Here is a 122,531-nt window from a genome sequence, read left to right as displayed (position 1 = left end):
GTCAATTAGCGAATAAATCGCTATAATTCAGAGTAAATTGCATCCAGACATTGAATTATTAAACATCTTTTATTTACGTCTTTAGAAACATTAAAACAATAGTGTCAAAAATGTGTGGAATTTCGAAAAGTGCAAAGAAATAGCCTATGTGCAAAGAAAAATGGAATTTCAAATCGATTCGCAATTTCACAATATGTGAGTCCATAACAAAATGAATTAATTGATCCCATTGTTTCAAAATATTTAATTAATTTGAATTTGAATTTCAGCTATGCTTGGTATTCTATTTAATTATAATTACGGAAATATTCAAAGTATGCGTGGAATGTTGGCTATTGTTTTTATCGCATAAATGTGTAGATAAAACTCCCACTCAATATCAGGGGAAAATAAAAATTGAGTGTTGAATTGCTTGGCGCGGCAGAAAATATTGATTTGATATGTCATTTGCCCGGGTGTGGTATTATCATGTCTGTTGTTTTGTATCCACGTGTTATTACAATACAATTCGATACCGCCCTTTTGATCATTTCCTATTTGCTTCACGAGATCATCATGTGAGATCACTATTTAATTTTTAATGTGAATGCACGTTGCATACGTTTGTATAATAATTTCATGATATTGTTTGTATGAAACTGATATTTCTTTGCAATACTAATTTTATTCAATTTCCATATTCAGTATATAGGCCTATCACTTCGAAATCAAACCAAAAGCTTGATAACTTCCTACCTTCGTTTAGGAGCTTTTAGGGGACCTTAAAGCGGCCCTTAAAGGTCCGATTACGCTTTTCAAACGCTAGTTTAATAAAATATCTGTCAAAATTCACCTGTCAAAATTGATCTTTACAGGTTAGAATTTTCAATATTTCATACTAACGTTACAGGGGGAGGGAGTTAATTAGCCCCCCTCCCCACGAAACTTCGAAAGCAATAATATATAAATAAATAAATAATATATAAACAAATAAATATAGATAGATAGATAAACAATCAAATGAATAATAAATTAATGAATCGATAATCGAGTAATTAATTAATTAAGCTAACTAATTAAGGTGGATCAGGAAGCATTTTCGTTACCACGGTTACATATAAGTGCTCTGATCTGAGCATGTACCGGTATTAAACTATGCAAATAAGGACGGCTAGATTTCTTTTTAACATGTGGGGGGGGGTGGACTGAGGTTGGACAAAATTTCTTGAAGTTACGGCATGAATCCACCGTGAGCCCCTTTTGGCGACAAATAAGTTACAAATGGTACAAATGCATGAACATTTTTGCCATAATGAATCTAAACTGATGAAATATGGTGCAAAAGTTGCACCTCCCTTAAGGTGTAATTAGCGTGAACCTGGTTTGGATGCAGAGGGAGTGTGCCTGTAACAGACACAGCCACCAGAAAAGGACCAGCTCAGATCGCGCGCCAAATAAGTTTGCAGTCCAGAAATTTCATTTTTTCTCAGCCTTGCAAAAAATAGGCAGAGGTGGGAATCGAACCCGGGACCTCGGTGTTGTAAAACCTACTGCGTTACCACTGAGCCAACTGACAATCAGCTATGAGAAGTTTGGTAGTAATCCTTGATATTGCTGAATAAAATAAATCAATACTGATAGGTCTATTTATCTAATGTACGATGCTATTCAAATTGGCCTATAAACTAGGAATATAATGTGAAATGACTATCAATCGATCAATCAATCAAGTTGTCAAGTTATCAACAATCAATAATAAACCGACGTAGGCCTATCATGGAATATTACTAACTAGGCCTACTAACTAATATACCAAATAAATAAAATAAATAAATAAGTCAGTAAATAAATAAATAGGCATAGGCCTAAATAAATAAATAAATATATAATGCAGAATGCAGTTAGTATTTTAGTTGCAAAATTCCAAAACATTCTATTCACACATTCTATTATAATTTTCTGCTATACACGCAAAGGACCTGTGCCTTTATATGTCCGCGCCTAATCAATAATGAGTCTTTCACCATGCTCACACACCATGTTATAAACTATTGTATCCCTGCAAGTATTATCTACTGACACAGTCCTAACAATGAAATGGATGCTATAACGTACCCAATCAAGCGAACATATCAAGGTCATATCAGGGCGTTATACAAAGAATGGTCAAAGGTCAACGTTTCCAAAGAAGTATAGTAATAGATGTAGACACAAGCTTTCGTGCGGGAAACATAAACACATAGTCGTCAGTCGTGTGGTTTTATGAGATTTGATACGGCGCTGAAGTCTATTGGCTGTCCCAAAATCAGTACCAGACCCGGTTTCCAGACGGCAATGTGTGTGTTGTTACAAGGAATGCAAACTCATTTTATCAATGAGTGAACCACATAGAGGAATACGACGTCTATCGTGAGCCAGTCTGCATTCTGTTGCCTGCAAAAGCCGACGATCAGGTAAAAATTCTAAAAGCAGCGTGACTAGATATTTGCGTTAATTTCATGATACGTGTAAAACGCATTGAAAACGCCAAATTGCAGTCATAAAATATATAATATTAGTAAATCACCCAATCGAATGTTAACGTAGGTATGTGGAAAAGAACTGCAATAACAATAACAAACTATGTGCCCAAAGAGTTGTCTTTGGCATGTCGCTTTTTTGAAATATCACCAAAAATATCAAATTTTGGAAAAACGCCCCAAAATTTAAAACAAACACGAACCTTCCAAAATAAATATATATTAGCACTCGGCGGCCCAGTCACTACCTGCCGCTGTGATTTGGGGTAACTCATTGCTTCCCCTCTCCAGATACCGGTACTTCAAGGTCGCTCATACCCCAGCCCTTAAGGTAATAGCAAATTTTAAACTGTTGCGATTTGCAGTTAACACCATCTTGCGATGTGTGAGCTTTGGCAAAATTGCATTGATCATTATAGCGAGCGTGTAGAAGAATTCAAATATCACAGATATACTTTTGTAGGTCCTGTGGTTCTTGAGTTTGTAAAGAGGGCTGAAACAATAATACTTTTAAACCAAGCACGTTTTTAAAGTAGGCCTATATGATTTGTAGAATGAACTTTTGCAAAACATCAAAGTGTAATTTTTCAATAATAGTAGGCCTAATATATTGATTTAAATAATGAAAACAATACGTCGTGTAGGCCTAGAGTGTATATCTCGAGTAGGCCTAGGCGTACATTGCATGCAGGTTTTTAAAGACCCATTCAGTGATCCCAGCGCAAGAGTTAAAAAAAAATTAATTGTTTATAAATTGCTTAAAAGTGAAGGATAAGTCATTCAAATTGTCATTTGGTATTTTTGAAATGCCAAATTTGGCAAAAAAACGAAGAAAACTCCAAAGGCTGCTTTGTGTAAAATTAATTTGAAGATATTCTTACTCTCTAAATGTTAAAGAGTGAAAAACTCACTCCCCAAAAGAGTGATTCACTTATAAAACCGCTCAAAAAAGAGTGAAATGTGGTTTTTTAAACTTAAAAACCACCAAAAAAAGAGTGAAAACCACTCTAAAAGAGTGAATTTCAACTCGTTCAAGGAGTTAAATGAAGAACAACACATTTTAGAGTTAAAAGTGCAAATCAATAAAATAATTTGAAAAAAATGAAATAATTATTGTAAACTGAAACGAACCATCCGTGGCGGTCTGATGCAGATCGAATATTTGATGAGATTTCATTTTTGAAGTTACATTTAATAGAGGGCAGGCTTCAAACTGATGTTCTGGCCCAGCAGGGCCTGGGACCCAGCTTGGACTAGTCGCAGAACATGCGGCGACTCCTTTTGTCAATACTTATATGATTCGTCTCAGCTATAACGTAGTGTGCTATCAGCAGTAGATATAGCAGTGGCGTTGGTTTCTTTTTTTAAAAAGGGATGGGTGGGGGAAGTGACGGTGTACAAAAGCCATGAAGCAGAATGAATGGAGTGTGTGTCACTGCACCCAGTAAATTATTTTGCCCACAACAAATTGGGCACCATAATAATTATCATAAAACTAGTACCAACGTGCATATCTTGAAATCAACTTGAATTTTGAAAGTGATGTTGAAAAATGAAAGTGATATATCTTTTCTTAACATTTGGCAATTTATTCATTTACCATGTTTACAACTTCGGAGTAGGAATAATTATCACACAGTACAAAATGGTATATAAGAAGCCAAAAATTAATATAATTTTGAGCAATTTCCACACGAAACCTGAAAAGATTCTTATCATGCTTATGAGCCCATAAATTTGAATATTCTTGAATAAGGTGTGTTTTTAATAGACTTGGAACATTATAATTATTTGAAACTTAGATCCAGATATACCGTACATTGTTCATTTCAAGTCTTTGAGCATGAATAGGTAATAGCATTATGAAAATTTACTGAAATCAATCTAAATTTTAAATGTTGAAAGAATGCATGTTATTTTACATTATCATCTTTTTACACAAGAATTGTAAAAATTGAAGCCTGTCCATATATTGCCAAATTCCATGGTAGATTAATTTACCGCAGTGGGTGGAAAATACCGGGTAATACCAATATATCCGCAAATATGCAACTTTGAGCACTCAAAAAACCCTAGACTTTTTTTAATTTGGATAAAAAGTCACAAAAATAGGCTGAAGATAATTAAAAGTGTGGACATTTTGACTTAATAAAAGAAGAAATTCAGGCATTAGAAAGAAATGTGGCATCTCTGATACCAGAAATTACTGGGAAATACTTAAAACATTGAACATGTTGAAATTACTAGTAAATACCTCCCCATCTATTGGTTTGGTAATAACTTTTTTTTATACATTTTAGAAATATAGTTTTTTTATATAATTTCTTATCAATTAATTTCAATATATTTTAGAAAATGCCACTCGTCCAAACAGAAATTTACATTGCTTTAATCCATGAGTGACGTGTGTCTGTGACAAGAAGTTAAAGTCAAAAGAGTAAAAGTCAAAATATTATTTCACTGTAATACCAAATAAAAACATTACCCTTCCCATCTAACTTTACTGCTTTTTTCCTGCCTAGGTGTAATGGTGAATGAAAATTTAGTGTAAGATTTTTAAATGTCCAAAGTGATATATTATATGATATACAATTTTTCTTGAATGTTGCAACATTATGCTAATAAGATGCATTTAGGCCAAAAAAAGATGTTTGCTTGCCCTCAACCGACTGACCCTAATTTTGGAAATTCCTGAAAAAGTTTTTTTTTTTTCTTTTCAAATTTTTGCATTCTGAAGATGTAAAAAAATGTATTTTAGAGCTTGTGTTCAACATTTTAGTTGTTTTGTAATGTTAGCTGATTCATTTTGACACCGAAACTGTCTGATTTTTCATATTTTGAGCCTTGATTAATACAAACAGTAGAGTTTGCTAGTAATTAAAAAAAGAAGATATCCCGACCGACCGACCCAATTGTTAAAATTCATTTGAGGGCAAGGAAACAATTTTTTTCTTGGCCTTATGGGGAGGGTAAAGTCCACTTTTTACATCAAAGCCAACTTCCACGCAAAACCAGGTCTACATTTCCGAAAATCCAAGGCCTTTATGAAATTAATTATCGCTGCCCACCCAGTAAATTATTTTCCCTAATTTGAGGGCAAAAATAAATTAAATTGCCCACCCAGTAAAATATCCTTATTTACCTCCCTGCTAAATGGACCATCCGGGGATCATCCCCCGAAGAAGTGTGCTATCAGCATTGGATAGTGGATGAAGTATTGTGCTATCAGCAGTAGATAGTGGTTGAAGTTGTGGGCTAATCAGCAGTGGATAGTGGATGAATTAGTAGTGTGCTATCAGTAGTACATAGTGGATGAAGTAGTGTGCTATCAGCAGTAGATAGTGGATGAAGTAGTGTGCTATCAGCAGTAGATAGTGGATGAAGTAGTGTGCTATCAGCAGTAGATAGTGGATGAAGTAGTGTGCTATCAGCTGTAGATAGTGGATGAAGAAGTGTGCTATCAGCAGTATAGTGGTTGAGCATGTTGAGTATAGCGTGCTAATCAGCAGTGGATAATGGATGAAGTAGTGTGTTATTATAGCATTAAGCCCCTACAGATATAAATTCATGTGCTGTCAACGGTAGATAAAGGATGAAGTAGTGTGCTATCAGCAGTAGATATTGATGAAATAGTGTGCTATAAGCAGTAGATAGTGGATGAAGTAGTGTATCAGCAGAAGATAGTGGATGAAGTAGTATGCTATCAGCAGTAGATAGTGGATGAAGTAGTGTGCTATCAGCAGTAGATATTGATGAAGTAGTGTGCTATCAGCAGTAGATAGTAGATGAAGTAGTGTGCTATCAGCAGTAGATAGTGGATGAAGTAGTATGCTATCAGCAGTAGATATTGATGAAGTAGTGTGCTATCAGCAGTAGATAGTAGATGAAGTAGTGTGCTATCAGCAGAAGATAGTGGATGAAGTAGTATGCTATCAGCAGTAGATAGTGGATGAAGTAGTGTACTATCAGTATAGTGAGTAGATATCTGGTTGAAGTAGTATGCTATCAGCAGTAGATAGTGGATAAAGTATTGAGTAGTGTGCTATAAGCAGATAGTGGGTGAAGTAGTGTGCTATCAGCAGTAGATATAGTGGTTGAAATAGTGTGTTATCAGCAGTAGATGAAATAGTGTTCTATCAGCAGTAGATAGTGGTTGAAGTAGTATGTTATCAGCAGTAGATAGTGGATGAAGTAGTGTGCTATCAGCAGTAAATATCGTGGCTGAAGTTGTGTGCTATCAGCAGTGGATGGTGGATGAAGTATTATAGTGTGCTATCAGAAGTAGATAGTGGATGAAATAGTATGCTATCAGTAGATAGTGAATGAAGTAGTATGTTATCAGCAGTAGATAGTGGATGAAGTAGTGTGCTGTCAGCAGTAGATAGTGGTTGAAGTAGTTTGCTATCAGCAGTAGATAGTAGTGTGCTGTCAGCAGTAGATAGTGGTTGAAGTAGTATGCTATCAGCAGTAGATAGTGGTTGAAGTAGTGTGCTATCAGCAGTAGATAGTGGGTGAAGTAGTGTGCTATCAGCAATAGATAGTGGATGAAGTAGTGTACTATCACTGTCAGTATAGTGGATGAAGAAGTGTGCTGTCAGCAGTAGATAGTGGATGAAATAGTGTACTATCAGCAGTAGATAGTGGATGAAGTAGTGTACTATCAGCAGTAGATAGTGGATGAAGTAGTGTACTATCAGCAGTAGATAGTGGATGAAGTAGTGTGCTATCAGCAGTAGATAGTGGATGAAGTAGTGTACTATCACTGTCAGTATAGTGGATGAAGTAGTGTACTATCAGCAGTAGATAGTGGATGAAGTAGTGTACTATCAGCAGTAGATAGTGGATGAAGTAGTGTGCTATCAGCAGTAGATAGTGGATGAAGTAGTGTGCTATCAGCTGTAGATAGTGGATGAAGAAGTGTGCTATCAGCAGTATAGTGGTTGAGCATGTTGAGTATAGCGTGCTAATCAGCAGTGGATAATGGATGAAGTAGTGTGTTATTATAGCATTAAGCCCCTACAGATATAAATTCATGTGCTGTCAACGGTAGATAAAGGATGAAGTAGTGTGCTATCAGCAGTAGATATTGATGAAATAGTGTGCTATAAGCAGTAGATAGTGGATGAAGTAGTGTATCAGCAGAAGATAGTGGATGAAGTAGTATGCTATCAGCAGTAGATAGTGGATGAAGTAGTGTGCTATCAGCAGTAGATATTGATGAAGTAGTGTGCTATCAGCAGTAGATAGTAGATGAAGTAGTGTGCTATCAGCAGTAGATAGTGGATGAAGTAGTATGCTATCAGCAGTAGATATTGATGAAGTAGTGTGCTATCAGCAGTAGATAGTAGATGAAGTAGTGTGCTATCAGCAGAAGATAGTGGATGAAGTAGTATGCTATCAGCAGTAGATAGTGGATGAAGTAGTGTACTATCAGTATAGTGAGTAGATATCTGGTTGAAGTAGTATGCTATCAGCAGTAGATAGTGGATAAAGTATTGAGTAGTGTGCTATAAGCAGATAGTGGGTGAAGTAGTGTGCTATCAGCAGTAGATATAGTGGTTGAAATAGTGTGTTATCAGCAGTAGATGAAATAGTGTTCTATCAGCAGTAGATAGTGGTTGAAGTAGTATGTTATCAGCAGTAGATAGTGGATGAAGTAGTGTGCTATCAGCAGTAAATATCGTGGCTGAAGTTGTGTGCTATCAGCAGTGGATGGTGGATGAAGTATTATAGTGTGCTATCAGAAGTAGATAGTGGATGAAATAGTATGCTATCAGTAGATAGTGAATGAAGTAGTATGTTATCAGCAGTAGATAGTGGATGAAGTAGTGTGCTGTCAGCAGTAGATAGTGGTTGAAGTAGTTTGCTATCAGCAGTAGATAGTAGTGTGCTGTCAGCAGTAGATAGTGGTTGAAGTAGTATGCTATCAGCAGTAGATAGTGGGTGAAGCAGTAGATAGTGGGTGAAGTAGTGTGCTATCAGCAATAGATAGTGGATGAAGTAGTGTACTATCACTGTCAGTATAGTGGATGAAGAAGTGTGCTGTCAGCAGTAGATAGTGGATGAAATAGTGTACTATCAGCAGTAGATAGTGGATGAAGTAGTGTACTATCAGCAGTAGATAGTGGATGAAGTAGTGTACTATCAGCAGTAGATAGTGGATGAAGTAGTGTGCTATCAGCAGTAGATAGTGGATGAAGTAGTGTACTATCACTGTCAGTATAGTGGATGAAATAGTGTACTATCAGCAGTAGATAGTGGATGAAATAGTGTACTATCAGCAGTAGATAGTGGATGAAATTGTGTACTATCAGCAGTAGATAGTGGATGAAGTAGTGTACTAAATAAATAAAAGAATGACAATGCTTTACTAAAACAATTTTAATTGTTTCAATAATTATAATGTCACGTCAGACATGTGATTTTAAAGAGCCACAAGTCTAACCTAATTGAACACATAGCTAAAGCCTGTAAACATGATAAAACGACTAGAAATTAAAATGTGTTTAATTAATATGCTATTATCGCACAGAGTTGGCAAGTCAATCATGACAGAAATCGATTTCAACCTTTAGCAAGAAAACTGTTGCTACGAGTACAATAGCTTGACTTTGAATACCAATATTGATCGAAGTCAAATCAAGACAGTTTGGATCAATATTTGCCGCCAACCTGTAGATTTTCTTTCTTTTAATTTCAAACGCTTATTATAAATTATAAATTCCTATTTTGGAAAAAAGTGTGACTTATTTTCAATTGAAGCAATAAAAACCTAGCATAATAACAACTGTTGAATGCATTGTTGACGGTTAGCAAATAATCATGACTAAAATTCAAATTGTTCAAAATTTCATTTTATTTAAAGTACAATCGCATTATCCAGGTTCAGTGTCTTGATAAAGGCTGTTATATTTGCAAATAATAAACAATACACTGATCTTAATTATAATAGTAGCTAATACATGTAACACGTGGAAGCTACCAGTTTGCTTTTGATCGTTTACACGTAAATTGGAATAGCAAATATTTAATCATTTAAAAGATCACTCAGAGCCCTTTATTACCTGTCGTCAACGCTCATTATCCCTGTACGTTATATCGCTATACGGACAAAAACCGAATATGTAATAGCTGCCTAAAGGTTAGCAATTATTTTAAACTGTTGCGATTTGGTAGTTCACAGCATCTTGAGAATGGTAGTGAGCTTTGACAAAAATTACATTGATCATTTCATAGCGAGTGTGTAGAAGAAGTCAAATATCACAGATATACCTTTGTAGGCCCCGTGGTTCTGGAGTTATGTTGTAAAGAGGGCTGAAACAACAACACTTTTGTAAAACGTACATAACCATGATAACCCATTAACAACAATAAATCAAGCAGGTTTTCAAGGTATATGATTAGTAGAATGAAATTTTACAAAACATCAAAGTGTTATTTTTCAATAATATATTGATATAGATAATGAAAACAGTTTTATTTTTTTGGCTGCTTCGACCAACAATTCATAGTCTACCCTTAATGCTATGTGTGATGGCTATAGGCTTCAACATAAAAAGTCCAAGTTTTGAGATATTTTCTCAAAATATCAACAGCTATCTTAAGAACCACTGAGCCAATACTAGACTTGTTTGTACTCATTTTAATGTATTTTTCATGCTGGTTCCAAATATGGTAATGAAAATGTAAAATTATGAAATTGTTAACTTTTTAAAGAAATTTTAAACTTATCGTCTGCAGTCGATACACAGGTGAAGAGAGATAAACAATGTGCGACACTTATGATCTCCAAGCTGTATACTTGGTATTTTTGTGACAAGCATTTTTTTTATCTAATCAGTCTTTAAATTTAAAACTCTTTCCACATTCAATTCTTCCTTCTCTCATCTTGTTGATTCAATTTGAGTTGGGTTATAATAGATCTTGAAATTGCATTGCAGAGGAATCAAAAGAAATTGATAAATGCTCAACTCATGAGGCGTTGTATTGGGATTTGTGATATACTGTTCATCCAGCTATAAAGTTGCTCCTAGAACCATCTCAAGTCAAACTATCTTCAGACTTGCCACATTAATTAAGGGTAGACTAGGAATTGTTGGTCGAAGCAGCAAAAAAAAATCGATTTTCTTTATTTGAATCAGTATATTATTCAAAAATAACACTTTGATGTTTTGCAAATGTTCATTCTACAAATCATATACTTTGAAAACTTGCTTAATTTATTGTTGTTAATGAGTTATGTACGTTTTACAAAAGTGTTGTTGTTTCAGCCCTCTTTACAACATAACTCAAGAACCAAAGGACCTACAAAAGTATATCTGTGATATTTGAATTCTTGTACACGCTCGCTATATGAAATGATCAATGCAATTTTTGCCAAAGCTCACTGCCATTCGCAAGCTGCTGTGAACTACCAAATCGCAACAGTTTAAAATACTAGTATCCCAACAAACACAAAAACGTTTTAAAAACGTTTTAAATAAGTTATATTTTGGCTTTTGGTTTAGGCAAGAACGTTTTAATAACATTAAAATGTCGGGTTATATAAAGGTCATGAAAACACACTACAACAATATTTTTTAATGTTTTCAAAAAATGTTATTGTGAACTATTTTTGCAAACATTTTTGCCAAATATTGTGTCAATATTTAAATAACATGTTAAAATATTTGAACCCAGCAAACACAGAAATGTTCTTAAAATGTTTTTTACGAAACATTTTAATAACATTTAAATGTCGGGTTATATAAAGGTCATGAAAACGTTTTTAAAACGTTATTGAAAATATTTTGGGCAAACATATTTCGCAAAATATTTTTTCAACTCAAAAATAACATTCTGTTTAGAATGTTTTGTATCAAGTTTTCAAGAATGTTTTTGGAATGTTATTAAAACGTTTTTATACCCTTCATATAACCCGACATTTAAACGTTTTCTGTAAAACGTTTTTGTTTGCTGAGCAGTAGATTATCAAAAACGTTTTTAAGGTTATGAAAACGTTTTATACTCTTAATATACCCTTTATATAACCCGACATTTAAACGTTTTCTGACAACCTTTTATAACCTTTTGCGAATGATGTCGAAAACGTTTTGTGTTTGCTGGGATAGTTGCTAACCTTAACACTGCTCTATAATGAAACTTAATGACAAGCGGCAGCTATTTGTAAATACGACTTTCTCGCACTCACATAACGCTGCATAGTTACGCTTGATAAAATGTCATTATATCTAGAACCAAATTGATAGATAGCGACATGGCGGCGTTGTCATGGTTATCGACTAACAAAAAAGCCTTGATAATGACCATTTCGATCAACGCATACTCAAAGTCATTGCTACTGTTGAGAACTATATCGCGGGGGATTATTTCGGTAAAGATGCATTAGGAATTATACTTCCATAAATCACCATCTAGACACATTTCTGGATAAAACAAAAAAGTACAATTTTCAAAGAGTGCTTTTCAATCATGCAGTCTTTCGATTATACCTTCTAATGGATTTTGTACGTGTTTTCGCCGCGTCTAATTTTCTAATCTTAAAATAAAGTGTAGATGGAATGGTATAGATTCAGGCGCTCAACAGGTATTTATACCAGGAGGAATGCTACAGCAGTGAGTGAAGAAGGAACATGGCAATATTATGCTTCAATATTTTGAAACATCGGAGTTGGAATCTGAATAGGAAATGACAGTACTGACAAGAAAAGACGTGGAGCAGTGGTTCTTCAGATTACACTATAGATTTTCGCGTTTTCTTTAAAACTGCAAATTTGAACAACGAAGTCAACAGGTGGAATTACAAATGTGATATTCAACATGGCAAGGCAATGACTATGATGCTGGATTCAATGACAGGTTATTAAAATATTATATTGCAATAATTTGGAGTGCTAGCAGCGAGTGAAGAAGGGTCAAGATACCAATATCAATATTTTGAAACATCGGATGTTAATGGTCACAACTTGGAATCCAGCTAGGAAATCAAGACAAGATCAGAGAAGTGTGTCAGCGATATGACTAGATTTTCTATTTTCTCCGCGTCTTTAAAACTGCACATTTTTGTGGCGAAGTCAACAAGAGGATGGTGTGTGATATTTAACAAGTTTTGACAACCCGAAGAATGACTATAATTATGATGCTGGTTTCGACAGCTTATATTAAAATATGTTGTAATAATTTGGAGTGATAGCAGCAAATGAAGGCGGAAGAAAGAAATACTTCAACAGATACATCATGCATGATAGGAAATTGCAGTGCTAATAAGACAACAGGTTCTTAAAATAAGACAAGAAGACAACGGGTTATTAAAATATTATATTGCAATAATTTGGTGTGATAACAGCGAATGAAAGAGGAATGTGGAAATGCTTCCAATAGGATGCTGCATCGATCATGAACATAACTTGAAAGCTAACCTGGAAATTTCAGTACTAACAAGACAAGACGCGGGCAGTGGTTCTTGATACGACACTCGAGTTTCTATATAGAAGACATGTGGCTTTTGTGATATTTGTATGGTGATCAATGACATCTTTAGGGATTGGCACTTGACATTTGGAGATAGCGTCGACAAACGTAGATGGATTATTGAGGACCCTTCAACATCATCTCTGAGGTAAGCGTGTTAATTGGAGTAGCAATTCTATTTTACTACACAGTGTCTTTGAATTTTAATTTTATTCCTGTATTCCCGTACAGTATTTTGTTTGGAATTCATCTTTGAAAAATGTGTATGTTGATCCGTTGAAGGCGTTCCCTGAAAAACACAAAATATTTGCGACATTTTTTGCAAAAGGTTAGATAAGGTTGCCAGAAAACGTTTAAATGTTGGGTTATATAAAGAGAATAAAACTTTTTTATAACACCTTTTTGAAAACTTACTGCTAAATATTCTAACATTGACAAAACATTTTGCAAAATATTTTTGCAAACATATTTTACAATAACATTTTGACAACATTTTAAATGCGTTGTTGTAGTGTGTTTTCACACAAAACGTTTTAAAACGTTTCATGACCTTTCATGACATTTAATGTTATTAAAACGTCTTTACCAAAACCAAAAATGGTAGATAGCAGTAAACAAAATGGTCTATTATGCTATCTATACGGTAGATAGTAAAAACTATCACACTGCTAAAGTCACTGTAATCATGATAGAATAAAAACTATCACACGGCTAAAGTCACTGTAATCATGATATAACAGTAAAACACAATGGTCTATTATGCTACGGTAAAACACAGTGGTCTATTATGCTATCTACGGTAGATAGCAGTAAAACACAATGATCTATTATGTTATCTACGGTAGATAGCAGTAAAACACCATGGTCTATTATGCTATCTACGGTAGATAGCAGTAAAACACAATGGTCTATTATGCTATCTACTGTAGATAGCAGTAAAATACAATGGTCTATTACGTTATCTACGGTATAGCAGTAAAACACCATGGTCTATTATGCTATCTACGGTGGATAGTACTAAAACACAATGGTCTATTATGTTATCTACGGTAGATAGCAGTAAAACACAATGGTCTATTATGTTATCTACGGTACCGTGGTATAGATAGCAGTAAAACACCATGGTCTATTATGCTATCTACGGTAGATAGCAGTAAAACACAATGGTCTATTATGTTATCTACGGTAGATAGCAGTAAAATACCATGGTCTATTATGCTATCTACAGTAGATAGCAGTAAAACACAATGGTCTATTATGTTATCTACGGTAGATAGCAGTAAAACACAGTGGTCTATTATGTTATCTACGGTAGATAGCAGTAAAACATAATGGTATATTATGTTATCTATACGGTAGATATCAGTAAAACACAATGGTCTATTACCGTAAACGTTGGCCTAATGGCTCTATGGGCTCCCTTGACATAACTGGAATTTTATACACAAACTTATAGTGCCCTCCCATAAAAATCCCACCACTTCTTTTTTTGATCAGAGCTGGTCTCCACTATACTGAGAGCAGGTCTCTTATTTTATCCCTTGAGAAAGAAAAGTTTTGTCTTTTCGAAACGTCGGGTTTTTAACTTTGTTTATATGTCTTATGTTACTCCCCCATTGGATGTTGTGTCATATTTTCCCTGTTTTTAATTATAACACTGTGGTCTACTATGCTGTCTACGGCAGATATCACGTAATGGTCGGTCGCTATATTTCAATGAAGAAGCAATACAAACTATTCCTTTGGGTGACTCCCACACCCCACCCCACACCCCACCCCACTCCCCACACCCACCCCTCATAATACATTTTCATGTATAGGCTTAAAATCAAACTTACTGCCCGTAATAACATTGCATGGATTGAGTGTAGTTTCCCCCTTCTTGGTTCACCTTTGATTGATATTCTTCATAAGCTTGCGTTATACGCAACTCTCTGCCGGTGTTAGGAAACACTTCCTGCCCGTGTCTGCCGGGCAACATCAACATTATCAGGCAACATGGATCATGGACCTACAAGGCTTTAATCCATGTTCAAGGGCCAAAAATATCGTGGTTTTTCCCGTCCAGTGACGATACGGATCAATAAGCTTGCAATTATTTTCATACGGTTAGGGGCCTATTAATTACATTAGGGATCAAATCAAAACTCGAGCGCCGGTTCTGGGCGGTTCCGTCCGGTTGTCAGAGGATGATGCTCTTTGAATATTCAAGAATGCATGAGAAACATGAGAAGAACTCCGGTGAAGGAAAATCAATTCTTCCCATAGACTTTTAGAACCGCAGGAAGCCGCCCGGAACCGGCGGTCAACGGCGGTCGAGTTTTTATTTGATCCCTTAAATTATGTCCGAAAGTTCGACCGTAATCGGATACATGCTGGCCATATAATGCAACATAAAAAGTCCCAAGTTTTGAGATATTTTCTCAAAAGCCGTCTCATGAACCACTGAACCAATACTTGGCTTGTTTGTACTCATTCATTGTAATGCATTTTTCATGGAAATGTACAATTCTGATATTTTTTAATTAAAGAAAATTGGAAACTTGTCGTCTGCAATATACCCTCGCATGAAGAGTGTTAATAATATAGTTCTCCATTAAATACTGCCCGTTAATATGTATGAAGAATCCTCTTTAGAATTGATCGTGATAAATAAAATGTAGCGATAAAACAATGCGTTAACAACGTTATGGCTTCACTAATACCGTAAACTATAATGACAAATAAATACTAAACGCATCGTTTTTATTTGGGTCATGGTGGTCGCCATTTTGATAGCACAGTTATACTTTTTTAGTATATGAATTGATGAGCCAAATTAGGTTCTTATACATGCTTTCTTGGTCAAATATTCCACAATTTTGGGAAAATGTCCACTTTTGGAGAAAAAAAAGGTACATTTTTTAAAATCCACCCTCCCTAAATAAATGCTGGCCATGGCGCTCCTGGTTTTGGGGTACCTTAACGATTTTGGTATATCGATGGGTGGGTTTCACTGCGGCCAATGGGCGCATATGGGCAAAAGTACCCTTAAACGCGCTCACAAGGGCAAATTATGGTGATGTTTGTGAAAACTTGGAATACTGATATGGGTTGCAAAAACATCAAAAAGTATAGAAAGTGAAAGTCAGAGTCAAAGTCTGCGTGGCACATCCCAATACAAATATTTTCCAAGAACCCCACCCCCATCCCCCATTCGGTGTTTTCTGGATCGGCGGGCTTAAAAGGGGCCGGGCAAAATAATGCTTTAATCATGTTAATATCGGGCTTTTTTTTCTTTGCCCTCTCCCCTCCGACCAAAATTCTAGGCACGCCAACACTGCCTGGACCACAAGTTGCGGACGAAATGAGACATATCAGCGATATTGTGCTCTCTGCAATCTGCAGCAAATAGACTCGATCTTATGTGCGTATGTTAGGAATTAAACATTATTGTACCGGGAATAAATTGGAAATTGAATTCGACTTGTTTTTATCTGAACTACCACAGTATCTGCACTCTTTTAGTGTAAGGCGTAGGCCTATATAGACTCAGATATTTTTCCACAAATTCCATTCATGAAATCCACATTAACTCTTTAATTGTCAATTGACAGATTCAAAGGTCTAATTCCATTAAATGCATCTATCAAACAATTAACATAAAAGGCGAATCAATTTCCTTAATGGTAGCAAGGCCATGATACACATAAAAAATTTTTGAGATATTTTCTCAAAATATCAAGAGCTAGGGCCTATCTCATGAACCAATAAACTAATACTAGGCTTGTTTGTACTCATTTCAATACATTTTTCATGCTGATTCCAAATATGATCATGAAAATACACAATTCTGACATTTTTAAATTTTTTACAGAAAATGTTGAACTAATTGTCGTCTGCAATCCACACCTGTGTGGAGAGGGTTAATGGTCGAATGCAGGCGCAAAAAATGAATGCTCTCGTTTCTAATGCCATAGTTCAGGTGACCTCCATTCAAAAATCATAGCATAAAAATTGACTTTAAGATTCTGGGTATGAGTTATAATACCCAGTATATTCAAAGGTCATTAGGTGAATATACAAGTAAACTGTGGTTAAAAACTGTGTCCTGCGAGATACGAATGTTTATATGCTCAGCATAGCATCATATACAGAATACTCATCTGTCAGGACGTCATCTTTCTTATTCTCTTGACCTTTGACTATATATATATATACACAAACTCATACTCTTCGACTTGAGGTCAAAGTTTGAGCCACCATTGTTGAATAGTGATAATCGAATTTAGCCACACGAAATGAGGTTATTAATTTTTAGGTCATACATCAGTGGTAGTCTCCTTCACAGCCGGTTTATGTCGTGTATGTTCGCGATTAGCATCATGCAGTCTGTGCCAAAGAATAATTGTGAGCAATCCTGGGAATTATAATTGTTATAATTTTTCATCCTTTTGAAAAGAGCGTATATTGAAGGTGAACATGTGAAGTCGATCTAGTTTCATTTCTGTAAAGAACAACAATAAAAAACACCTCATGATCAAGCGAGCCATAATGCAGTTTCCAATCATTGAAAAGACCCGGGGGAAAGTCATGCCATTTCAAATAGATTTTTATCTATTTTGTATTTACATACTAGTATACAACAATCGCGTATAAAAAGTAGAATTTCAAGAACCTATGAGGCCGTCGCTGTGAGCAAATCACCCATTATGGCTTTAATATAAGAAAAATCCCTTAATTTGAATTTCTGAAACAATAATTTAAAGTGCATATTAATTAATCAACCACAATTATTGTTAATCTGTTCGTAATGAACCTTCAGTAACATAAATTATATAAAAACCTTGTTGGTATTTTGTCATGTCACTATATACCATTCGTACTTTTAAACGAGTGGAATGTCAGAAGCGACATTTACCCCCATTTTAGCCATCCATTTAACAACACTATAGCGTATAATTACACTCTAACACTATTCATTTTTTAATCCCTAGGCCTACACATTTTATTTTTGATCCCGTAATCCCGTTGTGTGTCAACTTTATTTGTCTCAATATTTGCAAATAACACTAGGTCAAGCTCCCCTCCGACCCACCTTAAGATAATATCCTTCAATTAGATAATTGTTACAGACAGACAATCACATTGACAATGTTGCATCTGCTGATTTAAGCTGCTTCATGAAATACAATATACGTCCAAGGTTATAGCTTGTTCAAATCACAGATCCTAGAAATTTTCATTTTATTTCCAGGATCTGTGTTCAAATACGATACATAAGTCCAAGAAAAATAAAAGGTTATATGATTATATCTCAAACATTTGGCAAAAAAACTATTTGCTTTGCTTTTTTGTGTTTTTTAGGGAGGAGTATGCAAAACGCGGATTTCCTTTATATTAGGCCCCTATGTCTTTAAGCCCACTTGGTAAAATATAGGCCCTATCTTTTAATGGCCATAGGCGAAAATTCTTAATTTTTGTTAAAGGAAGTGTACGGCAATCACAACATCATGTCTTTTATGTTAGAAAAATAATTATCAAGCATTAATCACATGGTTTTATTTAAAACAAACTCATAACCATAAAAACGAAAAAAACTGCCATCTCTCAACACGTGATATTCAAAATTCCCGCGCCGAAATTTTCTAGAGCAATGACGTCATTATTATTTGTGCTCATTTGTCGTTATTGAATTTGCGTCATTGAATTATTGGGACGTCATTGCTCTAGACAATTTCGGCGCGGGAATTTTGAATATCGCGTGTTGAGAGATTGCTGTTTTTATTTGTTTTTATGATGGTTAATGTTATGTTATGTTATGTTATGTTATGTTATGTTATGTTATGTTATGTTATGTTATGTTATGTTATGTTACATTATGCTCTGCTCTGCTCTTAAAGGAAGGTCTTTCCAGGGAAAATCTTGGGGTGGGCAGATTGGGGGGCACCCAAGTGCATGACGGGTATGTACCTATACCAGCGTTCCGAAGTAGGGACGGTACAAAACGTTATTTTACCGGGGGGTCACTTGAGTACAAATAAAATATAGTGAAAAAGGGGTCATTGGGTACAAAATGTCAAAAAATGGATCATCGGGTAGAAAATTTTGCAAAAATGGAGCAAAATTCTATTTCTTGTCCCAAATTTACAATACAAATTTGCTGAAATAACAGAATTGGACAGTTTTTGCATTATTTTGTGGCATTTTGATACCATTTTAGAAAAAAGGGGGTCATTGGGTAGACTTTAAAAAAAAAGGGGGGGGTCATCGGAGGCCAGGGGGGCTATTGACAGACACATAGCCTACCGTCACTTCAAAAGTTGAGTGCCCCCGGCAGATTCTATAGGCTATACAATTTCGCCGCTTTTGGTAAAAGTAAGAATTTATCCACAAAAAGGTTTTGGGAGTAAACATTAGCCGGGGGGAATGTGAGATTTGGGTTGGCGAAGGGTTCGGACAAACAAGAAATCTTTGAGGAATATTCCCCCGGGAAAAACATGAAAAAATATTGGATCTTTTTGGGCTAACGGGCAAGGGAGTACACATAGGCCCTAATTGCATTTTTGGCAATGGGCAAGCAAGTTGAAAATACTGGATGGGCAATTGGGCATGATAATAACTGGGAGCATTGGAGTTTGCTTACCCAGTTTATGCAATACAGTATATTGTATTTTAATTTTTTTTTCAGTTTCACTGATCAAAAATTGTTTATAAATTGCTTAAAAGTGAAGGATAAGTCATTAAAATTGTCATTTAATTTCTAGAAATTACATATTCATGTAAAACGTCTTATTTACACGGTTCCCGGCTGAACCACTAGCATGTTAAGAGTAACACATACCGGTATAGGCCTAGGCCCATGACAATTTCAAAGGTACCAAAACCTGAATTTTGATGATTTTTACCCTGGATTTTTACGATCAACCGGATGAGCAAATCACTGAATGTGCCATTAAAGCTGATGGTGGTGACTATTATATAGGGCCCTAAATAGTTTTAGCTATAGACTAATTAGGCTAAAAGCTATTTTAATAAACGACGTCACTACTGTCTGTTCAATTAGCTTAGATTCTTGAATTTTTAAGATATTTGAAAAAATAAAAATTATGGTCAAAGTCATTAAAGAAAAGTGTTAGCACAGCCTTAGACCTAACGTGATTTATACTTTTCAAATTCTAAAGTTCAATTTAAAACCCCATTTCTTTTCAATTTTGGTCTTTTCCCGCGATATTTTTATAAAAAGCCGTAGAACGTCGGGTACCATAAACTTTTTGGAATCAATCCATTTAGAGCAATGGGGATGAATGTCACAATGCGCAGAGATGGTATTTATTCGACCATCCGCATCAGGAACTATTGTCCAGCAAAATATTTGCCAGTATGCCTAATTTGTGTTGAAACCCTACTGTCGAAACATTACGTTATTATTTATGAGCTAAGGTTTCTAAAATAGGCCAGCTTATTTAAAGGGGCATTTCGTGATCCACAGCCTCATTCCCCCACTTTTCTCAAAAAAGTTGAGATTTTTATATCACTGAAACCTCTGGCTACATAATGTTTATGTACAAAATATTTCTTGCAGATTAATTCGTTTAGCAAAGATATCGTGAAATTTGAATTTCGTTCTGGTGCACCAGAACGAAATTACAACGTATTGTCTATGGAGCAGTGTAATAGTACTAAATACACATAATCATGCATAACTCGCGAACGCAAAATCGGAATCAACTGAAATTTTGGGAATAGGTTTTTTTCGTGGATATCTAATGAAAAATGACATAAATAGAGGATGCTAGGATCACGAAATACTCCTTTAAATACATTCCTTGTGTATTTATTTATTTATTTATTTATTTATTTATTTATTTATTTATTTATTTATTTATTTATTTATTTATTTATTTATTTATTTATTTACTTACTTTGTGAATGGGTCTGATAATGGGTCTGAGAAGGTGTAGGCCTATAGGCCTATTATAAAACTACACATTTATTTTCAATTTGTTATTCGTTTTGTTTGTTGAATACAAACTGGAAAAACTGTGAAACAAAAGAACTTTTATACAAGAAAATATTATTTAAAACAATCAGGTTACAGAAAACATTTCTTGTAAAGTTCCTGTATCTGAAAATGTCAAGCGAATGCTGATATTCTTGGGAAGGAATGGTGGTATTAAACAAAACTCAATTTACATTGTAAACCAATTGAAATGAGAACGAAATCCATTAATGTCCTTGTTTAGGAAAAAAAATGCTCAGAATAATGTTATGCATAAAACGTACTCGCGCCATATAATTTCGTGTAACAAAAACCGGTGGACCATCATCACCTATAGAACCTATCCAATAACCGGAACGGTATAACAATTGAAATGGCAGGACAGATTGGTGGACAGATTGTTTTGCTAAATTGGATAGGGTCTATGCCCTAAGTTGAGAATGGACCGTCCCACTCGATTTGTAAAAGGTCGCGAACCCTTTCGGTGGACCCAACTGCCCAAAATGAGGCAAAATTGAAAAGAAATGGGGTTTTAAATTGAACTTGGGAATTTGAAAAGTATAAATCACGTTAGGTCTAAGGCTGTGCTAACACTTTTCTTTGATGACTTTGGCCACAAGTTTTTATTTTTTCAAATATCTTAAAAATTCAAGAATCTAAGCTAATTGACAGATCAAATTAGTAATTTTGCTTGTCAAAACCAGTAAGTTTTTACTTACTAATATTTCGTCCATCTCGTCGGAGGACTTCATCAGATGTGAGCATCTGATCCACTTTCCCGGGAAACTGGTTTTGAGTAGTCTTACTTCCAGTCTTCAAAAGTGGGTCAAATACGTGACTTAGGAAATAAGTGCCCTCCTCTCTGTTCATGGTCTTTGTCCCCCTCTTTCTGATCTCCATCGCTTCTCGTACTTCTCTAGACTTTCTGACATGTTCCTTGCCAAGTATCTTGGAATCCTCCCAATTGACGACATGATTTGCCCTTGCGACATGGTCGGATATGGCCGACTTTGTTTGCTCTTGCTCGGATGCCCTACGTTCTGACCGTGTGAACTTTTTATCGTTGGCTTTCTTGACTTCCGCTTGGTGTTCCGCGAGCCTAATCCCAAACAGACGAGACGTCTCGCCAACATAACTGAGATCGCAATTTTGGCAGCCGATCTCGTAAATGCAATTGCCTGTTTTTAGCTTGTCTCTTTTGTCTTTGGGGTGGACCAGGATTTTTTTGAGGGTTTGATGTGGTTTCATAGCGGTGTCGACTTTGTGCTTTTTGAAAATTCTTTGAACTCGTTCAGAAATTCCATTCACATAAGGGAGCACTACCATACCCTTGCTTTTGTCCTCATACTTTTGATCTTTCTTTGCGCTAGGTTTTGCAACTGTTTTTGTTTTTTGTTGCATTTTAGCTTTCACTTGGTCCACTGCCCATTTAGGATAGCCACAGTTTTTCAGGGCTCCACGCACATGTTTCTCTTCATTCGCTCTATCCGCTTCATCCGTGACCACGCTGTACATACGATCAAACAAAGTTCGGACTACACCCATTTTCTGATGGAGGGGGTGTTCTGACTTAAAACTGAGATATTGGTCAGTGTGGGTTGGTTTCCTGTATACCAGGAGCTTTACCGAACCGTCAGGTTTCCGGACTATTAGCGTGTCGAGGAATGGTATTTTGCCTTCTTTCTCTTCTTCATAGGTAAATTTTATACTGTCTGTTTTGTCGACTGTGTTGAGATGATCGGTTAGGTTTTGAACTTGACCAGCTTTTATTATTTCTAGCACATCATCCACATAACGACGCCAATACCGTGGCTTACAATCAATGGAGGCAGTCGCGATTGCTTGCTGTTCCAAAAATTCCATAAAGAAATTTGCAATGATGGGGCTGACTGGGCTGCCCATCGCGGCGCCAAACCGTTGCCTGTATATGGCACCTCTGAATTCAAAATAGGTGGTGGTCAATATAAATTCGAGGAGTTCGATGATGTCTTCAACTTTGAGTTTGGTGCGCAATTTTAGATCTTTGTCCTCTATCAGTCTTTTCTTGACTACATCTAGGGCCTCCTTTATTGGCGTGTTTGTGAACAAGGATACCACGTCATGCGAGTTGAAAATTTCATTGTCCTCAATACACACTCCACTAAGATCCTCCGCTAACTCTTTCGAATTTTTAACGTGGTGTTCTGTGGTACCGATCAAAGGATTGAGCAAATCGGCAAGGGCTTTGGATGTCTCATAACCGAGGGAGTCTGTATAATCGACGATTGGTCGTATTGGGTTACCTTGTTTGTGGATTTTTGTGGTACAATAGAGACGTGGTGTATTTGCCGTGGTAGGGTACAGAAGCTTATATTGTTTCTCATCAATTTTTTTCTCTTTCTTAAGTCTAGCGAGGATGGCAGTTAACTTTCGCTTATACTTTGGGGTAGGATCAGCTTTCAGACAGAGCAATGTAAATTGCGTTTTTGGGGCGCCCTCTACGGAGGCGTCCCACAATATAGGCATGTGTTTGTGAGAAGCTTCTAATTTCACTCTTACTAGATTTACTCCGCAATTGTTTTGCTAAAATTATGCCCTTGCTCAGAAATAAAACCACAATATGTTTGGATTTTATTTTATTATTGTTTTCTGTTATGCACAGGATAAAATGGTGTGCGTATATTCTTTGTTTAATAGACAAAATTAATGGATTTGTAAAACACCAAATAATCCGCGACCTTTGTATGCCTTCAACCTGACCACCGTTTGTCTTAAAACCCGATAGACGATGACATTTGACCATAAGATCAATGGCCTTTGTTTGCCAATTACCATAAACAAATCTATATATAGCGGTTATTGCCAGAGTTGTAATATGGTGGCACAATTGGGCGGCAAACTGTATGGAAACAACACGGTATATACTTTGACCATACACTAGGATCCACAACATGCTTATCTATCATGGGAACAGTTCTTAAACCTTGATGCTACCCAGTAATGTTTGCTTAATTAGATGTTATCTTAATTAGAGCTCTAGTAGGCCAAATGTTATTATTTGCATGGTATAATTGACTTGGAAAGTTTGTTTGCTGGGGAGTTATAGGCCTATATGTCAGAGTCAGGATGTAGGTATCATTATGCTAGCAAATCACGAATTATTGTAAGATTTAGTGCAGAGTAGGTTATATATGAAAATGGAAAGTTACAACAAATGACTATACACCTGATTCGTGAACTGTGTCATTTTGAAAGACTCTTCCTCTTTATCCTTCATCTCTATTTGATTTTCAGTGTATTAGCAAGTAGATGATGTATATGTATCACAGACGTTATACATTTATAAAAACTTAACGTTTTCTATTGGTCAACATAGGCGTAGATCCCGGGTGGGGGGATACCCCCCCATATTTTGCCAGGGGAGCTTACTTATTTGTGTCTTCTATACTATTCATCATATACCCCTGCATAACGAAATTCAACAATATTCAATATCCAAAGCAATATCCTCACTATAATAGGTCCCAAAAACAGAATTTTCCCCACCCCACATAATCGCAAATTGACACGAAAGCTTCATTCCCATTTTTTTCATCCAAAACGGTCCTGTCATACATCTTCCCCAATCAAACACATTTCTCTTGCATTTGATCATTTCCTACTCTTCCCTATAGAAAAATCATTATAATACCAAATCTACACACCATGAAATTCACCATATCACGTCCAAGCACTATTCATCATATACCCCTGCATAACGAAATTCAACAATATCAATATCCAAAGCAATCTCCTCACTACAATAGGTCCCAAAACAGAAATCCCCACCCCACATAATCGCAAATTGACACGAAAGCTTCATTCCCATTTATTTCATCCAAAACGGTCCTGTCATACATCTTCCCCAATCAAACACATTTCTCTTGCATTTGATCATTTCCTACTCTTCCCTAGAAAAATCATTATAATACCAAATCTACACACCATGAAATTCACCATATCACGTCCAAGCACTATTCATCATATACCCCTGCATAACGAAATTCAACAATATCCAAAGCAATCTCCTCACTACAATAGGTCCCAAAAACAGAAATCCCCCCACATAATCGCAAATTGACACGAAAGCTTCATTCCCATTTATTTCATCCAAAACGGTCCTGTCATACATCTTCCCCAATCAAACACATTTCTCTTGCATTTGATCATCTTCTACTCTTCCCTAGAAAAATCATTATAATACCAAATCTACACACCATGGAATTCACCGTAACGTCCAAGCTCACATTGGGCGCCCCATTCCTTTTTAAAGGAATTTTTATTTATTCATGGTGTTGCCGTTTAAATTTTTATGCCGATGACGCATTGAATCTGTTCGGCCTCCCCTTCGCAAAGTTAGTAAAGTAGACCAACGCCACCAATCGCAAAGTATGATCCCAGGAAATTCTAAATCACGATATCGCCAGCGGTGCACTGCTGACCTTGGCTCCATTCTGATAATGACAACGGCTGGTGAGTTTCTCAGGAACAACAAACTACACGTGGTTGACCAACTAACGATATACCGGCGATTTTGTTGTTGTGCATGTGTCTGGTGATTGACCTGTATTTTATGCAATGGAAATTACACAAACATGACAAATGACAAATCGTACAAAATTCGAAACGTCACAACTTGATATAAGAAATTTGCGTAGGGAGTAGGCAAACAACTGTCAACTGAATATGCTGTAGAATTGGAAGCTATTGGAGTAGCTGCCTACGAATACATAACTGTGCCAGCTGTAAGTAGCTTCTGTTCAGTGTCCCTGAGCTTTTGAACTTGAAGTTGAAGTTGAGTTTACCCAATTTGTTATACACGGTGCTGTGTTGAGCTTCCTAAATGTCGGCCATGTTCCAACAAGTATCAAGAAGGAGTAGGAGTCGAAGTAGGAGTCGAACTAGGAGTAGAATACACGAGAGACAACCTAGAGAGCGACATCGGCGAGGACATGGACAATTTTTGAGTATTGAACTAAGTAGTTCATCGTCGTCGTCGGCGGATTCGTCGGATGTGTCGGTGGAGGAGCTGGAGTCGGAATATGAAGATTGTGACGTCTGGGAAGAATGTACGTAAGGGACTGAGCAATAATTATCTGTCCCCCGGGGGCAGAAAGGGGGAAGTAATTTTTGCCACACTGCAAAAACAGCAGAGCAACACTTAATAAACACTTTAACACTTCATAAACACTTGTTTGTACAGTGAAGGTATAGGGGTGTTAATTTATAAACACCAAAACACGTTTAGAAATATGAAGATGTTTATGTTTTTAACACAAGATAGTGTTTAAAATATATTTTAAACACTATCTTGTGTTAAAAAAACATGAAGATGTTTATGTTTTTTAACACAAGATAGTGTTTAAAATATATTTTGTGTTAAAAAAACATAAACATCTTCATATTTCTAAACGTGTTTTGGTGAATATAAATTTAACACCCCTATACCTTCACTGTACAAACAAATGTTTATGAAGTGGTAAAGTGTTTATTAAGTGTTGCTCTGCTGTTTTTGCAGTGCAGGCCGCAATAGAGGGGAGTTTGGCACGCAGGGGGTGGGGAGGGGGTAGTAAGCATTTTTGGCAGGCTTTCTTGAAATTAACCCCCTGGACAGATAATTATTGCACAGCCCCTAAACAGATTTTAACACTACACGTATATAGTATATGGCAACAAGGACCGGTATTTTCGGGGAAAATTCATTTCATTCGTAAAAATATGGTCCGGGTAATTGTAAAAACTTATTTTTGCCTGTAGCCTATAAATATCGCCCTTGTAGTCCTTTTTGAGTAAAAAGGTTAAATCTAGAGCATTTCATAAAATACTAAAAATATTAACAGGGCCTCTATTCATATCCTAAGCTTTACCATGTTTACATACAGGTATACGCTACTGGGCAGCAACCATATATTCCAAACTTGGATTCAGAGCTGCAAATTTATGTAGTTTTTAATTAAACCATTGATAGCGATACCACGAATTAAATATTGCAGCTGCAGTTGCTGTCATTAGTTTGAATAATGAAACATATTCAGTTCAATTATTTTTAAATTATCTTATTCTTTTATTTAATTAAAAGTAAAACAGAACTGATCATCATGTATATGTGGGTGCTTTTAACACAAAACAACAAATATTACCATCATAATAGGCCTATATTATTATGTTTAATTCAAAATCCATTTTACATGCAGTTTTAATAAATAACTTTAACAATTTTGCAGATGACGGCTCGACCACTATACAGCTAAAGCTTTTTGTTAAGTTTAGTGAAAGTTGTAACACAAGGGTGGGTGACAATTACTTTCAATGAATTGAAAAATGAAAATACCCTTGGGCGCTAACTGACGCGAGGTCAAGTTACAGCGAATTTGTGTCATTAGTTCAGGTTCAAGTTCACTCTTTCCGTTGGCCTGGATGATGACCGGTTTTGCTGAATTTGTGACGTTACGGATATACAGTGTCCATGCTGTATTGAACTGTAGGCCTACATATTAAAATGCATGTAGTCAGCGAAGCAATTCAGGTATATGTTCACCCCCGGGGGGGGGGTACATCAAAAAATTTGGTGGGTAATGTATGCTCCCCCGGAATTTTGAAGTGGTACTGGTGGGTCTTTGGGAGCTGACGGCGTACCGGTAAAAGGGGGTCTTTTGGAGCTGCAAACAAGTAAAATGGCGACTTTTGGAGCTGAGACAGTCAAAATCAAGCCAAGGGTCTTTCTTGGCTTCTTGGTTGAAAATCGCCTGAAAAAAACCCATAAATATGAGGAATGAGCAATTTTTGGATCTTTTAGAGCTGAAATTATCAAAATCTAAGATCTTTCGGAGTTCTATTTTGGTCAAGGAGCTGCGAAATCCAAAAGGGGTGGTCTTTCCGGGGGAGCCTACCCGTATGGTCATTTGTGTTAAGTGCCCCCCCGGTGTTCACCCCTGTATATCCTAAATAGGGAAAAATTCCAAAATTAAAGACAGCAGCCAATATACCTGTATACCATTCGGCTCTGTGTCTGAGGTCTTTAAATACCTCATTTGTTGAAATCAGTTGAGAATTAAAGAAACGATGATCGAAACCTACGGTGTACCATGAGGGACATGCAAACTTAAAATAATTTTTTACAAACTCAAATAATTTTTGCAAACTCTAATAATTTTTTACAAACTCAAATAATTTTTGCAAACTCTAATAATTTTTTGCAAACTCAAATACGTTTATGTCCCGTTAGTCACGTTTATGTCCCGTCAGTCACGTGTCCCGTCAGTCACGTGACTGACGGGACACGGGACATAAACGTGACTGACGGGACATAAACGTATTTGAGTTTGCACGTTTATGTCCCGCCTGTTCATATCTTGCACATCTCACATATTAAATGTGTAAAAATATGTAAAATAAATATCATTGTAGGCCACAATAATATACAATATTTGCCTCCAATTTGAACAAAAGTGATATTAATGACCGCCTAGATATGAACGTGACAGACGGGACATAAACGTGACTGACGGGACAATCGTGACAGACGGGACAGATTTGTAGGTGGTATAATTTCTTCACTAAATATTGGGGAACAATTTTACTTTTTTTATATGAAGCCAACTTGATAGGAGATAGGAATTAAGTTTTGAACAAACAATATCATGAATATGTTACAATATTATAGAAAATAAACAACTTTTTGATGTTTTTCCGTGACAGACGGACAATTTTAACACCCATATTGGAAAATGAAAGCATACATTCATAATATTTCTTCTGGGTTTTATTTGTATCCTGGATTGCAGTAGAGGTGATATTAGACTTGTAGTTTCTAATACCACATTGGTGAAGGTTTCTAAGCTTTTCTATTTCATGACGAACTTCAAGAGTTCAAACCTTCCAAAATCATACACTCACTCAGCAACGACCAGGAAATCTTGAGAATACACGCTTCTAGTTCCATAAACACCTTTAATGTCACCATAACTTACTCTATACGAGTATGAAGCTATTTGAAGTGTTTTTTGAAGGTTTTTGAAGGTTAAAAACTCGTATGACCTTCCGGCATCTTGACTGAAATCTAGGCATCACCGAAGGAACGATGCATCGATCAGATCGATCACTACTAATCAAGGCGCAATGCCATCGATGCACCAAGCAAGGCTCATTGCACTTTGGCGAACAAGCAAAAGGGATCTGACATTAACAAGACTATTAATGAATATCCCCAGTGCTAAAAAAATATTTAATTTTGTAAAAAATTATTTGAGTTTGCAAAAAATTATTAGAGTTTGCAAAAATTATTAGAGTTTGCAAAAATTATTTGAGTTTGTAAAAAATTATTTAAGTTTGTAAAAATTATTTGAGTTTGCAAAAAATTATTAGAGTTTGCAAAAATTATTAGAGTTTGCAAAAATTATTTGAGTTTGCAAAAAATATTTGAGTTTGCAGAAATTAATTTAAGTTTGCAAAAATTATTTGAGTTTGTAAAAAATTATTTGAGTTTGTAAAAAATTATTTGAGTTTGTAGAAAATTATTTGAGTTTGTAAAAAATTATTTTAAGTTTGCATGTCCCTCATGGTACACCGTAGAAACCCCAAGAACGAAATCATTCAGAAGTTACATTTTAACAAATATGATTAAATCAATGGAAACCATGTGGGAAAACACGGTGTACAAATCTATTAATAATCCAGTAAAGCAATCGGCAACTTTGAATTTGCATCGTCCTTGTGATTTTGGATCATTGTGTCTTTATTTCGTGACCGATTTTAACGACTATGGTCTTACATGCAAATAAAACTAAATAAAACGTAATCCAATGTTTTTAGATTGTCGGTTGAAATTTAGACTTACAATCTTTTTAGGCCTTTAACATAGGGGGACATAGGGCCTTAATAAACCCTCATAACTGTGCATGGATTTTATAACATTGCTATTCATAGGGACTTCGTGCACATAATATACATATTGCACTGGATTGTATTTTATAATATTTATACATGATAAAAGGTAGCCTTGACTTAACTAATTGATGCAACAAATTTTGCTACGCCAACAGACGCTATAATTATCTTATTAATTAAGTCTTAATCATGCACTTAACTAATATTTTATGCTTGAAAGGAGTAACTCAAGCAATGTCGCTTCGCAAATCCGAAATTCTGATTTTAATAGTTTTGCAATGAAGGAGAAATGAACCAAAAACATGCAATTTTGCATTATTTCTTACAACTTTTCATAGCATAGGCTACCGTAATATTGAACTAACGCCTCTGCTATTTGGCGCTTCACAATTTAATGCAAATGTTCGTCATTTTTCGGCACTTTAGATACGGACAAATTGACACTTGGCAACGTAAGCATCAATTAAATCTCTTAAACAAGATAGCCTATATAGGGGGGCTTTGGGCGCGAGCCCCCGGGTAAAAAGCAGGGGCGGCAAAAGGGGCGGCGGAAAATGAAGGGGCGCCTTAAGGCGCCAGAATGGGCGGAAAGAAGAATTATTAATGAAAAAGGGCGGAAAATTATTGAAACCTAATGTAACTATACTTTTAGTCGCCAACAGCTAGCTATGGCCACACCACAGCTCGAGTCGAGGCGGTGGGGGTAATTGGGGGTTGTATAAGCCTGAAGGGACACCATGCAAAGTCCGTTATTGTCCATGGATGCTCAATGAGTAATAATTGCTGGTTGGTCATGTTGATAGTTGATTTATAACTCTCTAATTTGTATAAATCAACCATTTGTTTGTTGGGCTTTTTTTAAATTTCACAATCATGATAATAGATGTATTGCATCACTTGGACGTTCATTATAGGTTACCTATACGACCGACGTAAGTTGGACGTAAATGAGAATGTTGTAAACTCTAAAACTATATCGACCCTTGCCAGCATCATAAGTTTGGAGGTCGTTTCTTGTTTCTTAATACGTGCATCTCGCAGTCAGACGTGCATCTCGCAGTCAGTGTCGAAAGGAGTAGACAACGGTGTTACCCACTGACTGTCCTAATCGGTCCCGGTGCTGTTTGGACGTTCACAATCTGACATGATGTGTAATGTATATTAAAGACCCAGTCAGTGATCTCAGCGCAAATGTAAAAAAATTAAAATTGTTTATAAATTGCTTAAAAGTGAAGGATAAGTCATTCAAATTGTCATTTGGTATTTTTGAAATGACAAATTTGGCAAAAAACGAAGAAAACAACAGTACTGACGAAGTTGAAGCCCCATTCAAATACATGCAGCTAATTTAGATATATCCCGGTACTGTCAGTATCTAAATTACAGATTTGTGTAAAATGTCTTATTTTGTCTTAAATACACGGCTTTCGGCTGAACCACTCGCAGGCTATGTTAGCACACAACAATGACAAAGGTACCAAAATCTGAATTTGGATGATTTTTACGATCGTCCGGATGAGCAAATCACTGAATGGGCCTTTAAGGTTACCTTACGAAACATTTTTGCAGTGTATACGTAACTCCTTCTTCTATTTTTCATTTATTCAGTTTCAACAATTGCCGTTACCAAAATGGTTGAGAAGGGCAAAGACGATAAGAAGGAAGACGATGGTGGTCCTAAACAGACGCAAAGGAAGGTTTCTTTTGGGGAAGATAAGGATGAAGGAAAAGAAAAGGATGAAGGAGAAGAGTCGTTGGTAAGTTAAACAAACGTTGAACATGTTGAAGAAAGAGTTAAAAAAACGAAGAAGAATTGGGGAAAAAGAGGGTGAAATTAAGGAGATGAAGAGAGGTAGAACATGTAGAAAATGAAGAAACAAAACGGAGAAAGGGAGAAGAAAAGGAAGAAGATGGAGGGGAAGGGGAAGAGGGGAAGACGAAAAACAGAAGATAAAGAAGAAAACGAAAGAGAAAAATGAGGAAAAGAAGAACGAGATGATTTACCTTTTAATATCAACATCATAACTACTTCTTTTTCTTTCCTTCTTTAAGCTTCTCGTTTTCTTCTCTTTCTTCTGATGATATGACAAACAAGCTGTAGGCCTACTCATTAATGTATAGGCTACATATCAAACAGTTGCCTTGGTTGAAGGGTGGTCAGATGCAGAATTATTTAGCTTATTTTGTGCACTTGGATGGACTGCGTCATCGCATCACGTGCAATGCACGCGCAGTGGTTTTTTTTGTAAGATTTTATAGCGTTATATGGTTAAAATGTGCTATTCCAATTGAAACCCATACACCCCTATGGAACTCTCTAAATTCCAGGGACTTGTTAGAAGGACAAAACCTTGAAAAGACTTAAAATTCAAATCTAATGGATTTAAATTTTACTCTAATAAAGATTTGAATTTTAAGTCTCTGAAAGGTTTTGTCATTCTAACAAGTCTCTTAGACTTATTTTTAAATCTTAGGAATTTAGAGAGAAGACATGACCTTAATCTCCCACACAGGGAGTGTGAATTTCAAATGGGGTTACCTGAATGGGTGACCCCATTTGAAATCTACACCCCCTGGTGGAAGATTAAGGTCATGTCTTCCATAGGTGTTGTATGGAATAGTCCAGTAAAAACTGATTTTTATTTTCTTAATTTTCATTTCAGACGTACGTGCAATTAGCGAAGAAATTATATCATACCTGTATCGATGTAAGTATCGTGTTAGGGAACAAACCAAAAGATCGATGACGTCATATAACCATGATAACGAAATCCTCTCGTTACGTGAAGGGGTCAAAAAAAGTTCGATTACGTTTGAAAAAAAAAAACTTGCCAAAACATTTGCCAAAGTTGCCCCTTCGGGTTGGCGTTTTCAACATCATTATTCACACATACGTTCCAGGGAGGGAGGGGGGAGGGATGATGGGAGGGAAGGAAGGGGTCAGCTTGCGTTTATAGGACGTCATCGATCGAACTTTTGGTTTGTTCCATTCATTCTCATTTTCGAACACCATTTTCTTCTGTTTGTATATTAGATAAATTTGTAAAGTTCAGAGCGGCACATTTTTTATTTGTTTGAATTTTGATCAACTTGTAGAAATAACCACCAAAAATGGTAGAAAATGCTCAATTTTGGAGATAACCATAAAAAAGAATGCTTTTCTCCCAAGTTCCGCCCCATTTCGAAATTAAGTGGTTTTGATTTGCGGCATGTTCAGCGATGGATTTCTTTTGCTTTCCAGTTTTAAAATTTAATGCATATGCTGAGTGATCTACTTCACTGTGATTAACAGCTTGTTTATGGATCTATAAAGAAATCTGTTTGTAAAACTATCAACACTCTCTGTTATAACCTTTGCTATCTCCGTGACTTTTTGTTGTTTAAGCTGTATTCATACTCAATCGCTTTTGCAAAGAAGTGAATCGCGCGCATGCTCAGTATGCAAATTGCGCATTGTGTTTGCTTCCTCTGCAAACGTGCGAATCGCTTTTCTGCAAAAGCGATCAAGTATAAATTCAGCTTTAGAGAGCCAATGACATGACGTCATTAGAATAGGCCTATATGGATATGAACATACTAAAATTCATCACATAGCGTTTATGAACTGATTTATGATACACTATTAATTCTAAATGTATTTGTTCTGAGAGTGACACGTCTGTTAAATTGTGTGTATTTTGCTACCACGCATTCATGCATAATTTTGGTAATTATGCTAATTTTCAATAGATAAACACAGCTGAAGTATAATGAATATGAAACACGTGAATAAATTTGCACATCTGTATTTGTTTTAATACAACGTGAAATATAAGTTATTACCATAACCATTGGTGGAGCCGGGTGCAATAATAAACTTGAAGTGCTCATTTTATGCCGTTTTATCATGGATCTAGGCCAATGAGGCAAATCAAATGATAATCGAGCTGATATTGGTATTGATGAAGTACCTATCTACTGCTGATATTGGCATTGATGAAGTACCTATTATTGGCATTGATGATGTAGTTAACTGCTGATATTTACATTGATGAAGAATATCTACTGCTGATATTGGCATTGATGAAGTAGCTATCTACTGCTGATATTGGTATTGATGAAGTACCTATCTACATACATACATACATACATCATCATTTTATTTCATTCAAATCAACATACAAAATATATATAAAAGACACAAAAAATTTGAATGAGGAGATGCTCAAAAGGCCCAAAGGCCTGAAGCGAGCACCCCCTTACACTACCCTAAGTTACAACATACAAGTACACAAACTTAACAAATAAAAGAAAAAAGAAAGAGGAGAAGAACATGCAAAGAAAGAACCAATATAAATATTTATAACATTTCAATAAATAGACATTCCACAGTTCACACAAAAAATTGATAGTTGGGGTTGGGGGAGGTCATTAAATAATGCCTAAATATTAGATGTAATTTTTTATTAGACTTTTCTTTATTTGTAACTTAAGGGCTGGGGTATGAACGTTTGGACAGTATTTATTTTGGGACATTAGAGCACATCAGACATATCGAATTGCATTCTGAATATGAAGAATGTCATTCTGATATCAAATAATTTTGATTTTTGAAATTCGCAATTTAATACACATTTTATGGCAAATCATTAAAATTGATATTTTGATATTTAACAGTACTTGAAGTAAACTTTATAAATCTGATGATTTATACTTAAAGTGTATGTAGGTGGGATGAAAAGCCGACGATCAATTGAAAATTTTGACCTTTCGTATTGAAGATATGGATTTTTTTCCCAAAACACCAAAAAAATTAGGTCTTTTGGGAAAAAAATCCATATCTTCAATATGAAAGGTCAAAATTTTCAATTGACCGTCGGCTTTTCTCCCTGCTACATACACTTTAAGAATATATCATTAGATTTATATAATTTACTTCGAGGACTGTTATATATCAAAATTTGAAAAATATCAAATTTTTATAATTTGTCATAAAATTTGTATTATATTGTGATTTTAAAAAATGAAAATTATTTGATATCAGAAAGACATGCTTCGTATTCAGAATGCAATTCGATAGGTCTGAGGTGCTCTCATGTCCCACAAAAAACTGTCGAAACGCAATAAACGCTCATTTTGGATCCCTTAAACTGGTTTACTGATTTTGCCATCTTTATATATTTATCAGTAATATTCCATTTCCTAGGACCGGCAGCTCTTATTGTTTTGGGAGCAAATTCTGTTTTTGTATGACATATATTATAGTCATCGGCATTTCTTGTGTGATACTTATGTCGATTTATCTGCTGCATGAAATAGTTGTCGAATACTACAGGCAGCTGATTTGAAAAATGTTTATACATAAATAAGCTTAATTCCATATGATATGTGTCATAAACATTAAGTAATTCATACTTTTTAAAAATAGGAGCAGAGTGACATAAATAATGACTATTTGAAATGATTCTAAGTGCCTTTTTTTTTTTTTACAAAAATCTTCTCTAAGTATTTCTTACATGTATTTCCCCATGCTAAAATAGCATAATTTATATAAGGAAGAATTAATGTGCAATATAGTGAAAATAAAACTTTCTCTGGTACAAAGTGCTTAATTTGGTTTATTACTCCAATACCTCTGGAAATGTTCTTTGATATATTATCAATGTGAGTTTTCCATGTCAAATTTTCGTCAATTGTCACGCCTAGGAATTTGGTCTTGTCAACCCGTTCTAGGGTAGTATCGTCCAATATGATGTCTTTTTTTACATTATTTGATATACGTGATGTTTTATGGTTAGTTCCAAGTACCATACTTGCATTTACTGACAGCTTATTCGCCTTAAACCAATTATTGACTTCAAGTAATTCTTTATTAACTAGATCATACTTAGACAAAATGTCTGTATGTGAATAGGTGATGGTGGTATCGTCGGCAAACATACAAATTCAAGAATCGATGAGGTGTTTGTGATATCGTTTACATACAAAAGAAATAATAATGGGCCCAGGATTGATCCTTGGGGTACTCCACATTGGATATTTTTATATTGAGATTTGCATGAATTATAATATACATACTGTTTTCGATTTGATAAATAATCTTCAAACCATTTTAAGACATTACCTCTAAATCCATAGTATTCCAATTTATATAATAATATGCTATGATCAATAGTATCAAAGGCTTTTGACAAGTCCAGGAATATTCCTAAGGTTGTTTCTTTTTTTCAACTGAATTACTGACTTTGTCAATAAATTCTAAAATTGCCATATATGTAGAATGTTTTGATCTAAATCCAAACTGTTTATCATTTAATATGTTATATTTGTCAATATAATTCATACATCTGTTAAATACAAGTCTTTCAAGTATTTTAGAAAAACATGGCAAAACTGAAACAGGACGATAATTAGAAAAACATTCAGGATTCTCCTTTTTATAGATAGGAATTACTTTTGCTATTTTTAATTCATCTGGAACGACACCTTCCCTGAGAGAGAGATTACAAATTATTGTTAATGGATCTGAGATTTCTTTAGCAATTATTTTAACAATGTAGTTACCAAAGTTGTCATGACCAGCACTCTTATTTTGATTGAACTTATGTATGATTTTTATAATTTCGTCACTTACGATTGGTTTCATATACATACTGCTGCTGAATGGTTTTTCTAAATAATCATGATAATTTTTCCCAGTACATTTGATATTGGAGGCTAATTTTGGTCCTATATTAACAAAAAAATCATTAAATTCATTTGAAATCTTCTCAGAATCAAGTATAATATCACCTTGAGTATTTTTTAAATTGAGCTTGTACATTTCTATTTTTCTTACGTCCAATTATAGAATTAATTGTTTTCCATGTCTTTTGTAAATTGTGTTTAACTGACTCAAAAATTCTTTTGATAATATTCTTTTTTTTGATTTTCGTATTAAAGCATTCAACTTATTTCTATATTTTTTGAATGCTGCAAGCCTGTCATCACATGGTTTTTGAATATATCTTTTATATAACTTATTTTTAACATTAATACTTGTGAGAAGACCTTTACTTATCCACGGAGATTTTGGTTCTTTTTTGTTATTACACTTATGTTTCTTTAAAGGTATACATTCATCATATAATTTACTAAAGGTGTGTATAAATTTATTGTAACTATCGTTAACATCTTCGTTATCCAATTCTGCCTTCCAATCTACATTCGAAAGTTTTTGTCTTAAGTTGTTAATATTACTTTCATTGTGATTCCTCTTATAGAAATAGTTTCTCTTTTCAGTTGGCGTTTTCTTTGCTACCTGTTTTTTGATCAATATAATGATCACTAATATCTGTAACAATTATTTCCGAGTCAATATCGTTATAGTTATTTGTAAGAATATTATCAATAATTGTAGCACTGTGTTCGGTTATTCTGGTTGGTTTGTAAATGGTTGGTAAAATGAATATGAATAAACAAGATTTAGATATTCATGAGTTTGTTTGTGGCAATCATCCTTTAACAAGTCTATGTTAAAATCTCCCATTAGATAGCATTCCTTTTTTTCGTTCGTTATTTTGTCAAGTATTGGACTAATGTCATTAATAAAATGCTCTATGGCTGTATGGGCACGGTAAAAAACGCCAACTAACATATTTCGTGTATCTTTGTTTTCTATTTCTATAAAACAGGATTCAAAGTTTGGATTTGAAATACAAAGATCAGTCCTTAACTTATATTTGATTGAACTGGCGATATACAAACATACACCTCCCTTATTTCTTCCTGTTCTATTTGTGTATTCTATATCATATCCATCCAAGTTGAAGCATTCAGGTGGCGAATCCTTTAAGTGGGTTTCAGATAGACCAACAATGCTGAAATCATGATTTAATATCTTTAAGCATTGCTTTAGTTTTTCAAAATTTTTCCCGATACTTCTAACATTAACATTTAGTCATCATTAACATATGGTTTTTGTCTAAACTCATCCGGAGTCAGATAATTACATGTTGGTACATTTATGGTTTCTATTGTTTCATCATCTTTGTTGTTATTTTGAAATCTAATAGGATTGAACATCATTTTATCATACTTTTCTATTTGGATATTCGAGATTAAATCTGTAATTTTTTCAGGGTCACTCATGACTTCGCCATCTGAATCATCATTATATACAGTAGTCTTATTTTTGACATTGACATTTGAACATTTAGTACACACATATTCGTTTGTTTTTAAAACAGATATGGCTTTACGACTTAGATTCATACATTTCTTGTGAACGTATCCATTACAAAATTTACATGAGAACACCATGTGCTTTCTTTGCATATTCTTTAGACAGACGACACATTTATCTTGATTTACCATTTACACTAAAATATATACACACATAAAATCGAAAACCACAAAATAAGTGAACCTACCAAACCTAATAACAAAAAAACGGAAATATAAAACAATATAAGGAGGCCAACTGCCATCGCCACTGAGCCAAATAAAGGTGTAATAAATACTTTTTAAGTACTGCAGATCCAAGTAATTTAAAATCAATCTAAATCCTTAAGTATTTCACGGAACTTGGAGATACTTGTGACAAATAAACCCTTCTGAAGTTATTAAGGAAAATCACAATTGGTTGTCAACATTGTCGATATGGATAAAGCATACTTTTAATTGTCAACAGCGTGTAACCTAGGTGTAATAAATGACTCAAATTTAAATCTTGCTGAAGATGTTTTATGAATAGTAAAAACTAACATAGATTTAGCATGGAAGAAAGAGATGAGAAGGAACCACAACGACTTCGATCGACCAAGTTTTAATCCGCTTATCTATTGACGCATGAAAAGAAAAGCTACCAATGGTACTTACTTTCATGTATGATCCATTTACCGCGATCGATGCTTGGCGAAATCATTACTGGAAAAAAACTATAACAAACCCATCCAAGAACAAACAAACGCTACCCAGAAGTAAGATTATGGAATTTCACTGATGCTCTGAACATGTATAGTAGCTTTGTTTTTGGATCTACAGTCAAACTGTTTTCTTGATCGTGTTGTGTAGAAAATGTCCTTTAACACATCGAAAAGGTCATCAAAATCGGCCGCTTTTTTGCTGAGTTTCATCTTTAGCAAATAAGGTAAGATTTTGGTGACTTTTTCGATGAAAAATTGATGCAAAATGTTCTTAAATAATGCACAATGTTCCGGTTGAGTCCGGTACATGAAACCTGTTTAATTTAATAGTTTATATGTGTATAATCGTAACTAGCTAACTCGTTTCAGTGCCAAAGACTGCCAACTCTGAGAAAAAAAGTCATCAAAGTTCGGGAAAATTGGGCGAAATGGAAGAAAAAGATGTAGGCCATCAATGACCGATGATCACGTCACCAGAGAAAATCCTATAGGGTGCTTGCACGGAAGGTCATTAGTTCAAATCATCCTTTAGACACGCTCCAGAAGACATGCAAATACATGGAGTACAATACCAATCACCTATTTAACGCGGGGTATTGATCAAAGTAAATCCTCATGAATAACAATGTCAATTAAATGTCGGTAAAGGGAGTGGACAAAGTGAATGCGTTCGTTGTGGTTCCTTCTTATCTCTTTCTTCCATGGATTTAGGTAGGTGATATAGTCAAATACACTCTATTTAACATGAGAATTCAAAATGGCGCATAATATCAATATATTGTCAGCGTGTTTAAATCGATGTTAATATTTGACTGAGTAGGTTTTCCCCTTTAACATTCATATTAATAAACACAATGAGTTCTTTAAATTATCTTTTCATTTCAAATGTCATTTTAACATCTTTAAGAGTGATTTTCTGCAACTCTTTGAATGTCTACTGCTGATATTGACATTGATGAAGTAGCTATCTACTGCTGATATTGGTATTGATGAAGTACATATCTACTGCTGATATTGGCATTGATGAATTACATATTATTGGCATTGATGAAGTACTTAACTGCTGATATCGACATTGATGAAGAATATCTACTGCTGATATTGGTGTCGATGAAGTACATATATCAACTGCTGATATTGGGATTGATGAAGTAGCTATATCTACTGCTGATATTGGTATTGATGGAGTACCTATCTACCGCTGATATTGGTATTTGTGAAGTATCTATATCTACTGCTGATATTGGCATTGATGAAGTATATCTACTAGCTATGAAATGAAAGACCTATCTATTTCTGATATTGGCATTGATGAAGTAGTTAACTGCTGATATTGACATTGATGAAGAATATCTACTGATGGTATTGGCATTGATGAAGTAGCTATCTACTGCTGATATTAGTATTGATGAAGTACCCAGCAAACACAAAAACGTTTTAAAAACATTTTAAATAAGTTATATTTTGGATTTTGGTTTAGGTAAAAACGTTTTAATAACATTAAAATGTCGGGTTGTATAAAGGTCATGATAACGTTTTATAACGTTTTGTATGAAAACACACTACAACAATATTTTTAAATGTTTTCAAAAAATGTTATTGTGAACTATTTTTGCAAACATTTTTGGCAAATATTGTGTCAATATTTAAATAACATTATGTTAAAATATTTGAACCCAGCAAACACAGAAATGTTCTTAAAATGTTTTTTCAAAACCTTTTAATAACATTTAAATGTCGGGTTATATAAAGGTCATGAAAACGTTTTAAAACGTTATTGAAAATATTTTGGGCAAACATTTTTCGCAAAATATTTTTCAACTCCCAAAATAACATTCTGTTTAGAATGTTTTGTATCAAGTTTTCAAGAATGTTTTTGGAATGTTATTAAAACGTTTTTATACCCTTTATATAACCCGACATTTAAACGTTTTCTGTAAAACAATTTTGTTTGCTGAGCAGAAAGATTATCAAAAATGTTTTTAAGGTTATGAAAACGTTTTATACTCTTAATATACCCTTTATATAACCCGACATTTAAACGTTTTCTGACAACCTTTTATAACCTTTTGCGAATGATGTCGGAAACGTTTTGTGTTTGCTGGGTACCTATATCTACTGCTGATATTGGCATTGATGAAGTACCTATATCTACTGCTGATATTGGCATTGATGAAATGCCTTTATCTACTGCTGATATTGGCATTGATGAAGTAGCTATATACCGCTGATATTGGTATTTGTGAAGTATCTATATCTACTGCTGATATTGGCATTGATGAAGTATATCTACTAGCTATGAAATGAAAGACATATCTATTTCTTATATTGGCATTGATGAAGTAGTTAACTGCTGATATTGACATTGATGAAGAATATCTACTGATGGTATTGGCATTGATGAAGTAGCTATCTACTGCTGATATTAGTATTTATGAAGTACCTATATCTACTGCTGATATTGGCATTGACGAAGTACCTTTATCTACTGCTGATATTGGCATTGATGAAGTACCTATATCTACTGCCGATATTGGCATTGATGAAGTACCTATATCTACTGCTGATATTGGCATTGATGAAGTAGCCTAGCTATATCTACTGCTGATATTTGCATTGATGAAGTACCTATATCTACTGCTGATATTGGCATTGATGAAGTACCTATATCTACTGCTGATACTGGCATTGATGAAGTAGCTTTATCTACTGTTGATATTGGCATTGATGAAGTAGCTATATCTACTGCTGATATTGGCATTGATGAAGTACCTATATCAACTGCTGATATTGGCATTGATGAAGTACCTATATCTACTGTTGATATTGGCATTGATGAAGTAGCTATATCTACTGCTGATGAAGTAGGTATATCTACTGCTGATATTGGCATTGATGAAGTACCAACTATATCAACTGCTGATATTGGCATTGATGAAGTAGCTATATCTACTGCTGATATTGGCATTGATGAAGTAGCTATATCTATTGCTGATATTGGCATTGATGAAGTAGCTATATCTACTGCTGATATTGGCATTCATGAAGTAGCCATATCTACTGCGGATATTGGCATTGATGAAGTAGCTATATCTACTGCTGATATTGGCATTGATGAAGTAGCTATATCTACTGCTGATATTGGTATTGATGAAGTAGCCATATCTACTGCTGATATTGGCATTGATGAAGAAGCTATATACTGTTGCTGCTGATATTGATGAAGTAGCCATCTTCTGCTCATATTAGCATTGATGAACATGCGGTTGCCGAGACAGATCGCAAAAAGCTGCTTTTGTCGGCAATATTTCGGCAAAAAGGAATGATACTTCTCATGATTTTTCCGTGTGTTTTTTTCATTTGACAAAATATGAATTGATAATAATTTAAATTTTATCTTATAAATTGGGAACCTCAAACACAACAATGCGTGTCTTTTAACATTGTTTTTCTCCACGCCCCGATGTACCTTTCCATTCGTCTTTAAATAAAATGGGATGATGTACTGGTTAGGGACCATCAACATCTAGAGGTGTTTTTTTTGGGGGGGGGGGTCTTTTTGGCAAAAACAATCGCGTTCGTTAAAAAAGACCATGTACCTTTCCCCCTGTATATTTCTACATTATGAACTATCATGTCGTACTCAAAAACCGTGCCCATTTTATCTACAAAACTACGTGTTTATACATTTTCCAATTCTGCTGGTATGCATATGAAATTGTGATCGGTCCCTAAGTTGCAATAGAACATGTGACAGTTCATATTCGTTATGAAAATAGTCATGTTATCAAACCACAAGATGTTATCACTTTCGTGGTATTGAGGTGTGAATGCTAATTTTGACATTTACGGAAAATAGTGACATTTTACTGCACTATTATAATTATGTCAATTTATACAATCCTACCATTTTAATATCTGTAAATCGTTATCGGCCTGTCATGTCTATCTATTGTACAAGTGCATGTATAGGCCTACACTGTAAAAACAAAGAATATATTAACTTTGATTGTCATCGAAGATGTATGATATACTGAACTTTAGGTAAATTTGTCATAACGTGTAAGCGAGTCAAGTATATGCATTATTTTTCAGTGTTTCTACGAGTACTCCGTCGGTCACAGTGTACCGGTGCAGCCGATCCCTGTCCCGGGTCCCTGTGTGCATATGGTCGAGCTTTCGCGATGTCTCTTTACTTCATCAGGACATATAGAACAGGACATCATAGAATAGTCTAAATGATCACCCGAGATTACACTCTAAACAATAGTGTTAATGTATGAATATGAATGAAATGAATTATGAGGGTATGTATTTCAAATGGATGAGCCCAATAATTTGGGTCTACTTCTGTTACGCAAATGATTTACGTTTTGTATATGTAGGAATAAAGATCGGGCTATTTCAAAAAGTAGATGCACTCCCCTTAAATAGAGGAGTTCAGATTTCCGGACTTTTTGACCAGTTATGATAGCTGGAAGTCCAGATTTTCAAAGTGTTAAAGAAGAAAAATTCCAGCAAAAATAGTTCACTATCGAAAATTTTTAATTCTGGGCTCATTTGGGCAATTCCGGGATTATTTATACATTTTATTGCATTTCCAGTAACATTTGCAATTGGAATTCCAGTCGTTTTCAGGAAGAAAATCTGTTAATCCAGATATTTCTTTTTTTGAAACTTTCCTCTACATGGGTGTGCACTTATTTTCTGGAATAGCCCATTGGGTGACTGACAACTCCATATATACGATAATATTGGTGTAGTATTAAATTTATTAAGAAGAATTGGGCTATTCCAGAAAATAGGTGCACACCCCCTATAGAGGAGTAAATTTTCAATCAAAGAAAAGTCTGGATTTCCAAGTCTGCTTTCTGAAAACGACTGGAATTCAATTATAATGTTACTGGAAAAAGCTTGGAAATCCAATCAAATGAAGGAAAAATCACGGAAATGTTGAAAATGAGCTCTCAAATTGAGGATTTCTGATTTTGAACTATTTTTCTGCCGGATTTTTTTGCCTTTGGGCACTTTAAAAGTCTGGATTTCCAACAGTCACGACTGGACAAAAAGTCCGGATATCCGGACTCCTCTATAGACCTTTTTCCCTCTATCCCACAATGCACTATTCCAGGGGGGTATGACGTAGTTCATCAACCTCATAGATCGTGTGCATCCGATGTTCTTTTGCCATACCTTTGGAATTATTTTGTCTTAATATGGCATACTGATTCCATATATGCGGATTATCGTAAAAGCCATCGATGTTACTATTATGCAATTATTGAATACACGAGTGATGCAGTTACGGAGCGACGCAGAACATCTGTGTAAGAGATTGTGTTTACATTTTATTTTCATCTCCGAAAAAAAGTGAAACGGATGATAGACAAAATATCACGGCGTGTCCGTCATTAGTTTATCAACATTAGGTCTATAAAATGTATACAAAGTTAGGGTTCAATAGCAGGAAACTTTTTTGGGTGAGGACACCATGTCCATAAGTCATAAAAATGTTGTTTTTTGCCCCCGAAAGGTACTAGTGTTCGCGGCGCCATTATTGTGATTATCGGGGATTCCTTTTTTGTGATGAAGGCACCAGCCGAAATGTCCGTATTCCAGAATGTAATGAACTTAACTCTGTACTCCCCCGGGGAGATGATGTAGTTTGCGACACTCATACCCCCCTGGAATAGTGCATGATGGGAAAGAGGGAAAAAGGTCTATAGGGGGTGTGCATCTATTTTCTGGAATAGCCCATTCTGCAGTATCATCTGAATAAATTGACTCCTATACTGTTTAACCTCAACGTCTCTATTTTAAGGATTTACTTATATCAATAAATAACAAACCTGTTTGCCCTTTCTTTTCTTGTTACTTTCAGAACACATTTGGTAATTCTAATATAGTTGTTGATCCGGAAGGAAACGCTATCTACTGGTGGATGGTATGTGTATTCATTAGGCCAAAAAAAAGGTGCATGTTGGCCTCATTCGATCGACTATAAATAAATTGAACATCAACTACTTTTTTTTCTTGATTTAATTTTTCATATTGAAAATAGGGTATTTGTGTATTATTTCAACCTTAAATCAACAAATTTATGTAAAATAAATCATTTACTTTCAGATGAGGACTGCACATTTCAGAACAGTGGTATCACATCAAAACTTGCCTTTTAGTAGTATAAGCATGATAAGTCTATAGTGCATGTCTGACATTGTGTCCCGGCATTGTGTAGTACAATTTTGATGACAAGGTTTGGTTTGTTTACTATTCAAAGCCTGTCTTCTCTATTCATGCAGGCTATTCATGTCATGATGTGTAATGTTTCAAACTATAAAATTGTCCAAACTGATATTTCTCCTTTAAAAAACATGTTATTAAACAGAAGTTGTGTGTGTATAATATTGATTATTTACTTGGTGTTTGGTTTCCCTTAAAAATGGTAGTATGTTGTTGTTGATGTTTTTTTTTTTTTTTTTTCGGTGAAGTGATCCTTCAATACTGATGTCAGATGAAGGTGTGTTTTAATTTCATAAATTACATAATTTTTATTATTTTATTTTTTATGTTGCTTTATAGACCGTGGTGACAGCAGCTGTTTTATATAATGTTTGGATGATCATATTCAGGATAACTTTTGTAGAAATGAGAGAAGATGTAAGTAAATGGGATATTCCACTTGAAATCCATACACCCTCTGTCAAAGACACGACCTTGATCATCCACACGGGGAATGAAGATTTCAAATGGGGTTACCTGAATGAGGATGCCATTTGAAATCTATACTTCTGTGGCATCTACACTCCTGTGGAAAATTGAGTTCTTTTCTTCCAGAGGGTGTATGGATTTACGGAGGAACAGCCCAATCTGATATGCAGTACACTCTTAGAAAAAGGGTTCTAAGTAGAACCTAAAGGTTCTTGAACTAGTCCTATATGTAGAGCCGTAAATGGTTTTACGAAGAACCAAAATGAATCTGGAGAGGCTAGAAAAAATTTTAGGTCTGATTTTATTTTTTATTTTTATTTAATGACATCTTTAACGAGGGTAAACCCTGATCAGTGCAAGCACTGCTTTCCACAGGGGCCCTGATAAAGGTTCTGAAAAGACCTTTTGGAGTTTTTTCAATTTTCAAGATCATTTTTGTTTAGGATTTTACATACAGGACAGCCAAGAATATTTTGTAAGAAATTTTAGATTTTTAATAAAACGACAGAATAAGTTGTTTGTTTAATTCATAAAATCAAAATATCAGTTGAACTTGCACACGTAATGCTCATAACACCGTACATACACGCTATGGAATGTTCATAACATATTAAGCGATCGAACTCAGTCGCGATCGATGGACTGATATGATGCAAGGTTCTAGAATTAAATAGCAATTTTTTACCTAAACCTAATAGTTACATTTTTTGGGAACAAATTAAAACCTATTTGTTATGTAACCGTTTACCATAACTACAAGAATGAAGTGTGAAAAAAAGTCATACAAAAAATTGTTGCGTTTTAACTGGAGAGGAATGTACCTTTTTCATAAAAAGTGCACCACCATTTAGACATAAAAGTGCTACCAAAATGAAAATGGCTGCACCCTGAATCATTCGGTGACATGTACATTTTACAAAATGCCTATTTTGTGTTACACTATCATGACTATAGGATCCACAACATGCTCATCTATAAGGGGCACAGTTCTTAAACCCCAATACATTTGTACATTCATTGAATGACCTTTGAAAATGTGGGTACAAGAACTCATACTCTGCAACTTGAGGTCAAATATTGCACAATGATTATGTCATTGAGGTTATTGGACTATGCCATTGGGATGAGGCTATTGTGGTCCATAGTGTTAATGTCAAGAAACGGTAGGCTACACAATCTAAAATGGAAAAGATAAAGGACAAAATAATAACATAATTTCAAAAAAATGATGCATAAACGAGAAATGGCAGAAAAAAAGATAAATCGGGATGGAAGGTGCCAATGTGCTCCCTCCTTCAGCAGATATAAAGGTTTAATAAATCACTCCTTGAGCAGATATAAAGGTTTAAATAAATCGCTCCTTGAGCAGATAAAAAGGTTTAATAAATAAACCTGATGACCCTGATCTTTGCCGATTGCTGTTCATCCCTTATATCTGGACCTATTATGATGTACCCATAGCACGTATATAGAAGAAAATGCATGATTGAAAAAGACCTAGTTCAATAAAAAGCTTTAACATTTGGATATGTTGTATTTTTCTTGAAACATGAGCTCGCTTTGTAAACAATCTTAAACTAGATCGGGTAGAGTAAAATGTAAATAATGTGCACAATATGGGTGTTGTTATTAGCTTTGCAACTGATTGCGTGCCACCAGTGACGTAGCCAGGGGGAGGAGAGGGGCAGCTTCCCCCTGTGAGAAGCTTTCCCGCCAGGCCCGTAACCAGGATTTACTTGGGGAGGGGGCTGATTTTGAAAAATTACAAATTTTGGACCTTTTTTGACCTAAAAGGCATACAAAAAAACACAATTTTTTTTCGCTCGCTACGCTCACAAATGGGACTTTTTGGGTAAAAAAAGGGGACTTTTGGGGCATTTTAGGATGGGGGGGGGGGGGCGTCCGCCCCAGCCCCCCTGGTTACGGGCCCGCTTCCCGCTCCTCCTCCCCCCCAGACACCGCCCTGATATTTAAGATTTTTAGGTCTTTTTGTACTTTCAGCCCATTTTCGTCAAAGTTTGTCCACCCCCCCCCCCCTTAAAAGTTGTCAATATCCACCGCCCACCCTCCGCAAAAGTTTGAAAGAGTAATTTCCAATAACTAAATAGCGCCACCAATTGTCATTAATAGATACATTTTATATCCGAAAAAACTATAAAAATGCTATAAAAGTGAATAATTTTGTAAAAGAGGGGAAATTAAAGTTGAGAGCGACTCAAAAGCATCTGTATACATTAGCATGATATCGCTTACCCAACCCAACCCCTTAAAACCATTCCCCTTAACCCCTCCCCAACAAATAAAAATAGTGTGTTGTAACATTGAAAATTGGTCCTGTAAAAACAAAATTTCACCTAGATTTTGGGAAAAATTGGCAAACACAAAATTTTACCTTAATATTAGGCTAAAATAGTGTACAATTGAACAATTGTCACAGTAACACACGGCCAAAATGATGCACATCACCAATATTTTTGTCTTTGTCCTCTCAAACAACTGACCTTAATAAGTCACTGAACATTTATAAAACTGGGAACTTCCCAAAAAGATATTTACAAAGACACCACTGGTGACCAATCAAAATTGAGCTTTTAGATCAATTTTAAGCTTAATCCCCTTTAGCCCTTATACTGCCTATTCTTACCACATCTCTGATTGGCTCATTACATGATAAAGCCCTCTTTATTTATACCCATTCAAAGTAACTCTTATCCTATTTTTTCCCCTACAGGAAAGAAACAGGAGAGCCTTCGGCTGGATAGATTTCGTGTGTGATATTATATTCTTCCTTGATTTTCTCATCAATTTCAGAGTTGCATATCTAGAACAAGGTTTATTGGTACGTTCACACACAATTTAATATACAGTATAGTGATAAAATCGTAGACATGCAGAATTCAGACGTTTCTCCATCAGTCTGATCAAGAAAGTGGACCACACATACACGAAGGAATCCACGTATGCCTATATGTGATACGTTCAAGCTAAATGAGTCTGATGTCGATAAAAATCAAAATTCTGTTCTTAATTTGCATGTGCCATTTTCAGAGCTTCATTGTGCTAAAACCCATCATAATTTGACTTATGGTTCTAGAGATATGATATTAGGAAGATAGGCATAGAGACGAGGGGACGTACAAAGTAAGCAACCTTATATTCTGCTGAAAAGTGCAGATCTGGCAACACTACACTGCAAAAATTGTGTCTAGCATGGAGACATGTCTTCAGAAGACATGTCTTAATTTAGCGTCTTTGTGCAAGTCACATATCATAACCACATATCTTGTGGTTAGTCATGACTTTATGCATATGAGTCATGTCTAGTTTAGAGACATAGGAAATTGCGATAAGACACGACTCGAAGCATTAGTGACTTGTAGAAGTCACTTATTCAATAATGTGTCTTTAATTAGGACATGAAGTCAGACATGTCCCATTCTGATCCTATAATTAAGACATGACTTAAGGCTAGCTACATACATTGTTGATGTCTTGTAGCTATAGTCATGTCTTGGATAAGGACATAGCTCAAAATCCTGTCTTTCCACAAGCCATGTCTCCATGCAAGACATGACTTGCATAAGGACATGGCTAAAAAGTGGTTTCAAAGTCGCGTCTTAAAATAGTGTCCTCAGGTAAGACACAATTTTTGCAGTGTAGTTCCCGCTTTAGCAGAGAAGCACTGCTTTGACGAAACACGATGAGTTGATTGGAGAAAACATCATAACCAGCATAACCAGGGAGCTCGCTGGATTTTGACGGGTTGGTTAGCTATTTTTAGTTGATGCATTCAAAGATACTCGCAATAGTGCACTGATTTAGAGGTTTCGGGGATATCATATGAAAAGTACACACAGACCCCCCCTTACGGGACCCCAATAAAGCAACATTTGTATTTTTTTGTTTACAGGTTAGGGATCCGTGGAAATTAGCCAAAAATTATCAGAAAAAAGGCGAATTCAAACTCGATGTTCTATCTATTATTCCACTGGGCACACTTGCTTTAATATTCGGAGGTAAGAAATAAATGGGTTCTTCCTGTTGAAATCCATACACCCCCTGTGGAAAACATGACCTTTATATCCAACACACAGATTTCAAATGGAGTCACCTATTCAGGTTATCCCATTTGAAATGCACACTCCCTGTGTGGAAGATAAAGGTGATGTCTTCCATATTAGGGTGTGTATGGATTTCAATGGAAAAGTCCAATTTAGCCGTGTGAGAGTATTTGGAGAAGTATTTTAGTTACCGGTCTTTTTCAGAAACAGTCAACACTGTTGACGTTTCCTTGTTTTACAGTAATACAGGGTATCATTACATTACCCCCCCAACTCACCACAAAAGTTGGTAACCATGCATGGGAGTTATCAAATCTTTCAAAGAACCCTTTGCAATGATTTTCATCAAATCCCCCTTTTTTTTTCATGGAGGACAAACTTTGGCCCAAAACAACCCCTTTTTTGTGGTTTTCAATTGCTAGAATTTCAAACACCCCTTTTCAATGACACTAAATATTGACATAAAATTATACCGGATTTTCCCATGTACCCCTTTTATCCAGATTTCGCGGACAGTGCAAATTAAATACCCCCTATTTTGCCAATTTCGCGGTCTATATGGTAAAAAATTACCCCTTTTCTGCGCTATTTGGTAACTCTAATGGTTACCAACTTTTGTGTTGAGTTGGGGCCGGGTATCACTATAACATCGTATAATATGGCTTAAAAATAGGAAAATGTGGGCTAACTTGACTTGTCTCTATACTTTATGTACGTCACCATATCTTTGGATATAATTCATGAATTTCGTTATATGATAAATGCTACGTGTTGAGTAATATTCTGCTTTACTAATACAAAAGTTGGGTAAACAAAGAGAGCGCTTATTTTTCAATATTTTTCTTAGCAGTGTAAATATTTTGAGATACACGTTGAATAATAAAATTTTTACACGATTTTAATACTATAAATCAATATTAAAGTTGATATCTGTCGGAGTTTATCAGGAAAAACACTGTTATAGTCTGCGTGCTGGCAACACAGTCCATATGCTTAAATCTGGTTTTCAAATATTTTCTCAAAATATCAAGAGCTATCTCAAGAACCACTGAACTAATACTAGTATTGGTTCAGGCATGCTGATTCCAAATATGGTCATGAAAATGTACAATTCTGATTTAAAAAAAAAATTAAAGAAAATTTTGAAACTTGTCGTCTACAGTCGACTCCTGTGTGGAGAGAGTTTAAAACAAATATAAGTGGGCACCAAGTACAGCTGCGAGTGGCCCTCTCAGTCATTTCGGATCCAAAAATAGGGTGAATTAATATTCAAAAACTAATGACGTCCGTATTCTCTGTTTGTTGACTTCTTAACGAGACTAAAGACTTCATCAAAAAACAGTTTGGAGATTGTTATTTGTTACAATTTCGAACGAAGAACGGGATTTAGAAAAAGAGTGGTTATTTAGTAGTGGTTGAGTTTGATTTACATTTCAAGCGAACTACATTATCGAGCTATTTTTATCATTCACGATTTGCATATTTGCATACATTCCGCCCACACTTTATATGCTTAATAATACGCAGGTATTGAATTCAGCATACACAATTATACAGGCTTTTCGGAAATTTTCTCAAAATGTAAAGGGACCGCTGAACCAATACTGTGCTTTTTTGTTTGTGCTCATTTTAATCTGATTTCGAATATGGAATTAGGCTATTCCAGAAAATAGATGCACACCCCCTATAGAGGAGTTCGGATTTCCGGACTTTTTGTCCAATCGTGACTGTTGGAAATCCAGACTTTTAAAGTGTCCAAAGGTAAATAAATCCGGCAGAAAAAAGTTCAAAATTAGAAATCCTCAATTTGAGAGCTCATTTGGGACCTTTCCGTGATTTTCCAAGCTTTTTAAAGTGACATTGGCAACTGGAATTCCAGTCGTTTTCAGAAAGCAGACTTGGAAATCCGGACATTTCTTTGATTGAAAATTTACTCCTCTATAGGGGGTGTGCACTTATTTTATGGAATAGATTTATTTGCAACTTAGTAATCTGTAAAATATGTAAAATTTTCTAAACATTTTGGAAGTTGCAGGATTTTTTATAATGCTTCGTTCCTGTTAATAACAATATGTACATTAATCAACGGCTTAGATACACCGGTCTCTGTTCTCACAATATCTTTATTCAGAATTATACGGTAGTTTACATACATGTATATTGCTAAGTAGAATTCGCTCTAAAAACCTTTTTGACATGTTTATAAAGCTCGTATCGGTTCTAAAAAGGTTAATTCTTTAAAACAACTTTTTCGGTTTTTGTTCATCAAAGGACCATGTCAGGTTTTAGAGAACCTTTTAGCCTCTTTAAAGGAGCGTCAGAATCTAGAACATTTTTTTCTCCAAGAACCTTTACAGAGCCTGTAACTTGGGCCAAAGAGCTCTAAACTATTTGTATTAGGCCAAGTAAAATAAAAAACATGTTTCACATCCGGGTTTTTGAAAAAAAGGAGGAAGGGGGGCTTTAAAAAAAAAAATTTATTGCAAAATCGGTGTAATACCCATAATTAGAGCTGTTTTAGCGTATACAATAATGCCTGGAAAAAGGAGGAGGCCTGTTTTTATTTGTTGTTCTGAGAGATAGGCCCCCTCAAACTATCACAAAACCTTATAAAAGTGTTTCTTGTATATTAGCAAGGCTATAGAAAGCATCTCTACTTCCTAGACATATTTTTTGAAAAGTTGTAACTGAATTTTAAAAAATAAAAATAAAATTGAGGAAACCTCAAAAAAGGAAGCGGGAGGGGACGTGAAACATGTTTTATTTTTTATTTTGCCTTAAGGTTCTTTAAAGCTCAATTTCATCATAGAGATTCCAGGTTGAAGCATTATTTAAGAATCGCATCTTTTATTGCGTTTATATTACGCCAAAAAATGTTTGCTTGCCCTTCCAAGACAAAAATATGGAGGGTTGGTAGGTCGATCCCCCTTTTTTTTCTTGGGCTCTTCCTTCATTTTTCCTCCATTTTGAAAAGGCCAGCATTGACAAATGCTTGATCATTTTATGGTAAAAAATTGTGCGATTTTGGAGTGAATTTAAATGGAAAATACTGTTTTTAATCAAATATGCATTTAATAAAAAAATGAGTGAATAACAAGTATAAAATGTCCTTGATATGGTCCATATTTAAGGTTTCTTCTAAAAAGTGATTGAAAAAAACACAAAAAAAACGACCCAAGATTTCTAATTTTTTGGGTCGGTCGCTGAGGGCAACCAAACATTTAAATGCACGGGCAATTCCATGTGAAATCCATACGTGCACCTTCTATGTCAGATATGACCTTAATCTCCCACACAGGGGGTGAAGATTTAAAATGGAGTCACCCATTCAGGTAACTCCCATTTGAAATTCACTCCCCCACTATTGGGAAATCAATGTCATATCTTACAGGCCATACGGTACAGGGGTGTATATGGACTATGAATTTCAGGTGGAATAGCCCATTAATTTTGCTTTTTGTGTCCGTTTCTTTACAGAATTTGGAGAAAAAGAAATATTTTATATACATTTCGATTTAGAAAACGGTAAGAAAATATATAACATATATAAACTATAATGCCTTTCTTACAGCATTGTACAGTGTCTCTGATTGGTTCATCATCTGAGTAACCAATCAAAATACAGCTTTTATATCTCTTGATAATTTTCAGCTTAATCTCCGTCAGCCTTACTGACTATTCGTACAATATCGCTGATTGGTTCAATCATTATATAGCCACTGGGGTTACGCTGGCCCGGCCAGCGATTCCCTGGATATATATGACTTAGACTGATTGCGTCATCGCATCATGTGGAATGCATGCACGAGCAGTGGCTTTAATAGTGAGCTTTAGCATGTTTAGTGAGCTCTGGTTCGGTTAGGTTTATTAATGTCCACATAATTTTTTCTTGTAGATCATATATTAATACCAGTACTACGCTTACCAAGGTTGTTAAAGCTTCACGCCATGGAAACATATTTTGTAATTGCTGACACGTGAGTTTAACCGATTTTCAAATTGTTATTTTTTAATCTTTTGGAAAAGAAACTACACACCTCTCATTGGCAACGATTTATTCGAGGGTTTAGTGATGTGCAATAACTATACGGAATATAGAAAAGAGAAATTGCTTTAATCATATTGTGGGAGTTCATAAAAATTGGCAAGTTTTTTTCGCCAGGGGTAGCTCACTTCTTCAGGACAAAGTAGGCCTACCTAAGAATGAGACATGTAGGACGCCCCTTGCCTACTGGTGGCTCAGAAAAGAGCCGTTCACTGAAGGCTGCCCCTTGTCAACAGAGCAGAACAATTAGCCTATTTGCTAATATAAAAGGTTTGGTGGCTCTAAAAAGAGCCATTCACTGAAGACTGCCCCTTGTCAACAGAAAACAAGCAGACGTTTCTGCTGCAATTTTGTTGTTGTTGTTTTGCGTCCCACTGTGTTAAAATGTTTGCCTTGAAGTTTGCGTAGACAGGAATACACCAAGCTGATCATAATCATGGTAAAAGCGCACAAGAACCTTCCAACGCGGGAAAAACAGTCCTCTATTTGCTTGGGTACTCACGAGTCATACTAACATTAACTTGGGGACGTATATCCGAAAAATTACTTGACATCAACATTATTATTACTGCATGACCATGATCACCGTCACATTCTTGCCTGCTTCTTTTTCAGTCGAACGAGTAACCCCAATAGCCAACGTGCCTTCAAATTAACCATGTACTTAGGTGGTATAATCCATTGGATTGGGTGTTTTTATTACATGTTGTCCGAGGTACGTATAATCAGTAATGTGTCTTAATTGGGTGGTATTCTGCACCTGATTGGGTGCTTGTCTGAAAATTAAGTAAGTATGTTTGTTTTTTATATATTTGGGTGGTATTATCCACTTAATTGGGTGTTTTACGATGATTACATGTTGATGTTGTCCGAGCTAAACGGTACGTAATTGCTAATGTACAAGCAAGTACTTGGGTGGGATTATATCCACCAAATTGGGTGCTTTTATTACAATATTGCCATGGGTACATATTATAATCGCCAACGTGCCTTCAAATTAACCATGGGTGGTATAATCCAATAATGTGGATGATAGCATTTTTATTGGGGACCCAACTAACCAATAGGGCCGCTCAAAATGTTGATTTTATTACCTTTATTGCACAAAGAACATCAAAATACATGTGGTGCAAAAGGGTAACCCCGAACAGATCCAAGCCCACAAACTAAAATCATGAACACGGTTTGACCTATTAAGCCATTTTAGTTTGGCCTTAGCTTGCTGGGTCCCTAATTTAAACGTTATCGTATCCATCGGTGCGCCGATATCTTTATCGGCCCTAACTGGGTGCCTCGCTAAGACACTCCCAATAATATTTTTATCATTTACTTCCTTTTCACGTGTTGATTTTTTTTTCACAGTATGAAGGTTTCGGACTTAATGAGTGGGTTTATCCAGATGAGGGAAATAATTCATCTCTAGTTAGGTGAGTGATAGGCGGCCCTAATGTGATAATAAGTGTGCCCTAACGGGTGCCCTAATATGGTAAATGATTCCCCTAATATGGTAAAAGGATGCCCTAATATGGTATAAGGGTGCCCTAATGTAGTTAAAAGGGTCCCTGTAAAAGGGTGTCCTTATAATTATATTAATAGGGTGCCCTAATAGGCCTATTGTCAAAGGGTGCCCTAATATGGTAAAAGGGTGCCCTAATATGGTTGAAGGGTACCATGATATAGTACACGGGTGCCCTAATAATGGTAAAAGGGTGCCCTAATATGGTAAAAATGTACCTTAATATGGTAAAAGGGTGCCCTAATATGGTAAAAGGGTTCCCTAATATGGTAAAAAGGTGCCCTAATGTGCTAAATAATGTTTGTATTGATGAGTTGACCTCAATGTTTATCAACAAAGGCAAGGGACTGGTATATCGATATGCTTGAGTGAACCCCATGCAACCACTACACTATTCAATAGCTTTATTGTGATGTGGCGGGAGTTTTGAATACACGAAACCTGAACAAAATATAGTGCGCACGCATACTGCCAGGCCAGACAAAAAACAATGGAAATTGTGGTGATGCGTGCGCATACCGCCAGGCATTGACGTCAGAAGTCAACTCATCTATAACTTCCAGCTTTAAGAAGCAATATGATACAAAGTTACTGAAGTAGGGCCTTTATATCTAAATTCTGAATAAGAAAATATAGTGTGCTATTTTTTTTTGTATTTTTGTCTATACTATTACTATAATATAAACCCAAACCTGTCATTTGGCTTTTCCATTTGAAATTCACATTGCCCCTGTGGAAGATTTAGCTACAGTCCTCAACAGAGGGAGTGTGGGTTTCAAATAACAAAGACAATTTGGTAACTTCTATTTGAAATGCTGACTCCCGTTGTGCGAGATATATGTAAAACCATTCCAAGGGGGAGTACAGGGTTTCAAAATTATTAACCTAGCTAATTCCATTGAAAAACATATTCCCTATGTGGAAGACTTTTCTCAAATCTTCCACATGCGGCAGATTTCAAATGGAACATATCCCCAGCAAACACAAAAACGTTTTTAAAACGTTTTAATTAAGTTATATTTTGGGTTTTGGTTTAGGTAAAAACGTTTGAATAACATTAAAATGTCGGGTTATATAAAGGTCATGAAATCGTTTTAAAACGTTTTGTATGAAAACACACTACAACAATATATTTAAAATGTTTTCGAAATGTCATTGTAAACTATTTTTGCAAACATTTTTGGCCAAATATTTTGTCAACACTTAAATAACATTATGTTAAAATATTTGCACCCAGCAAACACGGAAATGTTCTTAAAATGTTTTTACAAAACGTTTTAATAACATTTAAATGTCGGGTTATATAAAGGTCGTGAAAACATTTTAAAAACGTTATTGTAAATATTTTGCGCAAACATTTTTTGCAAAATATTTTTTCAACCCCAAAATGACATTCTGTTTAGAATGATTTGTACCAAGTTTTCAAAAATGTTTTTGGAATGTTATTAAAACGTTTTTATACCCTTTATATAACCAGACATTTAAATGTTTTCTGTAAAACATTTGTATTTGCTGTGCAGTAAATTACCAACAAATGTTATTTTATGTTATGAAAACGTTTTATACCCTTAATATACTCTTTATATAACCCGACATTTAAACGTTTTCTGACAACCTTTTATAACCTGTTGCGAATGATGTCGAAAACGTTTTGTGTTTGCTGGGATCCCATTCTGTCACTCATCCATTTCAGTGTTATCATATTAGAAATACATTAAAATCCAAAGCACTATTTTAAATCTTGGATTTTTTTCATCATCCGAAAAAAACAATCAGTTTTTCCAAGCTAAAATAGACAATTGTCTATCTTTGTCAAGCATGAGCTTGTCAAAAATGAGTTTTGAGGTGAAAAAAAGTTAATTTCCCTAAGATTTCAAATAGTGTATTTCGATTGTAACTTTTTCAAATCTTGCCTCACATAATTATCTTTAACACAGAGTTTAGACGCAAAAAGCTATATACACCATGTGCTGCCTTGTGATATTTCGATCAATACTATTGTTAGGTTTATTTTACATTTTTATAGACAAATTTTGAGGATACTAGTGGAGGAGCCCTGTAGAAGATTATGCTCTATGCTCCATCACATGGTAAAAGAAGACCAGGGCAATCTGACTTGTATACAGAAGCTGGGGGGGGTGTATTGTATGGATCGTGGTGCTTTGAGAAACTTTGTAATCACCTGCTCCGCAGTCGAATGAAATGAATGACATTCTTATCATTTATTGTGTATATTTCTTTTTTGACTGATTTACCTTGTTCTCCGTTTAATCAGTGCCCTTCCTTATTTAGTTATATCTCGATAAAAATAGAATTAATTAAAATATTCTAAAACGACAATGGACAAGGCAGCCTTTATATATATATCGCATATGAACTTTTCATATTGATGACCTTTCCCATAAGCCTTTGCGGGTAGATCTGTGATGTCGTCACGCCAATGCGAACATCGTTACTGGCACTTTCCGGCTTTGAAATGCGCAGTAGGCCTATTGATGTTTACTAAACGATGTGCACATCAGCGTAGCGTCAAATGACGACATCTCAGGTCTACTTGCAAAGGCTTATGGGATTCACCGAAAAGGTCAATCGGTGTCAGAAGTTAACTACCATACAATCCACTTCATATTCTAATCTCCACCAACCATGTCCACCGTCTCTAAAAATCATTTATTACATTCCACATTTTCACTTAATGTTATTTCACAATAATCATGGTAACGCAATGGAACAAACCAAAAGTTCGGTGACATCCTATAAACGAAAGTCCTTTCGTTAGGGGGTGGGGTCAAAACGTTTGATTAGGTTTGAAAAAAAAAATTAAAATATCGGTCGAAAGTTGACCTTTCGGTATGGAATTTTCAACACTTTAGAATTATACGTTTCAAGAATTGGAAGGAGACCCGCTTCCTAACGATTGGACTTTCGTTTAGCACGTCATCGAACTTTTGGTTTGTTCCCTAAACTTTTCACATGAATACGATTTGAATTCATTTGATTCATCTATTATTTTTTGTTAGAAGATGCACTTTTCGCTCTCATTTTTGTCGGGGGACACTCTGCTGGCTACGCTACTGACTGCACACGTCTTTCCTGATTCTGAACCCGGGAGAAAATTCATAGATCCATACAAAAATTTTACTAAACATTTCTTACTCGCAAGGACTATCTTTAACTGACTCCAAGCAATGTCAGTAAATGCTGTTATGACACTATTGATTTCCTTGCTATACGCAAGTGGATATCAGACTAATGTCAGAACAACCACAGGTGACGATGCATGCAGTCAGAAGAAAGTAGTCCTTGCTGGTAAAATTATAACAGTATTATTGACAGTTGAATGAATTACAATTCCACAATACTGTTTAAAGAGATCTCAAAATTATACCAAATTGAACAAACGAACGAGACCCTAAAATGTACAAATTAATCATTTATATTGCGATAACTAGAACTTGTAGACTATAGAAAACTGTGTGAACTAACGTTCCATCTCTGTTAAAGGATCATCTCGTGATTTATAGCATCACCCTCCTCCCCTTTACTAAACATTTTTTATGCCGTCAGAAACATAAGACTATATAATTTTTATGTGGGTAGCATGTCTTGCAGATCGATGCTGTCGTTTGACAGTCTAACAGACAAACATTACAACATGCGGGCACTGTGCAATTATACGTAACTCGCAAATTCAATATCCGATTCACCTGAACTTTAGGATATTTAACCTTTTTTCCATGGATATCAGTTGAACCATGCCCCTTAAATATGATGCTTGAATCACGAAATGCCCCTTCAACTATACAACTAAAACTTCGTTGCCATATTCTTGGATATTTTTGAAATGGTCAATTAGCAGGTGTGTTTTAAAACATTATATTCAGTTGTATCGAGCATGATACGGAGCATTTGCATAGTGCTAAGTTTTATATTGAAATACCAAAAGCATAGCACCATGCGAATGTACGATGCGATACATCGATAGGCTTACTTAGCGAGGTACTGATAGTGAACAAACTGTAGTGCCTTAGATGTTCAGGGTACGATGCAATACATCGGTATCGGGACACATATAGCGCTTTAAGACCCAACTGTACGTGGTACCTTAAATGTTCAGAGTACGATACGATACATCGGTAGGCTTACCTAGTGGGCCACCGATAGCGCTATATAAGACCAAACTGTACATGGTGCCTAATGTTCAGGGTACGATGCGATATACATCGGTATCGGGGCACCGATAGCGCTTTAAGACCCAACTGTACGTGGCACCTTAAATTTGCAGGGTACGATGCGATACATCGGTAGGCTTACCTAGCGGGCCACATAACACTCTGAGACCAAATTGTACGTGGTACCTTAAATATTCAGAGTACGATGCGATACATCGGTAGGCTTACCTAGCGGGCACCGACAGCGCTATAAGACCAATCTGTACGCAGTGCCATTTCAACTCGGATTCGTCGACAGTAGGGCCTAATCTTAATTCTGAACTTTTTTGGAAACAAACTCAAACTCTTCATTCTAATCGATATCCAAGGTTATGGCAACATTGTATCGTTCAAAAATCGATAGTTTAGAGCAAGAAGGTCGTACATGTAATAGCTGCTCTATATTCATTTTGACAATTTGTGCATTCTATATTGTACACAATCTGAAAATATGGCACCTGGCAGCTATTGCAGATAAGGTTTTCTGGTCCTAAACACTCGAAATGTTATTTGTTGTTCTCTCCTTTCCTGCTTTTAACACTTCTTGCAGAAAATATATCCTCGTTATCTATTGGTCTACTGTAACTCTTACCACCATAGGCGACACCGCCAGACCTTCTACTGACATAGTAAGTTCATGACCTTTAACCTTTTCACCTTTGCCCTTTGCTCTTCTTCTGATTCGTTTATTTTTCCCCTCCATTTTAACGATGATGGCGCTGTGCAGGAAGTACGTTCGGATAATGTATTGGTCAACGGTTACCTTGACAACCATTGGAGGGGAAGGAAACCCACAAACTAATGCTGTGAGTACATTTGGTTAAAAGGTCATAGGATATTGTGACCTTTGACCCATGTCTAGATAATCCATTCATTTTTCTGAAAATTTCCAAATTGACATAGGCCTAATTAATTAACAAAGCATAAAGTTTTACGTTCATATAATGTATAATGTAAAACTGTCATTTTAAAGTAAAGTTGAACAACGATGGCGCTATTTATCTTAAATCTTGTTTGCATCTTTATAAGGGGTAGACACTTGCAGGCCTATAATGGTATTAGAACATCAGAAAAAATACTAGCAAATGGACCTAAAAATTTGCAAACACTTTTTGTCGTGAAATGTAAGGAATAAGTCGTATAAAAACGAAAATCTATCTTAAAAATAGCTTTAAAATATTATTTGTATTGGGGTGATAGCTGCCGGTGCTAGAATATTGAACATTATAATAATGTTTTTGTTAGAAAAATTAATAAATGATCGCATCAAACAACCGTGGCTTGAGTTGTAGCGAAAATGTTGAAAATAGCAAGTTCTCTATAATGTTGATAAATAACTCAACATGCTCAAAAACTATTATATACCTATCAACATTTTAAAGCTACTTGTACTAGTATTTTGACAGGTGAATATTTTCAGAAAATCTTCTAAACGATATACATGTAGGCCTACCATTTCTGACAAAAATGTTCAGATATTTGATTAAAAAATAGCAAAATTGATCTACGAAGCGACGCACGTATATGATGCGTCCACGCGAAATTACTGCTTAATTGGTCTTGCACCATTTTTACATTCGAGATCATCTTTAGAATTGTTCAACCAGCTTCTGATATCATTACATTTGTGATTTGTCGGGACTCGATTTTCTTTTTTGGATAGCCTGTACGCCTATTATGCCTATGTAGTATGTAGGCCTATGCGGGTAAGGAAATGTTCAAGGAGTGGCAAAATTTGACAAGTTGATGAAAAATCTGGTTTAACGCAGTTATAGCTAGTGACTGACAAAAGCCTCTGATCTAAGCGAGAGAAAATGCTAAAAATAGTATAGGCTACTGTAGCGTGCTTTAAATAAATTCAATTTTTTTCTTTCTTTTACCAGGAATATATTTTTACCGGAGTTACATTTTTAATTGGTGTATTTCTCTTTGCCGCTGTCGTTGGAAACGTCGGTGACGTCATCAGTAATATGAATGCCGCAAGGCAAGATTTCATTGCAAAGTGAGTTACGTGTCATGTACCGTCTGCCTGTGTTTAACTATTTTAAGTATGCCCTCTATAGGCCTATAAGTCATTCGGCGAAATATTTTGTTTCTATTATTATAGAGGGCGAAAAGCATTTTCACTGTGTTCAGGGCCTGGTGCGTATTTCATCGAACCGGTCAATACTTTTAAAACCTAAGTCATTCTGAATAAATTTTTCAGAGTAAATATGCCCATAGTTTGAAAGTAGAGAAGGTAGGCCTATAGCAAAGGTATATCGTCCTTTTTCGTTACGAATGGCCTCAATTAAAAGCCCGGCTCAAAACGCAAATCCATAGGGAAGGCGAGTTGGAGACAGGGTTTACTTTAACGCACAGTACAAAACACGCGTATTTACGCGTTCAGGCACTTTTCTGACTCCTTCAAATCCATAGTCCCAAAGTCCAATGCGTACAAAATCTTGAAAACGTACGCGTTCAGATATTGCAAGATTTGAATAGAGAAACACCCGATATTGTGCATTTATTCTCGGCTTTTGGCATTTAGGACCTAGGCCTACCCCCGATATGTAGGGTCCATCACATTTTGTCAGCATTGATCCATGTAGGCCTATGTTTTAGAGATTGCGAGTCTCTAAAATTGTATAGTGTCAGTTTGAAATCTTGCAAATTGGGTTTGGGTCCTTTTTTCTGTTTAAATGATGCACCAAATATGTCTTCAATTAGACTTTAATTTTGCAAAATTTTCCCTCTCAGGGGGGAACATCCCCCTCAGACACCCCCATAAACAAGTGACCATTTTCGCTTCTGCTTTCGACATTTGCCAATCTAGGCCCTATGTTTAACACAATTTATAGGTCTATGGGGAAAACGTGACAACGAAATGCTTTATGGACCGTCATTTCACAATTTGCGGCCTTTCAACTGTTTAAACTTAAATTTTACACAGTAATAATGCCAAAATGGTCCACTAAATCGTTTCAATTAGGTCTTCATTTTGCAAATTTTTCCAAGTTCTAAGGGGGAAACATCACCCTCTGTAGTTGATAAACAAATGGCCACTTTCACTTCTGCTTTCGACATTTGCCAATTTATGTTTAACACAATTTATAGGCATACCATGATAGGGAAAACCTGCCGTCCACGAAAGACTCCACGAACTACTCACAAATGTTCGGCTTTTTTAAACTAAAATTTTTACACATTAATAGTGCCAAAATGATCCACCAAATTGCTTCAATTAGGTCTTCATTTTGCAAAAGTTTCATACTTCTCAGGGGGCATTTTAAATATTATTATTTTCTTCTAAAATTGCCCCAACCCCTTCTGACTGCTCTAGATCCGCCACTGCTCCAAACAGTGGCGTAGATTTCTTTTTGACTGGGGGGGGGGTGCAAAAATGTCTTGAAGTATAGTGAATCCAGCACCTTTTGGAGAAAGAATAAGTTTATGGTACAAAACATTTTAAGCTAAATATTGTTGAAATATGGTGCAAAAGTGGAATAAATTCGCAAAAATTTGCACTTTGGGGGCTAAAATGACCAAATATGAGGTTAATTTGGTCAGAAACCCACATACAGGCGTCAACATTGGGGTATGATTGTATGGACCACCCCTGGCAAAATATTGGGGAAGATTTCCCCCACCCCCTCCGGATCTACGTCTATGGCTCCAAAAACACACATATTGTTAAAAATGTCTTCAAAAATAATATTTTAAAAAGTACCCCTTGGGCAATGTTTTTGACTCCTTCAGAGGAAAAATTCACAACTGAAAGGGTAAAAAAAATTGAAAATACCCCTCCAGCGAAATGCTTAAAGAAAACCCTGGTTGGAGTCCCATACTCCCGTTGGAGTTAGTTAGCTTTTGGTCGAATCGTGGTATCATGTGAATAGTAATGACCACTGGAGAATTTTTTTTTCAAAATTCATTTTTTGCACCTTTGTTAGTAGCATAGATGTGCTAACATATTATAGCCTGCTATTGGTTATATAAGCCGAAAGCCGTGTATTAGAGACAAAATAATTATGATAACTCTACTTAATTAAAGAATCGGATAGCAACGTTTGGGGTTTTATTTTTTGTGACAGCACATCAGGCACATCAAATTGCATTCCTCATACTCAGAATGCAATTTGATGTGTCTGATGTACTCTAAAACCCCACAAAATACAATGCAAAGGTGTGAGACCGACCCCTTAAATTAATATTGATTTCTCTGACTTGTTTTTAGAATGGATTCTATCAAAGTTTACATGAATCATCGAAAAGTTCCAGAACAGTTACAAAGTCGTGTTAAAAAGTGGTCTGATTATGCGTGGAAAAGGTGGGTGCGATCTGTATGTTAGTTTGTCAATTGTTTATAAATATCAGTATTTAATAACATGTTCATTCTAAGACCTTAAGGCCCGATTTCTCGAAGCTTGGCTACAGTGGTCAGGCTTCAAGCCAGCAGGACAATGTGGATCCATTTAATTGCACTAAATAGCAAAGCATTACCCTGATCGGAACTGTCTACGAGGTCTATGTCATGTACAGTGCCTCACAATTCAAATATTGGTGAGAGCAGTTAATTAATTTTAGAACCGGTGACCTCTTACCAGGCTCGTAACCAGGAGGGAGTAATCATCAAAGCCTAAAAAGTCCCTTTTTTTTACCAAAAAGTCCAATCTGCGAGCGTAGCGAGCGAAAAAAAATAGAAAAAAAAACCCCGAAATGATTATTCCTTTTTGGTCAAAGTTACGGGCCTGCCTCTTGCACCAGAGTCAAAGACATTAACCGCTGGGCAACGCTGCTCTTTCTTTCTTTCCTTCTTTCTTCCTCCCTTCTTTCATTCCTTCCTAAAAGTTAAGTATAATTTAGTTCTTCCTACCCTAATTGCTTTTCAGAACACAAGCTTTGGATGATAACAGCTTCCTTGAAATTTTACCACCAAGACTCAAGCAGGATTTAGCTATTCATGTACATTTAGAATCACTAAGAAAGGTAATTCTTGGGATGTTCCATTTAAAATCCACACTACCCATGTGGAAGATTTTGGAAATACCTTCCACTCAGGGAATATGAATTTCAAATGGAATGAGCGCATTAGGCAGCTCCATTTGAATTTCATACACCCTCTGTCAAAGATTCAACCTGAATCTTTCCCTTAGGGAGAGAGAGTTCAAATGGAGTGGAAGATGTTTCCAAAAACTTCCACAGGGGGAGTGTGGATTTTAAATGGAATGTTGATACTAATGAAATTGTAACTATTATATGATTGTAACTACAGGGTGTCCCCCCCCCAAAAAAAAGAGGCCCCTCATTGCGCCCTCTTTTTCTCCTATTTCAGACAAGTTGATCAAGTATATGTTGGTATGTAAAGAAGCCTTTACCCGTTAGCTTTAATAAACCGAAACAATTATTTCAATCGGCTCATAACTTTTGAAGATATGCCCTTTTAAAGAAATGTATCCGTTTTTCACACTGTCCACAGACACGGAGGAGGTTTGGTTACTTCAAAGATTGAAAAGTGCATATACCATGCATGAATATAAAACATTTCTCGATGATAACTTTATAAAATAACAACTATTTATTTTAGGGAATGGGCTTTACCGGTGGGCTTATGGGTTATGGATTTTGTTAAGTGTCATTAATTTGGGCGAAATTGATGTGGGATGGGACTTCTTTTGCTATACTTGCAATTACTTATGTTTTTCTCGGTTATTTTATGCCTTTTTGTTTCTTACTTTCTTACTTTATTGTTTCTTTCTTTCTTTTTATTGACAACATAAGTCATTTCTCTTTTTGGTTTAAAAGGTAGCCCTGAAAAGGGCTGTTTAGTTTGTCTTTGGTTCTTTTGAAGTGAGTTTACTGTGCTGCTCTGCCCTCTACCTGGTTGCCTCATTGACGAATACAGGTTTCAGCCCTAGTCCATATTTGCGAATATAGCAGTAATTTTGCAAAGATCTTGGATTTTGCCACAAATGAAGAAATCATGTGGTGTGAGGTCTGGTGATCTTGCAGGCCACTCCACAGCATGACCCATCCCAACCACTCTGTTTGCTATCCGTGGACAGAGTGAAAAAATGGTACTTGTCTTTAAAAGGGCATATCTTCAAAAGTTGTGAGCCGATTGAAATAATTGTTTTGGTTTATTAAAGCTAACAATAATAAGGTTTCTTTACATACCAAAATATATTTGATCAACTTTTCAGAAATAGGCGAAAAAGAGGGCGCAATGAGGGGCCTCTGTTTTTGGTACACCCTGTATATAAACATTAGACCCAGTTTTAACCACCGTTTATCAGTGGGAACTGGTAGCCTAATGGATAAGGCGGCCGTCTAGAGATCGGAAGATAGTGGGTTCGATTCCCATGCTGGCACATTCCCTTGCTTTTTTCAAGTTGGGTTGTGTGCCGGTCGGGATTTGTGTTTATTTGTTGTCACTTTGGGTTGGTAAACTGTTCATTCTTTCTTATTAAATACCGTAAAACCCCGTCTACAAGGATATACCTAAGAAACGCCCTCAATAAAATTGGTTGCTTGTTGTATTTGGAGTTTGAACAAATATATACTGGCACTGGGTGGCTATGCATTCCATCTAAGTATGTTGTAACACCAATCAATTGTATTGACATAATAACGACTGTTTCGTATATCAGGATCGTATAGCTCAATTGATAGAGCGTCAGACTTTGGAACTGAAGACATGCTGAAGAGAGCATGGTCCGGGCACCGGTTCCGTTTTTTCATTCTCGTTTAATTTTAACTTTTTGACATGTTCTTTTTATCTTTCTTCAAATCTACCTTTCTACTTTTAATTTTAGGTGTGTTTTTTTTGTGTTTTTTTTTTTTAGTTTTTTATAGTTTTTTTAGTAATTTTGTGGTTTTATAGAAACTAGTAAAAGCATTTATTCTAAATAATAGCGAAACCCACGGTTAGACAGATGTGTTGTAACTACTTGTCTGTCCTCGTCTTTGCAATAAAAACCTATGTTGCACCTTTGTGCCATCCCAATTCTTGAGGAATGGTAGGTAGGGTGCGTTTTTGGCTTAAGCACGATTTTGTTTCTACTTGAAATGAAATCAAAATAAATATTGTTCTGTTGCCACAATTGCAGTTTTTTCAATAAAAAAAAATAGATGAGGAATAATAATTATTCCATATTTGAATCTATTGTCCCATCAAGAATAGAGTGTCTTCAAAAACTTCAATCAATTCATCTGACAAAGGAAACTATTCTGGTCATTCAATTTTGTTTCGCTTGCACCTGTTATATCACAGGCGTTGGTAGAGAAGGCACACTTCTCTTGTCTTCACCGAAGTAGTGATGTAAACACTAACATGATTAATTACCATAGCTAGCAATGGACATACACTATTTTTTGTTCCACTTGAACCCATACTATAGGCTATTCGCTGTCGATGTGACGTAATTAATCGGATTAACTACCATAGCAATTGATGAATACAATTTCGAATATATAGCCCTGCACTTCATCGTTCACGTGGCACCTATGCATTAAACCATAGTTGTCAAAGAAATGCTAATCACTCGCCATGTAAGATTAGTATTTATGAAAAGAGTGGTATTCAATCTATGTTTGGTGACATACGCGGGTGATTAGTGCAATCTGCTTGATGGTAGTTATTGCGATTATTACGTCACTTCGACAGCGAATTGTAGTATAGACGAATCCAACAAGCCAAGTGATGGTCAGAATTTATTCGGCCATTATACGCTGGTGAAGTTGCGTAATTAATCGGATTAATTACCATAGCAATAGGTGAAAACAATTTTGAACATATCGCGCTGCGCTACAAGCAGGTTACACTCATCACCTGTACTGTGTATGTCTGCAATCATAGATTGAATACAATACTGGTCTTTTCAAAGATCTTACAGGTGCAGCATGATATGGTTCAATGCAATGAAGAGGTACCGCCTGAACGTATCAGTGTATAACGCGGTATATTCAAAATTGTTTTCACCTATTGCTATGGTAGTTAATCCGATTATTACGTAACTTCGCCAGCGTATTGGAATAAAAACAGTGAGGATGTGAGTTCATAAGGGCAATGTCGGGGATTATAGGTCACAATCGATGTGGAGAGATGAGAGGTCCGACCAACAGCCATTATAGCGAATGGTTCATGTTCAACTATTCCAGCGGACGGTCTGTGGCTAGTAAGGAATCGTCTTTGACCACATGCGCAGATCTGTCTCGTCAGGAAGATATTTAATATCCCGAATTTATAATAGGCCTATGCCTACCAGTTCCATCGTATAACCGATCTGCTAGAGAATTTTGTTACCATGTTTAATAAATTCGTATTTATCGTATAATAAAATGTAGCCAAATGTATATTATGTGTCACACGGTTTTCTGCTGAACCACTAGCAGGCTATGTTACCACATCTATGACAATGACAAAGGTGAATTTTGATGATTTTTACGATCGTCCGGATGAGCAAATCACTGAATGGGTCTTTAGTTCCCTCCTCTCCTTATCCTGCCAATATTATATGAATCAAAGAAAAATAAAGAAAAAATAAAATTAAACAAGAAAAAAAGACCAAGAAAAGAAACAATAAAAGAAAAACAATAGAATAAATTAAACTAAATATGAAAAAAAAATTATCACGAAAGGAGTCTTTAGAAATTGCAAGAAAATATAAATGAAAAGTTTGAACAATATTTTGTTTATAAAAGTTTGTGTGACCGTGATGAGGCTCGAACTCACCATCTTCCGATCTAAAGAACCAAAGTCTTATGCCTTGCCAAGTGAGCTATGCTCGTGAGATGCGAAATAAAGATAAAATAATACATTGTATACCTGCTTGTGTCGGTAAATGATTTGCTCAAATTCCATAATGATATAATATTGTGGAGGGCGCTAGCGTGAAATATGCTATCATCACAGTCGCTTCTATTCCTTATAGACGGGTTTCTACGGTATATTCAGTTTCCTCTTGTATAGCGAGCAATTGTGTTTATTTGTTTTTGTGCAGGATGCGTATCCCCATTACCTACTTTACTATTATTATACTGGGGAAACGATTAAGAATCAGTAATGATCTCCTTCACTTGTGTACTTGCGTAATATTTGTTAGCAGGAATAAGAAGAAAGAGAATAAGAAACAAGGATGAAGAATAGGAGGAGGAGGACGAGAAGAAGATGATGAAAAAGAAGATAAATGGAGGACAACAAGATCTGGATACAGCATAAGCAAAATATGGTGTCCTATATGTTCCTCTATTTAATTACTGTAATTGTACCTATTTCTTTACTTCGTTCAGGTTAAAATATTTGAGGATTGCGAGCAGGGTCTACTTTGTGAGTTGGTGCTCAAATTACGTTCACAAATCTTCAGTCCCTCCGATTTTATATGCAAGAAAGGCGAAGTGGGAAGAGAAATGTATATTATTAACCATGGGAAAGTATCGGTAAGTTATGATTATGTTATAAACACACACCTACCCCTCCATTCCCTATCATCGCAGCAGCACCCCTACAACACATATACCTACCCATCCCACATTTATACGGGCCAGAGGTGACGCCACGGGGTGGGCAGCATGGGGGGCAAATGGCTCCCAGTAAGAACTCTTTCCCCCTGTTACTCCCTCCCCCGCAGTAAAAACCCCAAATTACGAAAATGTCCACTTTTTGCGGCAATTTTGCGCAAAAAGTGTTGATTTTGCCACCCCCCTCGAAACTCACTTTGCCCCCGAAAAAAAAAATCCTGGCTCCGCCAACGCCCACAGTTTTGAAGAAAACAATTCCCCGTGACTTCTGACTGTTTACTGTCCCATAGAACCCAATGTATAAAGAAAGAAATTGGGTGACTTTTCAACATTGGCTCCCGCGACTATGGATAGTTTCCTGTCCCATAGAAACCAATGGTCCATTAGTCCGAAAACCCAATTTATTTATAACCCTATAATCATTACCCTAAACCTGGGTTCTCTCTATTTGTACGTGAAATTTACCTATGCGGCGAAGGAGCTCATGTGCGCCGTTGGCTAATCTTTACGGTATTTGATTCAAATCTGGTCTCTACAATCCCAAAGATACGTTATGTTCTGGCGACAGGATCTTTTCAATGGTTACTGCAGAATCCACACCACTATAAATAAAATGAGATCAAAACTCGACCGCCGGTTGACCGGTGGTTGAACCGCGTTCTCCATGTTGAGAAATAAAACCGGCTCCCCAACCGGACTTTAACCGCCTGGAACCGGCGCGCCGCGGCGGTCAACCGCCGGTCGAGTTCTGATTTAACCCCTAACCCCGGGTCCTAACCTAGCAGACGACGCGACTAGGCGAAAGGGAAAAAAGTACATTATTTCGTATAGGCCTATACATTTGAAATGATATTATGATATTTCTTTGGTAACGGTTCAGCTCTTAGTATAGGTCTAGGCATATACAAGTGCTAGTTCCGTAAGCAGATGTGTTATAAATATAACACATTAATTGGGAGCACGGTGGCCGAGTGGAACGAGCTCCGACTCATAAACGGAAGGTTGTGGTTTCGAGCCCCGGCGACGCCATCGTGTTGTGCCCTTGAGTATAAGGTACTTTATTTCGATTACTCCTCTCCACCCAGGTGTATAAATGGGTACTGACATTCTTTAATGCTGGGAAGGTAACATACTCGCTGTGTAGGAGGTGTAGCGATCCCCCTATAGCAACATTACATGGAGGAGTCTGGCCCAATCGCCAATGAAAGAGAGATGGGCGCTCCGTTCACTGTTTTAATACAGGTTCGCCTTCTTTACCTTTAATTGCACAGTAGATGCATATAATAATAACAAGAAAGTTTATTGTAGTGAAAAGCATATTCCATGGATAAACACAACTCCACATTAACCCAATATTTGTGGAAGAAAGGCCTAACTCCCTTCTTTCACACACAAGGAAGAACAGTCTGTTGGCAATAAAATGCTGGGTCTAACTCATTTTTAACTCATTTTTGTGAAAAATTGGGGTTGGGTCCGTCCAGTGTCGTGTGTACTCTGCAGACTGCGAAATAGGCCTATAGGCTACTTCCAATTCACATTCGTGACAACTGTCGCATGTGTTCAAGAATAGGCATATTGTTTTAAAATCGAATCATCCGAATCCTGCAAATGAATCAATTTAGCAACGCTAATAATTCACATTAAAAGTAAGCAAAAGTTGTAGGCTACGTCTCTTTTACATGGCATACTTTCCTCATTTCCTGGTTCAGCGATATATTGCCAAACGATAGTGCGCCAAATTGTCGTCGTCTGCGTGAACTCAAACTGCATAGACAATTGGCGCGGTTTCAATCGTCCACAATTATTGGAATTAAAACGGCAAAATACATTAACCGATTATGTGATACTCTATTAAATGACTATGGCCCCCTGGTTCGCGTGCCTATTTACGTCAAGTAATTTCAACCACTTCAAAACAAAGTGGATATTGATATACTATTAAGATATTGTTACACGAAGTAAAGAAGCCCAAACAAGTTCGTTTAATCTCTCTTAATCGGTGCGTAATATCAAAAAACTTCCCGATATACTATTAATATTACATTAACTTATAGTAAATAAGCCTTCCTACTTATTATTTTAAAGCCCGTCTGTAATTACAGACGTGAGTATTAATCGAAATATAAAAGGTTTATAAATTACCCCTAATAGCCCGTTTTTATATCAATGGCCCGTTTTCATATCAATTTGTTAAATGCAGATGTTCTTTTTGTGCGTCTGAATGCAAGAAATTAAATACATCAGCCGGATATTAATGATTTTTTAGAAGTAATTGCATGCACTCTTGTGGTTACCCAAGTTGTATAAATGTATCAATTTCATAACGAAGTAAACTAGTTTAGAATATAATAAAGAAAAACAATGACAACAAAGCAGAAAAAACAAAAGGCGAAATACTACAGGTGCAAGCCGACCGTTAAATTTTGCCGTGAAAATTTGATGTAAACTTTGTGACTTGTTTTATTCTTCCCCATACTCTTTGCCATATTTTTTTTAGTATTCTTTTGTTTAAAAAAAAAAGAATACTATAAAGTTTGATCAGTCGGCGGGCCTTATAACATCGCGGATTAATATCAATACGTTTTAGAGAATCGTCTTGTGACATCTCGCCAGAAGCATCACGAATTATTATTGGAGTCCTGTACTTTGTCTACTTTCTTTAAACAAACTAACAAAGTGAAAAATTCAAGTCCGTCGTAAGTTAATCAGTATAATTGTTTCATGGATTGTGTTCGACGAGTATTGTATTACATGAGTTGGGTATATATGGATATTTTGGTAAAGAAGTAACAAAAGTTGTTTACTTCTTGCATATTTGAACAGAGTACACTTGACCCAGGGACAGTTTCTTGAAGTTTGGCTAGCATGACTTGTTTAGGCAAGCGTTTCTTAGACCATTAAGCGGCCCAAGGACTCATGTGCACTTGGTTTATCCCGATCCATGCTCGCTCTCGCAGGTTTTCTCCGGGATCTCCGGTTTCCTCCTGCTTTCAAAAATCGGTGATTAGTTGTTTCGTTATCAAAAACTTCCTTCACCCAATGGAATTTGGGGAGCTGCAGAAAATGGGTGGATGTTACAATCTAAGTGCGGATAGGTTTGCGCCGGGTTCGGCTGCAACTAGCCTATAGTGGGAATTCCAATTGAATGAACGCAGCTTTCAATAGCGTGACGAATTTTTGCGTACACTGCGCGATGTACGCCAGTGTGTGCGACTGTGCGTGAGTAACGCAGAAGTGATTCCAACCATGGCAACGCACTCGTGATTGGTTAGCATTGTATCCAAGGTCGTGCGTTCGTGTTGTAAGTTGAAATACGCGATATACGATCGCGGTTGGATCGAGTACAGCTGCTGAAAGCTGCGTTCATTCAATTGGAATTCCTACTATAGTTGATGCGATCTGATTGTGATGATTCACCACGCAGCGAAATTACAGCGCTTTGAATCCTCTGGAAAAAGCGCTATATAAATTCCGAAATTTATTATTTATTTATTTATTTAAGCCGAGGACCGATTAGATATTAGCCCGTGCAGCATTTTGTCCAATAGTCTGAGTTTGTTCTTCTTTAGGCCTACCATTATTTCATATAGTGCACTTTAACATACGCATTTTGCACACAGTTTTATACCTTTCTACTTATATTTTTAACATGGGAAGTCTAAATATGCTAAATGTCTCGCAATGTATCGCGAAACATGTTAACTGTTAACATGATTGTAGGGCCCTATTGACGTTGTATTTGTGCGCATTTTATCAATTCCATTATAGTACAAAAACGAACTCAACGATTTGTATAAAAGCTAATTCAACGATTTGTATAAAAGCTAATAAGGCCTATATAGCATGTTTGTATTGAAGTTGCTTCCATGTGAATTTTAATTAAGATATGGCAAAAAATTTGGGAAGTCATGCCTTTTGTTTTGAGGAGAGCTGGAGCTGTCACTCGGCCACAGCTCTCCTTCCTTAATTGCGTTTGGTGTGAGCTATTTGCAATCATGTGAGATGTTTTATGACCTCACTCAATAGTTTGACAGAACTTTATTCGCAAATTATGACTGAATATCAGTAAAACATTATTTGAAATCTATATTGATATATAGGTGTTATCCAATTAAAAAATTACGCTTTTTGTATTTTAGGTCCCCAAAGGCATGCATATAAAATTAAAAAACCACCTTTAGAATCTGGGGTGTCCTTTAATATCAGGCAATAACGTAGAATAGCTCTTATAAATACCCTCAAGGGGAGCTGCTGACAACTCGCCTGGTTCAATATAAAACACAAGGCATGCAAAGATTATACCATAGATTTTAAAATCTATGATTATACGGACTATTTTTGCCGCGTGTTTAGTGCCAGATGAAGTTGATACTAATTTTATTTGTTTTATGTCCAGATACCCGTGAACATGGCTTAATTTACTATTCACCATAAACCAATGACATGATATCCGATGTTGTACACAATGCTAAAAGCAAAAGTGTAGCCTACTCTTAAATAAAAATTCCTTTAAAAAAGGAATGGGGCGCCCAAATTATGTGAGCTTGGACGTGATATGGTGAATTCCATGGCATGGTGTTTAGATTTGGTCCCGGGGATTTGGTATCATAATGATTTTTTCTAGGGAAGAGTAGAAGATGATCAAATGCAAGACAAATGTGTTTGATTGGGGAAGGTGTATCACAGGACCGTTTTGGATGAAATAAATTGAATTGGAATGAAGCTGTCGTGTCAATTTGCGATTATGTGGGGTGGGGAGTTCAATTTTGGGGCATATTGTAGTGATGATATTGCTTTGGATATTGAATATTGTTGAATTTCGTTATGCAGGGGGGTATATGATGGATAGTATAGAAGAGGATCTACCCCTATGTTGACCAAAAGAAAAGTTTTTATGAATGTATAACGTCTGTGATACATATACATCATAACGTCCGTGATACATATACATCATCTACTTGCTAATACACTGAAAATCTAATAGAGATGAAGGATAAAAGACAATTACAGAACATTCATTCTTCAAAAGTAGCTATATGGGTATACAATGTTTACAAGATAAGAACGTTAATGTTTTGTACATGAACGTAACATCTTTGATACATAGTTGTTAACACACTGAAAATCTGACTAGAGATTTACAATTTGATGATATCCAAAAGAATACTTACTAACTTAGCATTGAAGAATTAAAATAATTACAGAACTTTCATTTGTTAACATACACGTAGCAATGATTAACAATGTTGAAAATACAAACGTAACGTTTTGTTCATAAACATAACATCCTCGACACATCTAGGATCCGCATAATTTGTTGATTAATGTCATAAACAGTCACAAAAGATTTATGGTCTGATCATTTTATCATTTTAAGGGGGACCCGATATTGCATTTGGAAGAACCAGGTTTTTCAATTACTATCAAAACTGCTGGGTACCAAACTTTTTGATACAGCTTGTATAGTAATTTGTTCTAATTTCCATGCAAAAGGAGCCAGTTGTTTCATCCTTAAAACAAATAGGCTACACCATAATTTCCAATTACCCCATGCAGATAGATAAGACCTTGGTAAGATAAGCGTGTTAATTGTTATGTCACTATCACTATCTTGATCTTGATAAGATGCCTGACTTTGAAACTTTGGGTACAAAAACTCATACTCTGCAAGTTAGGTCAAATTTTGCACTATGATTGTTTATTTGAGCTTATTGGATTCAGATTAGGCTATTGTAATCCAAAGTGTTGGTCACCGTCTATCGGGTTCTAAGAGGCGGTAAACTGGTTACAAAGGTCAAAGTGGTTACAAAGGTCAAAGGTCTCGATTTATTTGGTGTTTTTACAAATCCATTAATTTTGTCTTTTAAACAAAGAATATACGCACACCATTTTATCCTGTGCATAACAGAAAACAATAATAAAATAAAATCCAAGCATATTGTGGATTTATTTCTGAGCAAGGGCATAATTTTAGCAAAATAGCACAACAATTGCGGAGTAAATCTAGTAAGACTGAAATTAGAAGCTACTCACAAGTACATGCCAATATTGTGGGACGCCTCCGTAGAGGGCGCCCCAAAAACATGTTCATTGTGATCATAATAGAAACATCACAATAACATTAACGTGATTCAGTGCAACACAGACCCATCTCTATGCCATTTTGAGAAAATTATATTTAAAGAATTCTGGCCTCATATCATAGGCCACCTTTGTATGTTATATAAGACTGTTTCACTGGTCTGTGTCTTTATTAAAGTTGATGTCACAAGAGAAAGTGAACGCCAACATTAAGAAAGAAAGAAAGAAAGAAAGAAAGAAAGAAAGAAAGAAAGAAGGAAAGAAATAAAGAAGGAAAGAAAGAAAGAAAGAAAGAAAAAAGAGAGAGAGAACAAACAAGAGAAAGAGAGAACGAACGGAAGAAAAAAAAAGTCGAAAAAAAAGAAAGAGAGAAAGAAAGAAAGAGAGCAAGAAAGAAAAAAGGAAAGAAGAAAGAAAGAAAGAAAGAAAAAAAAGAAGAAAGAAAGAAAAAGAAAGAAAGAAAGAAAGAGAAAAGAAAGAAAGAAGAAAGAAAGAAAGAAAAAAAAAAGAAAAAAAAAAGAAAGAAAGAGAGAAAGAAAAAAAAAGAAAGAGAGAGAGAACGAACAAGAGAAAGAAAGAACGAAAGGAAGAAAAAAAAGAAGAAAGAAAGAAAGAGAAAGAAAGAAAGAAAAAGGAAAGAAAGAAAGAAAGAAAGAAAGAAAGAAAGAAAGAAGAAAGAAAAAAAAAAAGAAAGAAAGAAAGAAAGAAAGAAAGAAAGAAAGAAAGAAAGAAAGAAAGAAAGAAAGAGAGAAAGAAAGAAAGTAAGAAAGAAAGAAAAAAGGAAGGAAAAAGAAAGAAAGAAAAAGAAAAGACAGAGCGAGCAAATAGAAAGAAAGAATGGGAGAGGGGAAAACACAGCTGTTTGATGTGATCATTTATTAGTTTTTCAAACAAAACATCATATACAACCCAATTTTTAGGCTTAAACAGCTTAAAACTGTATCATACTACTGTATACATATGCTTTTGAGTCATTCTCAACTTTAATTTCCCCTTATTTACAACATTATTCACTTTTACAGCATTTTTAAAGCTTTTTTGGATATAAAATGTATCAATTTATTACAAGATAGGTGGCGCTATTTAGATACTGGAAATTACTCTTTCAGGCTTTTAATAAAAATAATTCCTTTTATTTTCTGATGAAATATGTGTATAAAATTTCTTTGTTACTTGTTTCACCTATTCCACCTGTTTGAATGGCAGTATTGATTACCTACCCCTTGCAAATTAAGAAATATGATTTATGATAAATAGCGCCATCTATAGTTTGCATTTTCTTAATAATGAAGCCCATTCTATATACATCAAACAACCGTGGGAAGAAAGCAATCCATTAGAAAGAAAGAAGGAAGAAAGATAGTCAAAGGAAGAAAGAAAGGCAATAGAAGAACTAAGGACGAAAGAAAGAAAGACAGAAAAAGTGAACACCATATAGAAATAATATAAAGGGAGCAACGAAAACGATATGGGACAAAGTAATTGACTCATACAATTAGAGGTAAATTGTCACAAGAAACCTTTATTTCTCTTTCTGTAAATTACGTGTTTTTTTTCAATTGCAGGTCGTAATAGAGGATCCGGTGTCCTTTCAAAGAATGACCGTCGCCACATTGTCGGAAGGTAGTTACTTCGGCGAGATTAGTTTGCTGAAATTAGAGGGTGGTCAGAATCGCCGAACCGCTGATGTCGTGTCCGTTGGCTACTCCGAACTACTTTGTTTATCGCGGAAGGATCTTATGCAGGTAACACTATGCAATAATATCATAATTATAAAGTATTTTACTTTTTCTATTAGCTATTGCATTTTCTATTTATGTTTAAGAATTAAGAGGCTTTTTTGGGTTGAGTCCAATAGATGGAAACATGTTTGGAAATGAATCATAAGTAAAATTGCCTGCCTTCATCAAATTTTCATTTTGTGCAAAACATTTCATTATTTTGTTTCTTGAAAAAGATTGAGAGTATCAGTAGGCCTATGTGTACCAAACTCAACAGTGCAACACAAAGATCACTCTTTCCCTTCTGATGATTTTAACTCAGAGTCAAGTTACCAAAGTTACCAAAGAGGAATCTTTGTAGTCTAAATTAACGAAGAGAAATATGTACCTTTAGTATTATTTTTTATAACGTTGATCTTCATGTAAAATATCAACAACAAAAATTTCATGTTGATACCTATGTAAATGAATATTTTATTATGTTAGACACCCTGTACAATGTCTATTACTATTATTTCCACATGCAGTCTTTGGTAGAATATCCTGACGCAAAGAAGGTGTTAGAACAACACGGTAGAGATCGCATGGAAAAGAACAAAGAGGCAGCAAGGTAGGATATTCTATTTAGAATCCACACTCCCCCTGTAGATGATGGTCAAAATGGATTATTCCATTAAAATTCCACACTACCGCAGCTGCGGATGATGTTTGAAATATCTTTCACAGAGGGAGTATGAATTTCAAATGGAATTAACACATTAGGCAGCTCCGTTTGAATTTCATACACCTTAGCTCTGAGAATGATTGAATCGGAATCTTCCTCAGAGGGATGTTGTGTTTCAAATAGGGTCTTCTTCTTCTTCTTCTTTGTTGACACTGTCCAACACCCTTTTTATTTCAAAAGAGTCAACCGGACAGGACTGTGCGCATGTGGTTGTACCCAACATTATATATGCAAAAGTCAAAGGTGAATGTCAAAAGATTGGTTTGTTTGATATTATGCTGGAATATTTCGCAAGGTTTTTAGAATCGGGAATAAAAGTCCGCGTTTATAAAATAATGCAAATATAAGAAACTGCAAAACCCGAGGGTCGCTCACATGTAAAAGGTGCTACGGGTATGTGTGCGGCGGTCAAGGGTCCCCTTTTCAGGCTCTCCAACAGTTCCTTAAGACCCACGTTTGCATCATGCTCCAGTTCGTTGAGCCTAAAACTCTGAAAATGGTAGCTATTAGCTCAAATGTTAAAAAAATGAATTTCTTTAGCTCCAAATAGCCTATCTATAATTTGGCCCAATTTTAGTTCACAAACCTCCACAAAAGTGTTGAAATTTCAGTTCACCAAGCCCCTATTTTGCCCCCAAATCAGTTCTTAGTTCCCAAAGTTCGGCACTCCGCCCGCACACCCCTACCAAAATTTTAGTTGAGTGTCCCCCCAGCCCCCAGCAAAAAAAATCAATAGGCCTACCCCGAAAATACAATTTCATGCTTTACGGGTATTGCTATAGCAACATTTCTTTCAGCACGATGACATCGATAACAAATCAAAACTCTTGAAAACAATCAATCTTATACTAGACAATTACAAACTATCTACTCGTCATGACATAAGCCTACTTACGGAACGTTTTAAGGGCCATACGACAAGATGAGTATCTCGTCAAACCTGATCTAATCTATATCTAACATGTCTAATCTCTGAGACTCCGAGTATTCGACAGACTCCAAGTATTCGACGTAAAATATTCGATGAAACATGTCTTCGTTATCTAATATATTCTCATTCTATTTCCAGCAATGTTTAACTTCTAACAAATGTTTGATGACATAAAATCGATAATATGTTATGTAGAATGTCTGGTGGAAATATCGATTTTACGACATCAAACATTCGTTAGAATTTAAACATTACTGGAAATAGAATAGGAAAAGATTAAATAACGAAGACATGATGCATAGAATATTCTACATCTACTAAAAAGTCTGTAGCTGCCTCAATGTATGGATTTAAAAAGCGGTCTTGCTCTACCACCGCGCTGAAACACAAGAAACAACACATCGGCATGAGTAGGAAAATCCTTCTCATCAGCAGCACCTCATATTTGGAACCAACCTCCTGAATTCATCAAACTTTCTGTATGTCATTGTCTGTTTTCAAATGTGCTTTAACGAATCGAATTTGTAACACATTTTTCAGATTTAAAATTAGCAATCCTAAGTTACTCATTGATGCTATCTACTGAAGATATCATCCTAACTCATTGATGCTATCTACTGAAGATAGCAATAGCAATCCTAACCCATTGATGCTATCTACTGAAGATAGCAATATAGCAATCCCAACTCATGGATGTTATCTACTGAATATAGCAATAGTTACTCATTGATACTATCTACTGAAGAAAGTAATCCTAACTCATTGATGCTATCTACTGAAGATAGCAATAGCAATCCTAACTCATGGATGTTATCTATACTGAAGATAATCTTAACTCATTGATTGGTTTTGAATTGATATCGCTGCTCTGTTATACACTGTAAGAATATTGTACATTTCTGACTGAACTCTTGAAATAAAATTGTTTTATTCTCTGTTCATCAGAATAAAATACTGCATCTGCCGTGCTTTGACCGGACGTACTCATATGGCCCGCCAAATGCACGGTAGCTGTGACGGTGGTAACAAACCTCGTGTTGCATTCATTGTGCTCAGGAATGTGGGCTAAGTAGGCCTATACGCAAGTTGTGAACTTGACATTCACAGGGGTACTAGTAGAGGGTACTTAGACTATGTCATGAAAAGATTTTTATACCTGTTAACATAATCTTGGATAATTTTAAAAAATCTCGTAACCTTTTTTTTTTTTTGGGGGGGGCAACCAGTATTTCCCTCATTCTTTAAACCTTGTTCTCTTCGGGACAAAAATTAACTTGATGCAAGGTAATAAGAACTATAGATTACCACTATGGACCGATATTTCCCCGCCTGATTCCCCCACATCCCTCTTTTAGATTTTATTATTCTGTTATGTCTACCATATCATATGCATGAAACGGCTGAGAGGGCTATATAACCTCGCCATGCGGATGGCACTCATAGCATTCCGTAGTCAACAGATCTCTCGTCTAAGCCAAATTACCCATCTCATTCGTATCCTCCGATAATCTCCCTTTCTCTTTCCACCAATTTGCAATCCCTATGTATTAACTAATAAACCAAAGACTTGTGGGATATGATTGGGTCAAAGGTCAACGACTTGTTAGAAGTAAAACGTTTTCTCAATTTCTTTTAATCGTTCCCTCAATCAACTCGTGGGGCAATCGGCGCTAGCTGGCTCAGTCGTTTAATAGCTATTCCTCCATGTCTTCTACGCGCTCTGTATTTAAGGGATTCGTTAAAAAAAGGCCGTATCTGCAATAGCTGCCTTATAGACATTTGACAATTTCTACATTCTATACTATACACATACATGACATATGACACCTGGCAGCTATTCTAGATGGGGCCTTCTTTAATTGCAATAACCCCTTGATTTTTAGCGTCTGTCATCAAGTCCTGCTTGAATTTTATTTTCGATTGGCATGATTAAAACTTCAATCTATAAATCGGCCGGTGTTTTGCTCTGACATCTTTTACTTTTGAGCAGGCAATTTCCTCTCTTCAGTATGAAGATGTCGAGCTAAATTCTTGAACTATTATATTGGATGAAAGTGCACTTTTAATGCTTTGTGTGCTATAGGAACCACTGCACCAATACTGGGCTTGTTTGTACTCATTTTAATTACTGCATTTTTCATGCTAATTCCAAATATGGTCTTGAAAATTTACAATTTTTAAATTTTTAAAATTGTAAAGAAAATTGGGAACTTGTCGTCAGCGGTCGACACTCGACTCGTGTGGAGAGATAAGCAAAAATAAGCCATATTTGTCTTTTTATCGATGAATAGGCAATGCCTATTACACAGTAACATGCCTATTAGGCATGTTACTGTTAGTACTCATTTTAATGTAATTTTCATTATTTGTTAAGTCAGAAATCAAGTTTCAACCTTTTTGCAACAAAAAAAATAAATAAATAAAAATGAAACACTATTACTCGCATGTAGGGAGAGCGTTACAATTGGGTCTGATTAGGGAGGTATTGACAGCGCGTAATACCGATATAGGGAAAAGACGACGTACGGTTGTAGTTAATCAAAAATATTTTGATGAAAAGATATCTCATTTTGATATCATATTATATTCCACGTCGACCAGGACATGTTGATTCTCGTTGTAAAACTCTGTCGTGAGGTATTCTTTAATAGCACATATACATAATACTTCTGCGTGCCGTCATGATCGCAAAAACAGCAGAGCAACACTTAAAAATACACTTGAACACTTAATAAACACTTGTTTGTACAGTGAAGGTATAGTAGTGGTGTTAATTTATAAACACTGAAATAACACTAAAATACGTAAAAAATATGAAGATAGTGTTAAAAGTTATCTTTTTAACACTACACTGATAGCCAGACTAGAGTCATGAAGTGACTCTCTAAGTGGAGTAAACTATACTGACTCTCAAACGGAGCCACCTGATTGTCACAGGAGAGTCAGTTGACTCTACTTGTGGAGTCAATTGACTCTACATTCAAAGTCGTCGACGGAATCATGAAATTTATGACTCTTTAAGAGAGTCGGACTCTGGAATAGTTTGGCTGTTGACACCATGGAATTATCCCATTCCTAAAGGATGGTGGTTCGGCCTAAATTTCTTCAACCTGTCGTCTGACGCTTGCCTATATGGCGTGAAACCCAAAGTAAAGTCTCCTATTCCGTATAAAGTTTGAATTTTCATTATTTTGTGCTATCTGGATATTGCTTTCATGCAACTTTGTTGAGTATTTATGTAGATGTAGATTTCCGAGTTGCCGGAGTGATCCTGTAATGCAGCCAGGGTGACTCTATTTAAATGGAGTCTGTGGGGCAGGGCACCGACACTACCTCATTTGCATAGCAAATGACCCGTCTCCTCCGCAGCCAATTTGGTTCCGCTCCATCGCACTCAACACAAATGACCATACGGGTATGCTCCCCCGGAAAGACCCCCGTTTTGGATTTCACAGCTCCGAAAGACCCCTTATACCGGTATTTGACCAAAATAGAGCTCCGAAACACCCTTGATTTTGATAATTTCAGCTCTGAAAGGTTTCAACCAGAAAGCCGAGAAAGACCCTTGATTTGGACTGTTCGCAGCTTCAAAAGTCCCCATTTACTTGTTCGCAGCTCCAAAAGACCCCTTTTTATCGGTACGCCGTCAGCTCCCAAAGACCCACCACCTCAAAATTCCGGGGAGCATACCCACCAAAATTTGTCGATGTACCCCCCACCCCACCCCCCACCCCCGGAATTTACACCATGAGCATGATGAGGAAACGGGATTTCCAGCATGCATGGCAGTGTAGCGTAATAGTGTGAGGGGAGAGGCCATTCTTTCGTCCCATTTGTCAATTTTTTGTCCCATTTTTTGTCATTTTAAGGACACTTTACTCGGCTACGCCCATGTTTCCTAAAGAAACAAAACTGGAAGGTTTCCACAACCATGGATGCATGCATATCTATACGGTATAATGGCCGGGAATCTATAACCCTGGCCGTATATTAAAGTGGTCTCATCATTGCGTATTATAGAGTATACACAATTTACAATTGGAAATTTTAAAAAAGTTCCCATGTTCTATTTGTTTTTATCTATTGAATATAGATTTATATGGCCTTTTTATGCTTTATTGCACTCTGTATACATTATCATAACCACAGTCAAACTGTAAGAAAGGTGCCACCACATTTTGATATGTTGCTGTAAATACGCTACAATAATAAGAGCAGGTTTCCGTTTTGTTTAAGAAGCAATATTCATTTAGATGCTTCAATTAGCAATACTAACTTAGTGAATATGCAAAACAGATGACATAATTTTGCTACTTTAATTAATAAGCATTTAATTACTTCCATGTTTAATCAATACTAAACCATAAAGGCGGGCTATACAATAATTAGAGTATCATTGCTTTGTGAACCTAATCATCCGTTCTACTCGGAGGATGGTCATTTTAATTACAAAAACAGAGCATCGAGGAGGTGGGATGTCTTCATATTAGGCAAGTGGTTTAAACCGTTAATATATTGTATAGATAATTAGGTTAAACATCGGGAACAAATTGTTAATGGGTTGTGGCTATTATCATGATTAATTGTGAAGTCAAGTAAATCAATATGATACAGTTTAATTAAGATACATATCAAGCTAGTATGGCTATCATAAGTCGTTAGTCTGTTGCGGCGGCATCTGCGTGGATATACCGAGTCTGTCGACACCACAAATGGTCAAAATCTTGTCTGCTTCCTCATGATGGTACTTTGTGATTATTGATCTTTCTTCCCCCACAACATTTAACACTTCATAATTTTGATGGTCAACATCAAGTTTAAGATATTGGTTATAGTTAATGCTACAAATTTACACAATTAATTGTTAGTGATCACGTTATCGTTATTCTTTTGTCTCTATTGCATGAGCCCATGAGTTTAAGACGTTGAATAGGCTTAACTACAGGCAAGAGGTTTTTAAAATTTCAGAATTGTAAATGTTCATGACCATATTTGGAATCAGCATGAGAAATACATTAAAGTGAAGCCTAGAGTAATTGGTTAATTTCAGTGTTACTCTTGAAATTTTCAAAACATATCTCACAACTTGGACTCATTTTAAAAACTACTGATGTTTTCACGTCACAATGATTTTGTTGATGAAACAAAATAACTAATTAAGATACAACAGCATGGACTAAACTGAATCTTGATCATGGAAATAACAATATCACCATCAGCATCCACAACCACAACAACACGAATGACATCAATAATAATAATAATAATAATAATAATAATAATAATAATAATAATAAATAATAATAATAACACTAATAATAATAATAATACTAATAATAATAATAATAATAATAATAATAATAATAATAATAATAATAATAATAATAATAATAATAATAAGCATAATAACACTAATAATAATAATAATAATAATAATAATAATACTAATAATAATAATATAATTGTAACACAAATAACACTAATAATAAGACTAATAATAATAATGATAATAATAATTTTAATAACGTTAAAATCGACTAAATGGTCAAAAATGACACCATAGAATATAAAAACTAGTATTTTTTATAAGTTGGAGCCAGTATCAACAAAAACATCAAGACCGCATGGCCAGTATAGGTCCGAGGCCGGAGAATAATGGAGTTTCAATATAGAAGGGCCCCGCAGGGCAAGAAAGCAATACGTAACCTTAATGTAACATTGCCCAACAGTTGCCTTAATGTAATTTGACAACACATAATATATAAACGTTGAGGTGAAATTATTATTTCTCCCTATAGTCAATTTCACCTTATAGCCCCGTTTTACCAACATATTTCCCCCTTTTAGTGGACGCTAATGAAATAATAATAGCAACAACATCAACTACAAAGATATCAATAATAATATTTATGATTATTATTTATATAATTAATATTATGCCTCACCTTATATTTCCCAAATATTTCCCCGCTAAATAAACATATAAGATCATTAATTGTATACCCTATCTGCACTTTATTAGGCTCTTCATTATTTATTTTTCAATCTCACATACATCAGTGGTATATCGGTATGATATATGTTGACACATTACGTGAGTCACAACATCTGTATTCTTCTATTCATTATGTTACACAGCCACGGGGATGAAACAAAAGATTATTAGAAGGTACTAGACGCGAGTTCTCAGGTGTCCTGATTTACCAGCAGACTACTCAACTTTTCCCGCCAAAAATGATCACTCAAAATGTTTAAAAATATTTAATTAACGTTAATTTTTTGAAATATTTATCGTAAATTCTGATGAAGATAATTCTTTATGTAATGAAGAAATGAAATAGTCAGGATATAATACAAAAAATTGAGTAAATGGTGTAAAAAATACCATTATGAAGTGGAAATTTGGTTATTTTAGCAGACGGTAATGTTGAAAGCAGACGACAATTTGTTAGCTAATCGACGTGTAAGCGAGAAGCAACTTTGTATACGATGAAAACCTATTGGCATGAGGCAATCAAGGTAATTGTCATCTCATGGCTTGTATTTTCAATTTCATAATTCGAAGACAGAAATGAATGTAAGACGATAATTTGAAAAGTGATGTTCATCTATAAAAGCCATCAGTGTTATTTAACAGTCATGGAATAGTCATTTCATGAAGAGATGAGTTGCCTACCAAAATATTTGTGATTATTGATTTGTATATTGGGCTATTGCAGCTATCAAATGTACTCCCTATTGGTCTAATATGTAGGCCTATAACGTAGGCCTATAGAAATACGTTGTGTCCGACAGACATGACAGAGCAGGCTACAGTTCAGACGATTTTCAAATATGGCCGACGTGATATTACATACAGCCTTATAACGTTTTTCAGGTCTTCTTGATATTTTATTAAACACTAAATATTACCCAAATTCAACTTAAAAACTATACTTTTAAGTCCAATCTTAGCAAACTAGGTGTCATATGAAAGGTTGTAATTTATAAGAACCAAAGCCACTCTACAATTTTGAGAAAGAGATTGCCCATGTGAAATGTACATTTCGTCGTGGCAAAATATTCCGTCCATATTCGGGAAATTGTCACCGCAGTATGATATTTATTTTGACTATACTTACAGGCATGAGAATGTTTAGGTTTAAGCCTGAATTCAGTGGGTTTTTTTTTGTGTGGTTTTTTTGTGTCCAAATTTCCGCACTTTCTTTTAATTTTAGCCCGTTTTTGGCCGTTTTAGCCTAATTTCACGCGCTTTTCAGGCTTTTTTTAACTTTTCTAAGTTTTTTCATGGATGATTATTTCTCATGCCCCGAAGCGAAGTGTAATAAGCAAAGTGGATAATATCTTGTTTGGGAGTAGTAGGTCCTATAAATATTTTACCGTCAATAATAATATTCTGAATTTTCTCAACATATCATTTCATAATAACCGCTGAACATGCATGTACTAGGCTTGTTTGTACTCATTTTAATGTATTTTTAAGTGGAATGAAAACAAAATTAAAGCTTGCAGCCTATAAAAAACGTCCTAGAGGTTCATGCCCGGGGGGGTGGGGTTCTTCCTGGTTGAAGGTATACGGGGATGTGCCACGGTTTTGGGGTACCTTTTCAGCGATTTTGGTATATCAATGGGTGGGTTTTCAGTGGAGACCAATGCGCCCAATTGGGCGCATTTTGGCAAAAGTGCCCTTAAAGCGCCCAATTATGGCAAATTTGGGTGCTTTTTGGGTGTTTTTTCTTGAAAATTGGTATACGGATGGGTAGCAAAAACAGCAAAAAGTAGGTATAGAGAAAGTCAGCATCCGAAAGTCTGCGTGGCACACCCCGTACAAAATTTTTGAAGAACCCCCGAGGGGTTCATGGAATAGAGACAAAAGAATAATGATAATAATCGTGCTCACTAACAATAATAGTGTAAATTTGTAATAAAAAATATCCAATATCTTAAACTTGATGTTGACCATCAACAAGACAAATGATGAAGTGTTAAATGCTGTGGGGGAAGAGAGATCAATAATCACAAAGTACCATCATCTGGAAGCAGGCAAGATTTTGACCATTGTGGTGTCGACATACTCGGTATATCCACGCAGAGGCCACTGCAACAGACTTACGACTTATAATAGCCATACTAGCTTGATATGTATCTTAATTAAACTTTATCATATTGATTTACTTGACTTCACAATTAATCATGATAATAGTCACAACCCATTAACAATTTGTACCCGATGTTTAACCTAATTAATAATTATCTATACAATATATTAACGGTTTAAACCACTTGCCTAATGAAAACATCCCACCTCCTCGATGTTTTGTTTTTGTAATTAAAATGACCATCCTCCGAGTAGAACGGATGATTAGGTTCACAAGCGATGATACTCTAATTATTGTATACCCCGCCTTTATATGGTTTAATATTGATTAAACATGGAAGTAATTAAATGCTTATTAATTACAGCAGCAAAATTATGTCATCCGTTTTGCATATTCACTAAGTTAGTATTGCTAATTGAAGCATCTAAATGAATATTGCTTCTTAAACAAAACGGAAACCTGCTCTTATTGTAGCGTATTTACGACAAAATATCAAAATGTGGTGGCACCTTTGTTACAGTTTGACTGTGGTTGCATGTGATATGTATATAGTGTGTAATAAAGCATAAAAAGGCATGCTTAGTATACATAATAGACCTGAAAAAAACAAATAGAACATGGGAACTTTTTTTAAATAATTTCAAATTGTAAATTTGATAAACTCTATTATAATACGCACTGAGACCAATAATATACTGCCCCTTTAAGATTTTCAGCAGTGCAGTGCTGTAGATATGCATGGCCATGGTTGCGGAACCCTTGCCAGTTTTGTTTTTTGGGAAACAGGGGCAAGGCCAGGGGGATCGCGGGTCCCTAAAATATGTAGGATAAAATGGGGACACATGCAGCAAAGAGTAAAGTGCCCTTAAAGTGACTCAAAATGGGACACAATATAGACAAATTGGGACGAAAATTTGGCTTTTCCCCCTCACACTAAAATTGTGCCTTACAACGCATTGATTAGATATTATTTATGCCTATAAGTGTATCTGCATTTGTAGGCCTATAGGCTTAATATCGGTAATTATTATGTTCGCGAAAACAATGACTAAATTTCCCATTATTTTTTTCGTCTTTTCGTTAGATTGCAGCGACGAAAATCGGAGGCCAATCTCAGCGTCCCAGGTCAAAGCAACGACAAGAGCAGCGAGAAAGACAAAGATAAAGATGGCGGAGATGGGGGAGACAATGACGGGAAATCTCCGGCTGTCAAGAAGGCCAATGCGGTGGTTAAAACGGTGACTGGCATGCTTAAAGGTTGCTTTTATTTTATTGTTTGTTCGGTCGTTACTTGTTTCAATGTTTGTTTGTTTGTCTTGTTTATTTCAATAGAAGATAAATAAACCATGATGCCACTGAGTAGATACGGAGTAAATTGATTCCGTTATTTGTATCCAGTTTTTAAAAATCTTTTTCTGTCCGGGGACGGTAAAACGTAAAGTATCCTAAAATGACTAAAATTAATGGGACAAAAAAAAAATAACGAATGGGGACGAAAATTTGGCTTTTCCCCTTACTATACGCCGCAAACACTTACACAAATTCAGACAGTACGGACACAAAACAAAACCTGATTGTTTTATGCCTTACATTAATTGCCGTTAATCTAATTTGAATCCATAGGCCTAATATTAAGTCACATTGCGTGATACGACGCATGTACTTCCATTATAACAAGTTTCAAATTGGTAATTAAATTAAATATTTGGCATTTTATTCTGACTTTGTCGGCTTATTTTCCCGCCCATTTACATCACGTTTGCTGTGTATTCATCGAATAAATACCATGCACATTACAAAGTTGTTCTTATCCGTGCATAAAAATAACAATGTCCTATAATTTGATAGATTCTGACTTTCTTTACAAAGTTCCCGCCTGATACCAACATCACGTTTATGACATCAATGATCCATGCATTGGTACTAAATTAGCATGCAATGTTTTTCAAGACATTCTAATTGCATTTCTTCAAAGTGTCCGCCTATTAACATGATTAATTCGTAAAAGAGTAATAGTTTGAAGGTATTTTCCATAAAATAAATGAACAGAGGACTTTTGTTGGGAATCCACACTTTTAAAATGCCCAAAGGCGGACAAATCCAAAAGAAATATAAAACAAAAAAATATAAAATCTTATTTGAGAGGTTCATTCCGACAATTCCGTGATTTTTCATTCATTGAATTACATTTCCAAGCTTTTTCCAATAGCACTTTTTTTAATAGCAACTTGAATGGAAAAGTAAATCATCTTATGGGGTGTACACTTACATGTATGGAATAGGCGAATATAGATTATTTTAACGCCTTCATGTTAGGCCAAGGTTTCTTTAATTATATATTATAGAAACTGAAAAGCCCCTCTTCCTCCTTTTTTCGAAAACCCGGACATGAAACATTTTTTTTTATTTTACTTTGCCCACAGAATTAAAACTAATTTTTAATTTTTAATGTGACTTTGCCTTATACAACCCATATGGCCATATATTATTGTAGCAAAACTAATACAAAATACCAAATCACATATACCAGCAAAAAGCAAGAATAACCCAGCAAACACAAAATGTTCTTTAAAAAAAATGTTATAAACGTGTTATTTCACTTCTGATTTTATTCAAAACATTTCAATAACATTTAAATCAATGTCGGATTGATATGAAAAAACGTTGTCAAAATGTTATTCTAAAATATTTTTGGAAAAGATTGTTTTGCAAAATATTAAATAACATTATGCTCGAATGTTTTGCAAAACGTTTTCAAAGATGTTATATATACAAAAGACAACACAGAGATGTAATGTCAGTAAAAATATCATGTTTGCATGTTTGTTGTAATATGTGATAAATTTCAATAATTATCTATACGGTGCTTTAACAGGTCGTGAAATGAGTGAACTTCGGCACGTTATAAACGAACTGAAAGGATTTGATAGTTTGGTGAGTACGACAATTACTATAAGCCTATTTTTGAAAAATACCAACTCCAAATTTCTGTTTTTTCATGTTACACTCTTAACACGGTTGGGCAACACTTCACCCAACATTTGACAATTTTCGTTTGATGGGTAGGGCCTACATTTGACCAACATTTTACCCTATAACACATTCAAAATGAATAACAAAACAATTCCTCCCACTCCATTCGGCTATTTTCAAGGTCAAAGGTCAACACAGAGGACATATTTCAAAGTTGCTCATATCTGGTTAAAAATGCACACCAAAATATTCCACTCATTTCAAGGAATCCGAAAAGGTATAGTTTGACTATGGCATACCGTTCTCGAGTTAGGAGCAAAAAAAGCCAAATCTTTGGGGTCAGTTTTTTGGCCACACAGGGGCCAAAAATTAAAAATGTTCCCGGGTATGTAGGTCTACAGGGGGTTAGTAGTTACGATTTTTTAGATTAATTATCTATTAGGGTTGGTACATATTTTGTTTGAGGAGGGTAAAAAATAATGAGTGTAATTTTGTAAAATAAATTACCCCCGCCCCACGAATATTATATGTTTGTGCAGCACTGAGGGCTAATTTCAATGTTGTTGTTCTATTATTTCAGGCAACGAGAAATAGAATCCAAGAACTTTCTCAGAAGGTAGGTATTATCTTGAATATTTAAGCAATTTTATAAGAAGAATTAGGTATGCCTATATATAAAGCTACGGATTGTGAATTGAATCCTTAATAAAACTCGCTCACCTAGCCACATAAAAACCCATCTCACTCTCTTATACGGAGCACGGTGGCCGAGCGGAACGGTCATCGACTCATAATCGGAAGGTTGCGGGTTCGAGCCCCGGCAAGGCCATCATGTTGTGCCCTTGAGTAAGGCACTTTATCTCGATTACTCCTCTCCACCCAGGTGAATAAATGGGTACCGGCATTCTCAAATACTGGGAAGGTAACAGACTCGCTGTGGAGGAGGTGTAGCGATCCCCCTATAGCAACATTACATGGAGGAGTCTGGCCCAATCGCCAATGAAAGAGAAGAGAGATCTTAATACGAAGAATAGATATTACCCAGAATGCACCAGGAACTCCACTCAAATTCAAGGAAAACGTTGGACCATAGATTGGGCTATTCCAGTTGAAATCCATGCACCCTATGGAAGATGCATGACCTTAATCTCCCACACAGGGTTTGCGAATTTTAATTTTGGGGGGGTGCTGATTTTTCAAAAAGTTAACCTTTTTCAAATGGAAAGTGCGATTGCACAGATTTGTTATATAAAAAGTAGACCTAAAACACAGTTTAAAATGGCCAATTTTGTCAATGTTTGTGTAATGTGTGACATTTTGATTTAAAAAAACATAGCAGTACAAGTCGACCTAAGTGGAATGAGGGGAGGGGACGTGGGTACGGCCCTTCTAGGGGTGGGAGAGTTCCTCTTTTCAGCTGATTTTTGGTTGGCAAATTTACGCGTTTTCTTTGATTTTTTCAGCCCATGTCTTTTTACCATAATTTTACATTAAAATTGATATCATGTTGATGTTATATAAGTGAAGAAAATACAAGTCATTGCATGCATATACTTGCACCATCGTATTATGTTCATATCTCTGCAGATACTAAATTAATACACGAAACAAAAATCATGACATGCAACTTAACTGCAACAACTCGTAGTAATTAGCGATCATCATACCCTTCGCTACACTAACGCACTAATTGCCATGATTGTTTTCGTGGTTCAACGTCCTGGGTTTATCAAATTTGAACAAGATTTCCTACTTTCTGAGGCTTGAAGGCAATCCTCCTTATCCCAATTGGTAATCTAGAGAATAAATTGCTCGTACTATTAGACGATGTGTGTCTTTACCACGTAATTAGATGGCGTGGAAGGATGACGTTTAGGCAAGGCGTTGACATTACTTCTGGATATAAATACCTTTAAAGAGTATGCTATGTCGTGCGGCTATGCAGCTGTTTTATATAAAAATCGCGCTCCCTTTGCAAAGAAAGTTGCGCCAAATTTGTGTATGAATTCTAATTATACATTATTTCGTTCTTTGCTTGTTTTCTGGCATTGTGGCTTGGACTGTGGGAGGAAATTTATTTTGCGCGGCCATGCCAGTTATGGAAAAACGACATTTGCACCAAGGTTGTGTAACAAAGTGGTTTCCACGATGACTGTAACATAACCATGATAACATAACATAACATATGTTAACTTTTGTAATTGCTTACAAGTGTGTTCCTTTATTCCTTCCTTCCTTTTTTTCTTTCTTTCTTTCTTTCTTTCTTTCTTTCTTTCTGTTTTCTTTCTTTCTTTCTTTCTTTCTGTTTTTTTCTTTCTTTCTTTCTTTCTTTTTTCTTTCTTTCTTTCTTTCTTTTTTTCTTTCTTTCTTTCTTTCATTCTTTCTTTCTTTCATTCTTTCTTCTTTCTTTCTTTCTTTCTTTCTTTCTTTCTTTCTTTCTTTCTTTCTTTCTTTCTTTCTTTTCCTTTCTTTCTTTCTTTCTTTCTTTCTTTCTTTCTTTCTTTCTTTCTTTCTTTCTTTCTGTTTCCTTTCTTTTCTTTCTTTCTTTCTTCTTTCTTTCTTTCTTTCTTTCTTTCTGTTTTCTTTCTTTCTTTCTTTCTTTCTTCCTTTTTTCTTTTTCTTTAATTCTTTCTTTCTCTTTTCTTTCTTTCTTTCTTTCTTTCTTTCTTTCTTTCTTTCTTTCTTTCTTTCTTTCTTTCTTTCTTTCTTTTTTCTTTATTTCTTTCCTTCTTTATTTCTTTCGTTTTTCTTTCTTTCTTTCTTTCTTTATTTCTTTCCTTCTTTATTTCTATCTTTCTTTCTTTCTTTCTTTAATTCTTTCTTTCTTTCTTTCTTTCTTTCTTTTATTCTTTCTTTCTTTCTTTCTTTCTTTCCTTCTTTATTTTTTCCCCTTTATTTCTTTCCTTCTTTATTTCTTTCGTTCTTTCTTTCTTTCTTTCTTTCTTTATTTCTTTATTTCTTTATTTCTTTATTTATTTATTTATTTATTTATTTTTTTATTTATTTATTTATTTATTTATTTCATTCATTCTTTTTTTCTTTCTTTCTTTCTTTCTTTCTTTCTTTCTTTCTTTCTTGCCTGTTTGCTCTTGATTTCTTTCTTTGCTTTCTTTCTTTCTTTCTTTATTTCTTGCTTGCTTGATTATTTTCTGGCCTTATGACTTAGACAAATTTTATCATTTTGCGCGGTTATGCCGATTGTGGAAAAACGATATTTGCATCAAGATTGCATGTGCAACAAAATTTATTTATTTATTTATTTATTTACTTATTTACCTCTTTCTTTATTTTTTTAAAAAGTGCGAACAAACATAATTTTATAGGTTTAGTAATGTGTTGCTTGTGGTATATCTGCGTTAGTTGATTGAGAGGTCGTAATAAATACTGCCAATGAACGGGAAAGGGTGATAAATGCATGTAATGTGTTAACGGCTATGCGCAGAATAGCTGCTATAATGCAAAATATGAAGTGAATCATCAATGGGTCGGAATGCTCATGTCTCATTCCTAGGCTTAGCATCAGACTCTGATGCGGGAGGAGGCAAAAAATTCCATACTGCAGTTACTGTCCATTTTCCTATACATAATACACAGTACTCTCACCATTGACGCGTGACCTCTACAAACAGTAGGCCTACATGTTATAGCCTATGGGCATTGCCTAGTTAACGTCACTGTGTGAAAAATAACCGGCCAATATTTAAAGTATTCTCTGAAATTCTAGAAAATATAGTTTTGTAACATGTCCTGACGCAACCTCTCTGGATAGTATACTAATAGCAACAGAGCCCGAAAGTAGTGCTAGGCCTACTGTAGACATGACTGCATCATGCCAAACTGAAATTGCTTGCTCCCACCCCCGCGGTTTTGTCAAAAAATCCTTAGGCCCTACCACATGCAACATTTATGAAAACCAAAGTTTTTTTTGCGTGCGTATAGCGATCATTTAATTCTGCTTAGGCCTACTTGTATTAAAATTCATTCGTGTCGGCTACATCACTGCTGCATGGACCTATTGGTCTACCAAAGAGGTCGTGTTCCGCCAATTTTACACTACCATTTCGGAAAGTGTCACGAAGCAGCTTTTCCGAGTGAACACATTAGGTACTTAATGGAGCTCTAAATTGGACATTGATGAGAGTATGATGAGAGCGTGATTTGTAAATAAGCAATACTCCCTATCACGCTTAACCCTGTCCACGCTGGCGTCAACTGTATAGACGACAAGTTCTAAATTTTCTGTACAAATTCAAAAATTTCAGAATTGTAGGCCTACATTGTCATGACCAAATTTGGAATCAGCATGAAAAATGCATTAAAATGAGTACAAACAAGCCAAGTATTGGCTCAGTTGTTCTTGAGATAGTTAGCAAATGGAGCGCTAATTGGACATTGGTGAGAGTATGATAAGAGTCAGACCGTGATTTGCCGTACTCCCTATCTATAAGCCCAAGAGCAGAAAAGTACGTCTTCCCATGATGCAATAGATAGTGATGTGCGCCCTTAAACCCCGTAGCCAAATTGCCAACCCTCTCCACGCGGGTGTTAATTGCAGACGAAATTTCTTTAGAATAGAAAATTCAAGAATCTCAAAGTTGTACATTATCATGACCATAATTTGCATGAAAAATGCATTAAAATGAATATACAAACAAACCCAGTAATGTTTCAGCACAGTGGTTCTTGCGAAATGATCTCAAAATTTGGCAAATTTTACGTTGAAAGCTATGGTCAGCGCGCATATTCAATTTGAGTTTTTTTGGACTCTAAACCAATGTATTATGGGAAGACACAATTATTTGTACTCCCTGACGTGATGCTCCCTTTGATGTTTACATTACTGTAAACACTATACCTGCGTGCCGTTTTTGGAAGCGCCTCTCTAATTTGTAAAATGGCTCTTCAAGTTTCAAGACGCTACGGTATTTCTTGATCGTTTGGTCTTTCGGAAAGCATCGGGAAATACTTTCCCGATGTGGTTTTTTTCTTCTTCTTCTTCTTTATGTTAAAGAAATAGAAAAAGAATGGACGCAAATTTAATGAATACCAATATTCGTTGCCACGTGTTTTGGTCAACGTTTATTAGGCCTTAGCACCATTATTTGCAAGTACGTTTATGGAAAAAATACATCGTGAATGAACTCCATACGAGTTTTTAGAATTTGTTTGGTATATCTTTTGTTTTATTTTTATATTTTGATTTAATTTGTCTTCCAAAATGTTCAAACGATTAGCATGATTATCAAATTGACCTATCAATCAAATATCTTATAGTTTTCGCGCCATATTCCCGTTACGCGCCAAAATGGTTAAGGGTCTTTGCTTGTTATATACCCAACGAGAATGAACTGCCAACGAAGCTGAGCGTCAACGTCCCATTTTACTAATGACTTGATGAGCTGTTTCGGTAATTGAAAACACGTATTAAGGGCTTGGTTTTAACTTCAGTCGCAAAGACCTATGCGATCGACTTTTAACCAATAAGATCACTCGTTTCTTTTTAGTTAAAATATGTACAAACCTAGGTCATTTGTCAAATTATAGCACCCTGGTAAATACATAGTTCACCGATAACAAATAATTCTTAACATTTTCCCAAAAATAACAATGTCTCATCCTTATCGCAAAAACAATATTGCTTTTTACACACATTCATGTCAAAAATTTCTAAAAAGATATAATGCCCACTATTTTCAGTTAGCTTTCATAGCGTATTTGATTCGGTCCCTTTTAATTTTCAATTCAGCGAAAACTGTATCCATGATATCTTCATTTCTGAAGACCCTTATCATACATTATGGTCTGGATCGCCGCTCCAACCTGCTTCTTAAGAATCCCCTATAAAAATTAAAAATAAATAAATTTTGGATTTATAAAGCGCCTTTCTCCAGATCTTAGAGGACTCAAAGCGCTGTAATTTCGCTGCAATGGTGAATCATCACAATCAGATCGCATCAACTAGGTTGCTGCCGAACGGCGCACACCTATCCGCATTTAGATTGTAACATCCACCAATTATCTGTGTAGCTCCCCAAATTACATTGGGTGAAGGAAGTTTTTGATAACCAAACAACTAATCACCGATTTTTGCGATACAGGAGGAAACCGGAGATCCCGGAGAAAACCTGCGAGAGCGAGCATGGAATCGGGATAAACCAAGTGCACATGAGTCCTTGGGCCGCGCCGGGGCTTGAACCCGGGACCTCAGTGGTGCAAAGCGAGGGAACTACCGCTGCGCTAACTCGCCCTCCCTAGTTCGGTTCCAATCAGTTCTTAAGATCCTGTCCACCAGTGGCAGTGACTCGTTCTTAAGACCACCAGTTGGGCCAAATCAGTTCCTAAAATCGTCAACATGTTCCAAAATCGGCGTCATGCACCATATACCAATGAACCAACGCACCATAATACAACTATAGTGAAAGTTAATTGCCCCAATCCCGGGATCTGAAGAGTAACATAACCTCTGAAGATTTCAATTATAATAATTATTGAAATGTTTATAGATTTTTGTAAACCTATACGAAAGACCGCTCTCATACTCTCCACGACTATGGGCCGACTAACGTCAAGTTTAAAAAAAAAAGAATATTAAAAAATTTCAGAATTGTAAATTTTCATAACCATATTTGGAATCAGCATGAAAAATGCATTATAATGAGTACAAACAAGCCTAGTTTTGGTCCAGTGGTTCTTGAGATAGCCCTTTTAAAGAAAATATCTCAAAACTTGGCACTTTTTATGTTGAAGATTATGGCTAGCATGCACAGCAGGAAATGGAAAATATATGGAGATGGTGTCGAGTTGTCCTCTGAATGTCCCATTTAAGACCTATGCACAGCTAATTTTCTCTCCGCATACCGAGTGCTTCTCATTGTTTAGTTCACGATATTGATGTAATGTCTGTTATGAAATGTGGTAATGGGACAAGCACTTAAATCATGTAAATATTCAAATAAATATAACTCATGATATGCCATTTTAGTCATTTTTGACGATCTTACTTTATTCTTTCTTTTCCCTTTCAGTGCGATGACTTGAAATTGAAGCTTAAGAAAAGAGACGCCGATTTGAAGCGTGCTTTACAGCGAATTTCCGAACTTGAAACCCGGGTTGCCAGTAAACTACCTAAAAATGGCAAGTTGCCACATTACAACCATGACAATAGGCGCCTAAATCTGAACGTCAATGTGCGAAGTATAAGCTTAACTAGTTTGGAAAGTAGCGGTAATGAAGATTCACCAGGTTGGCAAATAGAAGGTTTTGAAACAGCATTTGATGATTCAAGTGATTTAAGACAGGATAGCCCACGTGTTACTACGCCGACTTCTCCCCCAAGAATTACAAACGGATCCAGTACGCCTAAGCAAACCAAAACTCCCACAACACCAAAGAAATTCGTGCTACCATTACGTCACCCGCGAGAGATGATTGTACCGGGAATATCAATAAACAGTGACGTCATACAAGAACCCAGCACGTACACGTGGCTTACGCCTCCTATAGGATCTCGACCTGCTCAAGAGGTGGAGAGTTCGACTCATAGTGAGTCCGATGTTCAATCCGGTGACCCGGATGGTCAATCCGGTGACCCGTCAGCGGGGAATAAATTGCTATCTGCGAGTGGGCAGAGCAGGAGCTCGGCAGCTAGCCAATCAGGTGATGCGGCGTCTGATCAAGGGTCTATGTTAAGCGACGCCAGTAGTATGGATAGTGATTTTTGATCAATGGTAAACGTTGTTGATGGACAGAGTAGTTGCTCGGCAACTAGCCAATCAGGTGATGCGTCTGATCTAGGCTCTAATTTAAGCAACCTCATGTGAATAGTGATTTTTAATTGGTCATGTTGGTAGCTGTATGTTACTGGGCCGAATATGAATTCGACAGCTAGCCAATCAGGTGATGCGTCTAATCATGGAGGTATATAAATAAATGGAGAATGGTCCAGCCAAGCCTCTTTTGTACTACGTTGGTTATGACCAATTATTGTTGAATGGGCATTTTCAGGTTTATATTGATTATGCTAAGCTGATTACATTGTGAAGTCTGTTTCACTGGCCATTGATTTCAATGGGGTAAAATGAAGTTTATACTTATTGGAAAGTGCTCATGTTTCATAAAATTTTGATATCAAAATCTCATTTTCGCCAAAAATTGAGTGCTTAAATTCTGAGACTAGTAGGCCTATACCTATGTTTAGGTATACTAGTCTCAGTTAAATTGCATCAAGAAATCAGTCTTTTTGATAAAAGAAACACCTTATCTGTTGTCATCTTGTGACTTCCTACATTTTGGTCATGAAAAATTGAATTATGACTTTTTTTCCCAAAAAGTTATGACCCCCCTCCCCGTATATTTGGAACCCCTCCTCCAAAGAAAATGATAGCCCCTAATAATATTAATATAATCATTTAGGCCTAAATACTGATAATTATTTATTATAAAATGAGAAGTTTAATGATGATGATTTAGGCGGCCTATACGATTTCATGACAATACAGATTTAAAAGTTTAAAAAGCAATAATATGACATCCGTCATGGCACTCAATCAATTTGACCCGAAGCTTCCACCCAAATCACGGTTATCATACACTAAACTATGAGAAACTGTTTAAACAAAGTATGTAGGGCCTATACATTCCGTATATCAATTTCTCTCTAGAAAAGATTGTCTGATCATCACTTTTGCTTAAATTCCGAAGTACTTCCGGTAAATTTTGCTCGCTCGTAACTCAAATGGCCCAAATTGGCCCAACATAATTTTTTCACAATCGGAAGGTAAAAACGTTTTGCTTTCATTTGCACTATATTTGAACTCCCTCAGACCCCCTTAAAAGCTTAATATATGAACATGAAAATTAAGTATATTTGTCAAGTTACGGCACAACTAGTGTAGAAAACAGTTTCATAACTTGAGAACAGAACATCCAAATTTCTTCGGGTTTTCGCACGATCATACATTGAAACTATAAGCTATCAAAACTGGTGACTTTGAACATCTGATTTGACTAGCTGACGTCATTATACAGTCTCTTTTACAAGGCTTCCGGTACGGGTCAATGTAGGGTCAATTCCTATGAGGAAATTTTGGGAGTGACAATCAATGAACCATGGTAGAGGCTCATAACCATCGTGGAGATCAATAGCTTGGCTGAAGTGGCTGGTCAATTCAAGTTTGGTGACTCATTGAATAGAGGTAACGGGATAATCTCCACTTAGGAGATTAGAATTCTGGCGATCATTCTCCATTTATTTATATACCTCCATGGTCTAATCAACATGATCAAGACTCCTATATAATTGGAGCAACATCAGGAGTATGGATAGTGATTTTTGATTCGTAAGCGTTGTCGTAAGCATTTGTGCAACGGACAAGCAATAGTCATGGTAGTTAGGTGAATTTTTAAAGCACTACGTCTAATTTGGTCCTATGCATCGGTGCCAGGTAGAGTATCGATGACCCTTTCTATCATACCCGGACCAATGGCGATGCTATAAATTGTATGAAGCATAATAATTAACACTTGAATTTGTTACGTTTTTCTTTTAAGTAAAAAACAAAAGTACTATATTAATGTTCAGGGTACGATAGAAAGAACCATCGGTATTTATCGGGGCACCGATAGCGCTATCGGACCAAATTAGACGTTGTGCCTAAGTCGTTAGACTACGGTGCATTTAGTAATTGGTATATGGTGATATGAGTACGAGTGAATTGAGCTGTTAACTTAAAGCTGAATTTATACTTCATCGCTGAGCGACGAGCGATTAGATTCTAGCCATTGAGGTAGTGCGCTTTTTTCTACGTTTAGAGAACCGTGCTACCTCATTAATATCAATCGCTCGTTGCTCAGAGATGAAGTGTAAATTCAGCTTAAGACTCTACTGGACAAAGAACTAACTGCTTATTGTGTCGGTTACCCGTATGGAGCTCATTGAACTGATCCTGTCTGCAATGTATGGTTTGTGTAAGACTTGTAACAGAATTGCAGACCCCTTGGATGGGATATTCCAGTTGAAATAAATTTCAATTTCAAATGTAGTTACCTGAATGGAGGACTCCATTTGAAATGTGGATCGCATTCTCTCCCTGACTATAATGCTTTCTCAGCTGACAAAAGAAGGACTGACAAAAGATTACCCAAATCGAAGCACGCCCTCTCCTTTGATGACAAATTGGAAAATCGGTTGTTCACACATGTATCACTGGTACTCAACAACGGAATGAATCTATATTCCTCATTAGCATATTTGGGACTTCTATAATTATGAAGCACCTACCGAAAAATGAAGAATTCAATGATTCAATGACAGAATTTTAAATTTTCTATTCCATATACGCACAGTCATCGAGAAACGGTCATTTTGTTCCGCCATGTTTTATAGTTTCGAGAGAGGTCCCGAGGGACTCAGGCTACTTTGTGTGCTGAAGTTTTTAGAACTGCCCATCGATGTATTATACTAATTTGGAATTTTGTGTGTGATTATCAAAAGTATTACATGTGCTATGACATAGGCTCGCTAGTTCCCTATAGCTGACGCCATGTTATTGATTATGACATCATTAATAAAAGAAGTGTATATAATTAATAAATTTTAAAAAAAGATGTCAAATGTGTCATATACTCAGACGGTTTTGTTTCTGACATTGTGGTATTACTTGTCTTGTATATTATATGTACCAAGTACCTGTACCATAAAAAATATTTTATTTAAATTACCGCGTTCGTGAAATGATCCAGGAAAATGCTACAGAGGTACTGCATAGGTAAATAAGCCATGCGTACCTAGTGGTGCACCTGGCGTATCGTGCCTATGGAGTAAACCATCAGGAAGGATTCCGGCTGTATAAAGCTTGTATCGTAATAGAGCAAAGTACTACCATTTAGTACTGTTAAGTGTTCAGGTTTGACTTCAAAAAGGGAACGTTGCAATAAGTGCCTTAACTACTACATGTATTATATTTATTTAATTCATATTATCGAAGATTCAGGGCAAGAAAGTCGTACCTGCAATAGCTGCTATGTATCATATGTTTAGATCTGTACATATTTAGAATATAGAAATTATCAAAATGTCTATGGGGCAGCTATTGCAGGTAGTGCCTTCAGGCCCTAAACCCTCAAATGTATTTCGTGAGAAGTATTAATCTGTCCTCACAAGTAAAAATGCATGCAGTGTCTGCAAATATCAACCATGATTTGAGCCATATATATTTGCCCTGGTTTAAGCCATGATAACCCTGGTTTGAGCCATGTTAACCCTGGTTTGAGCCATTTTATTCCTGGTTTGAGCCTTATTAACCCTGGTGTAATAGCTTTCAGAATTTAAAAAAAATCCAAATTATTTGATATCAGAAGGATATTCCTAGTACTAGTATTCAGAATGCAAACTTTGTGTGTCTGATGTAAAGGTTGGTGACCGAACCCTTAACTCTGCTTTGAGCTAGCCCTGGTTTGAGTCATAATTACCGTGGTGTGAGCCTATTTAACCTTGGTTTAAACCATGTTAACCCTGGTTAAGCAGATACTGTCTTTTTACGTGGGAGTCATGTGTTTTTTAATCAGTCTGCAGACCCTTAGAAAAAAGGGCTTAAAAATCTAAAATGGTTCTTTCTGGCCCTTTGCAAAACCGTCTTAGTTTTCGATTGACTATTTAAAGTTCTACATATGGTAGTAGAAGGGCAGCTTAAGAACCTTTCTAGGTTATACGTGGAACCTTTTTTCTAAGAGTCTGCTCTTAATGTTGAAAATGCAGTATTAACAAATTTGTGTGTAATGTTTTTTAATTAGTGTCTTCTCAATCTCTCAATAAAATAACAAACCAGAATTTGCTATTATGTGCAGGTACTGCATATTGGCCTATTCCATTTGATATTCATACACCCCCTGTGGAAGACATGACCTTAATCTCCCACACAGGGGGTGCAGATTTCAAATGGAGTCACCCATTTAGGTAACACCATTTGAAATTCACACTCCCTGTGCGGAAGATCAAGGCCATGTCTTCCATAGGGGGTGTATGTATTTCAATTAACTGGAAGAGCATTTTTTTGTGAGGCGAACAGCCAGTATGCTGATATTAATAAAAGCTGCAATATTGTGCTGAATTTAATGTTTGTGTGTGTGTGTGGAGGGGGGGGGGGGCTGGTGGGGATGTGCTGCATATGGGAGGGAAGGAGTTGTTTGAGAGTGACAGTCGCCTAAACATGCTAAAGGCCACGGGAAGGTTGTAATAACCATGTATTTTTTTCTTTACATAAATGCCCAAAAGGGTACATTGGGCTGTTCTATTTAAAATCCACACTACCCCTGTGGAATATTTTGGAAATATCTGACAGTATGAATTGCAGATGGAATGAGCACATTAGGTAGCTGTATTCGAGTTTCTTACACCCTATGAGAACTTTAGATTCAACCTGAATCTTCCCCTGAGGGAGAATGAGTTTCAAATGGAGCTGCTAATGTGTTAATTCCATTTGAAATTCATCCCCCCTTGTGGAAGATTATATCCAAACTATTTTACAGGGGTAGTGTGGATTTTAATTGGAATAGCCCATATTTGTTAAACGCTGTTGTTAAAGGAGTATTTCGTGATCCTAGCATCCTCTTTTTATGACATTTTTCAGTAGATCTACCAGAACGAAATTCAAATTTGACGATATTCATTGCTAAACGAATTAATCTGCAAGAAAGTTTTGATACATGAACATTATGTAGCCAGATGTTTCCATTGGTATAAAAATCTTTTCTTTTTTTTCGAAAAGTTTGGGATGAGGCTGTAGATCACGAAATGTCCTTTTAAGTAGGCCCCTATTTAATCGAGTTGTGTAAGAACAACCTGTTTAACTATTGTTATAAAACAATTGTTGTTCCATTCACCCGTTAAATTATTGTTATTCAAACTTTTAAACAGCATTTTCACAGTATACATGGTAGGTCATTTCTGTGAGTAGGTTTATCAAAACCACGCCCACACTTGTGTGCCTAAAATCTCGCAAGGGGATTCACTTTAAACAACATTTTTTACAACTTTTGGGGTAAAAAGTATTAAGTCAGCGGTCTGTGCTTTTGATCCAATTACAGTGGTTAGTTAAAGGTCCATTTAGTCCATAATATGTATCATGGTTATCATGGTCGTCAATAAAAGAGGTTCATGATAGAGCCTGAAAACTAACCAGTTTTGTTGCTTTTTATCGTGTGTGGGTTTTTTTTTCTTCTTCTTAATCTTTCTAACATTCTCTATATTTTGATAGTTCCATTGATATTACATGTATTTATCATGTTTATTGCGAGGTTTTTTCCGACATGTTTGGTTACATCATGGCAAAAATTTATGGTCCATCATAATACCTCTATTTATTTCTAAAATCCGAAATATTACAATCCGTAATTTTCAGTTGGGAGGACAGGTTAGTGTAGTGGTCTTCTCACTCGCTTCTCACCAGTGCGGGCCGTTTTCAATTCCCCGCGGTGCCACCTGTGAGTTTGGTTGCCAATCCATGCTCGTCTACGCAGGTTTTTGTCCGGGTGCTCCAGTTTGTATCCTGCCTCTAAAATTGGATCTCTTCCCATATCCCTGTCTCGTCATATTCGGTTGACATTACTTTAATTTAGTAGCCTCTGAGCAGTATTGGGCTTTGCCTGGCTTAAATAGATAAATAAATAAGTAAATAAATAACTCTCTGTCTGCTCCACCAAATGTATTTTGCCAAATAAATTAATTTAACACAGCATGGCTATCTGATAATGCTATCTACTGAAGATAGCAATAATTATATCCATATTTAACACAGCATGGCTATCTGACAATGCTATCTACTGACGATAGCAATAATTATATCCATGTATTTAACACAGCATGGCTATCTGATAATGCTATCCACTGAAGATAGCAATAATTATATCCACGTATTATAACACAGCATGGCTATCTGATAATGCTATCTACTGAAGATAGCAATAATTATATCCACGTATTATAACACAGCATGGCTATCTGATAATGCTATCTACTGAAGATAGCAATAATTATATCCATATTTAACACAGCATGGCTATCTGACAATGCTATCTACTGAAGATAGCAATAATTATATCCATATTTAACACAGCATGGTTATCTGACAATGCTATCTACTGAAGATATAGCAATAATTATATTCATATTTAACACAGCATGGCTATCTGACAATGCTATCTACTGAAATTAACAATAATTATATCCATATTTAACACGGCATGGCTATCTGACAATGCTATCTACTGAAGATAGCAATAATTATATCCATATTTAACACAACATGGATATCTGACAATGTTATCTACTGAAGATAGCAATAATTATATCCATATTTAACACAGCATGGCTATCTGACAATGCTATCTACTGAAATTAACAATAATTATATCCATATTTAACACAGCATGGCTATCTGACAATGCTATCTACTGACGCAGGTTTTTGTCCGGGTGCTCCAGTTTGTATCCTGCCTCTAAAATTGGATCTCTTCCCATATCCATGTCTCGTCATATTCGGTTGACATTACTTTAATTTAGTAGCCTCTGAGCAGTATTGGGCTTTGCCTGGCTTAAATAGATAAATAAATAAGTAAATAAATAACTCTCTGTCTGCTCCACCAAATGTATTTTGCCAAATAAATTAATTTAACACAGCATGGCTATCTGATAATGCTATCTACTGAAGATAGCAATAATTATATCCATATTTAACACAGCATGGCTATCTATCTACTGAAGATAGCAATAATTATATCCATATTTAACACAGCATGGCTATCTGATAATGCTATCTAGGCCTACTGAAGATAGCAACAATTATATCCATATTTAACACAGCATGGCTATCTGATAATGCTATCTACTGAAGATAGCAACAATTATATCCATATTTAACACAGCATGGCTATCTGATAATGCTATCTACTGAAGATAGCAACAATTATATCCATATTTAACACAGCATGGCTATCTGATAATGCTATCTACTGAAGATAGCAATAATTATATCCATATTTAACACAGCATGGCTATCTGATAATGCTATCTACTGAAGATAGCAACAATTATATCCATATTTAACACAGCATGGCTATCTGATAATGCTATCCACTAAAGATAGCAATAATTATATCCACGTATTATAACACAGCATGGCCATCTGATAATGCTATCTACTGAAGATAGCAATAATTATATCCATATTTAACACAGCATGGCTATCTGATAATGCTATCTACCGAAGATAGCAATAATTATATCCATATTTAACACACCATGGCTATCTGATAATGCTATCTACCGAAGATAGCAATAATGTTATCCATATTATCCATATTTAACACAGCATGGCTATTTGATAAAGCTATCTACTGAAGATAGCAATAATTATATCCATGTATTATAACACAGCATGGCTATCTGACAATGCTATCCACTGAAGATAGCAATAATTATATCCATATTTAACACAACATATGGCTATCCGATAATGCTAGCTACTGAAGATAGCAATAATTATATCCATATTTAACACAGCATGGCTAGCTGACAATGCTATCTACTGAAGATAGCAATAATTATATCCATATTTAACACAGCATGGTTATCTGACAATGCTATCTACTGAAGATAGCAATAATTATATTTATATTTAACACAGCATGGATATCTGACAATGTTATCTACTGAAGATAGCAATAATTATATCCATATTTAACACAGCATGGCTATCTGACAATGCTATCTACTGAAATTAACAATAATTATATCCATATTTAACACGGCATGGCTATCTGACAATGCTATCTACTGAAGATAGCAATAATTATATCCATATTTAACACAACATGGATATCTGACAATGTTATCTACTGAAGATAGCAATAATTATATCCATATTTAACACAGCATGGCTATCTGACAATGCTATCTACTGAAGATAGCAATAATTATATCCATATTTAACACAACATGGATATCTGACAATGTTATCTACTGAAGATAGCAATAATTATATCCATATTTAACACAGCATGGCTATCTGACAATGCTATCTACTGAAATTAACAATAATTATATCCATATTTAACACAGCATGGCTATCTGACAATGCTATCTACTGACGCAGGTTTTTGTCCGGGTGCTCCAGTTTGTATCCTGCCTCTAAAATTGGATCTCTTCCCATATCCATGTCTCGTCATATTCGGTTGACATTACTTTAATTTAGTAGCCTCTGAGCAGTATTGGGCTTTGCCTGGCTTAAATAGATAAATAAATAAGTAAATAAATAACTCTCTGTCTGCTCCACCAAATGTATTTTGCCAAATAAATTAATTTAACACAGCATGGCTATCTGACAATGCTATCTACTGACGATAGCAATAATTATATCCATGTATTTAACACAGCATGGCTATCTGATAATGCTATCCACTGAAGATAGCAATAATTATATCCACGTATTATAACACAGCATGGCTATCTGATAATGCTATCTACTGAAGATAGCAATAATTATATCCGTATTTAACACAGCATGGCTATCTGATAATGCTATCTACTGACGCAGGTTTTTGTCCGGGTGCTCCAGTTTGTATCCTGCCTCTAAAATTGGATCTCTTCCCATATCCATGTCTCGTCATATTCGGTTGACATTACTTTAATTTAGTAGCCTCTGAGCAGTATTGGGCTTTGCCTGGCTTAAATAGATAAATAAATAAGTAAATAAATAACTCTCTGTCTGCTCCACCAAATGTATTTTGCCAAATAAATTAATTTAACACAGCATGGCTATCTGACAATGCTATCTACTGACGATAGCAATAATTATATCCATGTATTTAACACAGCATGGCTATCTGATAATGCTATCCACTGAAGATAGCAATAATTATATCCACGTATTATAACACAGCATGGCTATCTGATAATGCTATCTACTGAAGATAGCAATAATTATATCCGTATTTAACACAGCATGGCTATCTGACAATGCTATCTATTGAAATTAACAATAATTATATCCATATTTAACACAGCATGGCTATCTGACAATGCTATCTACTGACGCAGGTTTTTGTCCGGGTGCTCCAGTTTGTATCCTGCCTCTAAAATTGGATCTCTTCCCATATCCATGTCTCGTCATATTCGGTTGACATTACTTTAATTTAGTAGCCTCTGAGCAGTATTGGGCTTTGCCTGGCTTAAATAGATAAATAAATAAGTAAATAAATAACTCTCTGTCTGCTCCACCAAATGTATTTTGCCAAATAAATTAATTTAACACAGCATGGCTATCTGATAATGCTATCTACTGAAGATAGCAATAATTATATCCATATTTAACACAGCATGGCTATCTATCTACTGAAGATAGCAATAATTATATCCATATTTAACACAGCATGGCTATCTGATAATGCTATCTAGGCCTACTGAAGATAGCAACAATTATATCCATATTTAACACAGCATGGCTATCTGATAATGCTATCTACTGAAGATAGCAATAATTATATCCATATTTAACACAGCATGGCTATCTGATAATGCTATCTACTGAAGATAGCAACAATTATATCCATATTTAACACAGCATGGCTATCTGATAATGCTATCTACTGAAGATAGCAATAATTATATCCATATTTAACACAGCATGGCTATCTGATAATGCTATCTACTGAAGATAGCAACAATTATATCCATATTTAACACAGCATGGCTATCTGATAATGCTATCTACTGAAGATAGCAATAATTATATCCATATTTAACACAGCATGGCTATCTGATAATGCTATCTACTGAAGATAGCAACAATTATATCCATATTTAACACAGCGTGGCTATCTGATAATGCTATCTACTGAAGATAGCAATAATTATACCCATATTTAACACAGCATGGCTATCTGATAATGCTATCTACTGAAGATAGCAACAATTATATCCATATTTAACACAGCATGGCTATCTGATAATGCTATCTACTGAAGATAGCAATAATTATATCCATATTTAACACAGCATGGCTATCTGATAATGCTATCTACTGAAGATAGCAATAATTATATCCATATTTAACACAGCATGGCTATCTGACAATGCTATCTACTGAAGATAGCAATAATTATATCCATATTTAACACAGCATGGTTATCTGACAATGCTATCTACTGAAGATATAGCAATAATTATATTCATATTTAACACAGCATGACTATCTGACAATTGCTATCTACTGAAGATAGCAATAATTATAGGCCTATCCATATTTAACACAACATGGCTATCCGATAATGCTATCTACTGAAGATAGCAATAATTATATCCATATTTAACACAGCATGGCTATCTGACAATGCTATCTACTGAAGATAACAATAACGATATCCATATTTAACACAGCATGGCTATCTGACAATGCTATCTTCTGACGATAGCAATAATTATATCCATATTTAACACATCATGACTATCTGACATGATGCTATCTACTGAAGATAGCAATAATTATATTCATATTTAACACAGCATGGCTATCTGACAATGCTATCTACTGAAGATAGCAATAATTATATCCATATTTAACACAGCATGGCTATCTGATAATGCTATCTACTGAAGATAGCAATAATTATATCCATGTATTTAACACAGCATGGCTATCTGATAATGCTATCCACTGAAGATAGCAATAATTATATCCACGTATTATAACACAGCATGGCTATCTGATAATGCTATCTACTGAAGATAGCAATAATTATATCCATATTTAACACAGCATGGCTATCTGATAATGCTATCTACTGAAGATAGCAATAATTATATCCATGTATTTAACACAGCATGGCTATCTGATAATGCTATCCACTGAAGATAGCAATAATTATATCCACGTATTATAACACAGCATGGCTATCTGATAATGCTATCTACTGAAGATAGCAATAATTATATCCATGTATTATAACACAGCATGGCTATCTGACAATGCTATCCACTGAAGATAGCAATAATTATATCCATATTTAACACAACATATGGCTATCCGATAATGCTAGCTACTGAAGATAGCAATAATTATATCCATATTTAACACAGCATGGCTAGCTGACAATGCTATCTACTGAAGATAGCAATAATTATATCCATATTTAACACAGCATGGTTATCTGACAATGCTATCTACTGAAGATAGCAATAATTATATTTATATTTAACACAGCATGGATATCTGACAATGTTATCTACTGAAGATAGCAATAATTATATCCATATTTAACACAGCATGGCTATCTGACAATGCTATCTACTGAAATTAACAATAATTATATCCATATTTAACACGGCATGGCTATCTGACAATGCTATCTACTGAAGATAGCAATAATTATATCCATATTTAACACAACATGGATATCTGACAATGTTATCTACTGAAGATAGCAATAATTATATCCATATTTAACACAGCATGGCTATCTGACAATGCTATCTACTGAAATTAACAATAATTATATCCATATTTAACACAGCATGGCTATCTGACAATGCTATCTACTGACGCAGGTTTTTGTCCGGGTGCTCCAGTTTGTATCCTGCCTCTAAAATTGGATCTCTTCCCATATCCCTGTCTCGTCATATTCGGTTGACATTACTTTAATTTAGTAGCCTCTGAGCAGTATTGGGCTTTGCCTGGCTTAAATAGATAAATAAATAAGTAAATAAATAACTCTCTGTCTGCTCCACCAAATGTATTTTGCCAAATAAATTAATTTAACACAGCATGGCTATCTGACAATGCTATCTACTGACGATAGCAATAATTATATCCATGTATTTAACACAGCATGGCTATCTGATAATGCTATCCACTGAAGATAGCAATAATTATATCCACGTATTATAACACAGCATGGCTATCTGATAATGCTATCTACTGAAGATAGCAATAATTATATCCGTATTTAACACAGCATGGCTATCTGACAATGCTATCTACTGAAATTAACAATAATTATATCCATATTTAACACAGCATGGCTATCTGACAATGCTATCTACTGACGCAGGTTTTTGTCCGGGTGCTCCAGTTTGTATCCTGCCTCTAAAATTGGATCTCTTCCCATATCCATGTCTCGTCATATTCGGTTGACATTACTTTAATTTAGTAGCCTCTGAGCAGTATTGGGCTTTGCCTGGCTTAAATAGATAAATAAATAAGTAAATAAATAACTCTCTGTCTGCTCCACCAAATGTATTTTGCCAAATAAATTAATTTAACACAGCATGGCTATCTGATAATGCTATCTACTGAAGATAGCAATAATTATATCCATATTTAACACAGCATGGCTATCTATCTACTGAAGATAGCAATAATTATATCCATATTTAACACAGCATGGCTATCTGATAATGCTATCTAGGCCTACTGAAGATAGCAACAATTATATCCATATTTAACACAGCATGGCTATCTGATAATGCTATCTACTGAAGATAGCAATAATTATATCCATATTTAACACAGCATGGCTATCTGATAATGCTATCTACTGAAGATAGCAACAATTATATCCATATTTAACACAGCATGGCTATCTGACAATGCTATCTTCTGAAGATAGCAATAATTATATCCATATTTAACACAGCATGGCTATCTGATAATGCTATCTACTGAAGATAGCAACAATTATATCCATATTTAACACAGCATGGCTATCTGATAATGCTATCCACTAAAGATAGCAATAATTATATCCACGTATTATAACACAGCATGGCCATCTGATAATGCTATCTACTGAAGATAGCAATAATTATATCCATATTTAACACAGCATGGCTATCTGATAATGCTATCTACCGAAGATAGCAATAATTATATCCATATTTAACACACCATGGCTATCTGATAATGCTATCTACCGAAGATAGCAATAATGTTATCCATATTATCCATATTTAACACAGCATGGCTATTTGATAAAGCTATCTACTGAAGATAGCAATAATTATATCCATGTATTATAACACAGCATGGCTATCTGACAATGCTATCCACTGAAGATAGCAATAATTATATCCATATTTAACACAACATATGGCTATCCGATAATGCTAGCTACTGAAGATAGCAATAATTATATCCATATTTAACACAGCATGGCTAGCTGACAATGCTATCTACTGAAGATAGCAATAATTATATCCATATTTAACACAGCATGGTTATCTGACAATGCTATCTACTGAAGATAGCAATAATTATATTTATATTTAACACAGCATGGATATCTGACAATGTTATCTACTGAAGATAGCAATAATTATATCCATATTTAACACAGCATGGCTATCTGACAATGCTATCTACTGAAATTAACAATAATTATATCCATATTTAACACGGCATGGCTATCTGACAATGCTATCTACTGAAGATAGCAATAATTATATCCATATTTAACACAACATGGATATCTGACAATGTTATCTACTGAAGATAGCAATAATTATATCCATATTTAACACAGCATGGCTATCTGACAATGCTATCTACTGAAATTAACAATAATTATATCCATATTTAACACAGCATGGCTATCTGACAATGCTATCTACTGACGCAGGTTTTTGTCCGGGTGCTCCAGTTTGTATCCTGCCTCTAAAATTGGATCTCTTCCCATATCCATGTCTCGTCATATTCGGTTGACATTACTTTAATTTAGTAGCCTCTGAGCAGTATTGGGCTTTGCCTGGCTTAAATAGATAAATAAATAAGTAAATAAATAACTCTCTGTCTGCTCCACCAAATGTATTTTGCCAAATAAATTAATTTAACACAGCATGGCTATCTGATAATGCTATCTACTGAAGATAGCAATAATTATATCCATATTTAACACAGCATGGCTATCTATCTACTGAAGATAGCAATAATTATATCCATATTTAACACAGCATGGCTATCTGATAATGCTATCTAGGCCTACTGAAGATAGCAACAATTATATCCATATTTAACACAGCATGGCTATCTGATAATGCTATCTACTGAAGATAGCAATAATTATATCCATATTTAACACAGCATGGCTATCTGATAATGCTATCTACTGAAGATAGCAACAATTATATCCATATTTAACACAGCATGGCTATCTGATAATGCTATCTACTGAAGATAGCAATAATTATATCCATATTTAACACAGCATGGCTATCTGATAATGCTATCTACTGAAGATAGCAACAATTATATCCATATTTAACACAGCATGGCTATCTGATAATGCTATCTACTGAAGATAGCAATAATTATATCCATATTTAACACAGCATGGCTATCTGATAATGCTATCTACTGAAGATAGCAACAATTATATCCATATTTAACACAGCATGGCTATCTGATAATGCTATCTACTGAAGATAGCAATAATTATATCCATATTTAACACAGCATGGCTATCTGATAATGCTATCTACTGAAGATAGCAACAATTATATCCATATTTAACACAGCATGGCTATCTGATAATGCTATCTACTGAAGATAGCAATAATTATATCCATATTTAACACAGCATGGCTATCTGATAATGCTATCTACTGAAGATAGCAATAATTATATCCATATTTAACACAGCATGGCTATCTGACAATGCTATCTACTGAAGATAGCAATAATTATATCCATATTTAACACAGCATGGTTATCTGACAATGCTATCTACTGAAGATATAGCAATAATTATATTCATATTTAACACAGCATGACTATCTGACAATTGCTATCTACTGAAGATAGCAATAATTATATCCATATTTAACACAACATGGCTATCCGATAAAATGCTATATACTGAAGATAGCAATAATTATATCCATATTTAACACAGCATGGCTATCTGACAATGCTATCTACTGAAGATAACAATAATTATATCCATATTTAACACAGCATGGCTATCTGACAATGCTATCTTCTGACGATAGCAATAATTATATCCATATTTAACACATCATGACTATCTGACATGATGCTATCTACTGAAGATAGCAATAATTATATTCATATTTAACACAGCATGGCTATCTGACAATGCTATCTACTGAAGATAGCAATACTTATATCCATGTATTTAACACAGCATGGCTACCTGACAATGCTATCTACTGAAGATAACAATAATTATAACACATCATGGCTATCTGACAATGCTATCTACTGAAGATAGCAATAATTATATCCACATTTAACACAACATAGCTACCTGACAATGCTATCTACTGAAGATAGCAATACTTATATCCATGTATTTAACACAACATAGCTACCTGACAATGCTATCTACTGAAGATAACAATAATTATAACACAGCATGGCTATCTGACAATGCTATCTACTGAAGATAGCAATAATTATATCCACATTTAACACAGCATGGCCATCTGACAATGTTATCTACTGAAGATAGCATTAATTATATCCACGTTTAACACGGGATGGCTATCTGACATAATGCTATCTACTGAAGATATCATGTATTTAACACAGCATGGCGAATACTTGCTTCCTTATACTTAAGCCCCTTTATAGATCCATTTAAAAAAGCCCACAAAACTTGCGCTTGATTCCCCAACTTGAGTTCAACATAAGTTTATACTCTCAAGTCCATAGTCACGATAGTAATTTAAGATGGTCATTTAAACCACTCTCATACTTTAGCCATTTAGCAACTGACCAAATGACCACTGTTAATTTTCTACTAATGGCCTACAACAATTAACACGAAAGGTCCGGAGACGTAAGATAAATCCTTAATATTGAGCCCAATCCATTAGTATTTGGCTGTCCCAGTTGAAATCCACACTATGGAAGACATGACCTTAATCTTCCACAGTGTGAATTTCAAATGGAATCACCCATTCAGGTAACCCATTTGAAATTCACACTCACTGTGTGAAAGATTAAGGTCATGTCTTCCATAGAGGGTGTATGGATTTCAATTGTAACAGCCCACTGGCCACAGCGTTTTTTCCATGATCTTCACTGAACACATTAAAAAAACTCGCATAAAACATATCATCAAACTCTATTCTGTGAGTAATTATTGAGTAACTATTTTCTTTTTTCCCTACCAATCTGTTGTGTTTAGGTAAAATGTATTTACTATGTTTACAGGGCAAAGACACGTATGAAATGAAACAAAAAAGTATTACGAAACTTTTTGTACCACAAATTTTCAATGTCCAGTGTCTTCAGTTGAACTGTCTAGGGCACACCGTCGATGCGGTTTGCGAAATAATTCCCATACATCGGTCCGAACATATAACGCATGCGTGGATTGCATTCCCTTCCCCACTCCTCCACCCCAAGAGTGTCGCTGAAAGGCACTCACACTCTAAGGAAAAAAAAAAAAGGTTCTTAAGGTTCTAAAGTTGTCCTCTCAGGAAACCCCTTAGATGTTCTCTATAGCACCAAACATGTAATACAGAACCGTTTTCGGTTTTTTAGAGAACCTTTAAGGGTTCTCCAAAATTAAAGGACCTTTTTTGGAGGTTCAAGAGGGTGGGTTCTTCTGAGAGGACAAAAAAAGTTCTATCTAGAACCTTTATTTCTTAGAGTGCACATAGGGGTCCACGACTAACTTTTCTCCGAATTAAGATCAATAATCTCAAAGAACACTGTATCAAAGCGTCCTGGTCGGGCGTCCTGGGCTGATGTACTAGGCGCGGCTAAGTTATATAGTCCATATAGTTCATATGTCTTCCTCGAGGAGGTATAAAGTAAAATAAATTTTGCCCGTTTTCTCAAAAACTGCTCATTTTTGCAGGAATCTATTATGCTATTTTGATTCCTTGCATCATTTCCTTTCTGAAAATTGTTTACTTTTATATACTGTACTTATCATTATTACGTTTAGAGATACAATGAAAACCACTATCTAAATTACTGACTCGAGGAAGGTATAATTATGTGTACTACATGATCAGCAGTGGATAGTGGATGAAGTAGTGTGCTATCAGCAGTAGATAGTGGATGAAGTAGTGTGCTATCAGCAGTAGATAGTGGATGAAGTAGTGTGCTATCAGCAGTAGATAGTGGATGAAGTAGTGTGCTATCAGCAGTACATAGTGGATGAAGTAGTGTGCTATCAGCAGTAGATAGTGGATGAAGTAGTATGCAGCTACCAGCAGTAGATAGTTGATGAAGTAGTATGCAGCTATCAGCAGTAGATAGTGGGTGAAGTAGTGTGCTATCAGCTGTAGATAGTGGATGAAGTAGTGTGCTATCAGCTGTAGATAGTGGATGAAGTAGAAGTAGTGTGATGATGTAGTAGCAGCTATCAGCAGTATATAGTGGATGAAGTAGTGTGCTATCAGCAGTAGAAAGTGGATGAAGTAGTGTGCAGCTATCAGCAGTATATAGTGGATGAAGTAGTGTGCTATCAGCATTAGATAGTTGATGAAGTAGTATGCAGCTATCAGCAGTAGATAGTGGATGAAGTAGTGTGCTATCAGCTGTAGATAGTGGATGAAGTAGTGTGCTATCAGCAGTAGATAGTGGATGAAGTAGTGTGCTATCAGCAGTAGATAGTATAGATGAAGTAGTGTACTACATCAGTATGATGAAGTATATAACATATATATAGAAATGTTACAAGTATTTTAAACTAAGACTGGCGGTGTACAGCTAGAGTGCAATTAGTAATTATTCATATTAAATTGCTGCTTTTGTAATTACAGGCAAGGGTATCCGGCTCTTTAATTTACGGGCGTTATTAAGCACTGGCCGTACTGGGCATGGGACAAACATAGAGACAGATTGGAAGCTCATATTTGTATACCACTCACAGAATTACCCATTGCTAATGGGCTGGTTCAAATCGTTTATAAGGCTAAAAATGTTGTGTTGCCCTCAATCGACCGACCCTAAATCTTGACAAATCAGTGTCGCAATTGTTTTTTTGAATGATGATTTTTACAGATTTGTTCAAAAAAATCAACGTCTTTCACTTAAAATTAATATTTTATTGAAAGACTAGTCTTAAATTGATTATCTAACGTGTCTAACAAGTATCCAGAAGTCAAAATTGACAAATGTCCCTAATTGAAGTAAGCATATTTAATATTTGAGGGATTTTTAAAACTGAAGGTTTAAAACAGAAAAAGAAAAAAAAGAAATCCGACCGACCGACCCAACTTTCCAATTTTTCCCACTTGAGGGCAACACAACAATATGTTTTAGCCTAATGCATAACAATGGCGAATCCGAAAAATGTTCTGAAATACGTACAACATTTTAGTGACGTTTCACCACTACACTAGAGGTTTCATCAGACTGGCAACCCATTACAAAAGAGGAACCCTTAGAGGGCGTGATGAGTTGGTCAATGAAGTGAATAGGCGCAGGCGCCTTCGTTCTTATTTAAAAACATCTTCATTAAGAAATTCGCCCCCCCCCCCGGTTGCTTGAGTTCTGTATACGCGCCTGCAACCCATTCGTGATAGATGGTCACATAAATAAACATGATAAATATGCAGGGCTATAATAGCTTAGCATTAAGCTGGTGGACAGGGTGAACGAAGTCCGGGGGCCTTGAGGGTTCAGAGGCCCCGATCAAGAGCAAAAATGAAATAGGGCTGATAAAGAAGATGTTAAAGGGCCCGCACTGCTCCTTGACCATGGGCCCCTGAGGCTCTTACTACGCCTCTGCATTGGACATAGGGCTACCATTGCGACAGAGTAGAATGCAACAAATTGCAGTATGTTAACTTTCCATGCTCCAGGTTTACGCCGTGCAAAAATATTTTCAAATGAATATACAGACTATGTCCACTGCTCAGTGCCAGAAGTGGGTAAGTGCAAAAGCTGCCCTGTGAATATAATAACTCTCTGTCTGCTCCACCAAATGTATTTTGCCAAATAAATTAATTTAACACAGCATGGCTATCTGACAATGCTATCTACTGACGATAGCAATAATTATATCCATGTATTTAACACAGCATGGCTATCTGATAATGCTATCCACTGAAGATAGCAATAATTATATCCACGTATTATAACACAGCATGGCTATCTGATAATGCTATCTACTGAAGATAGCAATAATTATATCCGTATTTAACACAGCATGGCTATCTGACAATGCTATCTACTGAAATTAACAATAATTATATCCATATTTAACACAGCATGGCTATCTGACAATGCTATCTACTGACGCAGGTTTTGTCCGGGTGCTCCAGTTTGTATCCTGCCTCTAAAATTGGATCTCTTCCCATATCCATGTCTCGTCATATTCGGTTGACATTACTTTAATTTAGTAGCCTCTGAGCAGTATTGGGCTTTGCCTGGCTTAAATAGATAAATAAATAAGTAAATAAATAACTCTCTGTCTGCTCCACCAAATGTATTTTGCCAAATAAATTAATTTAACACAGCATGGCTATCTGATAATGCTATCTACTGAAGATAGCAATAATTATATCCATATTTAACACAGCATGGCTATCTATCTACTGAAGATAGCAATAATTATATCCATATTTAACACAGCATGGCTATCTGATAATGCTATCTAGGCCTACTGAAGATAGCAACAATTATATCCATATTTAACACAGCATGGCTATCTGATAATGCTATCTACTGAAGATAGCAATAATTATATCCATATTTAACACAGCATGGCTATCTGATAATGCTATCTACTGAAGATAGCAACAATTATATCCATATTTAACACAGCATGGCTATCTGATAATGCTATCTACTGAAGATAGCAATAATTATATCCATATTTAACACAGCATGGCTATCTGATAATGCTATCTACTGAAGATAGCAACAATTATATCCATATTTAACACAGCATGGCTATCTGATAATGCTATCCACTAAAGATAGCAATAATTATATCCACGTATTATAACACAGCATGGCCATCTGATAATGCTATCTACTGAAGATAGCAATAATTATATCCATATTTAACACAGCATGGCTATCTGATAATGCTATCTACCGAAGATAGCAATAATTATATCCATATTTAACACACCATGGCTATCTGATAATGCTATCTACCGAAGATAGCAATAATGTTATCCATATTATCCATATTTAACACAGCATGGCTATTTGATAAAGCTATCTACTGAAGATAGCAATAATTATATCCATGTATTATAACACAGCATGGCTATCTGACAATGCTATCCACTGAAGATAGCAATAATTATATCCATATTTAACACAACATATGGCTATCCGATAATGCTAGCTACTGAAGATAGCAATAATTATATCCATATTTAACACAGCATGGCTAGCTGACAATGCTATCTACTGAAGATAGCAATAATTATATCCATATTTAACACAGCATGGTTATCTGACAATGCTATCTACTGAAGATAGCAATAATTATATTTATATTTAACACAGCATGGATATCTGACAATGTTATCTACTGAAGATAGCAATAATTATATCCATATTTAACACAGCATGGCTATCTGACAATGCTATCTACTGAAATTAACAATAATTATATCCATATTTAACACGGCATGGCTATCTGACAATGCTATCTACTGAAGATAGCAATAATTATATCCATATTTAACACAACATGGATATCTGACAATGTTATCTACTGAAGATAGCAATAATTATATCCATATTTAACACAGCATGGCTATCTGACAATGCTATCTACTGAAATTAACAATAATTATATCCATATTTAACACAGCATGGCTATCTGACAATGCTATCTACTGACGCAGGTTTTTGTCCGGGTGCTCCAGTTTGTATCCTGCCTCTAAAATTGGATCTCTTCCCATATCCATGTCTCGTCATATTCGGTTGACATTACTTTAATTTAGTAGCCTCTGAGCAGTATTGGGCTTTGCCTGGCTTAAATAGATAAATAAATAAGTAAATAAATAACTCTCTGTCTGCTCCACCAAATGTATTTTGCCAAATAAATTAATTTAACACAGCATGGCTATCTGATAATGCTATCTACTGAAGATAGCAATAATTATATCCATATTTAACACAGCATGGCTATCTATCTACTGAAGATAGCAATAATTATATCCATATTTAACACAGCATGGCTATCTGATAATGCTATCTAGGCCTACTGAAGATAGCAACAATTATATCCATATTTAACACAGCATGGCTATCTGATAATGCTATCTACTGAAGATAGCAATAATTATATCCATATTTAACACAGCATGGCTATCTGATAATGCTATCTACTGAAGATAGCAACAATTATATCCATATTTAACACAGCATGGCTATCTGATAATGCTATCTACTGAAGATAGCAATAATTATATCCATATTTAACACAGCATGGCTATCTGATAATGCTATCTACTGAAGATAGCAACAATTATATCCATATTTAACACAGCATGGCTATCTGATAATGCTATCTACTGAAGATAGCAATAATTATATCCATATTTAACACAGCATGGCTATCTGATAATGCTATCTACTGAAGATAGCAACAATTATATCCATATTTAACACAGCATGGCTATCTGATAATGCTATCTACTGAAGATAGCAATAATTATATCCATATTTAACACAGCATGGCTATCTGATAATGCTATCTACTGAAGATAGCAACAATTATATCCATATTTAACACAGCATGGCTATCTGATAATGCTATCTACTGAAGATAGCAATAATTATATCCATATTTAACACAGCATGGCTATCTGATAATGCTATCTACTGAAGATAGCAATAATTATATCCATATTTAACACAGCATGGCTATCTGACAATGCTATCTACTGAAGATAGCAATAATTATATCCATATTTAACACAGCATGGTTATCTGACAATGCTATCTACTGAAGATATAGCAATAATTATATTCATATTTAACACAGCATGACTATCTGACAATTGCTATCTACTGAAGATAGCAATAATTATATCCATATTTAACACAACATGGCTATCCGATAATGCTATCTACTGAAGATAGCAATAATTATATCCATATTTAACACAGCATGGCTATCTGACAATGCTATCTACTGAAGATAACAATAATTATATCCATATTTAACACAGCATGGCTATCTGACAATGCTATCTTCTGACGATAGCAATAATTATATCCATATTTAACACATCATGACTATCTGACATGATGCTATCTACTGAAGATAGCAATAATTATATTCATATTTAACACAGCATGGCTATCTGACAATGCTATCTACTGAAGATAGCAATACTTATATCCATGTATTTAACACAGCATGGCTACCTGACAATGCTATCTACTGAAGATAACAATAATTATAACACATCATGGCTATCTGACAATGCTATCTACTGAAGATAGCAATAATTATATCCACATTTAACACAACATAGCTACCTGACAATGCTATCTACTGAAGATAGCAATACTTATATCCATGTATTTAACACAACATAGCTACCTGACAATGCTATCTACTGAAGATAACAATAATTATAACACAGCATGGCTATCTGACAATGCTATCTACTGAAGATAGCAATAATTATATCCACATTTAACACAGCATGGCCATCTGACAATGTTATCTACTGAAGATAGCATTAATTATATCCACGTTTAACACGGGATGGCTATCTGACATAATGCTATCTACTGAAGATATCATGTATTTAACACAGCATGGCGAATACTTGCTTCCTTATACTTAAGCCCCTTTATAGATCCATTTAAAAAGCCCACAAAACTTGCGCTTGATTCCCCAACTTGAGTTCAACATAAGTTTATACTCTCAAGTCCATAGTCACGATAGTAATTTAAGATGGTCATTTAAACCACTCTCATACTTTAGCCATTTAGCAACTGACCAAATGACCACTGTTAATTTTCTACTAATGGCCTACAACAATTAACACGAAAGGTCCGGAGACGTAAGATAAATCCTTAATATTGAGCCCAATCCATTAGTATTTGGCTGTCCCAGTTGAAATCCACACACCCCCTATGGAAGACATGACCTTAATCTTCCACAGTGTGAATTTCAAATGGAATCACCCATTCAGGTAACCCATTTGAAATTCACACTCACTGTGTGAAAGATTAAGGTCATGTCTTCCATAGAGGGTGTATGGATTTCAATTGTAACAGCCCACTGGCCACAGCGTTTTTTCCATGATCTTCACTGAACACATTAAAAAAACTCGCATAAAACATATCATCAAACTCTATTCTGTGAGTAATTATTGAGTAACTATTTTCTTTTTTCCCTACCAATCTGTTGTGTTTAGGTAAAATGTATTTACTATGTTTACAGGGCAAAGACACGTATGAAATGAAACAAAAAAGTATTACGAAACTTTTTGTACCACAAATTTTCAATGTCCAGTGTCTTCAGTTGAACTGTCTAGGGCACACCGTCGATGCGGTTTGCGAAATAATTCCCATACATCGGTCCGAACATATAACGCATGCGTGGATTGCATTCCCCTTCCCCCACTCCTCCACCCCAAGAGTGTCGCTGAAAGGCACTCACACTCTAAGGAAAAAAAAAGGTTCTTAAGGTTCTAAAGTTGTCCTCTCAGGAAACCCCTTAGATGTTCTCTATAGCACCAAACATGTAATACAGAACCGTTTTCGGTTTTTTAGAGAACCTTTAAGGGTTCTCCAAAATTAAAGGACCTTTTTTGGAGGTTCAAGAGGGTGGGTTCTTCTGAGAGGACAAAAAAAGTTCTATCTAGAACCTTTATTTCTTAGAGTGCACATAGGGGTCCACGACTAACTTTTCTCCGAATTAAGATCAATAATCTCAAAGAACACTGTATCAAAGCGTCCTGGTCGGGCGTCCTGGGCTGATGTACTAGGCGCGGCTAAGTTATATAGTCCATATAGTTCATATGTCTTCCTCGAGGAGGTATAAAGTAAAATAAATTTTGCCCGTTTTCTCAAAAACTGCTCATTTTGCAGGAATCTATTATGCTATTTTGATTCCTTGCATCATTTCCTTTCTGAAAATTGTTTACTTTTATATACTGTACTTATCATTATTACGTTTAGAGATACAATGAAAACCACTATCTAAATTACTGACTCGAGGAAGGTATAATTATGTGTACTACATGATCAGCAGTGGATAGTGGATGAAGTAGTGTGCTATCAGCAGTAGATAGTGGATGAAGTAGTGTGCTATCAGCAGTAGATAGTGGATGAAGTAGTGTGCTATCAGCAGTAGATAGTGGATGAAGTAGTGTGCTATCAGCAGTACATAGTGGATGAAGTAGTGTGCTATCAGCAGTAGATAGTGGATGAAGTAGTATGCAGCTACCAGCAGTAGATAGTTGATGAAGTAGTATGCAGCTATCAGCAGTAGATAGTGGGTGAAGTAGTGTGCTATCAGCTGTAGATAGTGGATGAAGTAGTGTGCTATCAGCTGTAGATAGTGGATGAAGTAGTGTGCTATCAGCATTAGATAGTTGATGAAGTAGTATGCAGCTATCAGCAGTATATAGTGGATGAAGTAGTGTGCTATCAGCAGTAGAAAGTGGATGAAGTAGTGTGCAGCTATCAGCAGTATATAGTGGATGAAGTAGTGTGCTATCAGCATTAGATAGTTGATGAAGTAGTATGCAGCTATCAGCAGTAGATAGTGGATGAAGTAGTGTGCTATCAGCTGTAGATAGTGGATGAAGTAGTGTGCTATCAGCAGTAGATAGTGGATGAAGTAGTGTGCTATCAGCAGTAGATAGTATAGATGAAGTAGTGTACTACATCAGTATGATGAAGTATATAACATATATATAGAAATGTTACAAGTATTTTAAACTAAGACTGGCGGTGTACAGCTAGAGTGCAATTAGTAATTATTCATATTAAATTGCTGCTTTTGTAATTACAGGCAAGGGTATCCGGCTCTTTAATTTACGGGCGTTATTAAGCACTGGCCGTACTGGGCATGGGACAAACATAGAGACAGATTGGAAGCTCATATTTGTATACCACTCACAGAATTACCCATTGCTAATGGGCTGGTTCAAATCGTTTATAAGGCTAAAAAATGTTGTGTTGCCCTCAATCGACCGACCCTAAATCTTGACAAATCAGTGTCGCAATTGTTTTTTTGAATGATGATTTTTACAGAT

At 35.6% G+C, this 122,531-nt stretch overlaps 2 protein-coding genes across 2 annotated transcripts; one reads left to right on the top strand and one right to left on the bottom strand.

Annotated features, from left to right (window-relative positions):
- Positions 1-17,448: 17,448 nt before the first annotated feature.
- LOC140138865 (uncharacterized) lies at positions 17,449-25,420 on the bottom strand. Its single transcript, XM_072160647.1, has 3 exons — positions 25,410-25,420; positions 21,862-23,335; positions 17,449-17,454 (listed from the first exon to the last, which is right to left on the bottom strand). Exons 1-3 carry the CDS (start codon positions 25,418-25,420, stop codon positions 17,449-17,451), a joined length of 1,491 nt encoding a protein of 496 aa, XP_072016748.1.
- Positions 25,421-25,795: 375 nt separating this feature from the next.
- LOC140145969 (uncharacterized) lies at positions 25,796-97,215 on the top strand. The gene is made up of 22 exons (XM_072167704.1): positions 25,796-26,036; positions 31,462-31,610; positions 32,517-32,561; positions 44,620-44,682; positions 45,321-45,398; positions 48,181-48,288; positions 49,360-49,465; positions 52,988-53,035; positions 53,406-53,487; positions 54,171-54,270; positions 54,918-54,982; positions 60,010-60,088; positions 61,166-61,284; positions 63,499-63,591; positions 64,154-64,250; positions 68,553-68,699; positions 76,427-76,606; positions 77,110-77,192; positions 87,421-87,593; positions 89,212-89,270; positions 89,890-89,925; positions 96,335-97,215. Exons 1-22 carry the CDS (start codon positions 25,811-25,813, stop codon positions 97,028-97,030), a joined length of 2,832 nt encoding a protein of 943 aa, XP_072023805.1. The 5' UTR covers positions 25,796-25,810; the 3' UTR covers positions 97,031-97,215.
- Positions 97,216-122,531: the final 25,316 nt, after the last annotated feature.

The sequence above is a fragment of the Amphiura filiformis genome, chromosome 2 (genome assembly GCF_039555335.1).
Source record: "Amphiura filiformis chromosome 2, Afil_fr2py, whole genome shotgun sequence".
Taxonomy (NCBI): Eukaryota; Metazoa; Echinodermata; class Ophiuroidea; order Amphilepidida; family Amphiuridae; genus Amphiura; species Amphiura filiformis.
This window is presented reverse-complemented; position numbering and strand designations above follow the sequence as displayed.

What these genes read in the sequence shown, in the direction of transcription:
- LOC140145969 (XM_072167704.1), top strand. Translation starts at nt 25,811, where the DNA reads ATGTCGGCCATGTTCCAACAAGTATCAAGAAGGAGTAGGAGTCGAAGT. An exon ending in TTGTAGAAATGAGAGAAGAT is followed by an intron (nt 45,399 to 48,180) that starts GTAAGTAAATGG and finishes TTTCCCCTACAG; the next exon opens with GAAAGAAACAGGAGAGCCTT. An exon ending in AGGCAAGATTTCATTGCAAA is followed by an intron (nt 61,285 to 63,498) that starts GTGAGTTACGTG and finishes ACTTGTTTTTAG; the next exon opens with AATGGATTCTATCAAAGTTT.